Consider the following 144,179-nt stretch of genomic DNA (forward strand, 5'->3'; position numbering starts at 1 on the left):
AGTTTATGGGACCACAATGTATATGTTTAAAATATGTCTACCACTTACAGATTTCCAGAGCTTTTTTCTACTTTTTTTCATGTTACACATTCTATCATGTAATCTGTTCTATGCAGTATAAACTGAAGTTCTTTGTTTTAAGGAAAAAGAGTAATATAAAGGAAAAAAAGAACATTGCATACATGAATATATGTGTATATATATTTAAATATGTACACTTCTCCCTTCGTCATTTTTGAGTAATTTTTTTTAAGACAGTGTTCCCTCATCTCTCCCTGGTATGAAGTGTGGAATCTATCAGTCCAATTACATTGTTAATTGGCACAGAAGCATTGACTTACCCTTGTAATGGCAATCAAAATAGGATCTTTTGCTGTTTTTGTTTTAGTACAATCAAGTGCCTGATTGAATCTTGTCTTTATTAATCAAGAGTCTTTATTAGGAGTAAAGTACAGAAACAAGAATTTTTTTAACTAGAACCACATATGTATTTGTATTGTTAAACATTAAAGATCTTCCCCACCCATTAATCAGCCTGCCCATTAAGGGGAGTGTGATTATGGAAGATTTGTAAGAAAATCTACAGCTTTTGTTAATGAAGCACTGGTTCTTAAGGGTTTGGATGCCTTCTGACTCTCAAAAACATATAAATACTTTGAGGGTAAGGTTTTACTTTGGGGCTTAGATTTTGGTAAGAAGGTTTGAGTGCCAGATGAGGACTTTGGGAAGCCACTAAAGAGTCCCCTGAAATGTTGGTGCTTCCCTTTCTGATAATGATGGTCAGATAGCTGTATCTGTCTGTTGAACTATGATCAGACAGAGGAAGCCATGTCTATTGATTACTTTGGAGTTTACTGACTGGAAGTGTTTGTTTAGTCAGATGAGGACTCTGGGAAGCCACTAAGGAGCCCCCTGGCTTTGACAACCCAGATGTCATGTTTCATTCTCTGGTAATTATGGTCAGTTGGAGTCCAATTGTATGTTGAATTTAGACAGAGGAAGCCATGTCTGTTGATCTTTTGATTTCTCTGTATTTTCTTTGAAATAGAGTGCTGACTCCTTGAACTAACTGAATGATATATGTACTTGGCTAAAGGAATGATGAGAGTGATTGTAAATGCCTTGAAAATTATTTTCCTTTTATGAATGCAGATCTAAGAACCTGTGATAAAAGCCCCCCAGTGTATATAGGGGTGCTGACTGATACGACCTATGTCTGATCTGGGCAGTTTTGCCTACTATTAGGCAATGTAGGAATTTATCATGTTAATGCCATATTTAGTGGCCATATCCTAACTATGTAACTCACTGCAGCTCCAAATTTTTCAGTTCAAAAACTCTGCCAGACTCATCCTCCCCAGTAAAGGGGATTACAAATGTGTGCCACCACATTTGTTTTCATTTTGTTCACTGAAAAGAGCACTATAGAGCAAAAGAAATTGAAATAGTATGTATTATTTATCTTTCAGTCTGAACCTTACCTATATGGCTAAGGAAAGGTTAGTTAAACAGTAACGGCCATAGACAACTATGAGTATAATTTACAGATAAGGTTACTGATCAGTTTTAGTGGAGGTAATTTAAATTCTCACTCCAGGAATTCCTCTAAAAAATCACAGATCTAGATTTCTCCTGTTTTCCCAATTTAATCTCAATCTCTCTTTACTTCTCTATACATACATATACATATATTCACTCACACATATGTATGTGTGTATAAATACATATACACACATACATATGTGTGACAATATAGCATTCTGTAGTTCCCTTTGATAAATCTAAAGTGCTGAATGCATCGAGGAGTTTCAGTATAATCTGGCCTTATACTTAAGAAATCTGCCAAACTGATGATTTGTCATTGTGTAATGATAATCAAAACAGCCATTTCACTTATTTTATTTTCCATTCATATTAATGTCATGAGTAGACATTTATGGTAAATCTTAGTGAAAATCATTAAGATTACTCAATTTATTAGGTCTATATAATGAGTGATTATAAATATCAGAAGTAGTTTCTATTTTTACATTGGCAATAAGCCAAAGATATTGACAACCTTGCTTTCCTAGCTTTTCCCTACCCACAAAAGTTGAAATTATTCTTCTGTAGTCCACCAGAGTTAGAAAATAACTCCACTTACTTTTTAAAAAAATCTTATTATCAAATTCATGGTTTAGTCTGATACGATACATGTCATGGGTCAGGAAGAAAAGTGTAATGGGGAAAGAGAAATTCAGATAAATCACACTTTAAAAAAATTGGAAGGCAAGGAGAAATTTCAGCTTATATAAATTGGTCTCTAAAAGATATTGCTAAGGGAAGAAAGTCTATTGCAACTGTACCAATGCCTTGACCTGTGGAGATACTGATAATAAGGAGGAAGATATTATGTTTTCTTTCCCATTTGCCCAAAACCTTTGATGAGAAAATATCATCAAGAATGCAAAATGTAGCAATAAAGTTTAATTCCATCCAATTAGGTAACCAGAGATCAAATTCTGACACTGACTTTTGCTGATGAATGGTTTTCAAACTTCCTGAAAACCCTTCTAATTCAGATATCTATGTGAATTAAGTAACAAAACAACAAAGAGCAAAAAAAAAAAAAAAAATCCTAAATAATTTGTCCTATTGCTTTTCCTCCTCTCCCTCCCCAGCAAAATTTTACATAAATGCTGAAAAGTCCTCCTGTCTAGGTCAATGCTACCCACAAAGTCACAAAGGCAGGGATACCTGGGGGACTAAGAAGTGATGTGAGACATTTTTCACTTACTGGAAACTTTAACTAACGAAAGGATTTTTAACCTCTTCATGTGTCATGGAGCTAGCTCCTTGGCAATCTGATGAAGACTGTGGACCCTTTCTCTAAATAATGTTTTGAAATGTATAAAATAAAATGGATAGAAAAACAATGGAAAATATTATTTTGTCACACAATAATCAAAACATTTTTTAAAATGTTCATGTACCTCAGAGTAAAAGCCTGTGATTGTGGGTTCAAATTCAGAGACAAAGTGGACAGAAGATTGATGGCAAAAAAAGCATATGGAATTTTTTTTAAACTGGTCTGTCCCACTCTTGCTTGCACTCTCTCTTTTCCATGAGTGATGATTCAACTACAGTAATAGTCAGAAGTCTAAAGCAAAGTTAGAACTGAACAGAAAAACTGCAAATATGGTAATTTCAGTCTTCATCAAACCATGAGTCCAAGATCCATACTGAGACCTAGAGCCAGATTTGCTAAGCCCTGCATCTGATGACTGACCCTACTTGTTGCATGAATAGGTTATCATCTGGGAATTATACTATTTATTAATCTCCACCAACTGTTAGTGGGTGGAACAGTTATGGAGTCTTAAGGAAAGTTAGTTCTATTTTCCTACAATTCTTGAATTCAAGTGATCTATCTATAGCTGGGGGGTATTTATTTTTTATTTACTCTATACAGATTCCAAACATGCATGATCATTTGCTTGGGAAGTCAAGCCCACTATGCCAAGGTCATGTGACTAGAGATCAGTGAAATATAATACAGTGGGGGAATGTGTGAGAGGATGACAGTAGTTGAAGTATAAAAACTGAATTTGAATGGTTAAATCCATACTAATTGCAGTTCTTAGACTGACAAGATATCTTCTCCAGAGAGAGACAGAACTGGGGTATGGAATGCTGTCCATTATCTGAGAATACTAAAGGTCTTAGCATTGTCTCAGCACTTTGAACCAGCCTCATAGGGTATAATCACTAGAGGGAAGATGGGGCCAAGTTCTTTTTGTTGAAAATCTAGTTGGTGGTTAGCAATGCTGATTATTAAATAAACAACATATAGTAAAAGGGCAACATGCTATCCTGGAAAGGAACAACTTTAGAGACTGGAAGGCTTGGTTTCAAGTCCCAGCTCTGATTCATGTTACAAATGTAAATATGAGCAAATCCCTTAAACCTTCAGTAATCCCAATCAACTCTCTTAGTTCATAAATTACATGTTCTCCCAGACTATTAGATCTTTCCTTGATATATGTCATCATAAATAAATCTCCTACATCTTTAAAAACAAAGCAAGACAAAAAAAAACAAGCAAAAATAAAATCCATCACTGGGTCCTTTCAATTCCATGAACTGTTTCTTCTCTTTCTTTCAACAGAACTAGAAAAAGCTGAACACTCATTGTCTTCACTTCTTCTCCTCTTATTTTCTCCTCTGCAGTCTTTCTTCTGATCTCATCACTCAACACAAACTGTTCTCACCAAACTTTTCTAAGTGATAAATCTGACAAAGTTTTCCTGGTCTTCATACTTGAGCCCTCTATAGCATTCGCTACTGTTTATTGCCCTCTGTTCCTTAGGATTGTAGGACACTGCTTTCTCTTGAATATCTTCCTATATATTTGAACACTAATACTCAGTCCCCTCTGTTGGAACTTCTATTTTAGGTCCATAACTATGGGTATACCCCAGACTTCTGCTCTGGGTTATAGTCTCTCTTTTGATTCTCTCGCTTGGTGACTGCATTAATTCCCAGAGGTTTAATTATCATTCCTCTGCAAATGACTTGCAGATGTGCATATCCACACTATTTCAAACTATTCAACTCCAACTCAGAACAAAATGGTCCAAACAAAGATAATTGTCTTTCCCCACAAACCAATCCTGTAAAGAAATTTCCTTATTGTTTTAAGGACATAACTATCCTCCCAGGCACCTAAGTTTACAACTTTGTCATCTTCCTTGACTCTTTTTCTTATTAACTATATATATATATATATGTGTGTGTGTGTGTGTGTGTGTGTGTGTGTGTGTGTGTGTGTGTGTGTGTGTGTGTGTGTATGCAATCGATCAACAAATCTCCTTCTATAGTATCTTTTGCATGTAACCAACTGCACAGTCTCAGTCTCTCATCTAGTGGTCTGAGCCATTTATTTACTTTATTTTATCTGAATTTAAATGTAAGAAATAAGCATTTCCATATACAAAATACAATGGGAAAAAATGAAATACAGAACATAAATGCTTGGAACTTGAACTCCTACCACACATTTGGACCAGTAGGTTGTATTCTTCAAAGGTAACTAATTACATTTCACTTTAATAATTGTAGGGGTAATTCTGGGCGTCTGTGATTCTTCTAATACTATAATTTCCAAACCCTTATCCAGTATAATCCTCCAAAATCAATTTACCAGTAGTATCTTTTCTTTAATACTATCTAACTAGTGGGTAGAATCCCAATATCATTTTGACTACATATTTCCTTTAAATCACAAATAATCAATTAACATACATTAGCTTTTACAAAGTAATATGTATTAAAAAAAGATACATGCATATATGTGTATGTGAACCAAAATCACATACTATATGTATACATGTATACATAAACATTTATATGTATTCATGTATGTGTATCCATATTCATATATAGTGTGTATATTCCTGAATGCGAAGTCTAATGAATAATAATTTCAACAGATCTTGCAAAAGATCTATAAGTTTAACTTTATTTGCCAGAATCAATCTTATGACTTCTTACTAACTGCTCAAAATTGTGGCCCAGTTCAAATACTAGCCATTAGTTTTCCTATGAAACTCTGAAACAGTCAAAGTCTACATTTTATGTGCATTAATAACACAGATTTCTGACTTCTATTTAGTTGTAGACTATGGACAACACCCTACTTCCCCTCTTTAATAATGTAAAATGATCATTAAAGATAAAATAACTTTCTTTTTAACTATGTGAATTAAATTTTTAATTGCATCTGAAAATATGTAAAAAATCAACTTCTCTAGTATTTAGGATTCATGGAACACAGTCAGTTTAATAATCCAGATGATTTAAAAACAAAGCCAACTATCCAGCTTTTTTCTGACCCTTCATTTTTAATGTAAAAACTGTGTTAAGATAATTATCTACCATATATTGATAACATAACATAAGATATATTGATAACACCTATATGGTGTTAAAAAATAAGCTGTCATCTAAATACTACTTCAAAGCTTACAAAGCAGTTGATAAATTTGATTGTATTTAGGAAGCTAGGCAGTACAATGAATGGAACACTGCACTTGAGAGTAAAAAACCTGAATTCAAATGTGACCTCAGACACTTAGTATGTATAAGACACTAGGCAAGTCACTTAATCACTGTTTGTCTTCATTTCCTCATAGATAAAATGAGGCTAATAATAGTACAAACCTACCAAGACTGTACTGAGGGAAAAAATGGTATAATACTTGTGAAGTGCTTTGTAAATGTTGTAGCATTATGTAATTATTGTTGTTCTTATTATATCCTCAGAATTTTCTGAAATATATGCTATTATATTTTCACATCTTTGTTGGTCCCTTTTTTCGACAGCACTTTCTTTTCTAAATATATCTCTCCCTCTTCTTCACACTGAGAGCTGTCACATCACAAAGTTTTCAAATGAAAGAGAAAAAAAAACTTAACAGCAGTCAGTGCATAAACCATTTCAACAGTATGTACAGAATTTCACAGTCATATACTTCCCTATCTCTGCAAAAATACAAAAGAGCTTCATTTCTTTACTTCTCTGCGGCCAAACTTGGTCCATATAATTATATTGAAGCTTTATTTTGTCGTTTTTTTTAAAATCATGTTCCTGTAGTTAATGCATTTTTCTGGGTTCTTCATGCTTTACTTTCCATCATTTCATATAATTCTTCCTATGCTTCTTAGCATTCTTCATATTCATTGTTTCTTAAAGAACATGATATTCTACTTTGTTCACACATCACAATTTATCTATTCCTTGATCAATGGGGAAAGTGGGTGCTAATATAATCCCTACAGCACAGATGAAGAAACTGAGGTTCAGAGAGGTGAATTTAGTTGCTTTTGGCCTCCCAGTTATTGAATATCATTGTAGGATTTGAACATAACCTTTTCTCTAAGTACAAGTTCAGCATTCTTTCTATTGTACTATGAAGTTCCTCTTAACAGCATATTAGTATATTTCTCTCATTAAAACACATAGTCATAGATAAATTCAAAGATCACCCAATTTTCTTGTGATCAACAATTTTCTTATCTCAACACAATATAAATATCTGGAAACATCAAGCTACAATAGTTTGCAATGACACTAGGGCCAGTACTAGGTTAAAGATGTAACATGAAGTCACATTTTCTTAGGGCGCAGTTAGACAGTGTAGTCGATATAGTGCTAGAATTGGAAATCAGGAAGGCTCATTTTCTGAGCTCACATCTAGCCTCAGATACTTACTAGCTCTGTGACCTTGGGCAAGTCACTTAACCTAGTTTGCCTCAGTTCCCTCATGTATAAAATGAGCTGGAGAAGGAAATAGCAAACCACTTCAGTATCTTTACCAAGAAAAGCCCAAATGGGGTCATGAAAAGTCGGACACAACTGAAACAGCTGAACAATAACATATTTTCTTAGAACTGTGTATTCTGAAACTTTTCACCCAGTAACTTGGCAGCATATGGAAAGCTATAAAGTATTTTAGAATAATTTGACAAAAGCATGGAACACTTTGAAGGAAAAGGACGTACTGTCAGTGTGTATTATAACTCCTGGAACTGTCTGTGCTAACAACTCCAAAACATTGTGGGAGCTGCATTATTCCAAGACATTATTATAACTGAGGGAAATGTCTTTTTACTGATTCATTGGCAGGAAGTCTGGCAAAGTGTTAAGTGAATGGAATATCACAAGCACTATACAATGCCCACTGGGATCCAAAGGAGAGACTGAATTGTAGAAAGAGAAGTCATTTATCTTCTAATTCAAAGGCATAAGGTCTGTCCTAGTTCATTAGCACCTTAAAATTGACTTTACCATAGCAATTTTGAACATAGTCCTTAGCTTTTTCAACACTATTTATATTTCATATTATGGTTCTTATTTTGACATGCTTAATTACCAATAAATTCATGTTGGACATCATGTAGTCTTTGAAATAGTTAATCAGCAGACATTTCTTAAGTGTCTATGGTGGGTCAGACAAGTAGTCCCTGAACTCATGCTATTAGGGGAAAACATTAGGTACACACATAAACATATAAAATCTAGGGAGACAGGAAGTAGTTAAAACTGTGATTTTATTGATATATAAAAGTGAAGAAAAAAAAGAAACTTTCTCTACCATTACAGAAGAGCACATTCTGCGCTATTTATAGCCTTAGACAGTAATCTTGCTTATTGGGAGAGGAAAAGTGACTTGCCAAAAGTCAGAAAGCAATCATTAAGTGACAGGTGTGGTTCTTGAGTGCAGGTTTTCCAGGCTCTCAGACTAGTACCTCTTCCATCAATATAACTGGCTTCCAAATTCAAATTAAATCCAAAGTAAATAAAAAATAATTTTGTGGGAGAGGGGCAATCAAAAAAGGCCTCGTAAACAACTGATCTATGAAGGAAACTAGAGATTCTAAGGGGAAGAAGTGAGGAGGAATTATATTCCTGGCATAGACATGGGCAAGAACAGTAACCTTTGTTACTGTCTTTGACAGCTTCCCAGAGTACTGGCTGATGTACAGGTTCATAGATTTATATTAAGAAGACCACAGAGACAACTAGTCTTATCTTCCCATTTTACAGATTAGGAAACTTTACCTGTGTGATGGTGAATTGTCACAGAAATAGGATCTGTCAAAGGTGGGATTTGAACCCAGTTTCTCTAATTCTAGAGTCAGTGTTCTTCTCAATTTACTTCTTTCTTTCTTAAATACAGATTGAAAAACGAACTTACTAACTCAGAAATGAACTGTTGCAGCTAGGAAGTAACTTTCAAGAAATGGAAAATGGTGATATATACAACCTCTTAGCTGTTTCACTGTTTACATAACTATTGCTGAGAATGAGGAAACACTCTATGTCAGAAATGTAATATAGTGCCAAATCCTTTCCATTAGCTAAATCATACAAAATTAATGGCAACATAAATAATAAGATTACAAATGAACTTGCCTAATGGGTATAGTCAAGTTCAAAATCATTTTACTCATTCAATTTAACAAATGACTATCAAGTACCTAGAAAATGTAAGGCATTGTGTTAGGCACTGGGTATATGAAGAACAAATAAAAGAGTCCCTAGTCTTAAGAAGCTTACATTCTACTAGAGGTATACCATACCACACATATACAGATAAGTAAATACTATTATCTATTTCAATATCTACCTACAAAGATATATATAGATATAGATATAGATATAGATATCTGTATCTATATCTGTATATATATATATATATATATATATATATATATATATATATATATATATATATATATATATATATATATATGGCTTTATCTAAAAGAAAGGGAGGGAGGAAGGGGGAGAGAGAGAGAAAGAAAAAGAGAGGGGGGGAAAGGGAGAAAGAGAGAGAGAGAACACAAAAGATTGAAAGGAGAAAGGGATAATAGAAAGGGAAAATAGTGATAACAGAAAGAACTTCTTGATGAAAGGAGAATTCTGGGCATGAGTTAAATACATAGAGATGACTGATGGAATGATAAGTTCAAGAAGTAATTGGTAGATGAGTTACCTGAAATGTAGAGTGGACAAAGAACAGTAATAAGAAATAAACCTGATAAGGGAGGTGAGAGCCTGGATTGTGATGAATTCTACACATCAGGGTCAAAGATTTGAATTTTATCCTGTAAGCCACAGGGATCCACTGAAAAATTTGCAAGATGAACAGAGTAAGATTTGCACTTAATTTTTTTCAACTAACAAGCATATATTTTCTCTTCATTTCTACTTTTTCACCCCAAGAGAAGTAGAAAAAAAAACTTATGGTAGAAATAGAGTGGGTCTTGGAATCAGAAAAACCTGAGTTCAAATCCATACTTAAACATGTACTTTGTGTATAACCCTGAGTAAGTCACTTTCCCCCTATTTGCCCCAGTTTTCTTATCTGTAAAATGTGAATAACAACACCACCTAACTCCCAGGGATGTTGTGAGGAGTAAATGAGATCATAAAGGTAAAGTACATGGCACAGTGACTGGTACATAGTAACTGCTACATAATTATTAGCTATTATTATTTACTATTATTATATCTTATGAGTTCTTTAGAGAAATGACTGATAAATTTGTGTAAAATGGACTGGAGAGGGTAGAGAAAAGAAGCAAAAAACTAATTATGAAACTATTGGAATTACCAAAATGAGAAGTGACAAGGGCCCAAAACAGGATGATCTATTCTCCTTATTCACATGTGAAATAGAGAATAAAAGATCTTATAAATACAGAATTTGAAAACCTTGGTGAAAAGAACGGTGTTGCCAACTGAATGGATGGAGAGAATTAGAGAGATGTTTCAAGGATGACTCTAATGTTGTGAATCAGGATGAGTAGAAGAATGGTGGTTCTCTAGATAGTAAAAGGGAAATTTGAGGAGAGGTGTGTTTGAGTTGGGAGGTGGAGATTGAGACATATCAGATTCTTTTTTGGCCATACTGAGTTTGTGTTATTTGTGGGACATCCAGATAAAGATATCCAGCAGGCAGGTGATAATGCAAGATTTGTTGTTGTGTTCATCCTTTGTTAAAGAAGACCATGCCATCAGAGAAATGATGGCATGACTTGCACTTGGCTTGTTTTGAGCAAGGAGGGCTCTGCAAGGTCATCAGTCTCACTTTCGCCTCCTGAACCATCAGGATCCAGTGACCAGATATTCATCAGGATGACTGGAGATGTCCCAGGATGCAATGGGAGACCTTGACTCCTTTAGGTCAAGGCCTATTCAGGTGCTCACTTGGGATGAGGTAATGCCAATTCAGTGAATAGACCTGCTTAAAAAGTAGTCAAGAGATGGCCCTTTTAATGAGGCAAAGAAAAATAACTACATCATGCTGAGAGGCAAACAACAATAGTTACTACTGATAATCAGTCACTCAAGTCAAGAGAAAACAGCCCTTAAGTGGAGCTTGGGCAGGGGTCTAGTGTTGTTCAATCTATGAGCTTCAGAGTGCAGTAGGTTTAAGGGGGAAGGGGAGGGGAGGGGAGGGAAAAAAAGGGGAGGGGAGGGGAAGGGGTATGAGAAAGAAAGGGAAGGGAAGGGAAGGGACTAGATGTCATGTCGATGTCAAAGAACAGATTTAGGATGAATGTAGGAGAAGGTAAAATGGAAAGATTGTAGATTATGATTTAAATAAATTCTCTTTCTCCAAGGCAAAAGGAAACAGACAAAGGACTAGTTGCTGGAATCAGACAGACATGAGATCAAGTTTTGTTTCTGACACTTAATGGTTTCATGATTCTGGGCAATCCATGAAACTTAGTTCTCTGGGCAACTTTCTAACACTTTACTATAGGACAGCTGTGGATTTGTATGTGTAGAGACCTTTCTAGATATTTCCTGAACCAGAAAAATAACAAGAGGAAACTCATTGCACTCTATAAACTTCCTCAAATTAAAAAATAATATTCAGAACCTTGTGCCATGCACTTGGGTTACAAAGACAAAAGCAATCTTTGACTTTGAAGTTTCAAGGGATGGGCTCAAGTAAATATTTTTTGTTTGTTCTTTCTTTTAAATTAAGTGTAAGAGCAAAGTTTGGGGTAGACAAATTCACTGATAGGTTTATCAAAAGATGGAGAAGTGTCTGGAAGCTGGTACGTGACTTTGACGAGGATTTGCATAAGGTTATCCAGATGGATTGAAGAGAAAATGATGTCTGAAAAAGAAGAGTTGTGGAAATCACAGGGAGGAGCAAGGATTATACCTACTTTTCCTTCTGGACTAGTGTATCATCAGACATGAGAGAAGCCCCTAAAAGGAAAAGGGCAGGTAGAGACCTTCCAAAGAAGCCCAATTTGTTTTAGAGGGAGCTAGATGGCACAGAGGATATGGTGCTGGCTATGGAGTCAAGAAGATTCTGCTTCAAGTCTGGTTTCAGACACTTACTAGCTGTGTGATCCTGGGGAAGTTACCTAACCTCAGTTTGCTTCAGTTTCCTCATCTATAATTTGGGGATAATGATAGCACCTACCTCCCAGAGTTGTTATGAGAATGAAATGAGATAATATTTGTAAAGCTCTTAGTAGAGTGACTGCATATAGTAGGTACTATATAAATGTTATCTATAATTATAATTGTGATTATTACCAGAAGATATAAATTGAGGTAAAAGAGCAAGAATCACGGATAATTTGTTAAAAGTAGAGTGGGAGTTTCAAAGGGCTCAAGGAGCTTAAATTCTACAAACGTGTTCAATGAAAGGTCAAGGCCTACATAAGAATGTCTAAAATCAAAACCAAAAGACAAAAGTCAGTTTTGCTCAGATTATCAGGAAAGCTGGGCTATACTGAGTGAAAGTCATCAAATAATGACCAGTCATTTGCATTGATTTAGCCATATAAACCCATTTGATGAGAGGGCTTGTTAAATGATTTTCCAGAAAATGTAATTGACTCTTCTTGGAAGAACTTCTTGACCATTCAAAATAAGAATACTTAGTTTATGGTGCTTATGCTTCAAGGACCTCAATCTTTCCTCGCCATATTTAATGTCTTTTCACATTATGACCTCAATTCATAGAGGAACTGTGAATTTGTCCAAACATAGATTATTTCTAGTAATTTATATTCACTCTTTAAAAATGAGCAAAACCAGGTTTGTTTTCCATTCATATGGCAAAAATTATTTGTCTTTTGGGAGGAAATGTTGTTAAAATATTTACGTTGGTCCAGCATTAAATCTCTTGCTAAGAAAGATTTATTCAAATATCTATCAAATGTGTGAAAATATGATTTACCATGAAATTCATTTTAAAAGGTTGGTAAATATGACATTTTGAGCTAGATTTAATTTTAAAAAATAAGAAAATTGCCAACATGAGGGTTAATTTTCTATTTGGTTCAATGGATTTCAGTTCCATTCAAATCAAAATGCATTTGTGTCTAATATATGAAAAGCTCTATATTTACTACTGGCTTAAAGGTAGGAAGATAGGACTGATACAAAATCATTGAAGAAATAAAACTTTACTGCTTTAGGGGAGAGTAAAAGACTTACATCTCAGTAAATAGTAAGACTTCCATTTTTTATTTCTTGAGAAGCTCATACAAAAAGATTTGAGACTATTAACTGCTAATATTTGACAGGAGTAACAGTAAATTAATATCAAATACATATTAATAGCTTGCTCTGTGAAGTGTTTCATTCCAATAAGAAAAAATTACTATTTATATAGTTCACGATTTTGTTAAATGCTATTCATATGTTATTTGATTTGGTTCTCACAAGTCTAATAAGGTACTGTTTCCACTTTCATTATTCCCATTACATTCACAGATAAGGTAAACGAGACAAAGATATTAAGTGACTGGCACATGTTACATAAATAGTCAGTGTTTGAAGTAAGATTCAAAATCGGACCTTGCTGATTTCAAGTTTCAAGTCCAGTACTCAATCTACTACATTATAACTATACAATATATCAGAGTCCATGAGGAATGGATTTTGCACATCAATCCTACCCCATTATCCTCCCAAGAGAATTGATAGAGAACTCAATTACTTATTTTCCAAACTTTCTGCAAAATGTTGCAGTGGCTAGAGCATTCGACTTAGAGTCAGAAACACCTGAGTTCAAATTTAACTTTGGACACTTATAGTCTACACGATCTTGAGCAAATCACTTAACCTTTGTGATTTTTCCTCAATTTTCTCACATGAAAAATGAAAATAATAATAACATCTCTCTAGTTCTGAGGGTCAAATGAGATAATACTTTTAAGTTACTTGGCAAATACTGAAAGTGCTATAAAGATACTGGTTATTCCTATATAAGTGCCAGTTACTACCATGGCTGCTACTGCTACTACTACTACCACCACCATTCAAATGAAATCAAAATAATCTGAAAAAGTCTTCTTTTATATTTGAATTTTATATTTTAATGTAGAATTCAGTTTAGCCCTTTGACTTATAAATTTTTACAGAAGTCATAATTGCAATTATCCTTTGAGAGTTGATATTGCTCAAATTATTTTCATAATATTCAGAAATAAATTAGTCATTAATAGTTTTGCTGATTTATCCTCATAATAAGAAAAAAAGCAGAAATCATAACAACAGAAAAGAGAGAGTAGAAAATATGGGAGATAATACTTAAGTCATTTCCAAAGTATGGGCAAAACCTAGAGGCATACAAAATTTAATGAAAATTTGATTTAGCACTTTATTAAGATGCTTATTTGGTAAAATGAGCATTTAGAATAATTTTACTTAATGTATGGTATTTGAAGAAATAAAGATAATTAAATGTTGAAAATGTGGTGATACACTTGAAATGGAAAATTTTAAAATGAATGTTTTTAATAAAATAAATTTAAGCCCCAAGGATTTGCCATAAGTTCCTTTAGGTCTTTAGTAATGTCATAACAGTATAAAGATGCTACAGTATCCCACCAGAGGAATTCCAAAATATTTCACAATAACACAGAATAAAGCAGTAATAATACCAAAAAGTCATGTGGTTCTTCTCTAGCAAAGAGCTCATAGAAATCTAAACAATAATAATGTAACATCTTGGTTATTAAAAATAAGTACCCCACACTAGCAAACCAGATCAGGCTGCGTATAAAACACATTAAACATTTTGAATTGTAAATATTTTCTGTTTCTGAAGGGAAAGTACTAAAGTTGAAAAATTATTTCATTCCAACATTGAATCAGGGAAATTACGTATTCTCTGTCCTCAGATCTCCAGCCTAATTCACAAGCTAAAATATCACTTAAATTTTTTGACCTTACCAAGTATGACATTCAGTTAGAACTATGAATCTTAAATAATAAATTTATCCTGATATTAATATTATTTCCTTGTTGGAGTTTCTCCACAATAATAATGCATTGTAATTTGCTAGTAAATTTTGAACACCTGATTGCTATTATTACGTGGCTAATCTGTCTGAATAGAAATAACTTATTAACACTATCCCAAACACCATATCAATTATATTGTAGGTTCTAGTTACAGTCATTGTGCTGTGGCTTTAATTGGAATCATCAATGTTAAGTGACTCTCCCTCAAAGACCTGGGTAAAAGCAAGTTTTACTTTCTTGCAATACGCAAAGCTACACACAAATAGTCTGTATGAGTCAACAGAAGTACCCATGGCACCTAGCCTTAATTCACCAGTGTCTAGATCATTGAAGTTTCTAAACCCCCTCATCTTAAATAATTTTCTAAACTCCCACCTACATTAGTCCTGGGATACCTTCATTAGGAGTCACCTTTGAAGACTCTCTTAGTATAAGTTTCCTTACAATCCCCAGCAGGCTCACTCTCTATTATAAGGAACCTGGACCTCCTATATCTTGTGGATTGTCCACATTAGCTGAGCTATGGGATGCCCTCTCTTGCTGGCCATTGGTGTTGAACTGGGGCACAATCTAATGATAACAGTAGGTTGCTGGGGTTGATGTGCCAGAAGAGTGTCTTTCATTGGGACTGCTATCCAACATTTGGGGACTATATTATTATGCATATATATGCAAGATATTTGATCATGTAATGTAGTTAATAGATTGTTCACAGAAACACTGCTTGAACTTAAAAGACAATCAAAGTAGGGTTGACCTTAGAGGTAAGGGCAGCTATGTGGTACAGTAGATAGAGTACTGGGCTTAGACTCAGGTAGGCCTGAGCTCAAACTCAGACTCATTCACTAGCTAGTTATGTGACTTTAGGCAAGTTACTTTACCTCATCTATAAAATGAAGCTAATAGTAGCACCTACTCCTCAAGGATTGATGTGAGGATTAAATGTGTTAATAACTTTAAAGTGCTTGGCATATTGCCTGGCACACAATAAATGCTATATTATTATTAATATTATTACTATTATTATTATTGTGCAGAGTCAGTGATATGATGTTCACATGAGAAAAAAGTTTTCACTTAGGAGAGGGATGAATGGCTTGGGACGATAACCTGTGAATTAAGTTTCTATGTTGGAATGAGGAATTGTAGGTTGCTGGACACCTAACAAAAGTATATATGTTTTGCCATAGCATAGAAAGCATATTCAACAAGCATATCTCTGTAGTTAGCTTCATTGGATAAAGCTCTCTTATTATATAGAGAATAAATGTTGAAATGTTCTTGATCAGAAGGAGAGGGTAGAATAACCAACATGGATCTAAACAAACTTGATTCTATCCAAGTGTTTTATATTCTTGTTATATATTGTGGTATAGTCTTAAGTGACCAGGACGACAGATCAATATGGACAGAGGCTACACAGGGAGTTTCATCAAGGCAGGTGCAATTGGAATCATGATCCTTGGGTCAACTATGTCCATGTGAACAGCTCTATCTTCTTACAGAGGAAAGAAAGAATAACATAACACATATTGTTGGGGGGAAGAGAGAATTAATGGTTCTATCACAGTCCCCAGTCAATTTAAATACATGTTTGCAATCAGACTGCATGAAATAAAATCATTAGAAATATAGTCTTTGCAGAAGCAGCTATGTGGTGCAGTAGAATTGCTCCACAGATGTCCTCTTACAAGAGTAAATATTCCTCAGAGGGAATAGACGTTAATTTGCCATCATTCATTCACCCTATTTCATTTGTTAATATAAATTATCGTTCACTCTTCTCAAGACAATTGGATAAAGTCAGAACAGTGAAATGATGTGATTTTTGACTGAATGAAAACAAGTAAGGAAGAGGGGAAGAAGAATATTTCTGGAGAAAGGGGAACTAACCAACATTTATCAGTGATCAGTCGATAGACCTTACCTTATTGATTGCCTCTTTTGTGCTAAAAGCTGTGTTAAGCAACAGATTTACAAGGACAAAATTCAAACACTTCCTGACCTCAAGGACATTACTTTTGATTATAAGAAAGAGTGCTAACAGACCACTATAGACAAACTTCAACCACACCTGAATTTTGCTTAAAGTTGGTGCCAATTAGTTGAAATATTTTTGGAGTAAGGAGAATTAAACAATTAGGGCAGGCTTGGATGGGGTAGTATCATAGGGCAGATTTTAGTACCTTGTCCTGTAGGGTAGACTTCAATATTTCTATCACATTCTATCTATTATATTGTACTTATCCATTACATGTCATGGTTCCCATTACATTGTAAACTCCTTAAAGTCACAATAGTTGACTCTGTCACTTTTCATTTTGAATACCTAGAATCTACATAGATTTCTACACCTAGAAGGAAATAAACGTTGTTGTCATGAATTAAATAAATCATTTCACATGAAGAATTTTCATGTCAGTAGAGATGGAAGTCAGGGGAGATTTCATTGAGTCCCTATCAGAAAAAGCATTTCTGCTACAACATATACAACAAGAGGCTGATGTGTCGTAGGTGGAAGACAGATATTGAGGGCAGACATAGGATATCTCCTGAGGCAGCCCCTCATGAGCATTCTACGTATTCTACTTACCAGTTGAATATCAAATATCAAGTTTTTACTTTTCTCCACAGTTTCATGTATTGGCAAGTTTAATTCAGATCTTTACTATAACTTCAACATAGTTTTTTATAGTTTAATAAAACTTACATGCATTAAAATGCTATTAAACTGTTATGTGTGGTTAATAATTGTTATAGACTTCTGAAAAGCAGCCATTATTATACTCAACAAAGCAATTAATGTCTCTAAGTTTGGCTTCAGGCTATAGAATAAAAAACAGATATTCTATAGATTTTGGAGTGTTAGTGCTACATGTGAAGACCTGTTTCTGACATATTTTATATATCCTTATTCATTTTAAATTGATAGATAAAACAATTTGCGTTTCCAGCTATGAATAAATCCATGAAACTATTTTCTAAAGCAAATGTTTTTAAATGCACCTTGAAAGGCATAAAAATGTGTGTCTTCCAGAATGAATAGGCTTTGATAACTAATTATAATTTTTCTGTAGGCTGCAAAGCTCCCCTTTCCACAGAGGAATTGGCCCATCAATTGTGATTATTCATTGTCCTTTTACTTCTTAAGATCAGTATTATTAAAAATAAAATTGCTTTATTTTTATGAGACCATTTTATGTGAATCACTAAAGCTATATGCACTGCCTTATGTGCACAGAAAGTTTTTTTTAATAGCTTAGGATTTTGAAGTTTTCTTTCACTTTTCCCTAAGTCATTGGTAAGTGGCTAATAATACTTTTAAAAACTGAGGAGTTTAAGGGATAATGCACTAAGTTCATAGAAATCATTCTACACATATGTAAGCTTAACAGATTTATATGAAGTGCAATAGTTTTATTTTTCTCTATAACCTCATACATTTGCAAGTTTAATTCAGATTCTTAGTGTGACTTTCAGACAAGTTTTTTTTTTTTCTTTTTGGTTTAACACAGAAACATTTTTGAGCAAACAAATCTTCCATTTATATTCCATTCATGAGGTAAGGAACACTGTCTTGTTTACTTGGTTGAAAAGCACTGACTTGTAACTTCTGTTTTTGAAACAATCTTTTCAACTTTGATTGAAGGCCTTTTCCATGGACGGTAAGAGAATTGGTCTGGAGAACCAATAATTCATTCATTTTGACCAGAATGGGACACCTAAGAAGAGTCCACAAATGCCTTCCAATGCTGCCCATATTTGGGTTATCATTACATTAGGCTTTCCCTGCATCTCCTATTTCCCCTTCTTTTCCTTCCATTCAGTAGAGCATTTCAGAAACTCCAGGATCAGAACAGCTCAGGAAATCCTACCTCTTAGGTAAGAATAGACAGCACCCAGCTTAAGTATCTTCCAAAGATTTTTCTACCTCAGAGGTAATAGGGAGACAGATTGATACCCCTAATCCAGGAAATTGAAAGTGTATAGCCTAGGAGGTCAGGAGCAAAGAGGATGCATATAGAGTAAGGGTCTAGAGAAGGGACAGGCTAAGGGATTGTACCACAGGACAGAAAAAGGAAATGTAAACTGCTTTTTGGACAAAGAAAGGATTCAAAATACATCATTTTTTCCCCAACTGAACCAATCAGTGAGCCATTTTATAACATACATAGATTTGCCCATAGAGATAATTGATACCTCAATCAAGCATTAAAGTAGTATTTCTTCTCTTAATATGAATGACTTTCATTCTCCATGCAGAGTTTAATAATGAATTCAGATTTCTAGTTCTATTTTATTTTTTTTTAAATATTATACCATGTATATCTTTTCTGGGATTCTTATAGTACTGCAGCTTCTCAAACTTTGCATTTAAAGCATATTTTCTTCAATTATTAAATGCATTTCCCATTTCAATGATAAACAAAACAACTGACCTGCAGAAGAAAGTTGGTCCAGGTCCATCAACACATATTCCTCCATTAAAACAGTGGGCTAAGTCCATTGTGGGAACCCCACAGATATCAATATCCTCTTCGCAGGTTTCACCAGTGAATCCAATTGGGCAAACACATACAAATCCATTGACCAAATCTTTACAAGAGCCACCATTCATACAATGAGCTGAGACACAGTCCTAAAAGAATGAATTAAAAATTGATCATATTACTCAATTATTTGTTCATTAAATATTGATAGATCACTTAACTATGATCAAGGAATTGTATTAAGGATTAAGAAGATAAAGACATAATATAAAAGTCCCTTGACTGCAAGAAGTTTTGAAAGGGAACATATACAGATAAACATAATAGCCAGTGGGGTATGATAAGTGCATAGGACATTCACAGCAATGAGATTTCAGAGGAGGAAGAAATATTTGAGGTGTAGTAGGGAGCAGGGATCACAGAAAGCTTTGTGTAAGAGAGAACATTTTATCAGGGCTCTAAAAAATCATAAGAAAACAACTAGGCCAAGGATGGAAGACATTCCAAGCATAGGGAAGAGTGAGGGGCTGGGGGCAGGTGAAGAAAGGAACAGAAGTAAGAAATCATGAGATGGAATATTTTGAATTTCATGTTTCTGAAGCATTGGATATAAGAAACGGAAAAGTAGGATTTATGATTTGAAAAGGTACGCCGGGTCAGACTTTGGCACTAGAGTTTGAGACTTTATTTAATAAATCTTTGAGTGTTGTGTAAGATAAACTAGAGGAAAAACAATAAAAAACAACAAAGTAGAGTAGAGTGAAAAAAGGACTAGATTTTAAGTCCAGGAACCTCAGTTTGAATCCCAGCTCTGCAATTTGGGCAAGTCATGTGATCGATCAATCAATCAGTGATCATTTCATAGGTGTCAGGACTATGCTAAGCTACTAAGCTTAATTTTTTTTTTAATTTTTGCTTTTAATCTTTGGAGGATGTGGAGTTTGGGGTGGGCTTGAGTGGCTGACCTTAAGGTCCCTTTCAGCTCTAAATTTATGATTTCTATGACACTGGAAGTAGGATACCAGTTAGGTTATTATTGCTGGATTCTTAAATTGTAGAAATGAGGGCCTTAACTAGGACAACAGGAACAAGGATATTTCTCAGGATGTAATAATTATAATAATGAACATTTATATAGCACTTACTTTGTGCAAGGCACTGGCCTAAATGTTTTAAAAATGTTATCTCATTTAATTCTCATAACAACTCTAGGAGGGAGGGGTAATTATAATCCTCATTTACAGATGAGGAAACTGAGGCAAATGTAAAGTGACTTGACCAGGGTCACATATCAAGTAAGTGTCTAAGGCCAAATTTTAACTCATCTTCCTGACTCTAGGCCCCAGTGTTATATCTCCTGCACCACCTAACTGCTTATGAGATATATTGCATAGGAAGAATTTAGTGGTCTTGGAAAATAATTGTGTCGGGGGGGATAGGAAGGGGAGTAAGGGTAAAGGGAAGGAAGAAATATGATTCTAAGGTCTCTATTCTTGTTGATTTGGTGGGTGGTGGGGCCATAACAGAAACAGAGAAGTTAGGGTTTGATTTCATGAATGCTGAGCATGAAGTATTGATGGGATGTCTAGGTGGAAAGTTTCCCTGCCTTTTTTCATGTTATTGATAGTAAATTTCTGCTCATAATTTTTGGCCAAGATCCTTATGAACCTATTTATTTTGCATATACTTAGTAAAATGTTTATGTAAAAATATACATATACAACTACTGACAACTCTTTATGTACAATTATATATGTATGTATGTGTATATAACAAAGGAAAATATGTAATTTACTAAAGAAATCATTAGAATATCTAAAATTTAGCAGTACATTAAAATCAGTGAATGTTAAAGTGGATTACTGGAACCTCTCCATGGCTTACATTTACTAGAGAAAATCCATTATAGAAAGGAATTTGTCATAATTTGTAACAGTCCAGAAATGTTAGACAGTAAGATTACTCAGAAGAGGCCTGTTTAAAATTTTCATGGAAAACATATTCATACCTGCAAAGGCCCCCAAAATCATATCATACAAAAGGCCAAATATAGCTGTATTAAGCCTATAAAGTCGCTCAGAGTCTAGCTTAATGAGCATTTGTTAAGTTCCCTCTATGCATAATATAACTGTCTAGTTACCACCTGGACACATACTGGTCTTGAAAATCAAACTCCCAGCACCTCAAGCAATGATCTGATACTATAAGCTCCAGAGCAAGCCTCAATCTCAGTTTTCAGATTCCCATCTCACCCTTGCACCCCGATGCCCCTTCCTCCCCAAGTACAGTACTAGTAAGGTAGGTACATGGGACAGTGGATAGAGCTCCAGTCCTGGAGTTGGGAGGACCTGAGTTCAAATAAGACCTCCGATACTTACTAGCTGTGTGACCCTGGACAAGTCACTTAACTTTGCTGCTTTTTCCTCATCTGTAAAATGACTAGAGAAGGAAATGTCAAGCCACTTAAGTATCTTTGCAAAGGAAACCCTAAATAGAGTCAGAAAGAGTCGACATGAATGAATGAAAGCAACAACTCTTTTGGAAGGGAGGAGGGAAAAATCCAGACCTCTGAATTCATTGACATGAGGTCCCCATTGAGGAAATTCCCTTCATCAATGCAGATTGAGTATTTTTCTAAAAAGGTATATCCTTAGAGATTTTTCTAGAATTCTGAATGATAGCATGTCCTTAAACTACTTGTCCAACATCGCACTGCCAGTGTCAGAGGGAAGATCTGAACCTAGATCACCAATACTTCAAGTCCTGCTTCTTTCTCTACTACAACAATCTCTATTACAACAATTCTTCTCCTTTACCTCTACAATGTTCCCCACCACCACCACCACCACCACCATCATTTATTTATATAATACTTAAAGTTACATATATTATATCATTATCCTCCTGAGGCTCACAGAGTTGAGGCGACTTGCCCATGTTCTCGGAGCTAATGTTATAGGTAAGACTTGAAACCAATTCTAAGTCCAGTACTGTAAATCATATTCCCAAAGCCCCAACTGATAATTATGATTAATTATAAATCATAAACATACTTATTTTGAAAAATATAAATTTGTGTCTATTCCCTTTAAGTATTTGCACTTTTTCATCCTATCTATCCTTGAAGGCATAGCTCATATTTAACCTCCTCTTTAAAGTTCCCACTTCTGATGAAGGGTCAAAGTAAATTTCTTCTCTTTTTACTTCATAAATGACTAGTTACCTAAATTGGGATCTCTATTTTTATCTCTATTTTTTAATATGGATATGTTATTTCTACAACAAAAACAAAGAATCATATATATTTAGGGTTGGAATAAACCTTAAAAGGCATCCTCTCTAATCTTTTTATTTTGCATAGGAAAAAAACAACTTAGCAAAAGAAATGTCAAGTGACTGACCAGGATAACACAGCATGAAGAAATCAACAGGAAAGATTTGAATCTTGGTCTCATAATTCAACTCCAATGTTTTTTTTTTTTTCTGCTGTACCATGCATGGGACATGTTTAAAAGTTGTATGTGTCATACAAAATTTCAGAAAGCACTCTGAATATAATATAATGAATGTCACAAATTTATTTTATCTAAACCTGAATAATATATGAACCTCTTTTTTCTTAGCACTTTACATATAGATTTATACCAGAACTTCTTTTAAAGCAACCTACACTTAAACTGTGTTCCAAAAATACTTTTTTTTCCCCTTTGCTAATTCAAGAAGAAATATTGCTACTCAGCATTTCTTGGTGCAAGTTTCCTAATTTGAATCTATTGCACTCTGGTGTCTCAAGTAATTATATACACACTGCTCATTACCATATACAAACATGGAATACCCCTTTTACATCATAACCTGAAAAGTGATAATTTTTCTAGAACTATCATTAATTGATGGTATTTACGCTTACAAACAGTTAGTGACTTTTTCCAAAGTGTTAACACAACAATTACAAATCATACTGACAGGGCTAATGTACAAGCCATAGTATTCCAGTCATGTAAAGCCAGTGGTAAATTAACAGTTTGTCAAAATTACCAGCGTTTAATGAGTGTCATTTTCAATAAGAAATGGATTTTTCCCTTGAGTGTAGAATCCCAAATCAGGCCTAGAGCCCAGATGTGATCCTTTGTTATAGTTCCCGAAGTGGCTTAAACTAAATGACTTAGATTTTCAAAAATTAAATACTTTTTATGTATTTGTTTTACCTTTGCTGAAAAGGTAAACTCCTTGAGGATGACCAAGGGCACTTAGGAGATTACCTGGAGGTACTGCAGTTATTTTTACAGAATGGAGATGCAAAGTTCCATGGGGAGTTGTATGAAACAATATGTTTTCCTATCAGTTCTACAGCTGGGCATATGTAGAATGATTTATTAGAAAGCATTACATAAACTAATTGAATTATATATCCCATAGGAAGACGTGGATAGATTCCAGAATGCCAAAAGTTCTTTCTCTTGGGTTTAGAAAGATTTTTGTTTTTACTAAATTAATTAGGGGACTTAATGGAAAACACAAAAGCAATTTCTTTTAGAGAAAATCAAATTGTCATTTAAAGTTCTTGATCTGTCCTAGTTCCATAAATCAAAAAGGAAATTGCTCTGTTTTCATCATTATTTCTGCAATGTTGCTTTACCTCTCTACTTAATATAATAAAGTGCTTTCCAGACGACCACTCATTAAAGTTATTTCAATAATCTAAAATAAATAAAATCCTTCAAATTCTGGGGAAGAGGGAGCTAAAGAGAAGAGTGAACTTAAGAATGTTCTTGGTCCATCAACGTACCCAACCCTTGATAAATTCTCCACATTTGGGAACATATATTCCATGAAGTGAGTAGAAGATAAAGGTGGAGAATATCAGGATAGAATGCCAGTGGTACCATTAGAGACATTATTATCTTAATGCCTTCATGTCCTTGTGATTTAGAAGCTTTTCTAGTGTGAGTTGTGGGTGACAAATAGGAGAGGAAGAATTTCTTCTTGAACCCTTTTATTTTCCATTTTCATTTCATTCTATAACACCTACTTGACCTTTCAATTGGAAAGATGATGCTTCTGATAAAACTATGACAAGTTCTAAAATTTCCTTCCTTCTCATTCTGCCCTGTTTAGTCAACAACACCATGAAAAAGGCAACAGTCATATAAATTGGGTAAAATTTTCTGAAAATCTTCTTTGTCTATGTAAATTCCAATTCAGGACCGTTTAAGGTTTTGAATTTGGGATTGGACTGCTATGAAACATTACAGAAAAAAAAATTCTTCTGAGTTTAAAAGTGACACATATATTAACTGAAATTTGTACCTGCCCTCCTCTGCCTTTGCATTCACCATGACAGAAACGTCAGGTCATAAAGATACCATACCAGAAAGTGATTCTGCTAAGTCACCTGTGAACCAGCAACCCATGCTAGGGATTCTTTTGCTTCATTGGAAATGTAAGTAATGACAGCAATTAAAGTCCTAGTCCTCAAAACCAAGCAAATCTTCAAGATGGTCTCCTTGACCTCTTAAAGAGAAACTATTCCAGCCTATATAAAATGGTTACTGCTCTTATCATACAATTTAGTTTTGAATCACAAGCATTTGAGCTAAATTCAGTAAACTGTTCAATTTTTTGGAGATAAATTATGTAGTAACATGATGTTGGTGTTTCAATAATGAATATGGATTTGCTCCATTGTTAAAAATTTGCTTGGTGAATTTTAATATGAAAGATCACCGAACTCTCAGGATAAAGATTTAAATTCAAATCCTACCGTTGACCCTTTTTAGGGACAAGACCTTGAATTAGTCATAAAATTCTCTACTAGTACTATTTTGTCCATAAAAAGCACATAATAATGCTTATGCTACAGAGTTTTCAGGATTATTGCAAGGAAAATACTTCTTTATTGCCACCATTAGACAATGGTCAATCGTCACTATTATCATAAATATCTGTTTGATTATATCAGTTAAAATATATAGGCAAATAGGAATTATTTTTCTTACTTTATTTAAGTTATTAAGATTCTAGCATTGATAAATGGAAAGAACCTTATGAAGTTATCTAGTCACCCCATCCCCAATATACAGATACAGAAAACAGACTCAGAGACATTAAGCAATATGCAAAGTTACATAGGTTTAAAATAGGAGGGTAAGAATTTATAGCAAAATCATCCGTCTCCAAATCCAAAGCATTTTTTTCACTACAGAATGAATGGAATATTTGAATGAAATAGAATAGAGGTAAGTATAAGCTGCACCTCCAGCATCACCTTCTGCATGCTCTGTTTTATTTTCCTAAGCTGCTTGTGTCCTCTAATATGAGCATTAATGAAATACTTAATTATGTATTCGTTTTTATTTAGTTTATTCTTACGCTACATGCTTATTTATATGTACTTCTTTTCTTCTTAAGAACGTAAGCTCTGAGAGAACAGGAATTATTTCATTTTTTTATACTCGTAACTTGAAAAATCTCTGACATAATACTTGAATAACTAAATGTAGAAACACAAAGAACTGGACTTTATTTTATGTAAGGAGAAATGTACGACTAATGGTTATATGTCTTACATCCCAATTCTTCTCTCAAGTGAATAGAAATCTTAAGACTCGGAGGCTAATTCTTTTTTGATAGAGAGGCTATGATATACTGGGAAAAGCACACAGGACTCAAAATTAGGATGATGTTTAATTGTTGTCTCTTGGAAAAAATGATTTAAACTCTCTGTGCCTTGATTTCTTCATCAATATAATGAGAATATAAGAATGCCTTTAGGTTTGTTGTGAAGATCAGTTGAGGCAATAAGCCATCTAGCAAAGGTCCTTGCAAAACTTTGCTATATACACACCTGCCATTTTCAATTATTAACTAATCTTCTTCTCGTTGATTTTAATGACATGACAATGGCTAAAAAGCCATGCAATCTTTCTTATTTGAAAAAATCCCTATCACTCTGCCATGCAATTGTATGAAATTTCAAGCCCGTATGCTGACTGCTACCCTAAAAGCCAGGCTACTAACTGAAAAATAATATGTATTTCTAGATACCATCTCTGATGAATATCTTTTTATTGTCTCTTTCTGCTTCACTTTTAAAGAACTATTCATCACTTCTTAATGTTCTCACTTAAGATTATCTCTTTCAATAAAGACAAAATAAAGTAACTTATAAAAGTTCAATTTAGGATAAAAAGAAATGGAACAGAGGTAGATTCACAAACATTCTCACTTTACTTCTTTGAGCTATCAGTTATATGCTTTGAGGAAACTGAGTAAAGGTAAATGTGATTATGGTGGGGGGGGGAGGATGATTGTACTCTCCTTTTCTTTCACTCTTGCTACCAAATAAAAAAAAGGAAAAAAACCTCATCATTCATTTGAAAAATATAGAACATGAAAATTAACTGCTTTGGGCTACTAAATTCTCATACATATTTATCTCCAATTGCCTGAATTTCCAAATATTCCAAATTCCTGGGGATTTTGTCATGGCTATAAAACTTTTCAGTCCTCTTCAGAGTATATTTTGGTAGCTTTGGCCGATAAATGATACCCATGTGAAGCTGAAAGTAGAGGTGGAAGAGAGAGTTTGAATCTGAATGAACTAGTCAGCAGAACTTACTTAAGCGGTCCATTAGCTCCTCATCAGAATGGCCAGCTTTTTCCAGGTTCTTCCGTGTCATGTTCTGTATGATTAATGAAACGAGTGCACAGCAAGTGTCTTTTTTGCATTGGAACATTTGTTCCCATTTAGAATTTTGCATTACCCCTGGTGATGTTTTCTTGGCAGTTAAGCTAAAAATGTCCAACTTTATTTTTCCCTCTTACTTCAGGGGGGAGTATGGTGGAGGTAGTGATATCTCCAACCAAATGACTTCAAAGAAAAATCTGCTTAGTGCTCATAATAATTGTAAATGGAATGTTAACAGAACATGTTAACATGAAGTTAACAACAAGAAAACATTTCCACAGTTATTTAATTTGATTTTAAGAGATCTTTGGAGTACATAATTATCTCTTCAGCATTACCCTTTTCTTTCATTTTAATACCTTTGTTACTGCTATCTTTTGATATTAGAGAGAAACAAAGTGGCTGATACATTATATTAATTCTCAGAGTTCCCTTCAAATCCAACAAAGATGATGAAGTTTCTATGGCATCTCCTAATTCATCATTAGTACATAACCAAGTAGAGTTCCCAACAAACACGTAAACATATTGATTCTCTCTCTGTCTTCCTATCTCCACGTGGTAGTGTGGTGTTAGGAGGTGGCAGAAACATTTAAAATTTTGATATTTCTTTTTATCATTGTAAACAAATCTCTCATGAAGTACATGGGTTCCCATCATAGATGTTGCGTAACAATTTCCTTAAAAAATAATAACTATCATTTATATAGCACTTTAAAGTTTTAAAAACACTTTGCATATACCATTTCACTTGATTTTCATAATAACACTGTGAGGCACAGAAAAGTTACATGACTTTCTCAGAGTCACAGAGACAGTAAGTGTGAGGCGGAACTTTAACTCATCTTCATGACTCCAAATGTTTGTTATATTCTTTAATTATTTACACTAATAAAAATGCTATATTTTGACCTTTTGCAGTACATTTATATTTTGATACATATATAGATATATGTGTGTACACACGTATTTCTCTCATACATAAATTATTTTATATTGTGTACATATTAATCCATATTCAGGTCATAAGATTCATGAGGAAAAGGACAATGTTTTTATCTCTAGTGTATAACATAGTGGTAACATGTAGTAGGACTATATTAATCCTTTATTGAAATGCTTGTAATTTAAAATGGTTTCATGTTCTTATTGTCTCTTTCCATCCTCATGATAACTATATGACATAGGTATGTTAGAACTAACAGTATCTTAGGAAAAGATATATTGTTGTTGTTTTTTTCCAGCTATGTGGTGACTAATTCTCAATCATTTTTGACATTCACCAAAGATGTGAAGACTTCATCAAGGATGTAGCAGTCTAAAAAATATAGAAAGAATATAAGTGGATATTGGGTATGGGGAACCCTCAAATTCCCTGGAATATTGTGAAAATAAGTAAAGTTGAGAATAATAAGGAACTGAGGAATGATTTTAAGGAATTCATTGAATTCTGATAGCAAGACTACCAGTGAAGGACTTTGAAATTGATAATAAGTAGTTTTATTTAATAAATTCAGCACTAGGTCACTGTTACTGGGTTTTAAATTAGCTCCAAGTGACTCTTCTCCCACTATCTCATAAAAAATAATGAATTTAGAAAACATACATTTATATTGATCTCACATCTTGAGCTTGTCCATCCAGCTTCACAAGAACATTTGTATTCATCAATGAAATCTATGCATCTGGAATATAGAATAAATCTTCCATTAATATCATTGGTTTTCTCATTGTTGACTCAATATAAAATTTTTAATTGTCACAATTAAATGAGTCTCCATTTTCCTTTTCTGCTCTAGATCTTACAAGCTACTTCTCTCCACTCTCTTCCTTTCTCCTGATAGTATTAAGGCTTCTCTCTACTTCATAGCCTTTTTCCTTACCTCTAATGAGTTGGGGCTAGGTGACACAGTGAACAAAGTGCTAGATCTGGAGTCAGGATGACCACAGTTCAAATCTGATCTCAAGCTGTATGACTTTAAAGAAGTCCCTTATGCTCTATTCATTTGCCCCAGCTGCCTTTTCTATAAAATAGTAATTTATACAATGGCACCTATTTTCCAAAGTTGTTGTATGGGTCAAATGAGATTATTTGTAGAGGATTTAGCATAGTATCTAGGATGAAGTAGGCACTATGTATACTACATACCACTACTACTAGTACTACTACTGCCTAAATAATTAGCTAACATCCAAGGCTTCCTTATTCCCTATGCTAATGGCAGACTGAAAAAAATATTAATAAATGCATTGAGGTAAGGTATAGAAATAAAAACATCCTAGGAACCTTGTCAAATAACCAAGCTGACAGTGAGCTACCTGTGTCCTACTCACCCTGCAATTCTATGAAAGGAAGTGTTGTGGTTGAGTTATATGAAAACGCTATACCTTACTTAGAGCATGATACACGTTTCTGTGTAACTGTGGCACAGGTGTATGGAGAAATGGGCATTCAAATGCTCAGGAAGATTTCCTCAGCAGCTACATCAATTGCTTCAGAGGAATGACAACCAACTATCCCTTTCCTTCTCTAACATACATACCCCATGATTTACAGCTTTCTCAAGATCTCCCTCTGAGGAGGGACAGAAATCTCTTATCAAGTTCTATTTGATATGTAAAATTCCCTAGAAACAAATTCTATTTATGTTAAAAGGACAGAACTAGAATCTGTTTAAGCAGGTATTAATTGAATCATTGTAGTGTTAAGGTAAAGAAAGGACCTAATAACAACCAAACCAAACAAAAAATACTACATTCTACCTACTTGCTCTGTAATTCTGGGAAAGTCTCTTTAAAGGAATTAAAGCCTTATTAATTTACAATTATTGAAAATGACTTTATGCTAATGAACAGAAATAAAAGAAGAGGAGAGCTAATGTATCAGTATATTCCATTAACTAAAACAGGCAGCATCTGTCATCTTAACTGTGCATGAGCTCCTATTTTATGGGAGAGTATAATTAAAATTATCTTTATCAACTTTCACTTGACATTAAATCTAAAACATTGCCAGCTAAATATACTTTCCCAAGAGTTAATAATAGAAAAAAATAGCCACCTTCCATGCAGACAAGGATCCGACAAACATGCAACTGCATTAGCTTCACAGTGAGTGCCAATGAACCCATCCTTGCAGTGGCATGTGTAATGGCTGATACCATCAGTACAAGTTCCATCATTGAGGCATGGGACTGACAAACATTCATCTATATTTACTTCACATTTCAAGCCTGAGTTAAAGACAGAAAAAAAACACAACTTCAGTTTTTTTTTTTTTAATTCACATGTTCAAGATTTGTTTATTTTATTTTTAAAAAGGAAGAAACTTGATTCTATTTACTCCACACACATTATATATTGTCCATTTGATATCTTTCCTTAGAAAATATTATACAAGGTTAAACTTTCCATAGCTATGATTCCTATACTTTTAAAAAATGTATAGGGAAAAAACAGATTAATGACATCTAATGTTAATTAATAATTGATTCTGATATGATGATGATTTTAACGTTAGATGTTAATATTCTGAATTAGGTGAAATAATGAATTTTAATCACAACTGTTGGTTTTAGAAATGGAAGCAAGATGGTGGAGTAAAGCCAGGGACTCACATGAGCTCTCCCCCAAACCCCTTCAAATATCTTTTAAAACTTACTCTAAACAAATTTAACAGCAGCAGATCCCACAAAAAGATGGAGTGAAACAATTTTCCATGCCAAGACAACTTAGAAGGTTGGCAGGAAAGGTTGTACCAGGGTGAAAGAGGAGCACAGTTCAACACAGGCTATGCTAGCACATATTAGCCCCAACAAACCAAGAAGAGTCCTCAGGGCTACTGAATCAGCGGCAGCTGTGGTAGTTTCCAGACCTCTCAGCCTACAGATGCCAGTGACAAATTAGAAGGTCAGTGGCAAAAGTCTGTCATACCTGGATAAGAGTAGAATGCACTCTAGCATGCTCATGGCCCCAACAAACCAGGAGCAGGCCTTAGGAATGAATGAATCAGCAGCCACAAGAGCTTCTTCCAGGGCTTTCAGTCATGGTAAGGGGATCAAACAACAGATCAGAAGGAGATAGCAGGGGTCTTTTCCCACCACTGAGGCAGGACTCTGTTGCTTTACTAACACTAGGATCCAGGTCACAGTTCTGAGTAGCAGTCCCAGGGTGAGGAGGAACACTAGCACCCAAGAGCCTGAAGCCACAATGAGACCTCAAAATTCCAGGGTAAAAAAAGTGATAATGGTTACTCACAGACAAGAGCACAAATCAGCAGAGTACTAAAAACATCTCCTTAAATCATACCATTTGGAAGACCTGAAAATTGACAGGTCCCTAGAAATATCTCTGAAAATAGCTGCACAAAATCACTGGAGCTTGGTTCAGCACTGCATTCATCCTAGGAGCAGATCCCTCTTTAACTAAGAGTTAAAAGAAATAGCTTGGGAAAATGAACAAACAACAGAAAAAAAATCTGATGACAGAAAATTACTGTGGTGACAAGGAAGATCAAAACACACACTCAAAAGAAGATAGCAAAGTCAAAGATCCTACATTCAAAACCTCCAAGAAAAATATGAGTTGTTGTCAGGCCATGGAAGAGTTCAAAAAGGATTTTGAAAATCAAGTAAGAGAGGTAGAGGAAAAAATTGGAAAGAAAAATGAGAGTGATGGAAGAAAATCATGAAAAATGAGTCAATAGTTAGGTAAAAGAAACCCACACACAAAATTACTGAAGAAAATAACACCTTAAAAAATAAGGCAGGCCAAATGGTAAAAGAGGTTCAAAAAGTCAATGAGGGGAAGAATGCCTTAAAAAACTGAATTGGTCATATTTTAAAAGAGGTGCAAAAATTCACTGAAGAAAAAAACACCTTAAGAAGTAGAATTGGACAAATGTATAAGCTCACTTAAGAAAAGAATTTCTTAAATATTAGGATGAAACAAATTTCTTTATGAGAAATCAAGAAGCAATAAAACAAATGCAAAAGAATGAGAAATAGAAGACAATATGAAATATTTCACTGGAAAAAATAACTGACCTGGAAAAAAGATCCAGGAGACATAATTTGAAAATCATTTAACTACCTGAAAGCCATTATTCAAAAAAAAAACAAAAAACAAAAAACCTAGACATTGTTTACCCAAAAATTGGACCCAAACTCAAAGAACTTTGAGTTTAAATTTCACATTAGACTCTTACTAATCCATTGCCCTGCAGAAATATTTTTGTAACCTAGTTACTGATTACCTTGATCTCTGTGGAGAGGTAAGGGAGTAGAGTTTCCTCAGAACTACTGCCTTGGGCATGGTATATTTTTAAAAATTCTTTTTAGGTTTTTTAAAATTGCATAGGGGCTGAACTATAGAATATGTAGTAAGGGGTCATGCGTAATAAGGCTGGAAAGGTATGTTGGGGTCACATTGTGGAGAAATTTAAATGTCAAGCAAAGGAGATCTTTTTTGATACTATATGTAATTGAGAACCAGTGGGGTATGAACTGGATTTGGATGAAACCTGATACAGGGGACCAATTAGAAGTGTACTCCAATAAAGCATGTGAGAGGTGACATGAACCTGAATTAGGGTGATGACTGGGTGTTCCTAGAGAAGAGGATGGATGAAAGAGATGTTATGGAGGAAGAAACAAGACTGGACACATGGAGTGAATGAATGTGAAGAGTCAAAGAATATAACCTGGTTTCAAAACTAGGTAACTGGAAGGATTGTAATGCGTTAGACATGTTATAGGAAAGTTCAGAAAAAGAGTGCATTTTGTGGAAAACTAATGTCTTGGAACTAATGAAAAAAACATAAAGGAAGGCAGTTTAGCAGTATTAGATCTTAAACTATATCAGAAGGCAGCAATTGTCAAAACTCTCTTGTCCTAGTTAAGAAATAGAAAGATAGATTAAGGGGACAGAGTAGATATATAATTTACAGCAGCAAATCAATACAGCAACCTTGTATTTGACAAGTGTACAAACAAGTTTTAGGGATAAGAATTTATTATTTGGTAAAAAAAATGTTGAGAAAATTAGAAAGCAGTCTGGCAGGAATTGGACATAGACCAATATACTTTTACCAATATAAAATCAACAGGGAAACACTACCTAAATATAAAAAGAGATATTGCAAGAAACTTTGAAGAACTTGGAACATATTAGCTATCACACTTAGGAATTTGTGAACAATTTATGAAAAAATAAGAGACAGAGAGCAGTGTGGGGGTATGAAATAGATAATGTTGATTATATTAAATTTAAATGTTCATACAAATTCAGCTAATGTAGCCAAGATCAGAAGAAGAGCAGAAAATTAGGAGAAAAGTCAAAATCTCATCTCAAATATGCAAATAATTCTGTCAAATCTACAAGAACACAAGTAGCTCCTTAATTGATAAATGGTTGAAGAATGTGAAATAAAAACAACTTAAAGTCATATGAAAAAATATTCTAAACCACTACTTGCTACAGAAATGCAAATAAAAAAACTTGAGATATCATTTTACATTTATCAATTAGGTAAAATAATTGAAGGAAGGAGTGACAAATTTTGTAGGGAACGTGGCGAAACTGAGACATTAATTCACTGTTGGTAAAATTGTGAACTGATTTAACCATTTTGAAGATCAGTCTGGAATTATGCCCAAAGAGTTGTTAAACTACCTATCTCATTTCACCCAGCAATATTAGATCTATTTCCCCAAGATGACTGGGGAAAAAGGAAAACAATTTATATGTTCTAAAATATTTGTTGCAGTTTTCTTTGTGGTAGGAAAGAACTGAAAATTACAGGAATGCCTATCAATTGTTGGATAGCTGAAAAAGTTATGGCATATAATTGTGATGCAATGTTACTGTGCTGTAATGATCAGCTCATTTGTAGAAAAAAAAAAGCATGGATAGACTTGGATGAAGCAATGAGGAGCAAAATGAGTAGAAGCAAGAGAACATTGTACACAATGACATTTTTTTAAATGAATAATATGTTTTAAGAACAACTTTGAGTGACTAAGTGATTTTGACTATTATAAATACCCAAATTAAGTACAAAAGACATATGAAGGAAGATGCTATCTGGATGCAATCTGCATTCAGAGAACTGATAAAGAGACGTTTGTATAGCATGATGTTTTACACACACACACAAACACACACACACACTTTTGTAACCATGGGGAGGGGAAAAAAAGGAAAGTTACATGATAACTTTATTATAATTTAAGAGGAATAACAAGTTGTACATAATAGATTTGCACTTTCATGTACAATCATTCTTTTTTCTATATTCTACTATGTTACGGAAATGTTTGTTTTATTTCTTAAGTTCAGAATAAAATAGATAAAAATAAAAAAAAACTAATGACTTCTTAAAAAATATAATGAATTTAAGATGCCTAGAAGACATCAAGGTTAAAACATGCAATAAATAGCTGATAACATAGGACCTAAGTACAGGAGAGACTAGATTCATAGATCTGGGAATTATTAGCCAAGAGATTATGCTTAAATTCGTGGGAACTGATAATCATCACTCATGTTTCTCTTAACACTGCAACAATGTTGTTATATGTTGACAAAAACATATCTGAAAACTATGTACTTTGTCCCTACTTCACTGTGTATAGAACGCTGTTTTAGCTTTACTTTATAAATGCTTGAGATAAGTCCAAGGGTCCTTGACCTTTCTTCTTCAATTGATGTTATACATACTAGTTGAAAATTACTTGTAATCAGAACTCTTGGTCTGGAAAAAATGGAAACTCTATCAATCCAACAGCTATTCTTGAAATTATTTATAACAATAAAAGTGACCTGATAGAATTTAAAAAAAATGTAGAGAAAAGCCTATTTTTGGCACAAGTATAAGTGCTAAAAAGAATTATATTCAAAAAATGTGGGGAAGATTGTTCCGAGAGAGAAAACGTATAGAAAATTGTCATTAAGGAGGTGGAATGAGGTAGACCTTGAAAGCTATTCATTGTTTAGACAAATAAGAAGAAAGAGGAAATTTGAGTTGTATAGGGATCGTGGAGGAAGAGGGGTAAGTGGAATAAGGAATAGAGCTTTTAGCACTTTAGGTTCTTACCAAAAAGTTTATCAAAGGAATTAAGAGACCCTTAGCCTAGCAGCACAGCATCTACAGACATCACTGAAAAGACTCTTCCTTAGCAAGCTGCTAATAAAAAACACATAAAGTTTACAACAGCAACAAATCTCTGGCACTGTCAATGGTCCAATATAAGAAACAAATTTGGTTTTATTAATGATCTTAAAGAAATTAAAGATGCATTATCGTATGCTTTCCAGTTGTACTCTGAGGGCCACTGGAGCTTTCCATTTAATTTTCATCTGAAACCTCCTATGTATTTTTCCCCTTACTAGAATGTGATTTCCTTGAGAGGAGGGACTGTCTTGCTTTTCTGCTTATATCCCTAGTGTTTACCATAGTACCCTTCTATGTAATAAGTGCTTAATAACTAGTTTCTCATTATCATTTTGTGACATGATGACAGATAGAAAAAAATGGTCCTATTATTGAAGGACTTTAAAAGTTAGGATAAAGTATTTCCCTCTGTAATGGTAATTTAAATGGGGAGACCTTTCATATTCATTAATAGGCTGTTGTGACCTGCCTGGGTTATATGGAACCTGAGTCACATGAGTCTGAGTGACATGGAGCCTGTGGTGGAAGGAGGTTACTGAATGGGTGGGACAGGAAGGGTGGAATAGAAAAAAGCAGAACTAGAGCAGAGCTGAGGGGAAATTGATCAGAGAGCAGTCAGAGCTACGAAGTATAGAGGCTAGCAGGCTGTTAACTAGTGTGAGTGAAAGGGCTTGTTTGTGATTTTCTTTAAGAGAGGCTGTTTGTGATTTGTTTAATGGAGCTGGTTTTGGGGAAGCCTAACGGGGGAAGACTTGGGGGTGGTGTTGTTTTCTGCATTGTTACTATGTATAGATTTTTGTTGCTATGATGGATTTGGATTTCTGGTGTTTGAATACATGTTTTAGTTCTGTTTGCCATGTGGAGAGTCTGTGGTATTTCACCATTCAGACTATCTTAACATTCTGGGATATTGTCCTTAGGTGCTGTGAATATCTCATTTGGCTACAGCCTCTGAACTGAGGCAATGGGTAGTCATTACAGTCAATGGCAGAAGTAAATGGAAACATGCAAATGATTATGAAATACACAAAAGCTTGCATATTCAAATAAGTGTTGTCTTTCAAAGTGCTTATCAATTCTTCTAAGGCTAACTATGAGACCATAGTTAAGTCAGTTTTGCCACTCCTCTTTTATAATTACCTTAAAAAAAAAAACAAATTAATCAACCCCAGTACTTTACAACATTCCTTACTTTTCAAACTTGGATATTCTCTTTAGTCCGATTTATTAGATATGTTATCTGGCCATTTCTGATCGTTTCACTAATCCATCAGATCATTATATCTCTCTATTTCCAGAAATCACATCCATCCCAAAGAAATATAGATTTATCATCACTGAGGACACTCAAAAGAATCTGCTACAAATTCTGAAGCTATTTTTCTTTCTTTTGAATGACCAGTACCACTTATCTGAAAATCTCAGTCTTTTGGACATTTCTCTAATTGGAATCTACAGTGTGATGGCCACTGTTTATTTGTCTGTTTATTTGTTTGCTTACTTATATGTACTCAATCGTTTATTTGTTTGTTCATATATCAATAAAGCTAAGTCTCTAGTTCACACAGATTGTAAATGTAGGAAATGCTCATTACTAATGGGCACATTTGACCTCCTCAGTTTTTAACCATAACCTGTTATCCCCTCCTTAGGCAATTTGGGGTCCCCACTAACACCAGCTTACCATATCCCCAAAGACCACCCACTGCAGTTCAGAAGTACTGGTCTACAGGATCTGACAGCCTTACCCTCCTCAAGAACAAAGGTTGCAGATTTCAGTCACCATTCTTCATGTGATAGGCATTTTATAAATAATCAAATAACTAAAATTCAAGGGAGAAGAGTAGGTCTATAAAATTTTAGGGCTAGTTGTTGAAATCTTCTTTCTGAGATACTCTTCCTCCTCTCTTTGGTAAAGTTGAAAGAACAACAGATTTGGTGTTATAAGGCCCAATTGCACATACCAGCTCTGTTACTTATTACTGATCTTACTCTAGATTTGTCACAACCTTTCTGAACTTCATTTTATGTATCTCTAAATGAGTTGGGGGAGATTGGAGTAAATTACAGGTAACTTTTACTTCTAAACATATGCTCTGATGATGCCTTTCAAGGAGTTCTCTTTTATCTAAATGGGTTAAAGCTATACATAAGGAATAGGGGATGTGAAGGGGAAAAAGAAGGAGAACTAATAGAAGCTATTCCTTCTTTATTAACTTCTCATGCCACAAGTGTGTAAAACTTGGGGTGGGAAATGAGAGGTCTAACACTAGTTATTGAGGAAAAAAATGAACTAGTAAATAGTCCCAGTTCCCACAGAAAAAAAAATATGATGCATTAAAATATAATTAAATATAGTTAGATTCCTGGAGATCTAAGTAAGTAAAATGAGAGTGCCAGAAATCATTCCTATTCACTCTACCATATGATTTTTATTGTCTTACCTTGAAGCAATTTATGTTGTATGTGGATCTAAAGTCAGAATATTTCATTACACTAACCCATAAGATCATAGTTTTATTATCTAAAGAGACAGCAGAGGTCATCTAGGCTACCATCTCATTTTACAGATGAGGGCACTGAGGTCCATACATGTTAAACAACTTCCTAAGGTAATAGGTTTTAATTATCAAGTCAAGTGACTGGCTTATGGTCATACAGGGATTAAATGTGAACATAGATATTCTTGCTCCTAATCTCAATTCAATTTGATAAATATTTATCAGGCATCTACTATGTGTCAAGCACTGTACAAAGTACTGGGGACACAAATAAAAACTCTAGTGTTATTTACAGTGAAGGACAGATTAAGAAGTGATGTATATCTTAGGGAATGATTAAATGCCAAAGAGAAACTTCCCCCACTTCCATCCAACAAATAGCCTACATTTGTTTTAGAAAAAATAAGCCAAACTTCCTATTAGTATGAAATTTTCTGTCCTACTGAGTTATCTCATTTTCTTACAATTCCTACCATTAAAAGCTAAGCATTGTCAAGCACAGGAGTTCTTAAACTGAGATCCATAAACTATTTTTACAATGGCATAATTGATTTTACTTTGCAGTTCTTTACATTTTATAAAAAGCATCTAAATACACTATTCTGAAGAGAGGTTTATAAGTTTCCCTAGACTGTCAATGACACACACACATACAAAACTAAAAACCCTAATCTTTAATTTGGAAAAAAAATCTCTGAAGAGAAAAGGAATTTTTAGAAACTCATTAGTGCCTATTAACTCACTGACAGAATCACTTTTAATTTGGAAGAATTCTAATATAGGAATGGTATCTACAGTATCCACTACAAGAGGCCACAGAAGCTTAAATACTCATTTTAATTGAGAAATTCATTGACTCTTGAAGCTGCCCAAGGTAATTCTAGAGAGTTATAATTGTTACTAAATTCTTCCAGTCTTGGGGGGGAGGGAATGCTGCCCATTTTGTTTACTCTAGAGTACTAATTTGGTTAGCTCCCCCTTTTGAAAGTAGTAAAACAACACTGAGGAAATGGAGCATAAAATAAAATTTTCATGAGGTGTGACAATATCAGAGAGGGATACATGAATAAGAATTTCATGGAATTTCAGATTGAGGTCATTAATTAGACATGAGGTAGAGAAAGTCAGAGAAAGGATTGAAACTATTTGCATTTCCCAAGTTATAAATAGTCAAAGGATATGAAAAGGCATTTTTCAGAAGAAGAATGAAGAACTATCAAATCATGAAAACATGCTCCAAGTCTATATTGATTAGAGAAATGCAAATTAAAACAACTCTAAAATACCACCTCATGCCTATCAGATTGCTAACATGACAGAAAAGGAAAACTATAAATATTGGAGGGGATGTGGAAAAACTGGGGCATTAATGGTGGAGTAGTGAACCAGTCCAACCATTCTGAAGAACAATTTGGAGCTAAGTACAAAAGTGATGTAAAACTTCATATTCTGTGACCCAGAAATACCATTGTTAAGTCTGTATCCTAAAGAGATAAAAGACAAGGGAAAAGGACCTATTTGTACAAAAATATTCATAGCAGCTCTTTTTGTTTTAGAAAAGAATTGGAAATTGAAGGGACAACCATCAATTGATGGATGACTGAACAAGTTGTAGTATGGTATTGTGCTACAATAAATGACAAGCAACTTTTTGTAGTGGCCAAGAACTGGAAATTGAGGAAATGCCCATGAATTGGGGAATGGCTGAACAAATGTGGTACATGAATGTAATAGAATACTATTGTACTATAAGACATGATGAATAGTAGGACTTCAGAAAAACCTGGAAAGACTTATATGAACTGATCCTGAGTGAAATGAGCAGAACCAGGAGAACATTATACACAGTAACTGTCACAGGGTGCAAGGATTGCTTCTGGCCAACTTAGCCCTTCATGACAATGCAAAGACCTAAAAAATTCTCAAAGGACTTGAGGCAAAATGCCATCCACATCCAGAGAAGCAACTATGGAATCACAACCCAGAATGAAGCAGACTATTTTCTCTTGTGTTATGTTTTGTTTTGGTTTTTTTCAAGGTTTCTTTCATTCATTTTAATTCTTCAATGCAACATGACTAATGTGAAAATATGTTTAATAAGAATGTATATGTAGAGACCATATAGGATTGCATGTCATCTTGGGGAGGGAGGGGGAAAGGAGAGAAGAAAATCTAAAACTTATGGAAGTGATTATTGAAAACTGAAAATACAGGGGCAGAGCAAAGATGGCGGAGTAGAAAGACGCACATACACAAAGCTCCAAACCCACAACCCATAGAACATCTGTATAAAGTAACTCACGGCGAAGTCTGGAGCAGTGAGGCCACAGAACAGTGGAGCAAAGGAGATTTCTGTTCCAGAGGGACCTGCAAACCTCTCGCAAAAGGTCCATCATGCTGCGGACGTGGAGCCCAGCCCAGCCCTGCAGTGGCCGTGGCACCGAGAGGAACAGATCTGAGCAGGCTTCAGGGATGGGATCTCTAGTGGCCACGCAGGTCCCTCCACCCACAGGTGATGGGGGTCGGTGAGAGGGTCTCTTTGGTGGGTCGAGAGGGGAGTGGGGTGCCCCCATAACTCAGGCCCCCTCGGGAGGCAGAAGCTGAGGCAGTGGCAGACCAGGGCTCCCCAAGCAGGCAGGAGCCTGGATCCACTGTTGAAGGTCTGTGCATAAACCCCCTGAGGGAATTGAGCCTGAGAGGCAGCCCTGCCCTGACCTGAGCACCTGAACTTAATCTCACACTGAAAAGCAGACCTGCCCCCGCCAAAAGCCCTGAGGCTGGAAGCAGCATTTGAATCTCAGACCCCAAGCTCTGGCTGGGAGGATCAGGAGGCGAGGTGGGTGTGAGGAGAATATTCAGAGGTCAAGTCACTGGCTGGGAAAATGCCCAGAAAAGGGAAAAGAAATAAAACTATAGAAGGTTACTTTCTTGGTGAACAGACATTTTCTCCCTTCCTTTCAGATGAGGAAGAACAATGCTTACCATCAGGCAAAGACACAGAAGTCAAGGCTTCTGTGTCTCAGCCCACCCAATGGGCTCAGGCCATGGAAGAGCTCAAAAAGAATTTTGAAAATCAAGTTAGAGAGGTGGAGGAAAAGCTGGGAAGAGAAATGAGAGACATGAAGTCAAAGCATGAACAGCAGGTCAGCACCCTGCTAAAGGAGACCCAAAAAAATGCTGAAGAAAATAACACCTTGAAAAATAGGCTAACTCAATTGGCAAAAGAGGTTCAAAAAGCCAATGAGAAGAATGCTTTCAAAAGCAGAATTAGCCAAATGGAAAAGGAGATTCAAAAGCTCACTGAAGAAAATAGTTCTTTCAAAATTAGAAGGGAACAGATGGAGGCTAATGACTTTATGAGAAACCAAGAAATCACAAAACAAAACCAAAAGAATGAAAAAATGGAAGATAATGTGAAATATCTCATTGGAAAAACAACTGACCTGGAAAATAGATCCAGGAGAGACAATTTAAAAATTATGGGACTACCTGAAAGCCATGATCAAAAAAAGAGCCTAGACATCATCTTTCATGAAATTATCAAGGAAAACTGCCCTGAGATTCTAGAACCAGAGGGCAAAATAAATATTCAAGGAATCCACAGAACACTGCCTGAAAGAGATCCAAAAAGAGAAACTCCTAGGAACATTGTGGCCAAATTCCAGAGTTCCCTGGTCAAAGAGAAAATATTTCAAGCAGCTAGAAAGAAACAATTCAAGTATTGTGGAAATACAATCAGGATAACACAAGATCTAGCAGCTTCTACATTAAGGGATCGAAGGGCATGGGACAGGATATTCCAGAAGTCAAAGGAACTAGGACTAAAACCAAGAATCACCTACCCAGCAAAACTGAGTATAATACTTCAGGGGAAAAATTGGTCTTTCAATGAAATAGAGGATTTTCAAGCATTCTTGATGAAAAGACCAGAGCTGATAAGAAAATTTGACTTTCAAACACAAGAATGAAGAGAAGCGTGAAAAGGTGAACAGCAAAGAGAAGTCATAAGGGACTTACTGAAGGTGAACTGTTTACATTTACATTCCTACATGAAAGACAATATTTGTAACTCTTGAAACCTTTCAGTATCTGGGTACTGGGTGGGATTACACACACACATGCACACACGCACACACACATAGAAACAGAGTGCACAGAGTGAATTGAAGAGGATAGGATCATACCTTAAAAAAACAAAATCAAGCAGTGAGAGAGAAATATATTGGGAGGAGAAAGGGAGAAATGGAATGCGGCAAATTATCTCTCATAAAAGAGGCAAGCAAAAGACTTATTAGTGGAGGGATAAAGAGGGGAGGTGAGAGAAAAACATGAAGTTTACTCTCATCACATTCCACTAAAGGAAAGAATAAAATGCACACTCATTTTGGTATGAAAACCTATCTTACAATACAGGAAAGTGGGGGATAAGGGTATAAGCAGGGTGGGGGGGATGATGGAAGGGAGGGCATGGGGAGAAGCGAGCAATTTGAGGTCGACACTCAAGGGGAGGGATAGGATCAAAAGAGAATAGAAGTAATGGGGGACAGGATAGGATGGAGGGAAATATAGTTAGTCTTATACAACACAACTATTATGGAAGTCATTTGCAAAACTACACAGATTTGGCCTATATTGAATTGCTTGCCTTCCAAAGGGAAGGGGTGGGGAGGGAGTGAGGTAAAGAAATTGGAACTCAAAGTGTTAGGATCAACTGTCGAATAATGTTCTTGCCACTAGGAAATAAGAAATACAGGTAAAGGGGTATAGAAAGTTATCTGGCCCTACAGGACAAAAGAGAAGACGGAGACAAGGGCAGAGAGGGATGATAGAAGAGAGAGCAGATTGGTAATAGGGGCAATTAGAATGCTTGGTGTTTTGGGGTGGGGGGAGGGGACAAAAGGGGAGAAAATTTGTAACCCAAAATTTTGTTAAAATGAATGTTCAAAGTTAAATAAATAAATTAAAAAAAAAACTAAAAAAAAAAAAAGAAAACTGAAAATAAATTAAGTAATATTTTTAAAATCAAAATAAAAATAAGCAAAGAAATGACAAGCAAGATGGTTTTAGAAAAAAACATGAGAAGATGTATGAAATGATGCAAAGTGATGAGCAGAACAAGGAGAATGCTGTACAGTAATATTGTAAGAATGATCGACTATGAATGACTTTGCCACTCTGGTCAAGATAATGATCCAAGACAATTCCAAAGGAAGGTTGATGAAAAGGGCTCTTCATTTCCAGAAAGAAAATGATAAAACTCTAAATTCATGTTGAAACATACTTTTTAACTTTATTTTTTCTTGGGGTTACTTTGGTCTGTGTTTTCCTATTCAATATAGCTTATATGGAAATGTGTTTTGCATGAGTTCACATGTATAACTAATATAAAATTGCTTGCCTTCTCAAGGGGTGTGGGAGGATAGGGATGGAGCAAGAGAAACTGGAACCATTTTTTGTTTTTACTTTTTACATGTGATTGGGAAATATTTAATGAAAGGAATGAAAATATATTTCAAAAAAGAGAGTATATAGGGAGAAGTTAGAGAGATGAAGCCTAGACAACTCTGTCTGCTTCCCAATTATCTCAGGGCCAGCCCTCTTAGTACAAGGTGCCCTTTAGATAGTATTCGACATTGAATATTTCATGAATCTATTTAGTTTTTTCTACAAATAATAATTAATAATTAAAATATTTATATATACAATGAAATGTGCAGATTGCATATCTGTAAAATCAACCCCAAATCACTTTATGTTACAAACAAAAAAAGTCATAACTGCATAATGACAATTGACTGAAAATTTTCAATAAAAACAAAAATCTACTTGGTGAGAAAACATTCATGAATCCTAAATAATTTATCCTAATACAAAGAGAAAAATGTTTATGATCATCAAAAGCAATAATAACATTTGACATTTCATTCATCTCTACATATGTAAATGTGAAACGAAATTAGCATCAAATCTAAGTAACTCTTCAAAACTCTCTTGATTAAAGTTGCTTAAAAATAATAGATTTAGTAATTTAATAGTTTTCTTTTTGAATATTTAATTTAAGACAATATTAGAAGAAAATTTGAAAACAGATAAATTCCTATAATCTGGAAAATTTGTGCTAATGTTATTACTTATTTTCCCCTTAAATATGTAAGTTCCAATCTCTACTACAAGTATTGAAAAACATCCTACATTATCACGGAATCTTTTTTTTTTTTTTTAATGTTTATTTATTTATTTGTAGATATCAACATTCGTTTCCACAAAATTTTGAGTCCCAATTTTTCTTCCCGTCTCTCCCTTCTCCCCACCCCATAGCAACTTGCATTATTATTACCCTCCTACCCTCAATGTGCCCTCCTTCTACCACACCTCACCCTTCCCTTATCCCCATCTCCTCTCTTTTCTTGTAGGGGAAGATAGATTTCTATACCCTATTACCCTTATTTCTTATTTCCCAGTTATATGTAATAACCATTCTCAACATTCGTTTCTAATACTTCGAATTTCAACTTCTCTCCCATCCTCCCTCCCCACCTATCCCCACTGAAAAGGCAAGCAATTCAATACAGGGCTATATATGTGCCATTTTACAAAAAAAAAAAACTTCCATAATAGCCATGTTATGTAAGACTAACTATATTTCCCTACATCCTACCTTGTCCCCCATTTATTCTATTCTTTCATTTGATCTTGCCCCTTCCCAAAAGTGTTTACTTCTAATTACTCCCATTTGCCTTTCCTTCTATCATCCCCCTTACCCCACTTGTCCCCTTCTCCCCTATTTTACTGTAGTATAAGATAAATTTTTGGTGGAGTAGAAAGACTTAGATATTTTCGCTCTTCCTGCACAGTCCATAAAGTACCTGTAAAGAAAGTCTCTCAACAAATTCTAGAGCAGCAGAAGCCACAGAAAGATGGAGTGGAGGAGATTTTCAATCCAGGGTGACCTGGAAGCCCCATGGGAAAGGTCTCTTGAACTGGACACGGAGCAGAGCACAGCCGAGCCTCAGCCACTTGACTCTGGGAGGAACAGGACTACAGCAGGCTTTGGGGACAAAATCCCACAGGTGCCAAAGGTCAGTGAGAGGATTTTTTCAACCTGATAGAGAAGGGAGCAGAGTTCATCCCTGGCCCCAGCCCAAGGTTGTGGCAGAGGCTGGGCAGTAGAGGCTTTTGTCATGGAAGGCAGTCAAGAGCCAGTGTCCATTGTTTCACTGTTGGAGCACTAAGCATAAAGCCTCTGGGGGAATTGAGCAGCTGATCTGAATCTCAGCCCTGAGCACAGTTCTGGGGTGAGCAAGAGTACTAGGACCCTCCTCTTGACAAATGATTCAGAAGTCAAGTAACTGGCTGGGGAAATGCCCCAAAAAAGGGAAAAAATAAGACCATAAAAGATTATTTTCTTGGTGAACAGGTATTTCTTTCCATCCTTTTGGATGAGGAAGAACAAAGCATACTGTCACAGGAAGTCAAGGATTCTGAATCCAGTATCACCAAAATAATATACTGTGAGCCCAGACCGTGGAAGAGCTTGAAAATCTTGCTAAAGGAGACCCAAAAAAATGCTGAAGAAATTAACACCTTTAAAAATAGACTAACTCAATTGGAAAAAGAGGTCCAAAAAGCCAACGAGGAAAAGAAGGCTTTAGAAAGTAGAATTAGCCTAATGGAAAAGGAAGTTCAAAAGCTCACTGAAGAAAATAGTTCTTTAAAAATGAGAGTGAAGTTCAGGGAAGCTAAGGACTATATGATAAACCAAGAAGTTGCAAAACAAAGCCAAAGGAATGAAAAACTAGAAGATAATGTGAAATATCTCATTGGAAAAACAACTAACCTAAAAAATATATCCAGGAGAGACAACTTAAAAATTATGGGACTACATGAAAGCCATGATCAAAAAAAGAGCCTAGACATCATCTTTCATGAAATTATCAAGGAAAACTGCCCTGATATTCTAGAAGCAGAGGACACAATAAATATTGAAAGAATCCACCAATCACCTCCTGAAAGAGACCCAAAGAGAGAAACTCCTAGGAGTATTATAGCCAAATTTCAGTGTTCCAAGGTCAAGGAGAAAATATTGCAAGCAGCTAGAAAGAAACAATTCAAATATTGTGGAAATACAATCAGGATAGCACAGGATCTGACAGCCTCTGCATTAAGGGATTGAAGGCTTGGAAAAGGATATTCCAGAAGTCAAGAGAACTTGGATTAAAACCAAGAATCACTTACCCAGCAAAACTGAGTATAATACTTCAGGGAAAAATTGGTCATTCAATGATATAGAGGACTTTTAGGCATTCTTTCTGAAAACACAAAACTGAAGAGAAAATTTGCCTTTCAAACTCAAGAATCAAGAGTAGCATGAAAACAGAAACAGGAAAGAGAAATCATAAGGGACTTTCTAAAGTTGAACTGTTTACTTTCCTACATGGAAAGATAAGATTTGTAACTCTTGAGACTTTTCTCAGTATTTGGATGGGTCAAGGAATTATACACATACACACACAGAGCACAAGTTGAGTTGAATCAGAGGGAATGTACCTATAAAAAATAAAATTAAGGGATGAGAGAGGAATATATTGGAAGGAGAAAGGGAGAAATGGAATGGAGCAAACTCTCACTCATAAAAGAGACAGGAACAATCTTTTTCAATGGAGGAGAAAAGGGAGAAGGTGAGAATGGAAAAGTGAATCTTACTGTCTTTACATATGGATTAGGGAGGGAATAATATGCTCACTCAATTTGGTATAAAAACCTATCTTACACTACAGGAAATTAGGGGAGAAGGGGACAAGTGGGATGAGAGAGATGATAGTAGGTAGGGAAAATGGGAGAAGGGAGTAACTAGAAATAAACACTTTTGGTAAGGGACAAGGTCAAATGAGAGAATAGAATAAAGGGGGGACAGGGTAGTATGGAGGGAAATATAGTTAGTCTTATACAATATGGCTATTGTGGAAGTCTTGTGCAAAACAACACATATACAGCCTGTACTGAATTGCTTGCCATCTCAGTGGGGATGGGTGGGGAGAGAGGAAGGGAGAGAAGTTGGAATTCAAAGTATTAGAAATGAATGTTGAGAATTGTTATTACATATAACTGGGAAATAAGAAATACAGGTAATGGGGTATAAAAAATCTATCTTGCCCTTAAAGAAAAGAGAGAAGATGGGGATAAGGGAAGAACAGGGTATGATAGAAGGAAGGACACATTGAGGGAAGTTGTAATCAGAATGAAAGTTGTTATGGGATGGGGGGAGAGGAGAGATGGAGAAAAATCTGGAACTCAAAATTTTGTGGAAATGAATGTGGAAATCAAAAAATAAATAAATGAGACTATTAAAAAATCAATTAAAAAAAAAGATAGGTTTTCATACCAAATTGAGTGAGCATACTATTTCCTCCTTAAGCCAAATGTGAAGAGAGTAAGCGTCATTTTTCCCCTGACCTCCTCCCTTTTCTCCTCCATTGAAAAAGATTTTTCTTATCTCTTTTATGAGTGATAATTTGCCCTATTCCATTTCTCCCTTTCTCCTCCCAATATATTCCTCTCTCACCTCTTAATTTTATTTTTTATAGATATCATCCCTTCTGCTTCAACTCAACCTGTTCTCTCTGTCTATATATATATATATATATATATATATATATATATATATATATATATATATATATATATATATGTTTGTGTGGGGGGGGGTGTATGTGTGTGTAATTCCTCCACCTACTTAAATACTGAGAAAAGTCTCAAGAGTTATAAATATTATCTTTCCATGTAGGAAAGTAAACAGTTCAACTTTAGAAAGTCCTTTCTGATTTTTCTTTCTTGTTTATCTTTTCATGCTTCTCTTGATTGTTGCATTTGAAAGTCAAATTTTCTATTCAGTTTTGTCTTTTCAGCAAGAATGCTTAAAAGTCCTCTATATCATTGAATGACCATTTTTTCCCCTGAAGTATTATACTCAGTTTTGCTGGGTAGATGATTCTTGGTTTTGATCCCAGTTCTTTTGACTTCTGGAATATCCCATTCCAAGCCCTTCAATCCCTCAATTTAGAAGCTTCCAGATGCTGTGTTATCCTGATTGTATTTCCACAATACTTGAATTGTTTCTTTCTAGTTGCTTACATTTTTTTCTCCTTGACCTGGAAACTCTGAAATTTGGCTATAGTACTTCTAGGAGTTTCTCTCTTTGGGTCTATTTCAAGAGGTGATTGGTGGATTCTTTCAGTATTTATTTTGTCCTCTGCTTCTAGAACATCAGGGCAGTTTTCTTTGATAATTTCATGAAAGATGATGTCTAGGCTCTTTTTTTTGATCATGGCTTTCATGCAGTCCCATAATTTTAAAATTGTCTCTCTGTGATCTATTTTCCGGGACAGTTGTTTTTCCAACGAGATATTTCACATTATCTTCTACTTTTTCCTTCTGTGGATTTTGTTTTGTAATTTCTTGGTTTCCCATAAAATCATTAGCTTTCATCTGCTCCACTCTCATTTTTAAAGAACTATTTTCTTCAGTGAGCTTTTTGAACCTCCTTTTCCATTAGGCTAATTCTGCTTTCTAAAGCCTTCTTCTCCTCGTTGGTTTTTTGGACTTCTTTTTCCAATAGAGTTAGCCTATTTTTAAAGGTGTTAATTTCTTCAGCATTTTTTTTGTGTCTCCTTTAGCAAGCTGTTGAGTTGCTTGAAAAGCCTAGAACCATTGCATATTTATTGTGGAGGTACTCATTGCAGAAGCCTTGACTTCCTTGGACAGTATGCATTGTTCTTCCTCATCCTGAAAGGAATGCCTGTTCACCAAGAAAGTAGCCTTCTATGATCTTATTTTCCTTTTTTGGGCATTTTCCCAGCCAGTTACTTGACTTCTGAAGCCTTTGTCAAGAGAAGGGTCCTAGTGCTCCTTCTCACCCCAGGACTGTGTTCAGGGCTGAGATTCAAACCAGCTGCTCAATTCCCGCAGGGGCTTTAGGCAAAGTGCTTTACAAATGGACACTGCAGTTGCTGCCACCACTGCTGCCTGGAGCTGGTGCTACAGGGAAACCCTTCTCCCCTCTCACTCCATTGGGAAAGCCTTCTCACTGACCTTTGAAGCTTTATTTGGCACTTGTGTGTTGAGGGATCTGAGACCTTCTGCTGCAGCTGGGTATTCTGCTCCAGAGGCCTGTTCCAGTCCTGTTCCTCCTGGTGCTGTGTGACCAGGGATGGACTTCACCCTACTCCATGTCCCACATGAGACACCTTTCCTGTCAGCTGAAAATCTCTTTCACTCTGTCTTTCTGTGACTTCTGCTGCTCTAGAATTTGTTGAGTCATTTTTTATAGGTATTTTATGGGCTGTGGGGGAAGAGCTAGGTATGTGTGTCTTTCTACTCCACCATCTTGGCTCTATCCCTCATAGAATCTTATAATTATAATATGAGTTGTAAGGAGTTTTAAATTGCCAGCTGTATTATTTTACAGATAAAATAACTGAGGCTCAATGACCAGTTCAAGATCTCATAGATGTTTAGTAGTAGAGCCCATATAAATCATGGTCCAGGTCAAATAAATAAAAAAAAAGTAATAAAAATATTGTGTAGGAGTACTAATGATTTAATTAAAAAAAAAAAACTTGAGGTAAAGCAACTTGAAAAATAGATCACCAGGCTTTTTGAAATATATGCTGCTATTGTGACTGTTCTGCAATTTTTTTGAATTTTACCCCTTTAATTCACATACACTCAGAATGTCAACGTAAATGAGACTTTTCTTATTTCCCAAATGGAAAGAGGGGAATAATTCACCCAACACAACAGTGCTTTGAGGTATAACAGCAAAGGGAATTTATTTCCTCTACCATTTTTCTCTACTTCTGCTTCCCATTCTTTTCTCTTCTCTCAATAATCCAAATGTGCTTAAGTTTGGGTTTTCTTATTTATTTTTCATCTCCTTCCCTAGTTAATTTCCTTGACTAAATCAATATTATTGTAAGAGAATGAGAGGGTTTTCTTTGTTTTATTTTTGTTTTCCTCTACTGTTAACATAAACCTCTAAATTATGTAGCTTACTTTCCTCCCATAGTTATGTATAATATGTTATCATAGTAATAGTAAGTTTGATTTTCTTTTAAAATGAAGATTAGGAAATGAAGGCAAACTTTTGCTGCCAGTCTGATCTCCCTCTAGGGGAGTAGGGTATAGTGGTATAGAAAACCTCCTCTTTATGCAGATTCAATTTTCATCTCCTGCTATACTTTCTCCTGCCTAATCTCCAGCCTTCTGAAAGGAAAAGTAAGGAAAGGAAGTAGTAAAATGATGCCTCCTACCCATTTTTGATTTTTTGCTGCATTTGAATCTTGCCTGATATATAACCTACCCTGTGAATAGTAGGACCTTTGATTTAATGATAAACTTTCTCATACTTGGTCATATCCTACATATCCCAGTGTTTCTAAACCTCTAACAGTTATCATTCAAACTTCATCTACCATCTCATAATTCCTCAAATGATCCATCCCAAAGTCTCAAGAAAATGCTACTGACTCTTTATACTGTGCCTTCTGGAATTCCTGTTCCATAGACAAAGAACTTCTCTTCATCCTGAAACTTTTCCTCTCCCAATACATCCTTTCAACTTCTGAAAATATATGAAACCTGGCTCCTTGCAATGATAAAAGTCTTGCTGATCACTCTTTTCAGTACTAGTTGCATCTTCACTCTTTCTTCTTATCTCACTGATTGAGGAAGGGGAGTTGGAATATTTCTTACTCCTCATTGCCACTTTCAGGTTATCCTCCTAACTTCATTACTTAGAACCACTCTTCCTTTAAAGTCCATATATTTCTATCCACCATCCAATAAAAAAGCCTGGTAATTGTTATCTACAGACTTCTAAGTCACTCCCCTTTCTTTCTCAATGATTTCAACACCTCCTTCACAATTTTACTCTCTTTCCCAATTCCTGAATCCATATAAACTCTCCCTCAAACACCCCAACAACTCACTTCTCATATCAGACTCTTATAACACACCTAGCCCCAAACAAAGATTCCTTTGAACCTTTTTATCATCTTCAAGTGCACAATCTATTCTAGAATTCCTAAATCCCTTTATGTGACCATAGCCTACTGGCTTTATATCTCTCCTTCAGACTTATCTTACTTAAACCTTATATTCAATACACACACTGCAACCTCAATTCATACTAGCCACTATGTTCTCTTTTCTACATTTTGATCTATTAGTTAACCAATTCAGCTCTACCTTGTCCTTTTCCCTTAAGTCCATACTCATTTTATCATATTATTACATGCTGCCAAGCTTCAGCATTGAATGACTTCCACCATCTACAACCTGGGTTAAGCCACTGATGCACTGCTGAATGTAGTAGAGAAAATTATGCAACTGTTCAGATTAAGTTCAAAATAATATTTTTGTTAGAGAACTTTAATTGCATCCTCTTGCCTGCTGAGCAATCCTTCTATATCTCTCTTATCAACTGACTATGTAATTCTCCACAGTGGCTCTTCTAATTCATTTCATCTTTCTTCAGTCCTTCCATGGTTTCCCCTACCCCATTCCATCAACTTAGATTCTTACCTTATATTTTACCAAAAAAAAAAAAAATGAGAGTATTCATTATAAGCTTTTTCTTTTCTTATTTTTCATCTCATATTACTCAGGTGTCTTCTGCCACTCTCCTTTTTCAACCCTGCATCATATAAAGAAGTGGCCTTATTCTTTACCAATGCCTACCCCTTCACTTGAACAAGTGATTCCATTACATCCTTTTTCTTTCAACAGATTGTACTTTTTGTCATCCTTACCCTATCACTTATCTTCAATCTCTTCCTGCTTGCTATCTACTTCCCTGGTGCCTATGAACATGCCCACATCATCTCTACCCTTAAAACACTCTCACTCGATCCTTCAAGATATTAACTATCATTATTGCTTCTATATCTCTGTTCTTTGTGACCCAATTCTTTAAAAAGTCTTTCTACCCAAGGTGCTTCCACTTTTTTGCCTCTTGTTCAATTCTTAACTTCTTCCAATACAGCATCTTACCTTGTAATTCTACTGAAACTGTTCTTACTGAAGTTATAAATTATCTCTTAATTGCTAAATCCAATAACCTAATTTCAATATTTGTAGTTTTTCACCCTTCTGCAGTTGTTGAGACTAGTGATCAGCCTCCTCTCCTTGATACTATCTTCTCTCTTGGTTTCCAGAATAGCATTTTCTCTCAGCTTTCCTCCTACCTATCAGATGGTTCCTGTACTGGATCCTCCTCTAGGTCATGCCCTCTAACCTTAGGTTTCCTGTAGAACTCTGGCTTAAACCCTCTTCTCTTCTCCCTCTATACCACTTCCCTTGTTGATCTCATCAGCTCCAATGGATTTCATTGCAATCTCTATAGTAATGATTCTAAAATTTACCTAATCTCCTCCAACTTCTCTTTTCTGTTGACTTCAAATCTCATGTTTTCAATTCCTTTCAGAAATACAAGCTGTCCAGTAGACATCTTAAACTCAGGGTGTCCAAAATTGAACTCATTGTCTTTTCCTCTAAAACCTCTGTCTCCCCCTACCTTCCCTTTTACTGTAGAGTACAACATCATGCTCCTGGCCCATCAAGTTTAAAACACAGGTATCACTCCCAATTCAATTCCTCAAAATTTATCAATGTCCCATATCCAACTTATTTCTAAGGCCTGTACATTTTACCTTTACAGCATCTCTTAAAAACATCCCCTTTTATCCTCTCTCAGTTACCACTTTAGTGTAGGCCTTCATCTCCTCAAACTTGGACTGTTGTGATAGTTTGCTTATGGGTCAGCCTACTTTGAGCCTCTCTTTACTGCAATATGTCCTCCCTTCAGTTTCCAAAATTATTTTCCTAAATCACATGCTTGACCATGTCACATACACCACCACCCTCAAATAACAAACTCCAGTGGCTCACCATTGCCTTCAAGATCAAATACAAAATCTTCTGTTTGATAGGCAAAGCCCTTCATAACTTAACAACACCCCCACCTTTCAAGTTTTTAAACACTTACTCCTTGCCACATATGTCTTCTTCCTCTAAGTCAAACACAACAGTCAACTTCTAGACCTTAGGCATTTTTCTGGGTTCTCCCTTACCTGAAACGTTCTCTCTCCTCATCTCTACTTACTAACTTCCCTGGCTTTCTTCAAGTACCAACTAAAATTCCATCTGCTATGGGAAGCCCTTCACAGTTGCTTTTAATTCTAGGACCTTTCTTCTTTTAGTAATTTCCTGTAATAATAAATTCCTTGAAAATTTTTCCTTTATATAGCCTGTTTTCTTATTGTCTCCCCCATTAAACTGTTAGATCCTTAAGGGCAGGGATGATCCTTTGCCTCTTTACATTTCTCCAGAACTTGGCATAGTGCTTGGCACAGAGGAGTCGCTTAATAAATGTTTAACAACTCACTGAATTTTACCCTTTCAAGATATTAATTTAAAGCTTAAAACTGATATGACTTTATGATATATAGATCTAATGAAAATTCACTGATAGGTGATTTTCAAAGGAAAAAAATTGAAGATGAAATTGAAGTTTTTTTTTTGAAAAATTCTAAAACCCAGTAGAAATGACCAGGTATTTGTACTTCACTGTGTTTATGAAATTTCTATGACTGAATGTCAATTTAAAGTATAAGACCAGGAATGAGGAACCTGCAGCGTCAAGAATACATATGACCCTCTTGTTGCTCAAGTGCAGCCCTTTCACTCAGTCCAAACTTCACAGAACCTGCAGCCTTGAGGGCTCAGGTTCTCCACTACTTGTCTAGACACAGGCACACACATATACATGTAACTGAAAAGATTATTTTAATCATTAGAATAAAAGTAGAATGAGAATGAAATGATTGGGGTGAACTGAATTGCATTTTGATAACTTATGCAACATTGATTATTTCATTTTTGTCTTTTTGCCATTGTTAGATAAAATGTTTAGTAACTGTAAAAAGTGTTAAAGAGATATAACTATAATTCTTAGTCTGAGATTATTGTATTTCAATGAGATTGTACTTTACATTCTTAGGTCTAAAGAAAACATTAATATTACTTAAAATATTTTATGATTAAATAATGAAAATGGTATAATCCATAGTATGTTTCTAAGCTTGACAAATGAAGTCTAATTTCATTGGAAGTTTATTTGCTTAGAAAATATCATATTTCTCAAAGAAATCTATAACAATAAGCTATGCCATCTCACGAATTTTTCTTTGTATTTCTGTCTCTTTTGACATTGCTATCAAGAATTGGAATGATCAAAGAATAGTCTCCAGTGTTCATCCAAGTGGGCCATGAAGTCAGCATTTTGATGAAAGTTCAAAGTCTACTCCCAAAAACACATCTACACAATCTATACAAAGGTTATGAATAGATATACTCTCACAATGATACTAATGATACGACAAACCAATCTAAAATATCAGAAATTATTTGAAAGTTGTGAAAATTACAATATGTGCTACCTCAAAGTCACCTCCAATGGATTTAGCCAAGGAAAACAAATGCTTCTAATATGAACGAGAGGTAGATTGTCTGACCTTCCAAATATTTTTTTAACAAACTACCTAGAAAATTTTATTCTATTAACAAAGTGTGCAAGTAGTTTCCGACATATTCAACACATACAATGCTTCTAACTATTTCAAGGATTATTTCCAATAATAGAAAAATACTGCTCTTTGAATATTTAGTTTAATTCATTCAAGAACCAAGAATTCAGAAAAAAAATAATGTACCACTTGTCATAAATAAATTTATAAATACACATCTAGTCCCATAGAGTAAATTAAGATATTAAGAAAATATCACAAAGCATTATTGGTGCAGGTATGAATTAGAATATCCATTTTGCACCTAAATTTGGAATTATGTAAATAAAGTTATTATGTCTTTCACATAGAGATTCCATAGTCTTTCACATAGAGATTCCATTACTAGGCATATGTCCACAGTAAATCATTGGTTTTTTTAAGTGCTCTTTATACACCAAAATATTTATTTGAACATTTTTGAAGTAGCAATGAACTGGCAACAAAGCAGACTCTCAATCAAATGGGGATGGCTAAACAAATAGTGATACATGAATGTAATAGGTCATTTTGATACTGTAAGGGATAATAAATATGAGGAATTCACAGAAGCATGTGAAGACTTTCTTTAACTTATCCAAAGCAAAATAAATAGATCAAGAAAATAATGTACTCAATGATTACAAAAATGTAAATGGAAATGTTATAAATAACAAAATTATGAAGAATGGGTACTGCAAAATTTTAAAGACCAAGCATGTATTCAGAGTAGGTATATAAGGATATATATGCTTCTCCCCTCCTCATTCCTTTGCAGAGGTAAGATATCCACTGGCATAGAAGAGATCTTATATATTCTCAGTTTTGTTTAGTGTGTTTACCAATATTGATTATTTTTCTCTTCTTTCTCTCATTTTATTCTTAAAAAAATTCTTTGTTTTGAGGATAGATTTCTTGGAGGAGAAAGAATAGAGGGAAAAATCAAATTCTACTGAAACAAAATATCATTATTTTATTTTTAAAAATAACATTCTGAACTTCTGGCATAGATGTCAAGTGAAAGGTCATAGTGAAGCCTGGCTGTCCTAAAAATTCCCCAGCAAATATGAAAAAAAAAAAAAAGTATGAGATGAAGCAATGATCAGTAAAAGCAAAGGCAAACACCAGATGTCCAAAGGCCTGAAAGAAGTGTTGTAGGGATACACCAAGGGTTTTGAAGCCAGAATCAACACCAGTAAATCATGGCTTGAGTCCAGTTAGCTCTGAGTCCTAGGCCATCAACAGACTCAGCAAAGAACCAAACAGTAGGACAGTGTACAATGAAATGGGGCAAAAGCATCTGGGTAGCACATACATGTTTTAGTACCAGCTAAATGGTCTGAAAGCAGCACAATTTCTGTGGCCTTCTAGGTCCTCAGATGCAGCCTTTTGACTAAGTCCAAGTTTTATGAAACAAATCTTTTTATTATGAGGATTTGTTTTGTGAAGCTTGGATTCAGTTCAAAGGCCACACTTGAGGACCTAGTGGCCCACATGTAGTCTGAGGCTGCAAGTTCCCCACTCCAGCTGTAACTCAGAAAGTAGATTGCTAGGTTTTTGTTTTTGTTTTTATTTGTATGTTTGTTTGTACCAAACTACATTCATAGCTTTTCCAACATGATCCAAGTCCACTAATATTGCCTTCCAGAATAAAGGATCATGACAGCAAAGTCAAGATGGCAAAGAAAAGGCAGGAAGTTGTCTTACCTTTTCCAAGTTTCCCTTAAAACAACTTTAAATCAAGCTTCAAAATGAATTCTAGAGTCAGAGAAACAACAAAAGGATGGGATAAAATGATTTTCCAGCCAAAGCTTATTTAGAAGGACTACAAGACAGCATGTCTAACCTCTGTAAAAGGGGAGTAGAGCACAAAGCAGCAGTTATCCTGGCAAGTCAGCAGAAGAGCCCTAATACCAGCCCAGATCAACAAACAAGGTCCCAATCCCTACTTAGCAAACCAGGGGCACAGTGGGGCAGTTGTGAAACCACCAATCCCACTGTAGCAGGCAAACAGCAGTCCCAGAACCTTTGACACAATAGAAGCAACGTGGCAGGTTGACTCCAATACAGTGAATTGCCAGCGCAGGAGCCCAGTGCACATCAAGCCAGTGATCAAACTTCTGGCCTCAGGTGCAAGGAATTTAGGCAGGTGCCCTCTAGGCCCCAGGAATAGAAATCTATTCTACAAAGTAATGAAATTGGTCTCAAGCTTACAAAGTTCTCCTGGAAGAGCTCCAAAAGAATTTTTTAAAATCAAATAAGGGAGGTAGAAGAAAAATGGGAAATGAAATTAGAGTGAAGAAAGAGCATCATGAAAAAAAGAGTCAATAGCTTGGTAAAAGAAGATAAAATAACTCTCTAAAAAGCAGAATTTGCTAAATGGAAGAGGAGCCACAAAAGCTAAGGAAAACAATTCTTTAAAAATTGCAACTGTGCAAGAGGAAGCTAATGACTCTTCAAACATCAAGAATCAATAAAACAATCTGAGTTCAAATCCAACTTTAGACACCTGCTAGCTCTGTGACCTTGGGCTAGTCACTTAATCCAAACTGCCTTAAAAACAACAACAACAACAAAAGAGGGGCAGCTACGTGGTACAATGGATACAGCAGTCAGCCTTCCTGAAGAGGACTTGACTTTAAATCTGGTTTCAGACACTAACTCACTGATTGCCTGATGGCCTCAAAAAAAAAAAAAAAATCAATGAAACAAAAAGAAAAGAATGAAAAAATAGAAGAAAATGTAAAATACCTCATTTTAAAAAAACAAATGACCTGGAAAATAGATCCAGGAGAGGTAATTTATGAATTATTTGACTACCTGAAAGCCATGACAAAAAAATGAGCTGAGACAGCATTTTTCAAGAAATTATCAAGGAAAAGTGCCCTGACATCCTAGAACGACAGGGTAAAATAGTCATTGAAAGAATCTACTGACCACTTCCTATAACCAAAAAGACAACTCCAAGGAATATTGTAGCCAAATTCCAGAATATTCATATTAAGGAGAAAATACTACAAGCAGCCATAAAGAAACAATTCAAATATCAAAGAGTCAAAGTTAAGATGACACAGTACTTAAAGCTTCTACAATAAAGGATCAAAGGGCTTGAAATAAAATATTCTAGAAGGCAAAAAAGCTTGGATTACAACCAAGAATCAACTGCTCAGCAACACTGAACATAATCTTTCAGAGAAAAAGGTGGACATTCAACGAAATAGAGGACTCTTATTTTGCACTTCATAATGTTCTCTATATCTTGTTTGGTCATAAGTTTCTCCATTCTCCATAAATTTGACAAATACACTATTCCTTGCTTCCCTAATTTGTTCATCGTATCAGACTTTGTACCTAGATCATGTATTTATTTGGACTTTATTCTTGTGTACCATGTCAGGCATTAGTCTAAGCCCTGTTTCTGCCACATTGTTCTCTAGTTTTTCCCAGCAGTTTTTGTCAAACAGTGCGTTTTAAATCCATGTGAAAATGTGCTTAATAAGAATGTATCATAGAAACAATATAAGATTGCATGCCACCTTGGGGAAGGAGTGGGTAGAGAGGGGCAGAAAAATCTAAGACTTATGGAAGTGACTGTAGAAAACCGAAAACAAATAATTTAAAAAAGAAAAGAAGCTTTCAAAGTTTCCCAATGAAAAGAACATAGCCGAAAAGAAAATCTGATCTTCAAGTACAAGACTCAAGAGAAGCATAAAAAGTATGCATGAAAGAAAAAAAAAAAATACAACATACCATGCTGCAGCTGAAGTTTAAAAAAAGCAGGGATAGCAATCCTAATTTCAGATAAAGCAAAGGAAAAAATAGATCTAATTAAAAAAATGAGGAAGGAAACTACATCTTGCTAAAGGGTACCATAGAAAATGAGGTAATATCAATACTAAACATATATGCACCAAATGCATCCAAATTTTCAGAGATGAAATTAAGCAAGTTACAGGAAGAAATAGACGGCAAGCCTATACTGGTGGGGGAACTCAACCTTTCCCTCTCAGAACTATATAAAGCTAACCAAAAAATAAACAATAAAGAAGTTAAGGAAGTGGATAGAATTTTAGAAAATATAGATATGCTAGACCTGTAGAGAAAATTATATGGGGATAGAAAGGAATACACCAGGGACAGATGGATTTATGTGTGTAATGGTAATTTAAATTGGAAGATCTTTCCCATTCTTTTATAGGCCCATGTGACCTATATGAGTCACATGGAAGTCTGAGTCACAAGAAGCTTGTGGTGGGAGGAGTTTGCTGAATGGGTAGAACAGGAAGAGAACAGGGCTAGAGCAGAGTTGGGAGGAAGTTAGTCATGAGAGCAGTCAGAGATAGAAGGATGCATGCAGCTGGCTAGTATGAGTGAAAGAGCTTGTGATTTGGTTAATGGAGCTGATTTGTGGGAAGCCTAGCATGGGGAGGGCTGGGGGCTGGTGTTGTTCTCTGCATTGTTATTGTGTATAGATGTCCTTGCTGCTATGATGAATTTGGCTTTCTGGTATTTGAAAAAAATATTTTGGTTCTGTCTTCCATGTGGAGAGTCTCTCTCTTTTTTTTTTTTTTTTGATTCAGAATTGCACCTGGGATACTCGTGGCTACTGCAAGTGCTGTAAATATGACTTTGGCACTACAACAAGTGAATTTTACAAAATATTTAATGAACAACTAATTCCACTACTATATGAACTATTCAGAAAAGTAGATGAAGAAAGAGTCCTACCCAAATTCCTCTTATGATACTGATATGATATGATATGATACTAATACCTAAACTGGGAAGAACCAAAACAGAGAAAGAAAATTATGTATCAAATTCCCTAATCAATATTAATGCAAACATTTTAAATAAAAATATTGCCAGAGATTACAACAATATGTCACCAGAAAAATACACTATAATCAGATGGGATTTATAAGCAGGACTGGTTCAATATAAGGAAAACTATGATTATCTCAAGAGGTACAGAAAAATCATTTACCAAAATACAGCACCCATTCCTATGAAAAAAAAAAAAACAAACAAAACATAGAAATAGTGTTTTTCTTAAAATAAGTTGTATCCATCTAAAACTATCAGCAAGCATCATTAGTAATGGGGATAAGCTAGAAGATTTTCCAATAAAATCTGGAGAGAAACAAGAATGCCCTTATCACCACTAATATTCAATGTTGTACTAGAAATATTAGTTTTAGCAATAAGAAAAGAAAAAGAAGGAATTAGAATAGGCAAAGAAGAAACAAAACTATCACATTTTGTAGATGACATGATGGCATGCTGAGAGAATCCTAGAGAATAAACCAAAAATTTACTTGAAATAATAAACATCTTTAGCAAAGTTGCAGGATGTAAAATAAACCCACATAAATCATTTGCATCTCTAGTATTAAAAAGCCCCGCTGCAAGAGATAGGAGAAATTCCATTTAAAATTATTGCAGATAATATAAAATATTTGGGAGTCTGCATGCCAAGAGGAACTCAGGAACTATATGAATACAGTTACAAATTTTTCATTTATATAAAGGTCTAAACAATTGAAAGAAAACACAAGTTGCTCATGGGAAGATCTAGCTATTACAATAAAAATTATGATTCTACCTGAATTAATTTATTTGAATGATAATAATGCCATACAAATGAAACTACCAAAAACCTTTTATAAATCTAAAAAAAAATAATAAAAAATTCATCTGGAAGAACGAAAAGTCATGATATCAAGTTAATTAAAACAAGTCAAAGGAAGGTAGAATATATAAAGCAAAAATGCAACCAAGACTAGAAGGAAAGGAGAAAGGTGAGAAACAATTTTTACATCCAGTGCTTCTGATAAAGGTCTCATTTCTCAAATATTTAGAGAACTGTGTCAAGTTTATAATACAAGTCACTCTCCAATTGAAAAATGATCAAAAGATGTGAACAGGCAGCTTTCAGATGAAGAAAGTCACACTGTCTAATGAGCTGAACTGAAAATTCAATGTTCAAATAAAAAACTCAAAAGAATCATAAAAAGGCAAACAGAAAAGAAAAAAAAAGAATATTATTCAGTAAGGTCAAACTATTTACATCCCTACATGGGAAGATACTTGTAATCCTTAAGGAATGTACCTTTCTTAAGACACTGAGAGGAAGTATGTATAGTGTGAGCATAAATAGGCTAAAATAGGGTGATATATTTTTTAAAAAAAGATCCAATATTTACCTCCATGCCATAAGATATCAGTATAAAGTTGCATGTGGCTATTTTCTAGGAGAAAAAAATCCATATTATATAAATGTGAGCTAATTTTATATTATGGGAATCTTTCTAAAAACTTTTGTGCAATGATGAAGATGTGTGTGTGTATAAATATATATATATACATATTTCTATTTCTGTTGAAATATTCATGTGTGTATATCTATATATACATAGGCATATATATTATATACAGATATGTGTGTATATACATATATACATATATACATATACATAAAACTATAAATTGATATATGCATGTTTACCTATAAGTTTGTGTGTATGAGTATGTGTGTGTGTATATGCTAGAAGATAAAATCACTAATTTTAATCAACATTTTATTAGTATAGACTGGGTATGTTCTGAATTCTCCATACATTAATAGTTTAGTCATAGCAAAAAATAATAGTCATTAATGACTGAATTTTTTAGCATACACTAGTACTATTCAATTGACTGAGTTTGGTTTTGACATTCAAACTACTCTGTGAAACAGTCTTAAAATGTAATATTATCATCTTTTGGCTGTACTAAATAGCTGGCATTTTGTATCTTTCTAAGTAAAGCAAACTTGTAAGAAGCGTAACATTAATGCTCCTTCTGTTTTAATAAAATGAAAGTTTAAAAAGGATATTTTTAATGAAAAATTACATTTGAGTGCAGATCTACAGGTTTTGATTTAGGATTTATATGTGCAAAAGTATTTGATTTAAGAAGGCAAAACTAGTGAGAATAAATGATTGAAATTTATCTATACTCAAATATCTGAGCATGCATTTTCAAAAATATACATAGAATGACATGTTAAAACATAGTTTCATAGTATCTCAGAATTTATCTAATTTAATCTGTACCATATCAAGAATCTCAAATAACGTTCATCCAGCTTCTCCTAAAGATGTCCAATGAGAAATAAAATAATACTCTAAGTTTTTCTATTTCATTTTATGGCAGGTCTAATATTCTCCTTTGCATCAATCTTAAATTATGCTGTCTTCAAATTTAACCGGCTGATCATTGTTCTGTCCTCTGATGCTGGGAAAAAAACAATACTAATTTCACTCCCATATTACAATTCTTCATGCAACCATGTGGAAATAGTGTTGATTTATAATCAGAAGAACTGCCTTCGAACTTCCCCACGTTCATCATGTAACCTTTGGTTCTCAGTTTCTTCATTAAATTAAGAGATTCAAACTCAAATATCCCTTCTGATTATACATCTATGATCTTTTAAGTTCACTCATCTTGTTTTCCAATTAAAATATTTCCAATTTCATAAATTATTTTTTATTCATCAAGGTTTTCCAAATTTTTACCATCTTGATTGTTCTCTTCTGAATATGAATGTACTTAGCACCATATTTTCTAGAACTGAATAAAATAGTCCAAATATGGTCTTCCTATTGAGGAAGATTATTATTCTTTGATATAACACAATATGACTCTCTTAATACATCCTGAAACAGCATTCACTTTTTAGATACTATATTGAAATGGGGAACTCCTATTGAGTTTCAGGTCCATTGACATCTCTAGATCTTTTTATTTTCATGCCTACTCTGGTATAATGGCAACACTTCTGCCTAATCTGTTCCTGTGAAATTGAGTTTCTGAACTCATGCTGAACTTTACATTTACTTCTATTACATTCAGTTTTACTACATTCAGTTCATTGTTCTAGCCAGTCACATATTTTGTGTGGAGATCCTCATTCTGTTATTCAGTGTTAGTTATTTCTCTAAAATGTGACAACTATTCCTTGTAAGACTGACTGGTTCATGGGCAGAGTGCTAGACTTGGAGTCAAGAAGATGGATTCAACTCTTGTCTCGGACAATTATTATCTTATGATACTCAGCAAGTCACTTAACTTCTATTAACTTCAGGTCCTTATCTATAAAAAAGATGGGTTGGATTGAAGCTCTTTAATTCCTTTCTGGATTGAAATCTGGGATTTTGTTAACTTTCTATGTCTTTGCTCAAACCACTGATAAAAACTCAATAGTAAAGGATAAAGAACAGATATCTGATACAATCTATTTGAAAAGTTGGCACCAACTCATTAAAATTATTATTTTATGAAATGACAAGGTGATCTAGGAAGACTTAAATGACCTGATGAAAACTGAAGTGAGCAGAACCAGATATAATGTTAGCAAAATGAGATCTTTCCCACCCATTAATAGGCCTTTTTGACCTGTTTTGAGCTCAGTCCCAGATGACTGCTATGATGGAGCCTGAGTCACATAGCATGGTGGGAGGAGCTTGCCAAATGGATAGAGCAGGAAGGATGGAGCAGGAAATGAGAGTGAGGCAGAGCTGAGGCAGAGCAGTTTGCATAAGTGAGAGAGGGAAGAATTTTGCCTAGGAGAGCTTGTTTGTAGGGAAGCCTAACAAAGGGAAGGCTTGGGGATATTGGTGCTCCATTTATTGATGATATGTAAAAACTTCTTTGTTACCACCGTGGAATTGACTTTCTGATAGCTGAATAATGTTTTTGGTTTTGCCTTTGAGGAAGAGAGCTGTTTATATTTTGTGAATTTACCCTGGAAACACGTATGCATATTCATAGCAACTACTATTTGTATTGCATTGGCCTTACACCAGAACACTTCACTTAGCAGTAACAATATTGAAACAATGATCAATACAATTATACAAGATAGTTCCAAAGGATTCATGATGAAAAATGCTATCTACCTCCAGCGAGAGAGAACTGATGAACTGAGTGCAGATTGAAGCGTATTTTTTTTTTTCATTTTTCTTCCTTTTTTTGTTTCATTACAAAAGTTGTTTGGTCATTTTTCAGTCATGTCTGACTCTTCATGATCCCATTAGGGGTTTGCTTGGTAAAGGTATTAGAGTGCAGGATGCTCTCAGAAAACCCTAGAAAGATTACTTGTGTTGAGCAAACCATTCTCAGCAATCCAATAATCCAAGATAACTTTGAAGGACTTTCTTTGATTATAGTTTCTTTTATAAAATGATTATTATGGATATATTTTGCGTGACTACACATGTATTACCTGTATTTATTTGCTTCCCTTCTCAATAGAGTGGAGAGGGAGGAAGGGAGAGAATTTGGAACTCAAAGGTTTTTGTTTTTTAATTATTATATTTATTTTTAGTTTTCAACATTCCTTTTTATAACATTTTGTGTTCTAAATTATCCCCCTCCCTCCTCCTCTTCTCCCCAAGATGGTATGCAATCTAATATAGGCTATACATGCATAATAATATTAAACATATTTCCACATTAATCATGCTGTGAAAGAAGAATCAGAAGAAAAGGGAAAAACCACAAGAATAAAAAAACAAACAAAAAAGAGAAACTAGCATGTTTCAATCTGCATTTAGACTCATAGCTCTTTCTCTGGGTGTGGATCCATCATGAATTTTATTGGAATTGTCTTAGATCATTGCATTGCTGGAAGAGCTAAGCCCATCACAGCTCTCCATCACATTTCATTGCTGTTACTATGTACAATGTTCTCCTGGGTCTGCTCACTTCGCTCAGCATTGGTTCATGTAAGTCTTTCCAGGTTTTTCTGAAATTCATCTGATCATCATTTCTCATGGAACAATAAAATTCCATTAAATTCCTGTATCACAACTTGTTTACTCCTTCCTCAATTAATGGGCATCCCCTCAAATTCCAATTCATTACCGTCACAGAAAAAAATGCAATAAATATTTCTGTACATGTGGGTTCTTTAGACATTTTTATGATCTCTTTGGCATGCAGACATAGTAGTGCTATTGCTGAGCATTCATAGTTTTATAGCTCTTTGGACATAGTTCCAAATTGCTCTCTAGAATGGTTGGATCAGTTCACAACTCCAACAACAATGCATTAGTGTTCTAATTTTTCCATGTCATCTCCAACATTTATCATTTTCCTGTCTTGTCATATTAGTCAATCTGGTAGGTGTGATGTGTTACCTCAGAGGAGTTTTAATTTGCATTTCTCTAATCAATAGTGAGTTAGAACATTTTTATCATATGATTATAGATAGTGTTACTTTATTCATCTGAAAACTGACTATTCATATCCTTTGACCATTTATCAATTGGGGAATGACTTGCATTCTTATAAATTTGACTCAATTCCCTAAATATTTGAGAAATGAGGTCTTTATCAGAACACTGGCTATAAAATTTGTTTCCCAGCTTCCTATTTTCCTTCTAATCTTGGTTGCATCCATTTTGTTTGTGCAGAAAGATTTTAAGTTAATGTAATCAAAGTTATCCATTTTGCATTTCATAATGTTCTCTGTCTTTTATTTGATCTTAAATTTTTCCCTTCTTCATAGATCTGAGAGTTAATCTAGTCATTGCTCTCCTAATTTGTTTATAGTCTCACCCTTTATGTCTATATCATGTACCCTTCAACCTTACCTTGATATATGGTATGAGAAGTAGGCTTATGCCTAGTTTCTGCCACACCATTCTCCAGTTTTCCCAACAGTTTTTGCTAAATAATTTTGTTAAATAATAAAACAAATAAATAGATTTAAACAATAAATAAATAACATTCAAAGGTTGAATGTTAAATGAGTATTAAAACTTGTTTCTATGTGTAACTGGGGAAAATAAAACACTAGATGAAAAACATTAATCAAAAAAAGATACTAAGATGTTTTGCCATTTCTTTCTTGAGTTCATTCTATAGAGGAGGAAACAGGCTTAAGTGACTTGCTCAGTGTCACACAGCTAGCAAGTGTCTGAAGCCACACTCAAGAGGATGAATCTTCTTGACTCCAGGCCTGACATCCCATCCACTCATCCTCCTAGGTGTCCCCCTTTGTAATATAACTAATGTAGAATTCTGTTTTGTATATATTCAAATGGATAATGGGTATCATATGGCTTACGCTCTCATTGGATAGAGAGGAGCTAGAGGGAGGGAGAGAATTTGGAACTTAAAAAATTTTTAAAATGTTTAAAATATACTACTTAACCAAAAAGCAAAAATATTATTTGACTCTAATTATTTAATAGTTCATATCTATGTAACAACTATCATTTAGCTTGCTTCTTTCCATCTTGTCCACAAAGGTAGTATAAGTAAATTTTATCAGACACTTTCTTGAAATTTAGTCATGCTATTTCTATAGGCCAACCCCGGTTGCCTTCTGTCAGAACAGGAAATGAAGTTGGAATGATTGATTTATGATGACACATCATTAGTTTGAATATTTATTTATTTAGGTTAGTCACTAAATATGTATTAATTGCCGACCACATGCCAGACACTTCACACATACACACACACGCATGCACGCACATGCAAAAGGTTCCTTTGATTCTCACAAAAACCTGGTAAAGTGGATACTATTATCATTTTCATTTTACTGGTGAGGAAGAAACTGAGGCAAACAGTTTAAGTGACTTGCTTAGGGTCACATAGCCACTAAATGTCTGAAAATGAATTTAGACTCAAGTCTTTTCACTCTTGAGGCAGCTAGCTGGCACAGTAGAGAGCCAGGGCTGGAGTCAGGAAATTCAAATCCAGCCTCAGACACTTATTTACTAGCTATATAAACCTGGACAAGTCACTTAAACCTGTTTGCCTCTATTTCCTCATTTGTAAAATGAGCTGGAGAGAGAAACAGTAAACCACTCAAGTATCATTGTCAAGGAAACCCCAAATGGGGTCACAAAGAGTCAGACATAACTAATGAAATGAACAAGAACAACTTCTCACTCCTGGTCCACAGCATTCTACTTACCAGCCTTTTGATGATTTTGCTATGGTAAGTGAGTGGGCTAGAGGAATAGAGAGGAACTGAGATTAAGAAAAACAAATTTATGAGATAGTCCTTGCCATCAGGGAGTTTGCAATCTAGATGGGAAGAGAAAATTAAAATTGTGAAAAGATGAGAAGATAACTAAATAGCTAGTAAGTGATGGATCTTGCATACATAACCTAGTCTTTATATTCTCATTCCAATATTCTCTTTTAGTAACCAGACTATAATAGGAAATAAGAATGGAAAGGTAGGTTTCAGTCAATTTATGAAGACTAAGTGATAGACTGAAAAAGTTGGAATTTTTTCTGTTACAACAATATAAAATATTTATTTACATAGTTTTAAAAGGTTTACAATGCATTTTACTCATACCCACCCTGTAAGATAAGAAGATAAGTAGTACAAATATTATTATGCTCATTTTACAAATTGGGTAATCAAGGTTTATATAGATCAAACTAAATTCCTATGGACACAAAGAGGATAACAGTGTTAAAAGTCAAAGTCCACCCCTCATTTTACAGAATACATGATCTCTCCAAATTGACATAGGTAGTAAGTTTTGAAAGATGAATTTGAACTTAGTCCCTTGTATTTCAGAGCCTGTGGTCTTTCAATATTGCTACTTCACCCCAAACCAGGTTGCCTTAAATAATACAATTGGAGTAACATTTTAGGAATATTAATCTTAAACTTTCCTTCATGAATGAAACCAGAGGTACAAACCAAAAAATGAGATGAACCATATTAGAACATATAACATGAAAAGAAAAGGAGGAAGTCTGTGTTCAGAGAGAAAAGATATTATAGTAGTCTAGCCATGAAATGTTAAGAAGTAAGAACTAGAATCTGTAAACTTAAAATAAAAGTTTTATAACTCTATTTCAGTAGAATTTCTTCCATTTGTAATCCTGTGTATTTTATTTTAAGTATTTTTTTCTGAGGAGTAAATAGATTTCTCCTGTCAATGAGGTACATGATGAAAATGAAAGTTAAAAAATCTTGTGTTAGAATGAAAGGAAGATTAGCATGTGTGAGGAATATTTCAAAATTGTGTAAATGTGTGTGGCAAGGCAGAGAGATAAGAGGATAAGTTAATTTAGTTTTTTTTTTTTTTTTTTTTTTTTAATAAGCACCAACTGTAAGTAAGACATGTCCCTGGGACCAAAAGACAAAAATAAAACAATCTTTTCTCTCCAGGCACTTACCTTCTCCTGCAAGGTTACAATATATTGGAAAATAAGTATAAAACAAAGGAAAAGAAAGAGGCAGATTAAATTAACAATTGGGAGGGACAGGGAAGTCTTCATAGAAGGGGCAATTGAAATGAGCCTTGAAGTTAGATAAGTGTTCTGAGAGTCAAACAGAAAAAATGGTTGATTGGAATTCCAGATCCAGCAGGCACAATCAAATATCTGAAGATGGGTGATTTACTATCAAGTTTTAGAAAAGGCCATTTTGATGGAATTTAAGTACACAAAGAGGAATAAAATGAAATAAAGTTATTAAATGCCAAGAGGTAGAGTTTTTATTTTCTTCTATAGGCTTTCCTTCTATATGATAAAAAGTAGTAGAGTGACCTCTTTATCCCTACATTTTAGAAAATTTTTTGGCAGCTATATAAAGATGTCTTGGAAAGAGAAGAGATTGACAGCAAGGAGAAAAATTAAGAAGCTATTACAGTTATATAGGCTAGATTTAATGAACTAGTGTAATGACCAAAGGCATAAAGGGAAGAATTCAAATGAGGCTCTGAAGGCAAAATCCACAAGGCATGACAACTGATTGAATATGGAAAGAAAGATGGGAGAGAAATGACTCCAATGTTACAAAGCTGAGACTCTAAATGGTTAGTAGAATCCACTATAAGGTCTATGAGTTCAGAAACCATTTTGTTTCTTCTTTTTGTATAATTAGCACTCAGTTCCCTGTGTGGAACATTTTTTGGGGGTCAAATCTGTGATTTAATTAGCATGCAAAAATCCTAGATCCATAAAGATTCGAACTTGTTCTACAACTTACAGTCTTAGAGAGTTGCCTGAGGAACTGAGAAATTAAATGATTTTATTATTAGTTAAATAATTAAACTGAAAAAGGATGACAGGAGTTTGTAAAGAGGATACAGAGTAGATTTAGGATGAATTATGCAAAGATGATGTGTAAGGAGAAAAATTTTATCAGAAAGAGGAGTTTCAAAGTCAAAGTTACAGAGGTGGTGAAGTGATTGGTAAGGATAAGGGTGAGGAGATGGTCATTCCTAAAGATGTATGACTGAGATGAAGTGAAATTACATGTTACTAGACTTTAGGAGTCATATGGGGTAAAAGGCTGTGGTGTTTGAAGGCACATTAATGTATATATTGAAATCTCCAGGTCCTCTGTTCCAAGTAATAACAAGGATTCAATTGAGAAGTTTATGATACATGTTCTAAAGATATTGAAAAAAGAGAGTGACCCAGAAACTAAGAGAAGATTGCAATAAGGTGATTGAAATTTCTCAAATAAAAAGGTTTTGAATTTGGGGTATAGGGTGTAGTAAGGCAGGGATCTGGATGTGGCGGTAAGAAACAAGAAATATGTCAGCTCCTTTCTCAGACCAATCTGTCCAGAGATGAGAGAAAAGGTAAAATCAGAGCTAGAGGGAGAAACTGAAGATCTAGCTTCATCTAGAGTAAATTTTCATACTAGTTTAGTTTCATACTAAAGAAAAACTAGGGTAAGGGGAAGTTTGCTAATAACAAGCCAGAGGTATCAAGAGGAAAGAGAGGTCTGCATTCAAATTCTGCCTTGGATACTAATGAGTCAAAAAGCATAATCATTTTAGAAGGTTGTACAAGGAAGAGGTGTTAGAAAATGTTGAAAAGAATGTCTTGGGATCTAATAAATACGGATTGCCTTGTAACATCTATCTGTATTTCTCTTGGTTGCTACTTTCATGCTTGTTTTAGTCTATGATGAGTTGGTCATTTAGGAATAACTCATAGAAATTAATTGAAGCTGCTTTGATTCCTATAGCGTATAGTCAAGACTAATTATACATGGAGCACTGAGGTAGGTCCTGGGGGACAAAGCAAGCAGAGACAAAAACGTAGTCTTGGGCCTCATTGATTTACCATATTGTAGGGGAATAACATGTAAACACAAATGTCTTTTGTAGGTAGCATCATGGCAGGTGACATTGCACAGCCCTTTATCACTCAAATCAAATTTATTTGCAAGTTATGTCATGATCTCCCTGATGTCATAGTCTTCTTTGAGAATGAAGGACAAACCAACACATTATAAAGTGCATTTAGAATGTTACAAAACAAAGAGCTCACAATAGCATGAGGGAGAAATCCTTAATGACTTGGAGAATGGGGAAAAGCTTCTTGGAAGTCTTTAGTTATGATTTCAGTAAAGTTGGTGTCTGCCTGAATATTTCTGTACACAAAACATGAATACATGCTATCAGGAGCAAACAAACAACTTAGAGTAGTTATGAGAACGTCACCTGAACTGTGAATTTCCCAATAGTATAAGACTAAATGAAATGATTTAAATCAATCTTTTGTCCTGTATCAGCTATCCAACAGTTACCGGAATGGAAGAACAGACAAGAATAGTTTTAGTTCTCGTAGTTGAAAGGCCTAAGGCCTTGAGTGCTTACCATAGTTTAGGGCCCATTTGAGAGGAATAGTTTGACTATAGCAATTTTTGGGGGGAAAGTATTTTAAAGATATATGTTTTGACCCAGAAAGTTAAAAGAGACATGAAAATGAAAGATAGATTTATGACTCACCTGGAGTTTCTGAACTAATCATTCTTACAGAATTCCCTGATCTGTATTTCTAATTCACTTTTGCCTGTAACATGCAATTGGCATTTCATCATAAAATGCCTCATGACATCATTATTATTATTTAATTTCTGTATTTTTTTTAACTTCTTATCTATATTTGACTTGTTGTTCTTGCCTCTCAAGTAGATTGTGAATTCCTTGAAGAGGGGCCTCACCTACTAAACTCCTTTGGATCACCCCAAACTATGCATGTGCTAGTTGCTCAATAAATATTGGTTGAATAAATGACTATGAGATTGAATCATGATAGGAATAAGCAGCAATGCATGAAGCTTATGGATAGATTCCTGCAAAATACAAGTATAATACTGTATTTTAAAACTAGAATTTTTAAGGTATATCTTAATCCTAGAGAATAAATTACTGAGGAAGAGCAAGTCAAAATTACGTAGGATAATTAACAAATTTATAGATCCAGAGCTAGAAGGAACCTCAGAAGCCATCTAATCCAAGGTCTTCATTTTAGAGATAAAGAAATTATAGTCAACAGTGATTAAATGAATTTATCAAGATCACGAGGGGAAAAAAAAGGAGGCATTGGTGAAAGAAGAGAAAATGGCAGGATCAAAGGTCAAACAACGTAGCTGAAAATGTGTTAAAAATGAGTTTAAATACTACTCCTGTTATTTGCACACTATTTGACCTTGAATAACTCAATTAATCTCCCTGAGCCTCAGTTTTTTATAACTGTGATATGAGAGAGGTCAAATATGAAGTTATTAGGCTCCTTATATCTCTCATATATAATTTTTTGACTGTGCAAATCATAGGAAGATCCGATTAAAACAACCACAGGAAATGGAAAATTGAAGCCTAATGTTACCTCAGACAATAGGTACAACTTCTACCAAATGGGAAAAGATGGAAAACACTAAACAAAAGTGGTAAGACGGATAGTGGGTTCAAGTATTCTTCAGGATATTTCTATTGAAAACTTGGAGGTGAAAAGTAGCTTGAATTATCATCATGGAGATGAACTAGAAAAGTTAACCATTTGTATAAAAAGGGCAGAGAAATGATGGACAGCCTGAATGAATTCTGCACTATGCTTTATTATCCACACAAAATAAGAAGCAGAGAAAGACCTTGCACACATTGATTAGTTTCTCTGGAGGATTTATCAAAATCCTTGATAAGAGTCATACTAGATGAGAAGGTTTGAAGGGTTGTAAACCTGTACTGGTGAAGAGAGTGACCCCACTGACTGGGATCATCATACTTTATACTTCATAGTGTAGAACTGAGGTCATTCCTATTGAGATATCACAAAATTCTAGGAAATTAGGTCAATATATACAAATAATCTTTTTGGGGAAGGAGTAAACACAATTAGACATTCTGCCAGCAATATATTTTTTCTCAATTTATATAGAAGCCCAATTGTCTCTAAGATAGAAATTCTTAGTTTTTTTTGAGAATAAAATATATATATAGGGAGCATCTCCTGCTTCTTCATGCCTGATTCCTGTACATACTCTCTGTTATGACGATATACATATGTGAAGGACATTGTGCCCTATGCTTATCGGAGGAATGTTCCATTGCAAATATTTATTATATCTTATTAAATGCCTCTGATTTTAACTGTTTCTAGACTGAAAAAGTAGACATATTGGTGAGGGTTGATGAGCAGTTGTTTTGAGTGAAAGTGAATCTAGAGAGAACATTGTAAGTGGGGCAACTATAGTAAGAACCCCACACTGAGGAGTTCCTTTTTTGGGGGGGGGTGCCACAGGAGCTTCATATGAAAGCAATTATAGTAATTGTGATAACCTCTAGAGAATGTCCAGCTATAGGAAGATGGAATTTTGCTACAAACCCTGAAACCTAATATTTTATTATCCTAAGGGCAGTTGCTGAGAAATTGCAGAGTTTAACTGTGTGAATACAAAAAATATTATAATTTCACTATGATAAGACTAAAAATAGTAAATCAGGCAAACAGTAGGAAAATAAAAAGGAAAATAGATTTGGAGTCAAAGGACCCATGTTCAAATCCCACTTCTGCTATATACTGTATGTATGATTTTGTACAAGATACTTAACTATTCCCTAAGTTTCAGTTTATTCACCTATAATATGAGGGAGTTATATTAGATGATCTCTAACATCCTTTCTAGTTCTTACAAAAGCATTTGAAATCCAAGGATTCCAAAAAATTCTATAATTATGAAAAGTAAATCTATGGAGGGAGAGAGAGACAGAGAGACAGAGAGACAGACAGAGAGAGAGAGAGACATCCTAATCTTCTCTTTTCCTTTTCTTCTTGTCATGGTTCTGAACTGGGATTTTATCCCTGTGAGGAATTCATGGAAATGGAATAACTCCCCTCAGATGAGACATCTTCTGTGTGATTCCACGTATTAAGAAGTTGCCTTGGGGCACCTTTGGTTCAATGTATTGCCTATGGTCACACAGTATGCTCAGAGGCAGGATTTGAACTAAGTTCTTTCTGATTGCAAGGCTAGACCTTTATTCAATAGCTCATGGGGCAATTTGTTTCCCTCTAGTAGATAGAAACTAAAACAGCCAATAAAATTGCATTTAGTCCAGATAGTTTTAGAATAAGTCTGTCTTGGTAACAAAGATAACTCTTGGTTAACAAATCCTACGCCAAAATCATGGAGCTTCTGCCTAACTACTTCTTAGGCTTTCCTATGGCATTAGCATAATTAAATTCATTAGCATAATTAAAGTCTTTTATTAAGAAATATTTGTGAAATTAGTCTGAAAATTTTAGCCTTGCTAGCTTTCAAATTCATATCTTCAATCTTACGTTCTCTATGGTACCGTATGTTTTGTGTGAGTGGTTCCCATTATCTAGGTCATTTGTCTACATGTATGTATTTGTATACATGAGCCAATGCCTTTAAAATTCTCTAGTTTCTACATCCCTTGATTTCATTTCTGAAAAAGAATCTCATGAGTGATTCGTAATCATGAGAACTGCATAACGAACCAAGCATAAGAGAGTGTATAGGTGAATAAACATCTCTCAGATGTTTCTTATATAATCCTAATTCATCAAATAAATATTCTTATTTTGTTAGACTTGTAAAACTCTCATTTTTTTTTTTTTGTGCTCCTGGTACTATAAAGTTATGTTTGATTCTGTGGTAGACGTTAACTTATTTAGCTTCCCAAGTACCTACTTCTCAAATCCCTCAACTTTTTCTCCTTGCCTCAATTTCTGGGGCTAGCTTCTAGCTGAGCAGCTAGGAGGAGCTACAGCTCCATGGTTAAATAGCAATCTACAATGGGAGAACTTCAGCAAGGAAGACTGTTCAGAAATAGCTACGGAATGCCTAGAATTTAAGGAATCAGAGTTTTACTTCACTTCTAGGTCTTAGCAATTATATATTCTATTCATGATACAAATTCCATAGTTAGTACAAGATGATTAACATCATGTAATTAAAAACATTTTGCTATGCTTTTTTGATCGGCCCTTATTTCTGCTGCATTGATCCAATACAATGATATTGAATTAATTTTTGCTTGAGCAGTTTGGTAGAAATACAATGAAAACCTATTATTTTATTGTGAAAAAGTAGATTGGATACATAAATTTCATTAAGCATTAGATAATTACCAATCCCCAATATTTTCTAATGAACTAGCTTGTTATACAAAACTTGTGGCTTTTAAAATTTCAGTATGACAAAGATATAAAATATGGTCACATTTGACTTTCTAAGAATAATATCTAGATTTTATACAGCATGCTAAGGTTTGCAAAGGGCTTTATAAACATTAACTCATTTGATTCTCACAACAATTCTATGAGGTAGGTGCTATTATTGTTACATTTGTCTGATGAGGAAACTAAGGCAGACAGAGGCAAATGACTCCCCTTTTTTATTATTTCTAATTTATTCTTTACATATCTTGTTTGCTCATAGGCTAATGTCTCTCTCATTCAACTGTGAGCTGTTTGAGAGAAGGAACTGTCTTTTGTCTTTCATTGTATCCCTAGTGCCTATATAGGACAGAGCTGGGATTCGAATTCGAGTCTTCTGACCCCAATTCCAGCACTCTTTCCATTGCAATCATATTGATCTGATCAGCCATAGTCAGACGCACTGAAATTTCACTTTACAATGGTGATGTCATTTTGGTCCTCTTCCAAGACAAAGGACAACAACCAAACAACCAATATATATGGACTATATAATGGACTGACTTGCCTAGGATCAACACTAATGGTAAACACTTTCAATCATATTTTAACTCAGGTCTTTCTGACTCTGGGTCCAACTCCCTACTCCCCAAGTCCATGGCTACTGCTCTACATTGCCCTTAAACATATTAATGTTTATTCATAGTGAAAATTTAAAAGAGAAATCTAATCAAAACAGAACAAGCATTTTTATAATATATTCATTAAAAGAAAAGTAGTATTATTGAATACATATTTTCCTCTTGGAAAATAACATTCAGTCTACCAGGGTTTGTGAGAGCTTACATAGCTACATAGCTCTCACTGTGTAGAAACAGGAACACACACACTCAAACAGTCACACATACACATACATTCAGAAAACACTCATCATGCCCAAGATCTAGTGTACCAAAGTGCTCAATCACATATTAGGATATAAATTTGAAAAAAGAAAAAACAAGGTTTATGTTCTCTTACCAGATGTACAGCAGGATGGGCAAATAATTTGGAAGATAAAAATAAAGGGGAAAAGAATTTAACAACTGAAAGCATAAGACAAAATCTTTTTGGTTTTTACTTTAGAGAAAAATGGAGCCCTGGGTGGGGGGAAATATTTTGAAGTTTGGGATAAAAAAATTCACAGGAAACTAGAATTTTTTTCCAAGCTTAAATAAGCTTGTAATCTGAAGGACTCTTGGTGGAAAGGGGTCAACTTTATCTTTTCTTTCTATCAGAGCCTCTAAATTGCTGAGATTGAGAAAAGAATCTGTACAACACCATATACATCCATCTGTTGTCGCTTGACCTTCGTCACTCTCAGATTACTATCTTCCTAAATTCAACTTTATGTCTGTGAGCCACAAAATTACTCCATGAGAGTGTAATACCATGTAATAGTCTATATGGATTACTTTCCAGTAATAATAGTAACAACTGTTAGACTGTGCATACAGAGATCACGTTTTCATTGCTCTGTGTATGTGTTTTGGTTAAATAATAAGGGTCACTGTTGCGCATGAACAAGCATATTAAGAAAGAAACATAGAAACAAACAACTGGAAGATTATTGGTCCCAAAGCCCTTCATTTTACAAATGAGTGAAATTATTTACCCAAGTCCACATAGTGGACAAATGCAAAAACAGGAGAAAAATCTATTCTTCTGACTCTTAATCTAAAGATCTTCCTTCTATATTTCACTGTTATTTTCTATGTTAAGGGAATTATTTAAACCAAAGTAGAAGTTATGCAGAATCCATTAATTTTCTTTACAGTTGTTCATTCAAACTTTCAAAAAAATGACTAGTTATAAACAGCATTTCATGCTTTGGATATAACCATGAATGTCTTCCTCTAAGCAATAGTAGTCGTATGTTCCTATATTATACTAACAGTCAAATGTCTTCTGCTGAATCTTTCCCAATGCTACCCATGTATAAACATAAATTAGCCTAAAGTAAATGAGTTGTCAACTTCTCAAACTGCATTCATCTTTGATTTTTCCTTTCTCCAGGATTTTAAAAGAACCTTCTGTGTTGGAAGGGATTGAGAGATGGGTAGTGATGGAAAGATGTAACCTTTACTGTTCTTATTTCCTAAACATAAGGAACAACTTTAGTTAGTATCACGTCAATTTCACCCAATTTAATTTAGTGTCATGAGTCAAGGAGGCCTTTAACATTTTTTTTCACTCATTAAAAAAAATTACTATATTTTATAATTCACTCACTCAGATTAATTTGTCATCTATCTAATCTACTTCTTCTAAGACTATTTTATCTGCATTTTTAACATTCAAGCTTTTCAGTATTCAAACTTACTGAAACCATTTGATATTTACTTTAATGGAAGCTCCTTACAGTTTATGAATTTTATGCCATTTTAGCAAATTACACTCCTTGTTGAGATTTTATGATCCCACATATTTTCATTTCTTTCCTCATAGCATAATTCACATATCAATTAAAGTTTCTACTTTAAATTTCACATTAAGATGATTTAATTTGATGTGATATGTGCCATCTATGTCCCACAAACTGGGAATTTAATTGAAATTTCTAAGACATTTTTTTTCCTTAGGAACAAGAAAGTAGTTATTTGAAACTGATTGAGTGTTGAGCTTGGAATAATAGGACTAAATGCAAATTCTGACTCTACCATTTATGATTTATATGATCTTAGATAAGTTACTTAAATTCTCTAGACTTTAGTTTCTTCATCCTTAAAATGAAGAGTTGTACTAAGTCACCTCTCAGGTGACTTAGATCTGTGATCTAACTCTAGATCTGTGATCCTTTCATCAATGTTGTTATCACTGAATAGTCATAACTTGGGGGCAGCTAGGTGGCATAGTGGGTAGACTGCCAAGCTTAAAATCTGGAAGACCCATCTTCATGATTTTAAATCTGGTCTCAAACACTTACTGGACATGTGACTCTGAAAAAGTCATTTGTGTTTACCTCAGTTTACTCATCTGTAGAATGAGCGGAGAAAGAAATGGCAAACCACTCCAATGTCTTTGCCAAGAAAACCCCAAACTCAATGTCATCTTTGCATATGAAAAATAAATTATCCTTAAAAAATTTCTCCAGAATATTTTTTTAAGATGAGGAGTTCATTTATATATTTTTGAAACTCAAATAAACTTTGACAGTCATGCTGCAAAGAAATTTTAAAATCTGTTTTAACAGCTAGATGGCACAATGGATAGACCTCTGGGCTTATAGTCAAGAAGACCTGGGTCCAAATCCTGCCACAGTTACTTGCTGCGTGATGCTAGACAAGTTGTTCAAACTTTCACAGTTTAAATTTTCTTATCTATAAAATGAATGTTAATATCAGTGGCTCTAAAGGACTCTTCTAGATTTAAGTCTTCAATCCTAAGAGACGGCATTTTTGATGTTAATGTTATATGTTATTTATTAATTTAGAATGTTTACTGTGATTTTGTAATATACTTGTAGGACTATTTCATTGTTGATATGATCTTGATGAGAGGCTCCTATTAGCTTCCATTATTTCTAGGCATGGAGTCATAGAAAATAGGAAGAATAGATCACACAGATATAAAATATTTTCCTCATAAATATTACATGAAATATGTAATGAACATTATTTTATTCCCCTCCTTCAGATAAGAAAATGGCTTGCTCATGCTGTATGTATCAGAACCATAAATCAAATAGGTTTCTGATTCCAAGATTAGTACTCTTTCTATGGTTAATTTCAACATTTTCTTCTTACAAAAAGCAGAATCAATTTGAAAATTATTTACAGGTGATTACACTAACAAATATGGCTTTCCTTTGAATAGGATAATTCGTAATTTTATAGTAGAGTAAATACGCAATAGAAAACTAGTTATGGAATCAAGAAACATGGGTGTAAATTTCAATTCTGACAGTGACCTTGTGTAAGACACAGAATGTGTCTTATGAAATTCTTTGAAACTTGCATAAGAGTTGTAGATCTGTATTTGGTAAAGGGACTTTCTTCCCTGGAAATTCTCCAGATTAATGAAATCATAAATTCAGATCAATGATCATATTAATGCCTAAAGTATTATTTGATATTGCTAATAAACACACAACACAATTTGCTGCTGATTAAAACTGACATAAAAGAAAGCCTAGCCCTTTCCCTCCCATCCTTGCCTTGTCAAAATAAGAATAGAAGAGTGGAATGGCTAAATTATAATAGAGATCCAATGAGTTTTACCTGTTGAATATTTAATTAACATGATTTGAAAGATTATTTAAAATAAGAAGTCAGAATGTATGGTCTTAAACTATTCATAATTAAAAGGTCAAGTAAAAGAACCTAGGTTCTATTTACTAGAATGCAAATCCTTTGAGAGGAGGGACCTAGAATTAGCACAGTGCCTGACACATAGTAAGCACTTAATATACATATTGCTTATCTAAATTCTACCTTTGACTTCACCATGTGATCTTGAGAAAATAACTTAGCCTTCCCTGTCCTCAGTTTCCTCAATTGCAAAATGAGGCAGTTGGGCAAGATGGTCCTTCCCAATTCTTATCTACACTCTTTATCAATTCACTTTTTGGGGTACACAGATATGTAAGTGGTCATGATAGTAGTTGATCTGATTTCATCATGTTTTAAGACAACAGATCTGATTGGGATTGAATAAAACAATTAAAATAAAATCAGTGGGCTGAGTTTCTTATATGTTTTTGTGAGCATATTTTTTTTACTTTTCTTTTTTAATTTCACAAAGGAAAATATATTTTAGCTATGCAAACTGACAATTTTTAAAAATTTACTTTGGTAGTTGCTTATGCCTTGAGCAACAGTACAGGCAACATATATATATATATATATATATATATATATACATATATATATATATATATAATATATATATGTATGTATGTATATATATATTTTTTTGAAGAGATGGAAACTATTTTTACAGCCAAATCTTGGAATAATTCCTTTAAGGAAAGGATTTTCAATCAGATGCTTTGCTCAGAGATTGAAGAAATTTATTGTGATAGGTTGATGTTTTAAAAAAAAAAAATCATCAGATACAGGAGATAAAATTATGACAAATAGTTTATTTCCGATTCAGGGAAAGTAAAAAAAAAAAAAAAAGAACAGTAGTAGAGAACAGGTGTATGAGCAGAAGGATGAATGTCTCTAGTTGCACTGAACAAGAGAATATAGCTGATGTAAATTGCATTGACTGGGTAATAGTAAGTGGAACTAGTGAAGGGGAGAATGATAAATATTGAGAGTGCCACATTGTATCAGTGCATTAGTCCATCTAAGCTGAGATTCTTCCTATGGCAATGGCCAATATTTAATGCTCCAAAGGAAGATGAAAACTCTCATAATGTGCCTAGTCAATTTTTGCAGTGCTGCTTATCAGGTGAAAAATTCATGCCTGATTCTCATGTGTAATCATTGGACGCTGTGCTTTGTGCAGTTTAAAGAACAAGAAGATACTTTTTCTTTTGACCCAGCTGAGCTGCAAATGTTATTGACAGAAATAAAAAGAGCATTGATACAAAAAACATTGTTTCAGTGTTTTTATTTGACATTAAATGAAATGGGCATCTGCAACAGGAGGGACTCATGCAGATGTTGAATGTGCTGTTGAAAGCAGACATGTCAGAATATTCCAAAATTTCATTTTTCTCCTCCCATATCAACAGAATTTAATGCTTCTGGAAAACATGTTTTCATATATTTTTCCACTTATTCTTGTAACTGTATTTTAAATTCCTTCTCAGCTTCTTAAATGAGAATAGTTATACTTATTATACAATCCTCTATAACAGAACATATCTTATTGGTGTAGTTAGACCAAAGAACTTTTATGATCAAGTTTGACTCTCCTGAATAGAGTCTATTTCATCAAAGGAAGGTTTGAAAGAAAATGGCAAAGTGAAAAAGAAGAGGCAAAAATTCTGAAAGAGTGGTGTAATTAATGAGTACTAATTAATTAATGTAGTGTAATTAATGAGTATTTTTAATGAGTTTAATATAGAGCTTCAAACTTCGTAAAAAGCTTTAAAGTCAATTAAATTCAGTAAGCACTTATCAGGAGTTCCAGTGTCAGACACTGTGCTAGAAGCACTGAGTATTAAAGAAAATCAAGAGAGCTTCTGCCCTCAGGGAGCTTACATTCTTCTAGTGAGAAATATAACCTGGTTGGGAGTGGAGGAAGAAGCAATAACACCTGCAATCAGGAAAGGACACTTGAAGGAGATTGCCCTTGAGCTGACTTTTGAAGGAAACCAGGGTTCATCAAGAAATAATAAAGCCAAAAATGAAAAAAGAAAAGAAAATGTGAAATATCTCACAAAAAACTGACCTTGAACACAGATGAAAAAGAGATAATTAGCATATTAGTATTCCATCATAATCATATTCCCCAACTGATGAGCATCACTTGATTTCTAATTCTTTGCCACCACACACACACACACACACACACACACACACACACACACACACACACACACACACACACACAAACCTGCTATAAATATTTTTGTACGTATAGGTCCTTTCCTTTGATCTCTTTGGCATAAAGACTTAGTAATGGTATTGCAAGACCAAAGTATATGCACAGTTTTATAGCCCTTTGCCCAGACTGTTCTCCAGAATGATCTGACCAGTTGACTACCCCACTTATAATTCATTAATATTCCTATTTTCCCCTCAACTTCTCTAGAATTTGTAATTTCTGATAGGTGTGAAGTAATATTTGAGAGTTGTTTTAATTTGTCTTTCTCTAATCAATAGTTTCTCTACTCAAACAGTGGATGGCTGGTATGGTAGATGGACTGCCAGCCCTAGAATCAGCAGGACCTAAGTTCAAATCTAGCCTCAGATACTTACTAGCTATGTCACCTTGGGCAAATTACTTAACCCTGTTTGTCTCACTTTCCTCATCTGTAACTCATTTCTTCAATATGAAATTCATGTTAAAGTTGTACTACGGGGGTGGACAGCTGGGGGTGAGGTAGCACTGTCCTAAGCTTTAGGCTTTTGTATGCTGCTCTTGTCAGAGCCAGGTCTGGTGTTTCCAAGATGTTGTTATCTTATAAGTATATTCTGATGTTTAGTCAGGATTGACAAAAATAGACCTAATTAGAGGACATAATCAGGGAAACTCTGTTTGGCTAAAAGTTGTCATAGACAATAAAGTAACATACAGCATATCCCAGTAATATCCAACATTTTACAGCAGGGTTCTCTGATACAGACTTCTTTTCTCAAATATTTATAAACTGAGTTTTTAAAAATAGGCATCATTCCCCAATTGGTGGAATGAGAAAACAACAACTACTACTACCACAGAAAAGAACTCGAGTATAAAATCTACTTTTGTGGCAGGGAAGACCATAACATAAACTAAGAAAGAGACAAGAATATGAAAATAGTTACAAGTAAAGCCTCAAAGAAAAATTCTAGTAGGATCCAAGGTCAATGAAAATTATTGGAAGAGTAAAAGAGATGAGTGGTAGAGAAAAAATTAGGGAAAAAATGTGAGTGATGAAAGAAAATTATAAGAAGAAAATTAACAGCTTGGTAAAACACTAAAGAAAATAATATCTTAAAAAAAGCAGAATTGGTCTAATGGTAAAGAGGAGCAAAATTCACCAAAGAAAAGAAGTCCTTTAAAAGAAGAGGCGACCAGATGGAAAAAGTGGTACAAAATCTCACTGAAGAAAATAATTCCTTAAAAGTTAGAGTCCACTCTGGTTTTACAGACTTCTCCTGTGAATCTCCTAAGTTGTCTTAGGACAGATAAATATCTCCCTATGGCCTTTCATTTGACTCTGCTGCTCCAAAATTTGATTTCAGACATCATTTCAAAGTTGTTCTGAGGATATTGGGGGAAAAATATCAGATGGCTCCCTGGTTCCCAGGATATACTCCACCATCTTTGGAATTCAAATGAAAAAAAGTTAAAAATAAATGTATAGTAAATAAAAATAAAAGAATCCACAACTGACAGTACAAAAAATTAATTCAATATGTGACCTCAGATAACTCAAATTGCCATCATCAATTTTAGCTCTCAGATTCCACATTCATATAATCCCTTATCTTGATCTAGAAGACAGTTCAAAGTCTATCTAGGTCAGTTCACCCACCCCCAAATTAATGAAGGAGAAACTGAGGTCTAGTGAAGTTCAGTGGCTTTCTCAACCAGGTAATACCTATTGGGGACAGAATTTGAACCCAGGTGCTCTTTTCAGAGTAGATTAGGTACTTTCTCTAGTTACTGGCACATATTAGAAACATAATAAATGATAATTAATTAGTTCCCTAATACAACAATAATATGCATGTGTGCATGGACAGTCTCATACAATATGTAGCCTAAATCTGAGAAATACTAGATTCCTAAAGAAAAAGTCATTTTCTCATCTATTCCAATATGTCTAACACTTAACTAAAGAAAATATTTTAAATAGATTTAGGTTAAAATAAGAATTTTAGATCAGATTTTATTTTGACTAATAGTTGTTGGAAATGTCTTTTCTCTCAATGAACGCAACTTAAAGTATTTTGCCACAAAAATTCAGTGCCTTAAAATAGCAATGCAAGTAGAAGAAATAAAATTGAGTGGAGCTAAGGCAAGGAAAGAACACATGTTAATTTTTTTTAAACGATGCCAAAAGAATTTTGTTAAAACAAAATAGTTAAACTGCACATAAAACACATTTTTTTTTTCCTATTCCCCTTTCTCCCTCAAAATTGTGGACTCTTCTTTCATTTGAACTTTGTATAACACATTGAATCATAGATTTAGAACCAGAAGGGACATTAGAAGTAATCTAGTCAAATACCCTCATTTTACATATAGGGAAACATAGATTGTAAATTTGCCTAGTCACACATGTAGTAAGTATTGTAAGAAGAATTTGAACCCAGGTCCATTAATTTCAGAGTCAGGAATGTACCAGACTGACTTCTCATTTTCCTGACTCTAAGGTTGGTACTCTATCCAGTATATCAAGTTTCCTTTATTTTGAAAATTTAAAGCTAATAAAAATATATTTTAATTTATTAAAATAAAACTCAATGAATGATGATTATAGAGAAGTTGATTTATAATAATATGTAAGGTCTCTTAATAATGTTAACCATATAGCATTATTAGTCCATTTTCTAAGTCAGGATTTTAGTTTTCTAAGATGCATCGAAAATTAAGTGGTACCCTATTTAAAGGATACTAAATATATCCCTGATTAAGGTTTATCTATTTTTAATGTACTCTGAGTACAAATATAGTAATTTCACCATAGATTATAAGAAAAGAATACTATAGAAATTGACCTATTTTTCCTGTTACTTTTTCTCCCAATGAAATAGAAAATTATCTAAGAAAATGAATTTGGAGAGAATGGTTCCATCTGACATATAGAGAAAAGTAATCATGCCCAAAGTAGCTTAATTTTAAAGGCATTCACATCTTTTTTTTCTGAGGCAGGATTTCAAAATGAGGAAAATTCCAAAATAATGGGAAAAGTTTTTTTAAGGTTAATTTTTAAAAGGCAACAATAAAACATCAGTAACTACCAACCATATGCTTGCTTTCTCATCACTATGAAACCATTTTGAATGGTATATACACACAAACACACACACACACACACACACACACATATATATATATATATAGAGAGAGAGAGAGAGAGAGACAGAGAGAGAGAGAGAGACAGAGAGAGAGAGAGAGAGAGAGAGAGAGAGAGAGAGAGAGAGAGTTATATACAGTATAAGTGGAAATTAATTAATAAAGGGAAGGCACAGAAATTAAGAAGGTTTGTGAGGAAAGCTTCCTGCTGCCTCTGTGTATAAATTATGAAATTTGATTTGAATCTACACTGGTACACCCAGTGAGGGAGTCAGATGTGCTCAAGCACTGAAAGCTTCCTGGAGAGTGTGAGGCTCAGGAGGGGAAAGTGAGGCTGGTGACCTTGCGCAGCCCTCCCTCACTCAAAACACAGTCAAGTGCAAGTCATGTCATCATTTCTCTGACGTCATGGTCTTCTTCGAAAATGAAGGATGAACACCGACCTATGAGTAGACCAAGCTGCTTGAATGGGGACCCAGCTAGCTGGGTAACTCATCTCATTTGCTCCCTTCTGCCCCCTGTCTTCCTTCTCCTCTCCAAAGGAAGGTAAATTTGGATGGCCAGAGGATAAGCTCATCTAAAGGAGCAAGAAATATAGATTGCAGTGGAGAGGATGACAGTCCAGTTTAGGTTATGAGGGATGAGTGAAGAAGTCATGAAAATGTGATATGATTTAGCAGGGCAAAGTCACTCAATGAAACCTCTAGCTCTACCTTCACACCTGCCCCTTCAACTACTTTAGCAGAAGAGTCACTGATGGTTAGTATTCCATTTCCCTCTCACTATAATATTATTGTCCTAGCTTCACAGTTACTACTATATTTCCAATCTTGGAATGCTTGTGAAAATACATTATATTAGCCTAGAGAGATCATAAAATCTATTCAACTGTGTCCTATGACTACAAGATACTTTAGATGTAAGGTGGGCACATAGAAGAGTTGGGCTCTTTGAAGGAATCATTTTATACATAGCTTCTCCAGATGGTAAACTAGCTTTGCTGTCGGAAGGGGACACAAAGAGTTCACCTGCCATATTTGAACTGGAGAAATTTGGGAAGTTAGAATAAAAAAAAAAAGACTCAATAGTTACTTGTGCTGTTAGTGTTCAATATAGGGCTTCTTCCCCCATGGCATATTATTTATTCAGCACCTCTTAAATATTTAAAGACATAGAATTTTTCTTCTTCAATAGAAGGAATGTTAAATATCCCCAAAGTGCTGAGAGTTGGGATATTTTCATGATGCTGAGCATAAATATTCCTTTCTTTAATTTCATCTGTCTGATATAACTTTCTAATATTGATTTATGTTGATTAGAGATACACCAAAAGCCTTTTTGCATGATGATTCCAGGCTTTAAGATGATTCAGGGTTGTGATTATATTTTCACAGGAAAAGGTCTGTAGAATAACAATAAATATTTAACGGTGGCTGCCCAGAGTGCAATTAAAGTTTATTCACCTGTGTGAGTCTAACAGGATAATGGAGACCATCATTAACATCAATCAAAATAAAAATTGACGAGTTATTTAGAAATAGAAAGAAAACATTCATTCATTAGCATCATCAATTAATAGACATAGTTATTTAATCTCCCTTCTTTTAATCAATCAATACACATTCATTATGTACCAGACATTCTATTAGGGACTGAGGATGCAAAAAGAAAACAGCTCCTATCTTCCAAGAGCTTACTTTTGGGGAGGTTATGACACATGCACAAGTAAGTAAATACAAAACCAAATGTCTATTTCAAGGTCAAATATGCAAATAAACACAAAGCCAGCTAGGTGTTGCACTGGATAAAACCCTGGACATGAGGTTAGGAAGATCTGAGTTCAAATGTAGCCTCAGTCACTTTCTAATTGTTTGATCTTGGGCAAGTCACTTAAATTCTCCGTGATTGTGAAAGAAGAGAAAAGCTGAGAGAGGCAAGAAACATTATGAAAGTAGAACTGACCAAAAAATAATAACTTGGCAGTATATTGGATATGAAAATTTAAGGGGAAATAAAGAATTGAAGATGACTCAGTGGTTAAGAACCTGGATGCCTAGAAGAATGGTGTTGCTCTCAAGAGAAATAGGGAAATTAACAAAAAGGAAGCATTTGAAAGGAAAGATAATTATTTGTCAAACTTAGTTGCTTTTTTTGATATCTTTTGTGTATTAGTTTTTTTTTCTTTTTAAGGAAAAAATGAGTGTTATTCTCAAGACATGCCTCACTTAACCAAGTTCATTCTGACCTTCTCCTTCTTTATGTTCCATAGCATATGTTACCTGGCCCCTTGGTTGTAATGTCTTTTATTATTTTCTAACTATTTTGTGTGAAAATCTTGTCTCTTCAGCAGAATTATAAGGTAACTATTCAGAGACGAGTACAATCTCCACTTTCCTTTAAATTCCACAACATCTCACTCACTCTGAGACACAAAGGAGGTACTTGATGTATCTATTATGAAATCAAGCAATTCCTAAAACAACAGTACTCTTAACAGCTTTGGTTGGTTGAGATGTCAGAAAATTTGCAAGTCTTGTTAGGTAACAAACCAAAATTAACCTCTAATTTTAAAAAAAGCACCATTAAGCTAAACAGACTCAGATTATTTGTCTATATGTCTTGTTCTTTCCTCACCAATTAACATCTGTCACATAATGAACTTTCATTTCTATTTCTGTGAAGAGTTCACTTAGAGCATCATTAATTTTAATTTCATTTCTTAAAAAAAAATAAAACTTGCTCTATTTAGCTGTTCTGCTGTTATCATGTTTAAATATTCAAATTTTCCAAAGTAAATTGATGGTAAATATATAAAATAAACTGAACAAAACTCAACCAGAAAATATGACCCATTGATGTAACTAGTTTCTACCTACATGCTCAGTTCACACAAACATTAAGCATGCCATTTATTCTAAAACTTTTTATATAACCATTCCTGTTATTATTTCAAAGAAATGAATATTATCTGAGGCAAATAGATGTAGCAGTGGATACAGTGTTTCAGCTTCACCCTGCCGGTAATTAGTTGTATGACTTTATAAAAGACAAATCCTTAGAGTTCCATTTCCTTATTGATATGAAAAAAAATAAGCACTTTACAAACATGTGAGCTTCATATAAATACTATAATCATTCCCATCATACAGATGAAGAAACAAGCAGATCAGAGGTTAAGTGGTTTGTTCAAGGTCACCTAGCTAGTAAGCGTTAAGAGGTCAACTTTGAAATCAGGTGTGATTGACCAATGTTTTAGGACTTAGAAATTCAAAAGTCTTAAACCTAAAGTAACTTTTGGCTCCTTAGTACAGTGACTAGATAGCTAACACACTCCATAATGTCTATCTTGAGGCAGCTAGGTAGTCCAGTGGATAGAGGGTTGGACCTGGGGACAGAAAGACCAGAGTTCAAATCAGGCATCAGGCTTTCGCTAGCTTTGTGACCCTGGGCAAGTCACTTAGCCTCTACTTGCCTTAATCCTCTCAAGGAAATGACAAACCAGTCCAGTATCTTTGTCAAGAAAACCCCATATAAGGTCACAAAGAGTTGGGCATGATGGAACAGCAACGAAAAATTCATATCTTCCTTATTTCTGTTGAGGCCAACACCACCCTTCCAGTAGGGTCTGTGCTTCAAAATCAACCTCAACTCCTCATTCTCCTATGCTCCCCTATCCCACCAACTGTAACATGCCACTAAGGCACTATTGTTCCCAAGCTAGGTCCTTTATAGAAGTCGAGCTTTTCATAGAAATGAAAGACATGTTATTTTAGTAAGTGTTCAGTGACCTGATAGCATCAGGAGGGAGGAAAGGAATGTTGAGGATCTAAAGTTTCCAAAGTGCTTTAAGTCTATTCTCATTTGATCCTCAAAAACTTTCTAATGGTTGCTATTATTATCCCTATTTTACAGATGAGGAAATTGAGAATGGAAGAGTCTAAGAGTCTGAGGCCTCTTTCAAGTCATTTGTCACATGACAGCCCTCATTGCGGACTTCTTTGGCTACTCATTGGGAAATCCCATCATCTTGAAAGATACAATCAGATCTTTCTCCTTACTATTGATAGTAAGTACTCTTGGCCCCTATAATTGGAGGGTGGAACCATAAACTTTCCATCTAAGCAGGGTAAGATGGGGTAGATCACATTCCCCCTTGTGGGCCTATGTGTGTGTGTGTGTGTGTGTGTGTGTGTGTGTGTGTGTGTGTGTGTGTGTGTGTGTGTGTGTGTTGTCTCCTTAACAGCATGAACTATCTTTTTCTTTTTTTTTTGTATTTGTCACTGTGATGCTTACTGAAATGCCTGGCACATATTAGGTGCTTAATAAATATTTGTTAACTAGGATGATGACTATGGTCACACTACTACTAAGTTTCTAAAGCTGTGCTCTCTACCAGTAATGTACTAGTTGTGTGACCTTGCGTTAGCTATGTTATCACTGTGGGATTGAGTTTCCTGAAGTCTAAGTTAAGAAGACACTGGCTATGGATCCCTGAGTAAGTCACTTAGCCTCCTAGCGTTTCAAGTAATTCTGACCCCAAGAATTGCTGATGTAAATTCATAGAGGTTGTCCTCACTGGGATTCCTTAGAGTGATGAAATGAGAAATTAAGACCCTCCCTGCAGACTGTTATTGTTATCCTTGGTTCCTGAAGAGGATCTAAGACATCAGGAGGATGAAGTTTGGACTTGCAAATGAATTGTGTAAAGTCATAAGCCACCCACTATCCTCCAGAGCCACTGTAGCCTAGTGTCAAGATACAGGTCAACAGGACTGGCAATGGCCCTGCATGCAGTGGGGAACCTTGGCCTTTATAAGGTAAGATCTTTCCCAGGGTACAATTTGTTAAGGCAAAGCCCAGTCTGTGATTATAGGCTAGGTAAGAATTAAGGCAAATGATGGCCCAGTTTGCCTTCATAAAAGAATCATTGTGGGAGGGGAAGACCTTCAGAGTTTCTGGCCAGAACAGAAAACTTCCTTCACAAAAAAATAAAAACAAACACAAATAAACAACAACAACAAAAAAATACCACCACCAACAAAAACCCTCACATTTAAAAGATAAACACCAATAAAGTCTGTAAGATCCATCTGAGCAGAGGCATGGTATATTCTGTCTGCCTCAGGATTTGACCTTTGGCAACAGTTTACCAACTATAAAGGATCTATAATCTAAACGGGGGGAGTTATTATATAATACATACCCACAGAAATGTCATAATTTTCCAGTAAGTAACCAAAACAACCCCTTCTGGGATACACATTGACTAGTTTCATTGATTTTTATATTAGGATGCTACATATATTGCAGCCCAAGGGGACAATGCACCAGGACTGATACCACATTAGCTATCCCTTTGACTTTTGCAAATAAGCCTTTCTTACTGTAAGTATTTGGGGATCAAGAAAAGAAGCCATTGACATGTAATTTTATGGAGGGAGGATTTGTTGCCTCAGTAAAAATGTCCAGGTTATATCATAAGTAAAGAGATGATGGGGACAGGGAAGAGGAAGGAAGCTATTGGGAGGGTTGTTGTTTAGTCACCCCTTTTAGGGTTTTCTTTGGCAAAGATCCTGGAGTAGTTGTCATTTCCTTCTCCAGCTCATTTTACAGATGTTAAGAATGAGGCAAACAGGGTTAAGTGTGTGCCCATGGTCACACAGATATTAAGTGCAACCAAATTTGAACTTGGTGCCCCATCCACTGTGCCATCTAGGTGCCCTACTGGGAGGGTAAGAGAAGACATACCCTAAAGTCAAAGTGTAGTAACTAAAATAATCTGAAAACATTCTTGTCAAATGGAGAGCTAGGTGATGCAGTGGATAAAGCACTGGGCATGAAGTCCAGAAGACCTGAGTTCAAATCTGGCCTCAGGCATTTACTAGCTGTGTGACCCTGGGCAAATCACTTAACACTGTTTGCTTTTTCTCATGTGCAAAATGAGCTGGGGAAGGAAAAGGCAAATAATTCCAATATCTTTGCAAAGAAAACTCCAAATGGGGTCACAAAAAGTTGGATACTAATGAAAAGGACTGAATGTTATCCTTGTCAATTATATTCCCTAGAAAGTATTTCCAGTAAAAACATAAGAGTTTACAGTTACCTTGAAAATAGAGAAGTTTTGTTCTGTTCACTCCTCATTCCAGGAGATAGATTCCACTGTCACCCCACTCTTCAGGTATTATTTGTGTAAATTTATAATTAATTAGTTTATATAATTGACTATTTCAATGTACTCTCTTGCTAAGAGTAATACTGTGATCTAGGAACCATTATTGTGTACCCAGAATCTATTCTCAGTGGTCTTGTCTAGACATCTGGTTCTTCAATAGAATTTTTTATCGCAGACTTAATGGCTCTACTAGTAAAAACTAGTATACCTAATAAAGCCAATAGACCAAAGAGGGATGCAACCTTTCTTTCCACTGTCCCTGTTTCTCATCAGTTCAAGAATTTCAATATATTTAAATGTACTGCTTTAAAAGCACAAGAGAAAAGTCTGGAAAGGCTCCATTTAGGCCTTTTATAACAATAAGGGGATGGGGCACAAAGTCTACTCAACTGATCACTGGACCAAAGATGCTCAGGGGCAAAGCTAAAAGCTTAATGGATTTTCATTTATGTGGATAAGACTAGTGGGGTCATAGACATTGATAAGACCTTTGTTAATTGTGAGGTCCACAGTGGAGAGGTTTACTAGGAAGTAGGAGTTTGATTCAAATAGGCATATACTCTTTAGGAGTATCAGTTCTGATAAAACCCAAGGGAGACTATTGCTACATAATAGTGGATCAAGAATGGGATGTGGTGGGGGGGAAGGAAGAGGGTTAGTCTATCTCTTCCTTCAATTTTATGTCAAAAGTTCATTACAGAAATGACTTTTCCAATGAGCCTCTAAAAGGAAGTTGAATCCATAGACTAGTAGGAATACTCAAATGAGTGTGGAAGAATTCTGAGAAACTCATGTTTCTGTGTGGAAGATGAAAGGGTGTGGAGGAGGGGCATTGATTTCAGGTAAATTAATAGGCCCAACCAACAATTTAATCATTTAATAAGCATTTATTAAGTGCCTACTATGTCCCAAATACAGTTCTAGGGCCAGTTCCAAATACTGTTCTAGAGACACAAAAACAAAAAATGAAAATCCCCAATTTTAAAGAACTTATGTTTTGAGTGAAAACAACATGCATACACAAATATGAATATAAAGTTAACTGTCATGGGGACACTAGCAACTAGATCAGAATAGACCTTTTTTGAATGTGAAAGATATGCAAGTCAAATAACATTTAGAGAGTGAAAGAGGAAAAGGGGATGGAAGTGAATATCCTAGGGCCAAGACACTAAGGTAGCAGATGGAATGCCAAGTTCAGTAAACAGAGTAAGCCAGCTTGGCTAGAAGAAAAAGTATATAAATGAGTATACTATTCAATAAGCCTGGAAAGGTAGTCTGCAGCCAGATTTTAAAGAGGTTCAAATGCCAAGCACATAATTTTGTATTTCATCCTAGCAATAAATACCGTAATATAGAAAGGGATCCTAATAGAGATGTTCTACATTCCATTATCTATTATAGGAGGTGGCCTCATATTGCTAGTCATCCAAAAGTGGAAAAAGCATTTAATATTCCATTTCTGCCTTCGCAGAGGTATTTGGAACATTCACTCAGATCTGACAGGATTTTACAGCATGGAAGGTTTACAGTAGCTTCTGAACTTTAAGGCTGATTAGAACCCAAATCTAGGAATGGGGACAGTTACATTTTGTGAACTGATGAATTAGCATTTACAAACTGCCTACTATGTGTCAGGCATTAGGATAATTGCTAAGGATATAAGAAAAGGCAAAAAGAGGAGTTCACAGGAGTCCTCAAGGAGTTCACAGTCTTCTCCTGTGAACTGATTAGAGTTGGATGACAAAGAGAGAAGAAATAGAAAAGTCATCTATATTCTTTCGATGAGAGAAAGGCAGTCTCTTCCTAAGAAGAAAGTTACTAACCGAACTGGGATCCAAAGAAACATAAACCCAAAATCTCAACTGGCATTTCTCAAATGCTACAGAGAGACTCAGACAGTGGAAAACTCTTAGCAGGAGTAGGAACTCAGATTGAAAGGTCAATAGTGGCTCAGAATGTAAGATATGGGGCATTTGCAAGAAGACAACCACTTGTATGATCCAACCTTTTTGTCCAACATCTTGGTCTTTTATGATAACTCTTTGTCTTCTTTTCCATCCACCTTTATCCTATTGACAAGTCGGATTCTGATCTCTGTCAGTTGCAATGTCTCAGAAATTAATCTCCCTCTACCCCCATAGAACCTCCTAAGACCTACAGGCTGTGATCTGAGAGAAGAGAATGACATGGATGGAAAGTTTCAACAAATCCGGGGGAATTCTCTGATAGGACCAGTATTTTCCTGAATTCCCAGATTTCCTTGTCTCCCTATTTTTATTGAAGGGGAGTAATAGGGTATCGCTAATTGCATATCCATAGTTGTAGGTCAGCGTGCCTCTACATGATTCCCTGCCTGGATGGATTTTTATGCCCAGGAAGAATGAGGGTGACTTAAACATGGTTCTCACTGAGTCATTTCATCTCCTTTCACCCATAGTATGCAACTGGCCTTTCATAGGCAGGTTTGACAAAACCATAACTAGAAATTCTGGCACTCTGGGCAAGTCACAACTTCCCTCCTCACAAAATCACTATGAGATAGCAGTCCTCAAATAATTCTTATAATTTATGATGAGATAATAATACATGTAATTTAGACAAATTCGAGTGAGAGGAGACCTAAGACACCAACCCAAAGGAGGGGTACTAAACCCCACAGGAGGAGACCATGGGATACTACCAGTCTAGTACTAGAGATATTGCTTTTAGATAAAAGAACAGAACTGGGCCTAGCAGGAAGAGCTCACTTGATGTGAAGCCTTAGGAGGAGTAAGCTGATACCATATGTTTGCTCACTAGTTCAATAATTATTACTAAATAGGTATTTGATTGTATTCCTTATAAGTAAATAAAGAAGTAGAAATGTCAAAATGTAAATGTAACAAATTATAAAATTGTGTGATATTTTAAAATCATCACTTTTAATATTGATTTCTTAAATTTCAATACCTGAGACCAAAACTCTCTTTATCCTCATCCTAGTTTTTGTTTCTGGAACAAAGATGCTACAGAGTCCATTTCAATTTTGGTCATGACCTAAGGTGATTCTGGATGTATGCACTTTGCTGTGTAAGTACATGCATGCCCATAGAGGCCTAAAGTCCTACCTTTACTTCCTGCCATGGCTTTATTTTCTTCTCATTGAAATCTTGGTCTTATAGTTAACTAGCTGAAATATACGGACCTCTTGCCTTCACAGTCAAATTTTCAGCAAAATATTGTTCCCAATCACTTTTCAATCCATTGAAATCTGACTCACTTTATCATTCAACTTTATCATTCAATAACAGTCTAGAAGATTAACAGTACCTATCAATCACTAAATCTCATGTCCTTCCCTGAGTCTTCATTCTCTTGTTTTCTCTGCTTTCTTAGATCTTGCTGACCATCCCTTGCTTCTGGACACACCCACTCCTCATTCTATCTTCATGACATTGTTTTCTCCTTATCAGACTCTGTTGTTGGATTTTCATGCATATCTTGTCTCCTTTATTTGAAGGTAGTTTAGGAATTTGCAAGGCTCCTTCTTTCTCAATAGTATCTCAAATACAACACGTATGAAATGGAACTTGTAATTTTCCTCCCTTAAACTTACCCTCCCTCCTCGAAAGTTTTCTTTATCTACAGAATATTCCTCTTTCAAGGTACTCACAATTCCCACCTAGGATTCATCCTTAACTCTTCACTGTCTCTCAGTGCTCTCCTATAAGATGAGTTGCCAAGTCTTATCAGTTCTAACTTAACACCATCACACACATTCATCCCAGAGTCTCCATTTATATATTCACATAAAAGTTCATGTTTTTGTCACTTCTCCTCAGATGATTGCTATAACTTCCTGATGACAGTTCCTGCTTTCCTTTTCCAAATTGTTCACAGAACTGCCAAAATATTCATTAAGCATAAGTTTAAACACATCATATCCCAATTCCCCACTTCCATAAAGTTTTTTCAGAAGAACCAAAGAACAAGGGAGAGAGAAATCATCATTTGTACTACAGCTCACTGAGTACTTTAAGGTTTTCAACAGACTTACAAATATCTGCTTTTATCCTTCAACCAATCTTGGGTAGTAAGTGTTATTACTCTTATTTTATAAATTAGGAAATTAAGGGAGAAAGAGGTTATGTGACAGCTAGTAAGCTTCTAAGGCTGGATTTGAATTCAAGTCTTTCTGACTCTAGGTCCATCAATCTAGACATTGACACATGGTGGGCATGAGCAAACTCCAGCCTATGACTAAAACTGTCTTGTGTATCAAGAGTGGTATAAAATATTTATGAAGGGCACAAACTATCAGATAAGGAGAATTGGTCATTTGCTACTAAGAGATATAAGACAGATCAAGTATTGCACTAGTAATATGCCTAGAGAAAGGTCTTGGTCACCTTGGATAGATTCATTATGGCAGATGTATCGGAATATATGGAGAAGAATTATACAGGGTACAACTCAGAAATGTTTGATGTGTACTGTTGATGAAAGTACATATGTGAAATTGATGAGGGACTCATCAAAATGTTAATGGTCCAAGAAGGAAGAGATTATTTATAAACATGTTAATAGGATGATAAAAGTTAGAAAAGATAGAGTGAGATTTCAAACTGAAGAAAATAATTAGAGAAATAAATACTGGTTAAGTCTGATTCTTACTGTACTCTGTATGATGTTATACTCTTAGAGCAGATTAAGCACTAGATCTAGAGTCAGGAAGAACCGATTTCAAATTTACACTCAGACACTAATTAGTTCTGTGATCCTGGGTAAGTCACTTAACCTCATCTGTACAGTGAGTACAATAGTATCTAACTCCCAGATTTCTTATGAGGGAAAAATTGAGAGATCTGAAAAAAATAAAAGCTTTTTAAACCTCATAGTACTATATAAATACTAGTTGCTACTATGTAATTTTAGAGTTTACCCTTAAACATTTTTTTTATGATATACATTTTAAATAACTACTGGGTCATCTATTATTTTTCCATTATTCAGTTACACAGTAAAAATATTTTCTTAAAATACAGAAAAATATTAATAATACACGATATAAGATATGTTGTAAACACTGGGCTGGACTATAAGCATAACATGAGTTAAAAATTTGAAAGAAACAATCAATAAAATTAATATAATCATAGAGTGCACAAAATGAAGAGCAGCATCCAAGAATTAGGAGATCATAGCCCTATCATACTATGTCCATGCCATGAACACAATATATGTGGAATATTTTCTATAGTCCTGGGTAGGAAAATTTAGGAAGATCATTGAGTTGGAGAACATCCAAGGAAAGGCAATTATGGTGGGAAAAGCTCCTGAATTTACATCATATGGGCAAATGCTGAAAGAATGAGGAAAGCTTAACTAGAAGACTTGAGATGGTATGTGTTAGGAAGGGAGGGAGTGACTTAGAGGCAGAACAACATGTGGGTTCAAAATTTGAAATGCTATATTTAAGAGGAATTAAACTTGTTCTTCTAGAAAAGGGAAATTTAGTTTGCATATTAAAAAACAAACAAACTTCTTAACAGTTAAACCTACGCCAACATGGGAATAGCTGTGTCAGGAAGTTGCCAACATTCCCCTAATGGATGCCTTCAATCAGAGACCATTTGCTTGATCATTTGTCAGGAAGTTGTGATAAGAATCATTTTCAAGGTACAGCTTAAAGAGATTAAAGTTCCTTTCAACTCTGAAATGCTGTAATGTTATGATCCTCTGACACAGCAGAAATATTCATTTAGAGCACATATGGACAAATATTTCTTCCCTAGAGAACAAAGCATAAATGGATCATGGCCTATAACTTTCTGATAATTGATGTGCATTTAATAGCCAGGACATTTTTATCATTATATTATTTTGCAAGATTTAAAAAAAAAAAATTGACTGCTTTAAGAGTGTTTTATATGCTGCATGAAAAACTACTAATGATAAGGTCACTTGGCTTAATTTTCCATTGATTTCATTTTTGATGGATTTATTATAGGTTAATGACGAATATCAAAGGTCTGAATTTTCAATTTTAGGTCATTTCCAGATTTATTATGTGGTAATATTTCACTCTTATTAATATTAAATCAAATGGAATTGCTCCTGACCAGTGTTGAATTTTGAACTTATGAGAGTAGTCATGACAAATATATAACATTATCTCTACACAAAACAGTTTCACAATTAATTTGTTCTTTTTTTCCCCCAAGGATAAACACAAAATAATTGACTTATGATATGTTTTCTTTACCCCACCACAGACTCAACTCTGGTAAAGTTCAAATTTAGTTTCCCAGGAGTTAGCTATTTTCTGGGTAGAAATTAATAAAAAGTAATTTCTATGTAAATGACAGTGCAACATGAGAACATAATGTTTTCTGAATGAAGACAATCAGCTCAATAGGTTTTTGCAAGTAATAAGAGCAAAAACTGAAACATACAAAGAAAAGTAATGTCAACTTAAAGATGCTAAGTTTTTCATCAAAATTATCTCAGAAGAGGTTATATAAGAACATTTATAAGTCTGAAATATAGGAGAATATTTCTAAAGAAAAGTAAAGTTTGAAAGTGATATACACAAACACAAAGCACATTTTCTGTACAAGACACTCTCTGTGCACGACTCTATCCTAGGCCCAAGGGATCCAAAGAGCATGGTGCAATGGGAAAAACACAGTCATGAAGTGTGTATTCTAGTTTTGGCTCTATCACTGTTGAGGACCTTGACCTTGGAAACATCTTTAACCTCTTAGCATATATTTTCTTGTTTGTAAAGTTGAGGGTTAGAGTAGAATTAGGGGTCAGTCAAATCCAAGTCTCTGTTTTTGTATAGCCCTCAAGATAAGAATGTGGTTTTGGTTTTAACATTTTTAAATAACATAAACCTGTATTTTACAATGTAGGAATCATTCTTGGCTCTTTAGGCACATGAAAACAGGGTGTGTGCTTGATTTAACCCTCAACCACTATGACTAGATCTCTAGGTCACTAGATGGCACCTAAGAGTCTTTGCATTGCTAAATCCATGATTACATCTATAACTTCTAGAGCCTTTCTTAATAGCAGAAACTATAATTTTAAGCCATGGTCTCTGTCCTTAAGGATTTTGATCCAGATGGAACAAATATATTAGATTTTACGTATGTATACACAATGATAAAAGAGAATGATTGAAGTGCTAATAATTTTAGCTTTGTGTGCTCTTCAGTCCCACAAGACTTTCATGTGAGGGACTCCTGTGCAAACTCCCTCCAAAGAGTCAGGCTGGCAAATCATCTGTACCTGGCTAGTCCACAAAGACAAAACTAGAATGTATCAGAGGCTGCATTAGAATTTTTTTTCTTTATTCTAAAGCTGACCTATCTATTATGCCACACTATCAAATGAATAATATAACCAATAAATGTTGAAAGGTAACTATGGGCTAGAGTAGCCAGGGAGGGTTTCATGAAGCAAAAGTGACTAGTGCTAGCTCTTGAAAGATGATTAGAATACATATTTGTAGCAAAAGAAGGATATTATAATTAATGACAGAAATCAGAATAACTAAATAGGAGATAGGAGAAGTGCGTTCAGAAACAGCAGATTGTAGGATCCAAAGGATAAATTGGGGCTCTGTTGTGGACTATATTGGATATTAAGTGAAAAGAGTTTGGATTTTATCCAATAGTCCATAAGGAACCACTGAGGAATTTTGAGCTAACAAGAGGCAGGTGAAATTTGGGAAAAGCTATACTGTCAGCACCATGGAGGAAAAATTTAAAGAGAAAGGCTATTTGTATTTACAACCAAGGACCATTAGAAAGGCATTCTAAAGAAAAGAATCCAGTTAGAGTAGGGTTTTACAAGTCTTTCTTCAATATACTACAAATTCAGAAATGTGTCATAAATGTGACATGGCATCCCAGCTAAATCTGTACATTTCTCAAAAATCACACAAACTACATCCACAAGAATTCTGCAAGTACTTGGGGAAATAAAGGAATAGTAATAGAATATTTTGATTGTCTTCATTTTGTTCCTAATGGAAGATCAGATGCCCAAGTTTCTAAGTATTAAACTCTTTCTATGATATCTAGCTTAGAGGAGTGACTTTCTATACATCCCCCCACTCTCCTCCTCCAGTTTCTGTCCACTAAGCTTTCCAAGTCACTTGTATTTTGTTATTCTTAATTAGTCTCAAAACTGACAAATAAATTGCGATCTTGAATATGCTGCAGAAGCCCAGGAAGAAGTGATGCAGTGATTGTAGTTCTAGAGCTAGAAGGAATTTCTAAGCCATCTAGTCTAAATTTTTCATTTTGTAGTTGAGGAAATAGATGCTCTTAGAGATTCAGGGATTTGCTCAAGGTCACAGAGATTGTAATCATTAGTGGTAGCATTGGACTTCCTCTCACAGGTGAAGGTAATGTTCCCCATAATTAATTCCATTAACTTCCCATTTACTGAGCCCTTAATGTATACTATGCACTGAACATTCTGAGAAATAGAAAAATCCTAAGGGTCATGTTTCTTGACTTCAAGGAGATTATGAATTCATCAGAAGACTTACGGACGTCAAGCAGCCAAGCCTCTTTGATTTGGGGTACACTGAAGGATGTAGAGGGCCACATGTGACCTTGAGGTCTCAGGTTCCCCACCACTGTTCTAGAGTGACAATATTTGCTAATCGAGTTTTAATGGAGTTATAAAAGATTGGAAAAAACACTGGGAGTAGAAGTCAGAAGAAAGAGTATTTATATAATACTAAGTTTTCAAGGCACTTTACAAACATCTCATTTGATTTTCACAAAGATTCTAGGAAGTGGATGCTACGAATTTCGCCATTTTATAGATAATGAAAGTAATGCAGATAAGGAGTTAAAAGTTATGACCTTTCCCAGGGTCAAATAGCTATTAAGTGTATGAGGCTAGATTTGGAATGAGATCTTCCTCATTCTGGGTCTAATGCTCTGTCCACTGCAACACATAGTTACTTCCAACTCAGGAGGCAAATTATCAATGGATCAAATTATAGAAAAATTGTTCAAATAATCAAGTCTGCTCTTAGCAGCGATGTAAACTTCAACAAGTCATTTCAGTTGTAAAGCCTAGCTTTTTTTACCTTGAAAGTGTTGATTTGATGATGATAATGGCAGGTGTGTGGTAGGAATCAAAAGAAAACATATATGCAGTGAACTATAAAGCTCTATAGAAATGTAAGTTATTAGTAATTGTCATTTCTTTATAAATGTTTACTGAACACAATGTGGAAATAATGTAGGGAGTATGACGATCATGTCCATCTTTGTATTTAAGGATCATTTAATGTAATAGACATACTTGACTGATGGCTACTCAGACCATGCTAAGTATCTCCAGTAATGAAGGTGAGGCATATTGTTGGACAGTTTTAGTTATTAGAAATTCTTCCTCATTCTGATATGAAACATGCTACTCTAACACCCTTTTACTAGTGTTGTCTAGTTTCTGAAATCACAAGAGTAGAATTCATAGAACTTTAGGGTTGAAGAGTCATTGAATTCATCTAGCTAAATCCTCTCACTTTAGGGATGGAGAAACTGACATCTAGAGGGGTAGAGATTGGCTTAAAGTTAAACAGCTGAGATTAGAATCCAGTTCTCCAACTCGTAGGCTGTGTTTTTTCCACTAATCTATTCTATTAAATTTCTCACACCCCTCAGTTCTATTCAAAAGCAAATCAGATAGAGTCAAGATATAATGTTTAAAATTCTAACTTTGCAATTTACTACTTATATAGCTATGGACAAATTTTATTTTTCTCCCTGACCTCCAATTTCTTCATGTGTAAAAATGATAAGACTAGGCATAATAAACTCAGGTTTCTCTCAGTTCTAAACCTTGTGGTATCATTACATGAAGAAGAATTTTTTTTTTTTAAAAAGCTTTCTTAAAGCTTTTTAAATTTTTTTTAAGTTTTAAATTTAAAATTTTTTAAAAAGCTTACTTAAAAAGTGCTAAAGATTCAGTAAAGAAATTAAGACAATAGTTTCAGTAATGTGGCAGGCAAATAAACTCCAACATTTAAGCAGCATTAATGCATACCAATAAAATTCAAGATGAAATAGAAATGGAGACCACACTCAAACTACAGAAATGCATATAATATCTGTGATTTGGTCTACAAAACCATACCCAAGACTTATATAAATATGATAATATGATAACCAAGTGCACTTAAAAGACATAAAGGAATAAAAACATGATACTTCCTAAATGAACTTACAGATTTAGTGCTATATAAAAAGCTACTGAGGTGGGAAAGGTGAAGAACAGGGGAGGGGAGTAAGATGAAAAGTAAAATATTTTTAGAAAAATGAAAGTCTATAGTTTCAAAAGAATTTTATGTTGTTTTTTTTAAAGGAGGAATCAACATATTTATTTCCAGATCTCAAAATATATGATAAAGCACATCTCTTCAAAACTACTTATTAGTTTTATGCATGCCCACTTGAATTATCAAATGTGGGTGGTCATCATTTTTTAAACATGTCTTTCCAGGTCCTATGTCAAATATGAATTAGATATTAGTAAAACCCTTCAATATCTTCTCTAAGGGAGAAAAATTGCATAGTGAACATAAGTAACAAACAATCTAGGCAGCTAGGTGATCAGTGGGTAGAACACTAGCCCTGGAGTCAGGAAGACTTGAGTTCAAATGTGATCTCACTTACTAGCTGTGGGAGCCTGGATAAGTCACTTAACAATGTCACATCAATTCAGTGTCTTTACCAAGAAAACCCCATGAATGGTATTACTGTGCTATGGCCCATGCAGTCAAAAAGAGTCAAATGTAAGTGAACGCACTGTGAACATCACATGCCCTATGTAGATCACTGCAATAATCCCCATTCTCCATATTTGGTGAAAATAAGATCATCACACATACATCCTCCTTGGTATTACTTTCACTGGAAAAACTGCACAAAATTGCTTCTGGGGGTCTTCAGTTCTGGAACTGCTCTTCTCCTTAGCTCTTGTGCACCTTAACACCTTGACTATCACATTTGAATTTTCTTCCCCCATCTTACTAACTTCTCCCTCCTTGAGGCCCATTTATCTTCCTTTGGGGCATCTGCTTAAAGTTTCTTCCTCCTGCTGTAGGCCACCAGCTTCAGCCCTCTTTTTCCTCCAGCTCAAATACTCTCAAGTTTTCCCTCCCCCAAATCAGTCTCTGTTCTCATCCATTCCAAAATCCTCCACATCTCCCTTGCTATTTATATTCTACTTTTCCTTCTTTGTTTCTAGTCCTTTTCCCACTTCTTGTACAGACTATCTTCAATCAAAATTCTTTCTTAAAAAGACAGAAGCAGTCCAGGACCCATGTCAGAGTCATCAAAGCCATAAAACACAAGGCAATGGTAAAGTCCAATACTAATAAATTAACTCATATCAAGGCATTATACTCACTGCAGTAACAAACTCCTTTATGACCTATAGTCTTCAATGGCTGTGTGAGGCTCTGGCCTCCTTCTGCAGGCTGTCTTAGTGGCAGGGCTTTTTATTTTACAACATGCCTAGCACAATTTCTATTCTAGCTTATTATAGGCATAGGAGAAACATCTGGTGAATCAATTCACCTGGAGTGTGCCCTTTAGCAGTTTAAAGTTCAGACTGAGTGCGTCAGAACTATTCTGTTCAATATTTGTATCAATGATTTGGACAGTAATATTGAAGGCATGCTGATCAAAATTTAAGATGATACACATCAGATAATAAATAATATTAGGTTTCAAAAAGATTTCAACGAAGAATTTTCTATATATTGGAAAAGGTGAAACAAACATGCTGAGGAAGAAATTGAAGTACGTATAAAAATCTAACTGACTGGGCATTTCTATTCAAGAACTAAAGAATAGGTTTTATTCAGATCAGTTGAAGTATAATAAAGAGAGATTTCCCCTTCCCTATAAGACAAGGATATTCAGTTCAGCTGAGGTAGAAGAAAGAGAGATTCCCCTTCCAAATCAGACCAGGATATTCAGCTATTGTGTGGGAGATAAGTAGGTTTGTTTAGAGATTCCTTGGGAAAGGAAACAGCAGAAGAAAGAAAGTTCGTCAATAGCTCAATATCCTCTGATGTTGCCTCTGAGTCATTGTGTCACATTCTATTTCAAGGTTATTTGACATTTTGTCTCTGTAAAAAATCTTTTATCTCTTCCTTCCACTGTTTATATAGAACATTAGCTATCGTGCCTTTTCTTTTTCCTCAAAATTCTCGTACTAAACAGATCTACAATAAACTTAAAAAATGCATCCAGGCAGAATCACTATGAAACTGTTATGGCTGAACAAATAAAAGAAACCAAACAGCAGCAACGTTGTGGAAGTTACATTTAAAATTTAGACTTATTTCCCACTCAAACACATGAAAATAAGTAAATAAAGCTTAAGCTTTCATAGTCTGAGAAGCAAAGGATAAAAGTTGTCAAAATGATTATGATGAGATAGAGGAAGTATAGGTCTTTAGTAATTAATTAAAATCAATCACATAAGAATTATATCAACAGGAACCTTTAAGGTATTTAATTTTATATTCTTCATTCACAGATACTATTAATTACCATCAAAGCATGGGATGACACATTTTAAAAATCTTTTCCTTTATATTAAGAATGGCAGGTGTATAAACATGCATACATATTACATTATATGTGCATATATTTTAAATGTAAACAAAAATGCTTATATCAGAATCCAAATAAAGCATATTAAATTGTTCTGCAATTCTACGTATCTTCATCTTCAACATTTTTAGAATTTCTCTTCTCTATTTAGGTTGTTTACTTCAATTGACAAACACTTTGAAAGTGGTCATTAAAATGTTACTAAAATGTTTTGAGTTTAATTACTCTGTCACTGATCTATATAGCATTTAACACCAGATTTTTTTTTTTTTGGTCAGAAGAATCTTTAGAATATGTGCAGATTAATTGATTATGAGGACAATCATCACATTTTGGGGGTAAATTAAAATTAAAGACAATGATTAAATTTGTATATTTGAACACAAATACTGAACCAACCACCATAATTATAATAAACCATACTGAAAAAGTGAATGAGAAAATTTATTTGCAATTAGCTTTGCTTTCCTTAACCTGCAATAATTAAAATTCTTTGAGCCCTAATCATATTTATGATGATTGAATATTATTTTTCTCCCTATCATATATTCTATATTGCTTCCAGTTTTTCTGAAGTGGGGCTGCAGAGACTATAATTTGATATTTCAGAGGCACTATATGCAGGAAACTGAGTCATCTTTATTGAGTTATTAGCTTTACCCTAATACAACTTCTCTGTGATTAACACAAGGGCAATGACAAGAGATAATATTAAAAATAAGTAATACTCTTACACATAAAAGGGGACTTCTTTTTGTTCCCATGTAACTTCACTGAGGTATGCCAAAGCTGCATTTGCTAATTGAGGTTTATGATCATGCCTTCAAGCCAGCACAGAACAAAGAAAAATGTTGACCATATCTTACATTATTAGGAGGTGGAATAATGTAGTGGAAGCTGGTTCTGCACACATGTGTTCTTTACGTATGTGTCCCACCATATTCCCTGGACACACATAAAACAAATGATTGACATTGCAAGGGAGGACAATACCTGTAAATCCAGGAGCACAGAGACAATAGTAGCCCTCAAAGTTGTTGGCACAACTCCCACCATTTAGACAAACTAAGCTTTCACATTTACTTATTTCCAATTCACAGAATGATCCACTGTACCCAGATGGACATGTGCATAAAAATCTATGGGAAAAGAAGAAAAAAATAGAATTGTTGTATAGCAGAACAAATATTTGTTTTATGTTTACTGTGTGTACACAACAGTACTCTACACTGGAGGAGAGACAAACTTTAGGTAGTTACTGTCTTCAATAAGCTTCCAGTCAAATAAGGAATTTAAAGAAACACACACATCAAAAAGACATGCTTTAGAGATATATTGTGTTTCAAAGTGATAAAGAAAAACTGGACCTCAGTTTCCCTATCTGTATAATGATAGGCTTGAACTAGATGGATTTTGAGGTCCCTTTAAATCCTAATCTATTGGTCTACAATCTGGGGGCTTTTGCCAATCATATTTGGATATTTAAGGCTGGAATTTAGAACAAAGGTTTTGAGGAAGAGAACAGACTGATGGTGGTTTCAATTGTTCTTGCTTTTCTCACCTGTATCTTGTATACACTTTGTAGTCTCACTACCTCAAACTCATGTAGACCTTTGCAGTTTGTGGGAATGATATTACCTGAAATAATTTATAGAGAAGGAAATTTGAGGGTGAATCAGGACTTAAGAATTAAGAGGATTTTCAGGTCCTACTCCAGTTAGAAGCTTAAGAGGGAGACATCAAAATCTGCTAGCAAAATTAAGTAAAAACAAAAAGAAAGTTCAAACACTATGGACTCTAATCAATAGGCTAGTCAACCTGTCGCCTAGAAGAGCTTATCCACTGGAACTGATCCTGGTTGCTGTTGATAGACCTATCTACTTAAAACAGTGGTTTTAAAACTTGATGTAATGATACCTCACTTTTCACTCACACATCAACTTGTTCTTTTTTCTTTATAACAATAAAATCAGAAAATCTTGTTTCACACAAATGATGTCTTATGAATAATAGCAAATAATAACAGCAAATATAATAATAATAGCAAAATATAATAGCAAATATAATAGCAAATAATAGCAAAATTTGTATTTTTTGATATGATGGGAAATGACAAAAATAAATGAAAGAATTCTTGTCTTCAAAGAACTGACATGCTATTGGAATAGATATGTTCATATATGCAAAATGATTCAACAAATTAAGTAACACGAATATAATAGAATGCTATTATACTATACGAAATGAAGAGACAATTCCAATGAAACTTCAGAAGATATGTATAAGCTGATACAGAATTAGCAGAACTATAAGAACAACTCATTCTATAATAGTGATTAACAATATTTGGTCTAAATTTAATGGCAAGTAATTAGCTTTTATTGAGTCTAGGAATGATAGATCAGAAAAATTACTTTGTTAACTATAGATTGAATTGATTATAGACCAAAATAGAGAAATATGCAGATTTTTTTAGAATATATTGATAATGCAGTTGTTATTTGATTTTTTAAACCAGCTTATTTTATTGTGCTTATCCATATTAATGACGTACAAAAATCTAGCAGGAATTAGAATACTTCATATTTCCAAGCAAAATTGTTTAAATTCTAATTTGCACACTTCATGTTTAAGTGTAGCAAGTAGCGTAATGATACAACTCAGGGAAGGAGAGAAGAAGTATTTGCATAGCATCTCCTATGGAACAAGTACTGTGTTAAATACTTAATAAATAAATATATCATTTGATCCTTAAAACAACTCCGAGAAGTGTATGCTATCATTATTTCCATTTTAGAGTTGAGGAAACTGAGGAAAACAGAGAATAAGTGACTTAGCCAGGGTCATGCAGCTAGGAGGAGTCTGAGGATAGATTTTAACTCAAAGTTTCCTAACTCCTGGCTTAGTGCTTACTTCATACTTCTCTACTGCCACAAACATTTACTGGACCATGGTGACAGTTGCAGATTGTGCTCACATAAAGATTTGAGAGATAATGATCATATTTGGTTGTTAATCATTCTAAAACATGCAATGTCAATTTCAGTGAATTAACTGTATTACTGTTGCTTTTTTTGACTTTATCCTTATTGTGTGAAAAGCAAACAAACATACTTCAGCAGAGTTGTTCTTGAAAATATCTAATAGTTTTTGTCATTGATTTATATCTAATAACGTGCTCCTGAAGGGAGTCATACTCTATAAACTATAAATTTCTGTTTTATGGAGAAGAGCTACATGCCGCTAAAGTTTCATTTGTTTGCCCCTCAACCCTTCTCTAACGATAGCAACAAAATCCATAAATTTCACTGCAACATCAGAGACCTGATACCATTTCCATTCTCTTACTCAATAAATTCCAGTGGCTCACTATGAGCTATATGATCAAATAAATATTCTTCCATTTAGCATTTAAACTCTTCTACATTTATGCCTGTCCTACCTTTCAAATATTTCTACACATTGCTTACATAAACTTGATGGATCAGTCATATTGGAATGTTGACTGTTGTACGCGACACACTACATCTCCCTTTTGGAATTCAGTCTTTCCCAATCTATTCTTCTTAAAATTTTTTTTTTCTTGTTCCATTCATGACTCAACTCAAATGTCATCTTCTACATAAAGCCTTTCCTAATTCCCTCCAACTCCTTTCTCCCCAACCTATTTTGTTTATTGTTTTATTATTGATTATTTATTCATTGTGTATATATTCTGTGTTTTTATTGTTGCTCAGTTGTGTCTGACTCTTGCGACCCCATTTGGGCTATTTTTGGAAAATGAATGGTTTTCCATTTCCTTCTCCAGCTTATTTTATAGATGTAGGAATTGAGGCAAACAGGGTTAAGTTAAAACTTGCCTGAGTCATACAACTAGTGTCTAAGGGTGAACTTTAACTCAGGAAGAGGAGTCTTCCTACTTCAAGCTGGCACTCTAATCCATTACACCCCCCAACTGCTCCATATTCTAAATGTATTTATATACATACAACTCTTCTCCTCTGTTAGAATATAAGCACTTTGGCTGTTGTATAGTCTTATATAGTCTTCTACAGTGCCTGGCACACAAATGATTTTTGATTACTTAAAGAAGAGGAAGAATCAAAGATAACCTCAAGTTATGAATATTAAAAAAACTAGGTGACAGAATGTTGATGTCACAGTTAAAAATTGTAAGATCAGAAGAAGGAATAGGTTTTTAGAAAAATATAATGTTTCTTCTTAGATTTGTTGAGTTTGAGGAACAAAGAAGACACCTGATTGCAACTACTGCATCTTTAAGGCAGTTGGAGTTGCATTTATCAAGCTCAGAAAAGAAAGCTGAATTGTAAATGAATGTCTTGAGTTTTCTGTATATAGGTGGCAGTAAAAGACATGGGGAACACATCGGATTGTGAAAGGAGAGCACATGAAAAAAGAGGCATATATAAAGATGAGGAGACAGGGCAATAGGTAGAGAAGCAACCGATAAATAATAAGACTACAAAAAGAGTGGTATCTCTGAAGCTGAGGGAAGAAGGAGTACCTAGTAGAAGGAAGTGAATAGCAGTGGCAGAAGTTCCAGAGAGGTTAGAAGGGCAAGGACTAAGTAAAAGCTATTGGAATTGATGATTCTGAGATCACTGGTGAATGTATTCTTAGGAGGTAGAATAATGGGAGTGAAATCTTTATTACAAAGAGTTGAGAGAGAAAGAAGGAAGTATAAATAATGGGCAAGGGCTTTTTTTAAGACTTTAGTAGTTAAAAGTAGGAAACCAATGAAAGAGTAATTAAATGGTATAGGAGAGGCCAAGTTTCTTAAAAACAAATTATGAGTCCTGGGTGTATTTGCAGGTCATTGGAAAGGAGCAAATGGTGTAGAAGTTGAAGACGGATAGGTGAAATAAGGTGACTTCTTAGAGCTAACTCCTAGAGAGAGCAGGAGAGAATGGAATAAAGGGAACAACTCAAATTAAAAATTTAAAACTACATATATTCAACACCTACTGTGTGGAAGGTGCTATACTAGAGGTTGGAGGTATAATGATAATAATAATTAAAATCTTGCCCCTCAGGAAGCTTTCATTCTATTGGGGATGCAAGAATACACAACATATACTAAGTAAATGCACAGTGATATGGGGACTGTTTCATGGAGATGATGCTAACTCTGCAGAACCTTGAAGGAAGCAAAAGACTCTGAAAGGCAGATATGAATGGGAAATGCATACCGGTCATCAAGCATTGTACATGAGAATTCACAGAAGTAGAGGATTCAACGTCAAGTTTAGGACAGAGTTTGTAGTTTAGTCTGCCTAGAATATAAATGAAAAGAAACAATGTGAAATAAGCCTGGTAAGGTGCATTGGCTGCAGTATTATGGAAACCTTTAAATAAAATGTGAAGTTGACATTTTCACCTACAGGTAGTACAAAATCACTAAAGGTTTCTGAATAAGGGTGGGATATGGTCAGACACCCATTTCTTAGCATTAATTTTATAGCTGAGGGAAGGATAGATTGGAGAGGGTACAGACTGATTACAAGCAGAGAGAGTATTTAAGAGACTGTTTAAAAAATGTTACAGGTGAGGTATGCCACAGTTTGGGATAATTTTGCCATCTTTGTTATGTTTCTATGGATGTGTTCCAGTTGATCAATGGCCTATCGAAAATGTAGGACCTAAATTTCAGTAGAAAACTTAAGGTATGGTCAGACCAACATTAAATACATTGTTACTATCCCTTCACTAGTTCTGGAGATTATAACTTCATAAGCTAATTTGCATAATTTGGGGTTTAGGGAAAAACATTGTATTACGCATTGAGTTTTCTAGCCATGTATTTCCAACCTGTACTTCTGTTGATTTTTTTAACCCAAAGGTGTATAATTTTCCAAGTGTAGGAAAGGTATCTGTAATCAAATTTCATTTTATTGAAATATATATTTGAACCACATTAAATCCATTCTAGCTCCAATTCCTCCTAAGTACTCAAAATCCATATCTTTAATTACAAATTCCAGAATTTTGTGAGAAACAAAAATCAAGGTCACTGACCTATAATTTTAATAATATAGCTTTCTCATTTTCTCTAAATTTGAGAAAGTATTTGCCCATCTATATCTCTTATTCTTCCCCAATATTTCAGAACTGCCTACAGTAGTTTAACAAATACACATGCAGATTTGTTAAATAACTTACTACTTGTCTCAGTAAGACTTGGACTTACTGAGGAAATTTAATTATTCTCTTAGTAGTTATGATTTTTCTTGAATGAATATCCAAAATGACCACCTGGCTTTTTGGATCTGCCTCCTACATCTGTGGCCAAATGCTCCCAATGCTCTATCTGCTTAGCCTTTCTTCTATTGCCTATTGTTGGGTCTTTCCTATATCCACCTGCCCCAGGTTTACCTAATGTCTTGAGCTTGATAATCACTTTTGTGTCCTGTCCTGTCACCAAAGGAATCTCTGTACTGACAGAAGAAAAACTTAATGACTATGACTTTTAACGTGAAGTTCAAGTTTTCAAAACAATATGAATGATTTTTTGACTAACAACTTTAGAGACAAGTTGGACAAAAAAAGAGAACTTCATTTTTGAAAAAAAAATTCAATTTTTCATTCTCATGAACTCTTTTCAAAGATTTATGAGATTGGGGTGGTGGGAATCTGATGTCCTAACAGAATTTGATGTCTTTCTGCAAAGAAAGTCAAGTGTTGGCTTCATGATAAATTCTCACTGGGCTTAATTATTGAGTTTTATTCTCTTTACCATATAGTTTTTACCTGACATTCTACCTTGAAAGTTAAAGGTAATTCTGCTTAGGGGAATAGGAGATGACTATCAAGAGAATAGGCTCTTTTTTGTAACAAATTTACATTCCACGCATGACAGAAACAGAATATTACATGAAAAGCTTCATTTCATCCATGTTTCCCATTTCTGGCAGTTTGCCCAGATTTTAGTAATACATTTATGTAAGTCTCTTATGTTATCCTTGTGAGAAAGAAGGCAAGATATCAGCTGGGAAATAGGAGAGCTTGATGGATTCATAACTAGTTGAAAGGCTTGATTCAGAGTCCTTACTAATGAGTCAGTATCAAAATAGAAGGTTCTAGTTGAATATATAAGGAATTTGCCCTTAACATTGAGTTATTTTATATTGGGATCAAAGATTTGCAATGATTGTTTGCTCATATGGTCTCCAAATCAAGCTATACAGTATGGAGTGTCATACATTTGAAAGTTTTTTGGATTTGGATTTCAGATACCTGAATACAAATTAAAAAAGACCTATAAAGAAAGATGTTATCTACCTCCAGAGAAAGAACTGATAAACAGAATTATGCATGGTATGGTTTTACATATATTTATAAATCTGTATTAAATAGAGACCTTCTCTAGTGTGGGGTTGGAGGGAAGGAGGGAAACAGTTTGGAACTTAAAATGTAACAAAATAAATTTAACTTACTTTTTAAAATAAGTGAATAATGTTACTATAAACAAATTAGGAAAGCAAGGAATAGTGTATTTGTCAGATTTATGGATAAAGGAAAGATTTTTGACCAAACAAGAGATAGAGAACATTATGAAGTGCAAAATGGATAATTTTGATTACATTAAATTGAAAAGTTTTTGTACAAACAAACCCAATGCAACCAAGATTAGGAGGGAAGCAGAAAACTGGGAAAGAATTTTCGCAACTAGTATCTGTGACAAAGGCCTCATTTCTAAAATATATAGAGAAATGAGTCAAATTTACAAGAATACAAGTCATTCCCCAAATGATAAATGGTCAAAGGATATAAACAGGCAGTTTTCAGAGGAAGAAATTAAAGCTATCTATAGTCATATGAAAAAATGCTCTAAATCATTATTGATTAGAGAGATGCAAATCAAAACAACTCTGAGATACCGCATTATACCTATCAGTTTCGCTAACATGACAAAACAGGAAGATGATAAATGTTGGAGAAGATGTGGGAGAGTTGGAATACTAATTCATTGTTGGTGGAGCTGTGAGCTGATTCAACCATTCTGGAAAACAATTTGAAACTCTACCCAAAGGGCTACAAAATTGTACATACCCTTTGACCCAGCAATATTGCTTCTAGGACTGTATCCCAAAGAGATCATAAAAATGGGAAAAGGTCCCACATGTACAAAAATATTTATAGCACCTCTCTTTGTGGTGGCCAAAATCTGGAAATCATTTTAATCAACAAGCAATCAAGCAAAAAACATATACTAAGCATTGGGAATACAGGTATAATTTATAAAATAATCACTCAGCAAAGAACTTACATTCTATCAGGGAGGACAATAAGCACATATAAGAGTATATCTAGAACAAATATAAGAAGAACTAGTGCAAAGTAAGTTAACTTTATTTGGGAAGAACACTAAAAATTGGAATGATAAGGAAAAGTCTCATGAAGAAGATAATTCTTGAACAATGTCTTGAAGGAAACAAAAGAGATTCCATAAGGCAGAGATGGAGAAAAGAATTCTTTCTAGTCTTGGGGTTTGGATAGGACAAAAGCAGAAATAAGAAAGATGGGACATCTGGGGTTCAGAAACTTACTAGCAGTGTGACCTTGGGCAAATCACTCAACTCCTTCATTACTTGTTTTCTTCGTGTGCAAAATGACCATTTTGAACTTGATGGCCATGAAAACACTTACATCTTTCAAATTATACTTCTATGATGATATGATGACAATCCTGCTTATCTAATATATTATTCCATTTTAGAATAATATATTTCGCTGCCTATCACTAAGCAAGGTGAAAGTTTAAAGATACTCTGGTGTAACATTTGGATTTTTTTTAAAAGGTCAAAATCATTTTGTCAATAAGTAAAATAAACAATAATGATATATAATTAGCTGCTTCACTAAACACACATGCATAGATAAAAATTGACTCATTTAAGTGAAACACAGAAAAGACAATATTATTTTATATCCTTATTGTTTGACAACTGAAAGAAGACAATGGAGAGATAGAAAGCTGAATAACTAGGCTGAAGTCCTGCCTTTAATACATACTGGCTATATAATCTCTCAGTACTATGGGTAACTCTAAGATTGTAAGAAGCAAAGGAAGTGCCAGCTGGTACTGTTAAAGGGATTTTCCTCACCTGGGAAGACTCATTATACCAATATAATCATAGAATCAGACGTTATTCCTACTGAGTACAGAAAAATACAAATCGTTTATTTTAAAAGTCTGAATACAACCACAGTTTCGAAAAAGAAAGCCAGATGGTTACATTGAAAGACATTGAAATGTCTCCTTCAAGAAAATCTTTGGGCTAATAGCTTTTTAATTTGATTGTGAACTGGACCTTCTCCAGATATGATTTTCAAGTTATCTCCACCATCCCTAAAATACATTTGAGCAGGTGGGTTCTGAAGGCAAATATAATAAAGAGGAAATCAAGGAGACAAAACCAGTACTTCAAGTTTGATTTGAATAAAATGGCATTGCCGAAGTGGAAGGATATGAGAAAAAATATTAAGTTAATTAAGGTTTCACTAGGCTTTTTTGATATGAGGCACCTTCCTCTGTGTATTCCCAAGGCCATTCTTTTTCTGTGATAATTACAGCCTAATTCAATCAATAAAGGGGACGTGCATAGAAGTGCCAAGTTATTTGTACAATGAGAATATTTTGCTTACACATTGCAAATTGTCTTCAAGGGTAATCCTTAAACAATTTAAATCCAAGCATAGCACAGACCAAGAGACTTTCCAAGATATTTGGTTATATAGGAATTTTCCTGAATTAAATATTTCAAATTCAATGTTCCCTCTTTTCTCTTGGGACATATAGCTTCCTATCTAACTGCTGCATAAAAAAAATAAAAATAAAAGCAGCAAGAAATTTTCTCCAACTAGAGATCCTAATAAGCTCTTTCATACCTGAAGACAGGTGCCTCAAAATTTTAACAGAACTGATACAAAGAACATTTTAACAAATATATTTTTTTAAATTTCTCAGATCCTTTAAATTAAATTCCCTTTAGAGATGCATATCAACAAATATTTAAGAGGCTTTTATGTGTCAAACACTGTGCAACACACACACAAAATACTGAGAGAGAGAGAGACAGAGAGAGAAAGAGACAGAGAGAGAGAGAGAGACAGACAGACAGACAGACAGACAGAGACAGAGACACAGGTAGATAATCTGTCCTCAAGGAACTTATAGTCTATTGGGGGAGATAGTATGTACATAAACATGTAAAAATTAATGAACTGTGATTTTTTTTCTTTGAGAAAAGGGTACTAATCCATGTAGGAGATCAGGAAAGTCTCCACATATTTGTACCACATTTGAGGAAAACAAAGGGTTTTAATAAATAAAAGTAAGGAGGAAAAGTACATTCTGGGAATAGTGTACAGTCAATATAAAAGTAAAGTAAGGACAGATAGAACAACAAGAAGACCAGCTCGGGTGGAACATTGAGAGTAAGGAGAACAATGAAAAAATAAGGTTGGAAAGGTTAGCTGGAGTCAGATTTTAAAGGATATTTAAAATCAGAGAGGCGCTCATATTTGATTGTAGAGATAATAGGAAGTCAATAGATTTGAATGCGCAGAGGAATCAGATGTGCTGTTTAGGAAAATCTCTTTGGTAGTTGTTGGAGAAAAGGATGAGATTAGAGAGAAAACTGAGGCAGGGAGACCAATTAGGCTATTAGTCAAAGGGAGCGGTTACAAGGGATTGAATTGAAGCAGTTGTCATGTAAATAGACAGAAGAAGATGCGTATAACTGATGATTTAAAGGGGAAAAAAAAGGTTTGACAATCAATTTGATACATTGGGTAAGGGAGATTTCAAAGTCAAAGATAATGCCATAGCTACAAACCTAGATGACTGGAAGGATAGCAGTGCTCTTTACTGAAGTAGGGAAGGTGAATGCATGGCAAAGATTTGTTCCTAAAACATTTTCTAAAGTGTATGCAATATATGTATTTGTAAATGTCATTTATTTTTTAAAGTGATTATCCCTTCATTTATTGACTATTATTCCAAAATTGTTGTTTTAAATGATTATTTATTGAATAATGAAAATCTGTGACTGCAATAGTCAATAATCAAGGTAAATCTGGCCTTAAATATATTTTCTTATAAAATAAATTAAGGAACTAGTTGATAATTCTTTTGACTCAAGCCATGATCTCAAATGAGGGGATAAGTATGAGATACTGATTTTTAGTGGCATTTTCTACAATTAATTGACCCAGACTTGGGGAAATTATGGGATTATAGGTTTCAAGCTGGAAAAAAGGTAATTTATTCCAGCCCTATTGTTTTAGATATGGGGAAAGTGAGACCTCAAAGAAGGGATATATGCAAAGTGAAGTAATATATTTAGGCTTTATATCAAATTAACAATGATTAAAGGTTATAGTAAGAACAGGATAGCTTCCAGAAGTAGGAAGGAGGTAGCTCCTCTGACATAGGCAGAATATACTATAGTGTTGTGTTATGGGATAGCACAACATGAAGCAGATAAAACCAAGGAAAACATAAAAGAGAAAATAATAATGTTCTTGTACTAGAGACTACAGGAGTATCAACAAACGAGACAGAAATAAAACTAGGAGGAAAGAATGTTAAGCAAAATTGACTCATTATTATAACCTTGCAAACTCTCAGTCAAGAACACTATGAAAATTAAAATAGGTCACAAATGATGACAATGACCCAAAGAAACAACAAGGAAAATCAAACAAAAGTAAAGAGGAGTAGATGGAAAAAGAGAGCAAAAAGAACAAGGAAAATCATTATTGAATAAGAGAAGTGCATGAGATAAAGAGTTTATACTTAAGGAAGAAGTGGGGGGATGTCATCTCATAAAATTCACTTTCATTTACATTGTATAAAGACTTTGCACAATCATTTTCCTCCACCACCCCACATACACATTCATAGATATTTACATATAGATAAATTGCACTCAGAAAAGGTCATAAGTTGGTTCTTGAGAGGGTTCTAAGGAGAAAGGATGGAGTCATAAAGAAATAATCAAAACTCAAATGTTGGATGAAGGAACAGGATGGGAGGATCAACAGTTAGGAAGAAAAAGTAAAAAAAAAATAGCAAAAACAAAAACATGGGATTAGGAGTTGTTAATAAAATAGGAAGATCTTCCCTGACCATTAATAGTTAATTAATTAATCAATTAACAGTAGGTGTAACACATGGAACTTTTGATGACATGGAGCCTGGGGGCACATGGAGCTCAGTCTGGGAGGAGCTTGCCCAAGGAGAGAGGGAGACAGAGATAGAGAGGGAGAGATAGAGAGAGACAGAGAGCCAGAGAGAGAGAGTCAGAGAGAGAGAAATGAACAGAGAGAGAGAGAGAGAGAGAGTGGGCAAAGAAGGCAAAAAGAAGCAAGCTGTAAGTGAGAGCAGTTGGCCCAAGAAGAAGAGAGAGAGAAGCAAGTGATGAGTGGGCAGAGAGAGGAATTTGTCTAGGGGAATTTGATTTTGTGGGGAGATCTGACAGAAAGAAAGTTTAAGATGTCAGTGCTGCCTGGGTGAGTAAAAAGTACCCTGTTAAATCTTACCTCCTGGTATTCTAATGGTGTCCCAAATAAATGGTTTGGTTTTACCTACAAGGAAGAGAATTTATTATATTTTTCAAATTTACCCTGGAAATATGTATGCATATTCGTAGTGGCTGCTATGAATATCACATGGGCATTAAAGGAGTACAGTAATACGAAGAGAAGAAACAGAGGAGAGAAACTTATTTTTTGTTTCACTATTTTATTTGTTGTCCTTTTTTGAAGGGGATCAATGTTGTCCTGGAGGTGATAACTTGACTTGCTTGTGAATTGGATTTAAGGGAGGTGTACCTGAACAAAGTAATCAGAGTGATCTCTCCTCCAGAGTCATCAGAGTCCAGTGTTAAGACAAAAGTCAAGAAGACTAGAAATGACCCAACACTGATTTACTTATACAAGTATTGGGTTAAGAGGGATTGAAAACAAAGAGAATAAAAGAAAAGCTACAAGAGGAAAGGATGAAAAGAAATACACAATTAAATTATCAAAGCTATGGATATAAATAGGTTATATCCACTTATAAAATAGAAGAGTATGACAAGATTAATTAGAAACCAATATCTAACAATATTCTGTTTACAAAATACAAAAAAAAAAGTAACACTTGAAACTGAAAAAATCCCATATAGTTAAAATAAGGGGCTAGAGCAAAATCTATCATGCTTCTGCTGAACTAAAAATAAATCAGTGATATCAAATAAGATTTAAAATAAGTCTAGAATGTAGAGAAGAGGAGAAAGTGATAACTAGAGAAATGATATTGAAAGGCAGCATAACTGACTAATCATAACTATTTAACATGTGTGTATTTAATAACATGACATTTAATTACTTAAAGAAAAAGTTAATCAAAATGGGGAAAGAAGTAGTAAAACTCTAATAATGGAAGATTTCAATGGACCTCTTTCAGATCTGTATTCAGGGTCCAGTGACAAGCTGAGGAAGCCTAATTCCTGATATATTATGTAATTGACATGCATTGCTTAATATAGATATGCAACCTTGTTTCCTTAGTTATTTCAGATTTTACCTATAATACTGAGGGGAAAAAAATCTCTTTTTCATCTCAGGGGGAAAAGAAATTCTAAATTTACTCATGACATATTGTTAAGACATAACTTGATGGGAAATAGTGGAAGAATATCATGATTGATTATTTTTCCAAAATAAGAAACTATTACCACCCAATATCAAAATATAGTTGAGTGAATGTCTTTATTCTCACCATCACCCAAGTATCTTAAAAAACCAAACATTGACCTGTTTATAAGATTGGTACATGTTCCATTATTTTTGCATGGGGTAGAGTAGCATTCATCAATTTCAATTTCACATATGGATCCAGAAAATCCAGGATTACAAGTACACCTGCAAGAGAGGGAAGGAGGGGAGAACAGAGATGAGAGAGAGAAATGGAGAGAGGGAAAGGAGGAGGAGGAGGGGGAAGGAAGGAGAGAGAAAAAGAGGAAGGAAGGGCGAGACAGAGAGACATTATTGTAAAGACCATTTTTTCACAATAATAGAAAGAAATACCTGAATATAAAGTGATATTATTACATTTAAATGATAAAATTCAGATTTTATTATTCTCCTCACCTGTAGCTGTTTACCGCATCTACACATTGCCCATGATTTTGACATGGAAAGGAAATGCACTCATTGGTGTCAGTTTCACAATGCACCCCTTCAAATCCTGAAAGATGAATGAGATAGACTCAGATGACTGATTTTCATCATGCGCAGGAAAGACAGTTTCAGTGATAAACACCCTGATGAATGTCATCTTAATGGAACATTTTCAAGCCAGAAGTACAGCTTATCTCTTCAACCTCACACACAATATTTCCCCATAAGAATCTTAGTCTGAGCATGTTAGTGCATAAGATAAATGAATTTAAATGAAAAAATATAGAATATGAACCTCTTGCTAAAGCCACTAGGGAAGTGCAAAAATGTGAAAAGGTCTAGAAAATTTTCATTAGCAAGAGTGGAAATAATTTAGTAACCAAAGAGCATCAAAGAGATAGTAAACTTTGAATTAAAATATATGTATGCATATAAAGTATGTACATATTTATTATAAACATGATATATAATTCTATTTATTTTGAATTAAAGTTTAAAGTTTAATGAATTATTAAATTAAATTTGGAGAAATTGTATTTACCTGAGACCATCAGTAAACATGGAAAATTATTTAATTACTTTCTCTAAGAATTTTTGTTTTTATCAAATTTGTGGCTTTGTAGCTAGTCATCTATTTAAACATGACAAGAGCAATAAAAGAATATTTGATACAAATGATTGATAGGTTCAACATTTCAATTTATTTTTTAGCACTCATTACTTCTTGAGAAACCAGTTTGACACATTGTCTTAAATAAGAACTGATGTTGTTAAAATGTCTTAGAAGAAATACAAAGCAAATAGGTTGTCATAGTCACATGGCAGCTTTTGAAAATCCCCCGTACAGATTAAATGCATACATACATAATACACACACATATATACATATATATGTCTCTGTATTATGTGTGTAAAACATACCCATATATGTGTATATGTGTACATATATACATGCTCACATATACAACATATCTCCCTCCTCAAAAGATATTTTACACATGGTTAGAAATTGCCTTCCCTAAAATAGGAGATGAATTTTGCTTTTCCTTTGTACAAGGAGGTGAAATAAGGATACAAAAACTTGAATGTGTTTTACTTGCTCCCTCAGTGGCACTGTTACTCTGAGATTTTGTTAGCACAGCTTCAAATGATCCAGCTCAAGTAGTTGAAAACATAACCTAGGGCACCAATATTAATAGTTTCTACAAAAGTGGCATTCGTTACTAGCCTAATAAATCTATCCTATTTTTTTCAATGTCAAGAAACTTTAGAATTATCACCAAAATTGTTTCATATTTTCAGTATCATTTAATGATAATTCCTTATCATTTTTAATTAAAACTATTTTCTTTTGTCCAATGTTGCTTATTCCTCGCAAAAAAAGTCTTAATATTTAATTGTTTGAACCAAGAAAATAATATCTGCAACAAACAAAAATGAAAATGAAAGTTCTAAAAGATATCAGAAATCAAATTAAATTTGAGGTATAATCTTTTCTATAGAGGCTGAATGGTACGTATTTCCTATCTATTAGCTACAATTGAGTAAGGATTCATATACTCTCAGATACTGTGAAATTTTGTTTTGTTCAACTGATTTTCCTTGTTATAATGAAGGGTCTCATGGGAATATTGGGAAGTGAAAACTGTACAGAAATGAACAAAATGTATAAAACATTAAATATTTACATATTAATCAGGTCCTCTCCTTAACTCAATTTGAGCTAGGTGTTGCCATCTGGTTTTTATTATTCCAATGTATTTTATTCTTCTTAAGACTTTTGGTCTTAAAGCAATTAAAAGTCACATAACATAATAGATGTGCTTTCACTTTCTTTTAAGACTTGAATTCTCAATTTAAGGTTTCCTTGTCTGTCAAAAGGGAAAGTAAAGGGTTTAGAAAGCAAGCCTTCAGAATTCCCCATGACTGCTTTTTAGAATGTCTGATTTTATCACTAAGGCAGGAAATTTTGACACTGAGCAGTTCTTCAAGAGATACTCTTTTGATGCATTGGACCCTAGTGACAATGCACAGCCAGAGGAAAAGTGCCAGTATGTCTCCCTAACTGGGTTGGGTTGATGAATCAGAAGAACATTCAGCACCTGCGAGCCTGGGACCTCCCCAGGAGTGTCTGGAACCAACTTTCTCTTTTGTGATTTCCCTTTATTCATTATGTTTGACATTTTAAAGATTGAACTTTGTTACAAACTAGCAGCCCATGTCAATGGGCTGGGGAAATGAACCTGCTGAAATGCAGGAGACATGGGGAGAGAAGAAGGAGAAAAGGAAACGTGGGCAACATTTTAAATAGGTCAAAGACATTCACAAGTTTGCTGAATTAGCTTATTTTTGATGGAAATAGCCAGAAAAGGTTCCCAAACAAAATTTTCCATTACTATTGTAATATTTCAATTTGATATTCATTTGTAAGATGGATTCTTGTTTTGAATATATGTAGTTTCCAACAAGAAATAGGTAATGGAGAAAGTTCAATGAATTAGTTCACCCTTGATCCCCTGCTGTTCTCTCCACAAACTGCTGAAATAACTCAGTTCCTATTCTTTAGAGGCACAAACACAGAGCCATTCCAATATAGAGATACATTGCACTCTGCCTTGCACTCTTCCCCCTACTTTTTCATGTAAAACATGCCAAATTTGGGAGGATATTAAATTATTTTTGACGGCGATGTTTTGGATTGGACTCTAGCAGGGGTCTTAAATCTGGACAAGGGTTAAGTGAATACAGAGTTCAGTCAATTATCAGTTGTTTTTAATTTCACTAACTTTTCTCTATATTATCACTTATGTTATCAACCTTTTAGTACATGGTACCTTAGAGGAAGAAAGGCCAAAGAATGGATTTTATTAGCAATATCTAGGATATCAAGAAATCAGTATAGCATCAAGCATTTTTATACAGCTTTCATAAAGGGAACTGTTTTTAGAAAATGATACCTTTGGATTCCAATCTTTATCTATTACTTCAGGGAAGTGTAAAAATAATATCAATTGGGAAGATACAGGTTTCCTGGTAAAATAAACATAATCTGTAGATTCATGCTCAGTAAAACAAGAAGAATATAATGCAGCAGGTAGGAGAATGATAAGTGGAGCTCTTGAACAAATGAGGAAGGATATAGTTTCCTTTCTTCTTTTCCACACAGTCTTTCCATTCTTTAAATCTAGTCATAAATCTAGTCAGATTAAGTATAGTTTGAGAAATAGGAAATATAACCATAATCCCTTCCTATGTTACTAGACAGAAACTGATTTATTATTTCTTGGCTGGATAAATTAGAGATTCCTTCTCCTTGCATCTCCCACTCACACACAGTCACAAATATATACATTTATATTTCTTTGTGCATGTTGTTTCCTTCCAGTATTCCTTCTCTAGAATAAGGAACCATCTTCTCCTTAAAGGCAGATACTGTTTTGTTCAGATCTTTTTGTCTCTAATACCTAACACAGTTTCTGGAACATAGCAGTGGCTAATAAGTATTTATTGAATTACATTGTTGAGATAAATGCAAAGTTTCCTTGGTTTAGACCTTAGATAAAATAAAATCAGGGATGGACTGGAGCCAACTCAATCTGACTTTCCAGTGATAATTATTAAATTTTCATAGTGATCATTTATATTTTACAAGTCAGTACATGTTACAGATCATGGTTTAATTTTATTTTGTTGATTGCTTAGACTTAAGACAGTGATGGAGAAAATGTTAATAATTAAACTTAAATGTGTTTTTTGCCTACAACAACAACAACAACACACACACACACACACACAGAAATGCAGTGACCTGATTCTTACACATTTACGAGAAAGTTCCTGAATAAAGTTCTTCATATAAGAGTACTGATGTGGATAGAAACTGTGCCCTAAGAGTTAAAAGTAATATTGACTGACTTTCTGAAGCCCTGAAGTCTCCCCTTAACACTAAACTTCCCCTTATCCAGGTGGGACCGTAAAATTCCTTGTCCCCACTCTCATCCTAGGGAATGGGATTTCCTTATCTCCCTTGTGTCATTTCTAGTCCTCACCCAGTATCTTTATTTTGCAAGACTTCTTTATCTTGAAAGACTTACCCTAGATCTCCAATCTCCCCATAAGGAAACCCTAAAATCATCCTATATAAGCCTGGTCCTTGTCCTATTTCATGGCCTTTGTTTAGCTCCTAGCTGCTAAATCTCAGGCCCACTACTTTTACATCAATAGAGCTCCCAATGGCTACAGAGAAGGTCTAAGTGAATTCATTCACATTTTGAACCAGCTCTCCCATCCCTCTCTCTTCAACAATACAGACTCAATTAGCTGTATAGCAAAAAGTAAAGACTGATATGCTATACAGGCAAGGGGGAAAAAACAACTTGGTATAGGTTGACAAATATTTTCATAATATAATATAGAAAACTTTTAAAATCTAAAAAAGAAAAAAGAAACATGCAAGAATCAAACGTCTCTTCAGAATATTGAGAAGACCAGAAAATTGAGAAGAAATAACTATTATTGTTTTTTTAAAAAAGTCTTTTATTAAAGAGAAAAAGATGTCATTTATTTTTTTAATTATGGAAGTTATGTTAGGGGAAACAAAAATATGTCAAAATTTTGAGTTCTTGGGGTGCTAGGACCCCTGAAATGCAAGGGAAAAGGGTGTCCAATCCAAGTAGAGTTTTATTTGTGACACCAAAATAAGCTGGTCAGACTCCTAGTGAGTCTGTCCATTTGATAGGGACAAAACTTGGTTTTTATTGGGAAAAAGATTGTGGGAAGATTTGGATGAGATTAAGGAGTAGCCAATAGCCTGGAGCGGTCCAGAGGTAAGAGAGAAAAGAGTCTATTAAGGAGTGGAAAGTAGCCTTTCCAGAGGCAACAAAGAAAGGAGGGTTGAATTTGATCCAGGGTCAGAATGAAAGGACAGTTGAAAGGATTATACTGGGATGAGCCAATGCCTCAGGCAAATGCTTGGGATCTGAATTCAGGGGCTGGGTTTCTGAAATTCTTGGGAAAGTTCAAGGGGGGTAGATACAGATACCATACCCCACCATTAGCATGAAACAATCTGTATTGTGCATCTTTAAACATAAGTTAAGTGGACTTTGATATAAATGTAAAAATTCTAACCCCAAAGGTCATAGAGACCAAAAGCTAGAATAACATCCCTGCTCTGGGTTTCCACCTGCCAACACTACACTTTACAAGGTATTTTTCTCCCACTTTACAGGTGGGTAAAGCATTATTTAAAAGAAACTTCTCCTCCCCAACCTCCACCCCAACTTTGACCTTACACCAAGTGACATTTTCAATGTTATCCCTATCAGATATACTTTTATTCTTCTTATTGTTTAATCATTTTGGTCATGCCCAACTCTTCATGATCCCGTTTGGGGTTCTCTTGGCAAATATAATGGAGTATAGTTTACTATTTCCTTCTTCATTTCATTTTGCAGATGAAGAACTGAGTCCAAAGGGTTAAGTGACTTGCCTAAGGTCACACACCTAGTAAGTATGTGAGGTCAGATTTGAACTCAGTTCTTCCTGACTCCAAGCCCAGTCCTCTATCCACTGTGCCACCTAGATGCCCCAGAATATACTATACATGGTAGGGACATGTAATTTAGAAACATTTCAAAGCCTCTTTCTGCTGAAGTCTCAGATGCTTTGTTTGTAACATGAATTGTCTCCTTTAGATGATTTCTAAAGTTACTTCTTGTTTTAATTGATGATCCTATGACCATTTTATAGTTAAACCTTAAATATTTTGCTACAAATTGCATAAATTTAAGAAACTGCTATAGTTGTTATCTGAAGTTAATTCATTGAAATTTAAGATACTAGAAAAATCTGAGCTCTATTAAATAGCCTTCATAAATTTTTTGCTATGATTATTACTGTTGGGCAAACCATTGTGTATGTGATGACTGGAATGTATCTATATTCTGATGAAATGAGTTCTGGAATGTCTCTTTATAATCGTTCAGTTGTTTGTTGTTTGATTGTGCTGCTGTTAGGTGAGCTTTTATCGGTAGGTTACAGCTCATGGTCTGGTATTTCACTCTTAATTGCCACCAATATGTGTGAAACCTTCGTCTTGATGGGTTTTAACCCCACTGCCATTAATACTTGTTAAGGGTGCAGTCATTGTTCCATTTCACTTATTCATTGTCAGAACAGACAAAGCTCATATTGAAGACAGGTCCTCTATCCATCATCAGAATCTGTTAAGTATCATGAAACTCATTGCTATATTCTTTGTATTTGCTGTCATTATTTATCTTAATGGATTTCATCTTAATTTACCCATAATGTCTGCTTGAAAACTTGGACAAGAAGTTAGCTATGTCATCAAGCTCTTCTCTTCCTCCAGTATTCTCATCATTCTTCAGGCTACCTTGTTTTCTAATGATTATATCATACTCCAGATGTTGTCTGTTCAGTTTAGTGGCCACTTTTTCATTTATTAGGATAATGGGTTAATGTCACTTGAAAAGGCCCTGCATGCTCCTACCCAATTAGTGTCCTGTATTATTATCTTTCTCCTCCAGATTCTGTAGGTACCATATTTGAAGACCCTGTTCACATGACTTTTCACATCATCTTTATGCTAGGAACTTTCTAGAAAATACAAGTTTTAGATAAGTGGTTTTCATGCCTAATGTCTCTATTTGACTCATTGAGGGATTTTCTGCCTGAGTTCCATATTTAAAATGGGAAGATCTTAAAGTCCTACTAATATCTATTAAAGAACACTGAGAAAACAAATTTCTTTCTAACCCTTAGTCCCTCAACCTCCAGTGAACTGAAACACCATCATATGCAACATATGTTATTGATCCTCTTTAACAAACTGAGATTTTTTCCTTGGTATGGATATATCTTGGAAGATGAGTACATCTTCCACAACATAAATTGAGATCTCTCCATGATTTTTCTATATGTATCACTCTTATTCATTTTAACTTAAACCATAAAGTCTTCTTAGTGGATCTAGGGAATATTGACAGCCTTTTTTTTGGTACTCTTTAGTAATATTAAAATATCGGGACATGTTCCTAGGGAGAGAAATATTTTTTTGTTTTCTAAGAGCCTCCTTAAAATACAGAGAGCTTCACCACAAAAAACGTAAGCACCAGGTGATTTAAATAGCAGTACTAATCTAAAAAATGTTAAAAAATTAAGAAGAAAAAAAAAAAAACATGTTCTTCAGCCCTCGACTGTCCCCTTCTACTTTCATAGTGATGGGTGTGTTGTTACATAAAGAAGAGTTTGTTAAAAATCATGTAATGTTTACCATGCTTGATACAAATATCAAGTACTAGTGCTAACAGCCTGAAGGAAAGCATTTTCCAGTAATAGTCAAAGATGCAGACTCAACCAGGTTTTAGACACATTGATTCATAGGTCTGGGGGAAATAGATATATTAATTCTTACCTTTTGTGCAGATACAATTGCTATTTCCATCAACTGTAATCAAACATGTTGAGTTGTTTATACAAAGGTTGTAGGCTGGATCACAAGGATTATAGATTTGCTGGCAAAAGAAGCCAGTAAAAAAGGGAGGGCAAAGACATACAAATTGCCCAGGAATTGTGGACTCCTGACAGATTGCTCCATTCTTGCAAGGACCAGAGTCACATTCATTTATTTCTTCACTACAATTTTGTCCAGTCCATCCAGAGGTACATATACACCTGAAATGAAATACAAAATGATAATTAGGAGCCACATGAGATTAATTTAAAATTTTTCAGGACAATAATCCATTAACCTAATACAAGAGTTTTGTTTTTTTTAGTAACAAGGTTATAAATTTAAACAAACTTAGAAGATTTTCTGTAATTATTGTAAAACTAACTGCACTGAATAAAGAACAATTTAAAAGGAGTCTGGAAAGTTTCTCTGACCAAATATATCATAAAAAGCACTGCCAATTCCAATTTTAGCTACTCTAAGCCTAAGCTTACCAATTGTTCTAAATGATCTGATCATTTAAAAAAGATAATTCCTAAGATAGGATCAACATAGTTTCTTGAAGGAAATCAGGATTTATTCTTTGTCTATAGTAACATGACATTTTCTTTGTTTATTTCATTCATCTTTTATGTTGATTTTTTTCAGTCTTTCAAATACTTTTAAAAAATTTAACTTTCTTTTTTTTTTCTTAGTTAGGAATGATAATAGGAAAGTCCAAGAGTAGAATTCTATTGTGAAAAGATGAAAAGAAAGTCAGACAGATAGGCAGATATTTTATATCAATACATGATGAGATAGTCCATGACCTTCTTTCAACTATGTTATCGTGCACGTATTCATTGTGGCAAACCTTCAATTATTTAAATAAAAGTACTTCAGAAGAATAAAGGATAGAAATCAGTAAGGAATATTAAGACACTTTACTAACAAAGCATACCAAAAGATAGTGATTTCAGTCTTATATGAGCTGATATTGATGACTATGAAGAAGAAAAAAAAAGCTTACTGCTGTTAAAGAAAACACTAGATTTGCAGTCAGAAGACTTCGGTTTAGAATCAATCCCTTATACTACCTATGAAACCTTGGGCAAGTTACAGCCTTTCTAAGTATCATTTCCCTTGTATGAAAAATAAAAAGAATGGACTAGTTGGCAATAAAATTACTTTTTTCATTCTGAACCTGTGATCCTATGATTTCCTCCAGTTGATCAATAGATGTTTTCTTTTCTAACGTTCTTTGACTTTTGGCTAGATGATTATCAAGGTTCCCTTCTAGATCTGAAAATCTATAAATCTATCTAACTCTTAACCCTCTGCTTCTCCATGTAGAAATAAATATACATACCATACACACATGTATAAAGGATGGAGTTATCATGAGCGAAGAATGGAAAGAAGATCAATTTGACTATACTGTAATATAGGAGGAGTAATCAGTAAAATGTGGCTCAAAAATTAGATTGGCATGAGAACATTGTACACAGTAATAACAACATTGTGCGAGGACTAAATTTGATAGACTGAGCTCTTCTCAGCAATTCAAAGATCTAAGATAATTCCAAAAGACTCATGATGGAAAATGCTGTCCACATCCAGAAAAGGGACTATGGAGTCTGAATGGAGATTTACTCTCTCTTGTTATTGCTGTTGTTGATTCGCCCTTTGATTCTAATTCTTCTTTACAACATGACAAATGGGAAAACATGTTTAATATGAATGTATTTGTATAGCCTGTATCAGATTGCATGCTGTCTTGGGGAGAGAGGAGAAGAAGAGAGAGAAAAAAATTAGAACTCAAAATCTGATGGAAGTGAATGTTGAAAACTAAAAATAAATAAATAATAATAAAGAAAAAAATTAAAATATTATGTTGGAGCAGGTTAGTGACAGGAGTTAAAAGCCATAAAATGCACTTTACTTATTAAGGGAAAAAAAGAAGTTATTTGATATTGAAATGCTGAAGATAATTCCATAGAGCTAGATGACATTCTAGCTGCTGTCATTAACCCTATGCATAAGCCATAGAGAATTTCTCAGTTGATACAACTACATAACATTATTTTATTTTTAAGAACCTTAGCATCATGATCTGCAGAAGAGATGGTAGAAAATGAAATCAGAGCATCTCACATCATATCTTTGCCCTGTACTGAGTGCAAATCTTCCATTAAGGAAAGACACCGCTTCAATAAAATGTATGATACTCCTATTTTCCCTTAACTTCAGAATTATAGTGGAACAATTTAAGTAAAGCTAAACTGAATTAGATAAGTTGTAACAAGTCAAAAATTATCTAGAATTGTAACAAGAAATAGATAATTTTCTCTTATAGGCAAAATTGAGTTTTCACAATCATTCTTTTCCCTCTCACTCTCTGTCCCTTAATTTCAGTGGACTGCCTGCCATGAAGTTTATGACTTCCAGAGTTAAAAAGTAAGGAATAGGCACAGCCCAGATGGTAGAGTAGAAAGATGCACATACTGTAGCTCTTCCCTCACAGCCCATAAAATGCCTCTAAAAAAGGACTCTCAACAAATCCTAGAGCAACAGAAGACACAGAACAACAGAGTGAAAGACATTTCCAGCCCAAGGTAATCTGGAAGGCTGATAACAAAGATATATCACATGGAGCGTGGAGCAGAGCACAGCCCAGCCTTGGCTGCATGGCACTGGAAGGAACAGAATTGGAACAGGTGTCAGGGGTGGAATCCTCAGCAACAGTGGAGGTTCTTAGATCCCTCAAACCACAAGCAAAAAAGAAAATGTCGAAGGTCAGTGAGAGGGCCTTTCCAATAGGGCAAGAAGGGAGCAGGGTCCTCCCCTGACCTTGGCCTCAGGCTGTGGCAGCAGTGGCAACAAAGGTGGCTGCAGCTAGAGTATCCATTTGTAGAGCCCTCAGCCTAAAGCCTCTGGGGGAATTAAGTAGCTGATCTGAATTTCAGCCCTGAGCATGATCCTGGTCCTGGGGTGAGGAGGAGCAAAGGGCTGACATGGCAGAGATGGAGGTGGTTCTGGAGAGGGAATTCTACTACTCACAGATTCTGGGCAGAAAAGGTTTTTGTTGCTCCCAGACCAGTGTGCAGGCCAGGAGAGGAATAAACTCCTCTCCCTTGATTGAGCCACCTTGGAGGAACAGAGAAATTTCAAGTCCCCAGAATATACCCTCCTCTTGACAAAGGATTCAAAAGTCAAGTAATTGGCTGGGAAAATGCCCCCTAAAAAGGGGGAAAAAATAAGACTATAGAAGGTAACTTTCTTGGTGAACAGGTGTTTTCTTCCAGCCTTTCAGATGAGGAAGAACAACGCATACTATCAGAGGAAGTCAAGGCTTCTGCATCCAGTAGCTCCAAAATAAATATGCAGTGGTCTCAGGTCATGGAAGAGCTTGAAAAGCAAGTCAACAGCTTGCTAAAGGAGACTCCAAAATATGCTGAAGAAAATAACACCTTTAAGAATAGGCTAACTGTATTGACAAAAAAGGTCCAAAAAGCCAATGAGAAGAAGAAAGCTTTAAAAAGCAGAATTAGACAAAAGGAAAAGGAGGTTCAAAAGCTCACTGAACAAAATAGTTCTTTAAAAGTGAGAATTGAGCAGATGGAAGCTAATGATTTTATGAGAAACCAAGAAATTACAAAACAAAACCAAAAGAATGAAAAAATAGAAGATAATGTGAACTATCTCAATGGAAAAACAACTGACCTGGAAAATAGATCCAGGAGAGACAATTTAAAAATTTTGGGACTACCTGAAAGCCATAATCAACAAAAGAGCCTAGACATCACCTTCCATGAAATTATCAAGGAAAACTGCCCTGATATTCTAGAACCAGAGGCAAAATAAATATTGAAAGAATCTATTGATGACCTCCTGAAAGAGACCCAAAAAGAGACACTCCTTGGAATATTATAGCCAAATTTCAGTGTTCCCAGGTCAAGGAGAAAATATTGCAAGCAAGCAGAAAGAAACAATTTGAGTGTTGTGGAAATACAATCAGGATAACACAGGATCTGGCAGCTTCTACATTAAGGGATCAATGGACTTGGAATATGATATTCCAGAAGTTAAAGTAACTAGGATTAAAACCAAGAATCACCTACCCAGCAAAACTGAGTATAATATATCAGGGGAAAAAATGGCCATTCAATGATACAGAGGACTTTGAAGCATCCTTGATAAAAACACCAGAATAAATAGAAAATTAAGCTTTCAATAACAAGAATCAAGAGAATCATGAAAAGATAAACAGGAAAGAGAAATCATAAAAGACTTTCTAAAGTTGAACTGTTTATATTCTTACATGGAAAGACAATATTTGTAACTCATGAGATTTTTCTTAGTATTTGGGTAGTTGGAGGAATTACACACACACACACACACACACACACACACAGCACAGGGTAAGTTGAATAAGAAGGGATGATATCTAAAAAAATAAAATTAAGGGATGAGAGAGGAACATATTGGGAGGGGAAAGGGAGAAATAGAATGGGGCAAATTATCACTCATAAAAGAGATAAGAAAAATCTTTTTAAATGGAGTAGGAAAGGGAGGAAGTGAGAGAGAAAAAGTATAGCTTACTCTCTTCACATTTGGCTTAAGGAGGGAATAACATGCTCACTCAATTTGGTATGAAAATCTGTCTTACACTACGGGAAAGTAGGGGAGTAGATGACAAGAGGGATAAGGGGGATGATAGAAGGGAGGGAAAATGAGACAAGGAAGTAATTAGAAGTAGACACTTTGGGGGAGGAATAAGGTCAAATGAGAGAATAGATTAAATGGGGGACAGAATTCAATGGAGGGAAATATAGTTAGTTTTACACAACATGACTATTATGGAAGTTTTTTGCAAAACTACACATATATAGTCTATATTGAGTTGCTTGCCTTCTCAATGGGGATGGATGGGAGAGAAGTTCAAATTCAAAATATTAAAAGCAAATGCTGAGAATTGTTTTTGCATAAAACTGGGAAATAAGAAACATAGGCAGTTGGGTATAGAAGTCTATCTTGTCCCGCAGGAAAAGAGAGCAGATGGGGATAAGGGAAAAATAAGGCATGATAGAAGGGAGGGCATATTGAGGGAAAGGGTAATCAGAATGCAGGGCATCATGGGGTGATGGGAGGGGAGAGATGGGGAGAAAATTTGGAACTCAAAATTTTGTGGAAATGAATGTTGAAAACTAAAAATAAGTGAATATTAAAACCTTAAAAAATAAAATAAAAAGTAAGGAATAGTTAATGTATTCTGCAGAATGATCCTCACTTTTAAGTTTTTGATGTTCTCAAAGAATGTATTCTTTCTACATAGGCAAATGGTAAAATTAAAGGAAATGTTTCTGTATTGAGGTGTATTTATATTTTTTTTGTCATTGTATTATGTAAGTATTTTGTTTATGTGAATTAGATTTTATCATTTAATTTTCATTGACAGGTTATTTTCTTATTACGAAAATTTCTACTCCATAGACCCAAAGTACCACCCCTTTTATTAAATTGTATTTATTTTTTTTACTTTTTAAAAATTTTTTTTAACTATTTTTATTTATTTAACTTTTAACATTCATTTTCACAAAATTTGGGGTTCCAAATTTTCTCCCCATTTGTCCCCTTTCCCCACCCCAAAACACTGAGCATTCTAATTGCCCCATCACCAATCTGCCCTCTCTTCTATCATCCCTCCCTTCCCTTGTCCCCACCTTCTCTTTTGTCCTGTAGGGCCATATAACTTTCTATACCCTATTACTTGTATTTCTTATTTCCTAGTAGCAAGAACCGTACTCAAGAGTTGTTCCTAAAACTTTGAGTTCCAACTTCTCTTCATCCCTTCCTCCCCACCCATTCCCTTTAGGAAGGCAAGCAATTCAATATAGGCCAAATCTGTGTAGTGTTGCAAATGACTTCCATAATAATCGTGTTGTGTAAGACTAACTATAATTCCTTCCATCCTATCCTGCCTCCAATTGCTTCTATTCTCTCTTCTGATCCTGTCCCTCCCCAAGAGTGTTGACTTCAAATTGCTCCCTCCTCCTACTGCCCTCCCTTCCCTCATCTCCTCCAGCCTGCTTATCCCCTTCTCCCCCACTTTCCTGTATTGTAAGATAGGTTTTCATATCAAAATGAGTGTGCATTTTATTCCTTCCTTTAGTGGAATGTGATGAGAGTAAACTTCACATTTTTCTCTCACTTCCCCTCTTTATCCCTCCACTAAAAAGTCTTTTGCTTGCCTCTTTTATGAGAGATAATTTGCCCCATTCCATTTCTCCTCCCAATATATTTCTCTCTCACAGCTTAATTTCATTTTTTAAAGTTATGATCCCATCCTATTCAATTCACTCTGTGCTCTCTCTCTCTCTCTCTCTCTCTCTCTCTCTCTCTCTCTCTCTCTCTCTCTCTCTCTCTCTCTCTCTCGCTCTGCGTGTGTGTGTATAATCCCACCAACTACCCAGATACTGAAAAGTTTCAGGAGTTATAAATACTGTCTTTCCATGTAGGAATGTAAACAGTTCAACTTTAGTAAGTCCCTTATGACTTCTTTTTGCTGTTTTCCTTCTCATGCTTCTCTTCATTCTTGTGTTTGAAAATCAAATTTTCTTTTCAGCTCTGGTCTTTTCATCAAGAATGCTTGAAAGTCCTCAATTTCATTGAAAGACCATTTTTCCCCCTGAAGTATTATACTCAGTTTTGCTGGGTAGGTGTTTCTTGGTTTTAGTCCTAGTTCCTTTTACTTCTGGAATATCATATTCCATACACTTCAATCCCTTAATGTAGAAGCTGCTAGATCCTGTGTTATTCTGATTGTATTCCCACAATACTTAAATTGTTTCTTTCTAGCTGCTTGTAATATTTTCTCCTTGACCATGGAACTCTGGAATTTGGCCACAATGTTCCTAGGAGTTTCTCTTTTTGGATCTCTTTCAGGAGGTGATTGGTGGATTCCTTGAATACTTATTTTGCCCTCTGGTTCTAGAATATCAGGGCAATTTTCCTTGATAATTTCATGAAACATGATGTCCAGGCTCTTTTTTTGATCATGGCTTTCAGGTAGTCCCATAATTTTTAAATTGTCTCTCCTGGATCTATTTTCCAGGTCAGTTGTTTTTCCAATGAGATATTTCACATTATCTTCCATTTTTTCATTCTTTTGGTTTTGTTTTGTGATTTCTTGGTTTTTTATAAAGTCATTAGCCTCCATCTGTTCCATTCTATATTTTCTTCAGTGAGCTTTTGAACCTCCATTTCCATTTGGCTAATTCTGCTTTTGAAAGCATTCTTCTCCTCATTTGCTTTTTGAACCTCTTTTGCCAATTGAATTAGCCTATTTTTCAAGGTGTTATTTTCTTCAGCATTTTTTGAGGTCTTCTTTAGCAGGGTGTTGACCTGCTTTTCATGGTTTTCTTCCATCTCCCTCATTTCTCTTCCCAGTTTTACCTCTGCCTCTCTAACTTGATTTTCAAAATCCTTTTTGAGCTCTTCCATGGCCTGAGCCCACTGAATATTTATTTTGGATGCTTGGGATACAGAAGCCTTGACTTCTATGTCTTTCCCTGATGGTAAGCATTGTTCTTCCTCATCCAAAAGAATGGGAGGAGATATCTGTTCACCAAGAAAGTAACCTTCTATAGTCTTATTTTTTTCCCCCTTTTCTGGGCGTTTTCCCAGCCAGCTACTTGACTTCTAAATTTCCTCTCCACACCCACCTCACCTCCAGATCCACCCAGCCAGTATTTGGGGTCTGAGATTCAAATGCTGCTTCCCAGCCTCAGGGCTTTTGGCGGGGGTGGGGCTGCTATTCAGTGTGAGATTAAGTTCAGCTTCTCAAGTGGGGTCAGGGCCCCCACTCAGGACTCACTTCCCTCAGGGGGTTTATGAGGAGATCTTCAACAATGGATCAGGGCTCCTCCCTTCTTTGGGAGCCCCTGTCTGCTGCTGCCTCTGCTGCTGCCTCCTGAGGAGGCCTGAGTTATGGGGATACCCCACTCTCCTCTTGGTAAGCCAAAAAACTCTCTCACTGACCTTTGGCTCCTATAGGTGGAGGGACCTATGTAGCTGCTGGAGATTCCATCCCTGAAGTTTGCTCGGATCTCCTCCTCTTGGTGCCATGTGTCTGAGGCAGGGCATAGCTCTGCTCCAGTGCCGGTGTGAGACAGACATTTTGGGTCAGTTTTTCAGGTCTCTCTGGAACAGAAATCCCCTCCACTCCATTGTTCTGTGCCTTCTGCTGCTCCAGAATTTGTTGGGAGTTCTTCTTTACAGGTATTTTATGGGCTGTGGGTTAGGAGCTAGCATATGTGTATCTTTCTACTCCGCCATCTTGGCTCCTTCTATATTTTCTTTTTTTTTCTAAAAATGGTGACATTTTCTAGTTGTACAATATTTCCATTTTATTTTTTTTCTTTGAGAATATGACTCTTATGTTATTCCCTTCTCACCTCAAAAGAAGACTTAATTGGCTATACACCAAACATGGCTTAGTTGAAAAAGTGCAGGATTTGGAATCAAAAAGTACGGCTTTGAAACTTAGTTATGGTGTTTACTACCAGTAAGACTTTGGGTAAAACAATTGAGGTCTCTTAGCTGTAAAATAAGGGAGGTTCCAATAAATTTTATTTTAAATTGTTTATAGTTATAAATTTTATAATACTTGAATAAGTTTAAGTTTATAAACTTGATGTTCATGATAGTTCAAAATCTGATTCAGTTCAATCTACAGAGTCTCCCCTTCTATCAATACCATACATGCATCCTAATTGCACTACTATCCAATCCATCAACATGCCTTCTGCTCTCTCACTCTGTGCCTCTGTTTGAAACCATTCTTTCTACTTAGAATTATCTCTCATTTCTGCTTGTACAAAATCTAACATATCCTGCAATATTTGATCCAAATCCACATCTTTGATAAAATTTTCCCTGATCACCACAACTAAAAGTTTTCTATTATGTCTTTGAACTTTTAAGAGCATTATGTACCACTTTTATGGTTCTTAAAATATGCTACTTGGGACTACAGTTAATTCTATGTAATCCTATTTTTCCAAGTATCAGAACAATTAAGTATAGGGAGACATTGCAGCATCAGAGTTGTCTTGATGAATTACTAGTTGTGAAAAGCCATTACACAAAGGAAAATACAAAAAAAAAAAAAGAGAGAGAGAGAGAAAGCTTAGTTTTGTGTGCTCCTGCTTCTTCCTAGTCATTTTTCCCCCTATAGACATAGTGGCAGAATGGGAAACAAGAGGACATATAGTCCTAAAACTAAGAAGTTTTAGATGACCTATAAAAGTTAACTTATCTGTTGTTACTCTACATGTGAGGTCCTTGACCAGTAGTAAAATAGTAGATGGACAACTGGACAAGTTGAATTCTACTAGTTTCACTGCAAACAAATCTAGAAGAAGGAAGAAAATTACAGCAGAAGGATATCTGAGAGGTATTCTTTGAAGAGGCAAAGAGAAGAATTGATGACCTTGATTTTATCTTGCATTTAGAGAAAAAAAAGAAACAGCATTTCCCAATTTTTTATCTACTCTGGAAGTTGGTAATCCTGTACCTATTTTTTGACATGTTGTCTTCTTCATGTGAATGTAAATACTATAAGGACAAAACCTATTTTCATTCTTTCTTTGTACATCCATCACTTAGCATAACATTTGACACATAATCATTGAATTTAAATGCTTGTTGACTTACATTTGGGTATTTTGAATGGCAGCACTCATGATAAGAATTTGATATATTTGCAATGTAAATAATTGCAGCCTGTGTAGTAAGATCTGTGTCAGTAAGTGAAAAGGTAGAGACATTGCAGAAAAAAACTTGCTAAGAATGACTAACAGATACTTTGATGTTTGATATCTTCAATGTAAGTATAAGTGAGGAGGGTGAAAATATGTTTAAAAATATGGTTCAGGAGAAAGGGAAAAGGGAGAGCAGAAATGAATGGACTAAATGGAATGTTAGGACTTTTATATTATGTATGTTATAATGTACTGTTACAACTGCAGACTTCCTAAATTATATCCATATTGGCAAGCAAACAAAAAACTCATGGCCTAAACAGGAAAAACCAAGTGAATTAATAATATTTCTTATCTAGTGTACTATAACATATAGTTAGATGCATCCTATCCATCAATGTGTATAATATCACTTAAGTAGTGATATTATATCTGTTTTTGTATTGGGGGTGGTGAGTCAGAGATGGAGAGAGACAGAGAAGGATAAATATACAAAGAAGCACATAAGTGGAACAAAGACTTCCAATGAACAATGCCCTGGGCACACATAATAGTCTTTTCAATATACATATTTTTCCACTGGTGTTGGATGGCTGTTTGTCATACAATATTAAGATATCCAAAGAATTTAAGTAATTTTATAAAAAGAACAAGGAAATATGCATGATGAGCATGAAAAGGATTTGATACATTACAAATAAGGAATTTTGCAGGAGAGATTCTATAAACATGACAACCTGCGTAATCTTGAATAAGTTACTTAACTTCTATTGACTTCAGTTTCCAAATTTGAAATGAGAGAATATTGAATTAGATGACCTTTAAACTTCCTCTTTTCATTCTAAATCTATGAAATGTATGATCCAAAAAGAAGATAAGGTAGTTATTTCATGAGAATGAAAAATATTCAACAGTGATTTTTGATCATTTATCAATATACTAGTACTAATAAAATCCACACAATGTGGCAAACTCACAGATGGGACATGGACAACATTCACACAGAATATAGCCATGGATAGGATGCAATTTATATTCTTAGAAGTAATAGAAATATCAAGAGACTACCACAAAGGATTGGTGTATTTACTGACATATGTCTCATATTCCCTAGTAAATTGTAAATTTGTTAAGAGTTGAATCTATCTCTAACTCACTTTTTAAACTGCCTATAGGAAGTAATAGAGTATCATACAGGAACATGTATCTTATCGATTTGCTCTATTCAGAAAACATAGTATGTTCATTTTCCCCATTAAATAAACAGTTTACCCATGAGATAATTTCTTCAAGGATCTATGAATTGATCAATGTGGGTTTGTCTGTCACTAAGAATTACAATCATTCTACACTTGTTTCTCTGGTTCTGGAAAATTGACATGGCTGAAAAAAATCATCACTTTGTAACTATCCTTGAAATGTATATATAGGCTCATCCTTGCACAATAGATGCCCATCCTGTTCATAGGACTATGCTTCAATTTCTTCTAGATTAATAAACTTGCCAGAATTTACATGGACATGGTTTTTAAACACCCTTAATCACTTTTATACCATAAATACCTGGAATCATAATTTCTATACTCATATCTTATGTCTGTTACGTATATGTTTCATCTTAAAAACAAGTGTGTAAATACAGAAAGTCATGAAAATAAATTGATAAAATACATGCTAGCATTAGTCTGTAGGGAACAAAGTAAGAAAAATAATACTTTTTTATGAAAACATTTTCTGGTAGAAAGGTCATTTCTTCCACATTTCTTTTCACAAAAATATCTACAGTTCATTTCAGCATAGTTGCTTCAATATTGCTTTCACTAAAACTCTGAAATATGTGAATATGTAATATAGTATTTGTTTTTGTCACAATCATGACAGGTGGCTCACAGACTACCTACAGTGCTATTAGAAGGACCAAATCATTAGATCAGCCTGTGACCATATGTTAGTAGGGTTGGTGCCAGTATAAGGCATTAAAGGTTTGGATGGCTATATTGAAACATGAGTCCCAAGACATAAAAACACCATTAGCACAAAAAAGTACCAATAAGGTGTATGGGTTTATAATCTGCTTTAGTAATATGTCAAATAAACTGGCCTTTGATGGATGAAGTGTAATATTTCATGTGATAGTTTCAATCTGGTTGTGTGGTTGAAGCATGAAGCTATTTCAGAAGTCACTCTACTTCCACATCATTTTTCAAATGCACAGCAAGGCACAGCATCCTTCATAAGTTTTCCAAAAGGTTGTGAGCCTAAATAAGTATAGAGATCCCTTGTGGCAGTCATCTAACTTTCAGTACAGCATATCAGGAGGTATATTCTCTTTTCCACATATGGCAACTGGAATTTGATTTGCATTTAATGCATTCTTCATCAAAAATGGGTATAAATGACGTAAATGTAAAGCAATTCAATCTATGAAAACTAAAGGCTCAAATTTGATTTTTCAACTATCATAATCTTGAGTATCAATCAATCAATGAGAATTTATCAAGATACTATTAATAGGATAGACTTTGTGCTAGATGCTCTGGATATAAAAAAAAAAAATAGTCCTTGACCTCAAGAAGCTTATATACAATTTAGTGAGACAATATGAACATATATAGTTATATACAACATGGCTACAATGTGGTTAGGTTATTGGCTGTTGGAGATCATACATACAATATATTGGAATTGATTGATTCTTGAAGGAAGCTAGAGATTCTAAGAAGTAGACATGAGTGAGACATGTTTCCCAGGCATGAGAAAGAAAGTGCAAGATATAAAAAAAAAAAAAGAAATGGACTGCTATTTATGAAGAAGGCTAACAAAGTGATATTGGTGGAATCTTAGAGTATTTGGAGGGGAATAATGTGTAATAAGCCTGGGATGCTAGGTCAGGAATAAATTATGAGGGCTCCAAATGCAAAAGAGTAGTTAGCATCCCGTCCTAGAAGTAGGAGGTGGAAGAGACTTGAGGGTGAGAGCTTAATGAGGCAGTACAGTATAATAGGTTGAACCAGTCAAGTAGCCCAGTCATTCTGAGCAAGCTCCTCTCATGGCTATGTTTGCACATCTGACTCATCATGGTTGGGCAATACATGTTTCCCCACAAATGCTTTCTTACCACAATATTTTAAAAACAAAAAAAGTTGAGTAAGTCACTTAACTTAGAAGTTACCAAGGCTAATTTTGAGAATGGATTCTTTCTTACTAAAAAAAAATGACATTTTTGACAAGCAGCTGACTAAATTGGACATAATGGAGCATTGTGTATGTTGCAATCAGGTTTTGCTTTGTGTTACAAATCATAATATGTAGTAAAATCTATAGCAGAAAATGATATAAATTATATATATTAAAAGTAGCTTTTTGTTTGTCTTTACATGTGGTGGTGTTCAAATGTGTGCAATATATAACAAAAGAAACTGAGGCAGAACTCTGCTCCAATAACCATTTATTAAAAAAGACATGACTCACTGTAGTGAATGAGACTCCAGATCTTCCTAATGATGTGAGATGCCCCCATCCTCCAGGGATTAGGTTTTATAGTGTTTGATACATAGATGGTACAACAGAGGCCAAATAAAATACATTTCATTGGTAGATATGATGGGGTACTTGGTTACATGTACTTGGGTCCCAATTCTAAAATCACTTTTCTCTTTAAAAATCACATTTCTCTCTAGCCTCAAAACACTGTCTCAGTCAGTTTCTCCCTTAAGGACACAGCCTGCCCGAGCAACAACTGTTATCTCCCTTCCTGCTATAGGAGCCAGCTGTACCTATAGAACTCATTAGGCTTAACCAGCTGTGTACTGGCTTAACAAGCTGTGAACTGGGTCATAACATTTACTACTCACTGACCAATCATATATAACCTAGACTTGGACATACCTATGCTCCCTTACATTTATCTTGTCTAACAAGACATTGATGAGAACAACCTGGTTTTTCTGAGCCAGCCCTGACCACTAGGTTGACTTAGTGACATTTTAGGTCTAAAACCACACCTCCATGTAGCTCCTCCTAAGGTTATTTCCCGATGAATTATGGGTAAAATACCTGTGCAGTAGATACCAAAAGTGCATGTTCTTTTAAGAACTGACCACTCCTTAACCACTCCCTAATCCCACCCCAAAACACCTAGTTAGCATATTTGGCACAAGTAATACTATAGAATGTACTGTATAAACTTTCCCATGTACCCGTCTAAGGTTGCAGGTTCCCTAAGAACTCTTGCCTGCTGAAAAGCATACCTTGACTTCAACAATGCTTTAGTCTGTGAGTTCTTCTCCAGATGACCTGCCCCTGGTACCCTGGTCTTTGTAGGGGCCTCATACCTTCCTTCCAGCTCTTATCACATTGAGCTATATCTTGACCTTCCAGGACAACCTTCAGTTCATGTCTACGATCAATGACTAGTAGAGGATGTCCAAAAATGAGCAGAGCTGATGATTACTCACTTGACCTATGTTGGGCAATAGAAGACTGGGAGGGCCACCTATTAGCCAGATGGTCATAATCTGCTGAACAAGTGGTATAGGTCCATTTCTTTTTTTTTTTTTTATTATTATTATTTTTTAATGTTTAACAATCACTGCCATACAATTGAGATTTTATCCCCCCCACACCTACCCTCCACTACCCCCCTCACTCCCCACAACTGCATACAATTCTGTATAGGTTCTACATATACTTTCCTATTGAGTATATTTTCACTATAGTCATGCTACGTAGTCAGACTAAAATAAATGAAAGAAATCATATAACAATCCAAATATGATACACAAACACATACACATACACAAACATGATCTGCTACATTTTGTGAATGACTTCCATATTTCTTTCTCTGAGTGTGGAAGGCATTTTGCCTTGAGAACCACCTTTGGGATTTTTTTTTTTTATAAGAAGTTTTTGCGTTATTACAAAATTCCAAGTCTACCAGAAAAAACTCTCGCACACTGTGGTTGTTGCTGTGCACAAAGTTCTTCTGGTTCTGCTCCTTTCACTCAGCATCAGGTCATATAAGTCTTTCCAGGCCTCTCTGAAGTCTTCTTGTTCATCATTTCTTATGGCACAATAGTACTCCATTACATTCATATACCATAATTTATTCAGCCATTCCCCAATTGATAGACATCCCCTTGACTTTCAGTTTTTGGCAACTACATAGAGTGCTGCTATAAATATTTTTGTACATGTGCGACCCTTTCCCATTTTTATGATCTCTTGGGGATATAGTCCTAGTAGCAATATTGCTGGGTCAAAGGGTATGCACATTTTTGTAGCCCTTTGGGCATAGTTCCAAATTACTCTCCAGAATGGTTGGATGCGCTCGCAGCTCTACCAACAATGAATTAGTGTTCCAACTCTCCCACATCCTCTCCAGCATTTATCATTTTCTTGTTCTGTCATGTTTGCCAATCTTATAGGTGTGATGTGGTACCTCAGAGTTGTTTTGATTTGCATCTCTCTAATCAATAGTGATTTAGAGCATTTTTTCATATGATTATAGATAGCTTTAATTTCTTCCTCTGAAAACTGACTGTTCATATCCTTTGACCATTTATCAATTGGGGAATGACTTGTATGATTATACATTTGGGTCAGTTCTCTATATATTCTAGAAATGAGGCCTTTATCCCCGAGCTTAGCTGTAAAAATTCTTTCCCAATTTACTACATCCCTCCGGATTTTGGTTGCATTGGGTTTGGTTGTGCAAAAACTTCTCAGTTTAATGTAATCAAAGTTATCCATTTTGCATTTCATAATGCTTTCTATCTCTCCTTTAGTAAAGAATTCTTCCCTTCTCCATAGATCTGATAAATACACTATTCCTTGCTTCTCCAGTTTATTCATGGTATCAATCTTTATACCTAAATCATGTACCCATTTGGACTTTATTCTTGTGTGCGGTGTCAGGTATGGGTCTATGCCTAATTTCCTCCACACTGTTATCCAGTTTTCCCAGCAATTTTTGTCAAACAATGATTTCTTATCCCAGAAGCTGGGGTACTTGGGTTTATCAAACAGAAGGTTGCTATATTCCTTGCCTACTGCATCTTGAGTGCCAAGTCTATTCCACTTGTCTACCTCTCTGTTTCTTAGCCAATACCAAGTGGTTTTGATAATTGCTGCTTTATAGTACAGTTTGAGGTCTGGCCGCGCTAGGCCACCTTCCCAAGCATTTCTTTTCATTAGTCCCTTTGATATTCTGGACCTTTTGTTTTTCCAAATGAATTTTGATATTATTTTATCCAGCTCTAGAAGATAATTGTCTGATAGTTTAATTGGTATGGCACTAAATAAGTATATTAATTTAGGTAGAATTGTCATTTTTATTATATTAGCACGGCCTACCCATGAGCAACTAATGTTTTTCCACTTACTTAAATCTGACTTTATCTGTGCAAAAAGTGTCTTGTAATTGTGTTCATATAATCCCTGGGTTTGTTTTGGCAGGTAGACTCCTAAGTATTTTATACTGTCTACCCTAACTTTAAATGGGATTTCTATTTCTGTCTCTTGCTGTTGGACTTTGTTGCTAATATATAGGAATGCAGAAGATTTGTGTGGGTTTATTTTGTACCCTGCAACTTTGCCAAAGTTGTTTATTAATTCAAGTAATTTTTTACTTGAATCTCTGGGATTCTCTAGGTAAATCATCATATCATCTGCAAAGAGTGATAACTTAGTTTCTTCTTTGGCTATTCTTATTCCTTGAATATCTTTATCTTGTCTAATTGCTACAGCTAACATTTCTAGTACCATATTGAATAATAGTGGTGATAATGGACAACCTTGTTTCACCCCTGATCTTATTGGGAATGCATCTAGCTTATCCCCATTGCATATAATGCTTGCTGAAGGTTTTAGATAGATACTGCTTATTATTTTATGGAAAGTTCCCTTTATTCCTACGTTCTCCAGTGTTTTTAGTAGGAATGGGTGTTGTATTTAGTCAAAAGCTTTTTCTGCATCTATTGACATAATCATGTGGTTTTTGTTAGCTTTGTTGTTGATGTGATCGATAATGCTAATAGTTTTCCTAATATTGTACCAGCCTGGTAATCCTGGTATGAATCCTACCTGATCATAATGTATTAATCTCGTGATAAGATGCTGTATTCGTTTTGCTAAAATCTTATTTAAAATTTTTGCATCTATATTCATTAGGGAAATTGGTCTATAACTTTCTTTCTCTGTTTTGTCTTTTCCTGGTTTGGGTATCAAAACCATATTTGTATCGTAGAAAGAATTTGGGAGGACTCCTTCTTCCCCAATTTTCAAAAATAGTGTATGTAGTATTGGAATTAACTGTTCCTTAAATGTTTGATAGAATTCACTTGTGAATCCATCTGGCCCTCGAGATTTTTTCCTAGGGAGTTCATTGATGGCTTGTTCAATTTCTTTTTCTGAGATGGGGTTGTTTAAGTATTCAACTTCCTCTTCTGTTAATCTGGGCAATTGGTATTTTTTAAAATATTCATCCATCTCGTTTAGATTATCGAATTTGTGGGCATAAAGTTGGGCAAAGTAGTTTCTAATTATTGTTCTAATTTCCTCCTCATTGGAGGTGAGTTCATCCCTTTCATTTTTAATATTAGTAATTTGATTTTCTTCTTTCTTTTTTTTACTCAGATTGACCAAAGGTTTCTCAGTTTTATTAGTTTTTTCATAAAACCAACTATTGCTTTTATTTATTAATTCAATAGTTTTCTTAATTTCAATTTTATTAATCTCTCCTTTGGTTTTCAGTATTTCTAATTTGGTATTTACTTGGGGATTTTCAATTTGTTCTTTTTCTAGCTTTTTCAACTGCAAGCCTAAGTCATTGATCTCCTCTTTCTCTATTTTATTTATGTAAGCATTCAAAGATATAAAACTTCCCCTAATAACTGCTTTTGCAGTATCCCATAAGTTTTGGTATGTTGTCTCACTATTGTCATTCTCTTGAATGAAATTGTTGATTGTTTCTATGATTTCTTCTTTAACCCAACCCTTCTTTAGAATTAGATTATTTAGTTTCCAATTGATTTTTGGTTTCTCTTTCCATGGCCTTTTACTACATGTAATTTTTAATGCATTATGATCTGAAAAGGATGCATTGATTATCTCGACCTTTCTGCACTGGATTGTGAGATTTTTATGTCCTAGTACATGGTCAATTTTTGTAAATGTTCCATGTACCGCTGAGAAAAAAGTATATTCCTTTCTATTCCCATTTAATTTTCTCCAAAGATCTATCATATCTACCTTATCCAGAGTTTTATTTACCTCCTTAACCTCTTTCTTGTTTATTTTGAGGTTAGATTTATCGAGTTCAGAGAGGGGGAGTTTGAGGTCCCCCACTAGTATAGTTTTGCTATCAATTTCTTCCTTCAATTCCCCCAACCTCTCCTCTAAGAATTTGGATGCTATACCCCTTGGAGCATACATGTTTAGTAATGATATTGCTTCATTGTCTATGGTGCCTTTTAGCAGGATATAGTTTCCATCCTTATCCCTTTTGATTACATCTATTTCTGCTTTTGCTTTGTCTGAGATTAGGATTGCTACTCCTACCTTTCTTACATGCGCTGAAGCACAATATATTCTGCTCCATCCTTTGACCTTTATCCTATGTGTATCCCCCCGTTTCAAATGTGTTTCTTGTAAGCAGCATATTGTTGGATTATGGCTTTTAATCCATTCTGCTATCCGTCTCCGTTTTATGGGAGAGTTCATTCCATTCACATTCACAGTTATGATTACAATCTGTGTATTTCCCTCCAACCTCTTTCCCACCATTTGTGCTTTTAGCTCTCCTGTCTCCCTTCCCCTCCTCAATAGTATTCACTTTTCTCCCCCTCCTCCTGCAGCCTTCCCCTCCTTTTTTTAGCCCCCCTCCCTTTTACTCCCCTTTACTCTTATTGCTTCTTTCCTCCCTTTTAGCCACCCTCCCCTTTCTTCCCCCTTTCCCTCCTACTACCTATAGAGCTAGTTAGGATTATCTACTTAAGATTATTGTTCCCTCCTTTAAACAAATCAGATGAGAGTACCTCTCAAACTATGCTCATCTCCCTCCCCTCCTTCCCTCTACTATAGTTTTGTACTTCTTCCTGTGATATAATTTGCCATTTTCTGCTTCCCCCTTTCCACACCTCCTATTACATTCCCTTCTCATACTTAAATCATATTTTTGACATGACATCATTTCCTTTATACTCATTCCCTCTACATATATCCCTTTTATCATAATAGCTGCACAGTTCTCAAGATTAACAGGTATCCTCTTCCCTTATAGGGAGGTAAACAGTTTGCCCTAATTGAGTAGCAAGTATTTGTTTTTGTTTTTTCCCCCCTGTTTACCTTTATATGATTCTCTGGAGACCTGCATTTGAAGATCAAATTGTCTATTGAGTTCTGGTGTTTTGGTCAGGAAGCTCTGGAAATCCCTTATTTCGTTGAATGACTTTCTCCTTGCCTGAAATGTTATGCTGAACTTTGCTGGGTAGTTGATCCTTGGTTGAAGTCCCAACTCCTTTGCCTTACGGAATATTGGGTTCCAATTCTTTCGATCTTTTAATGTAGAAGCTGCAAGGTCCTGTGTAATCCTGACTGTATGTCCTTGATATTTGAATTGTTTCTTTCTGGCTGCTTGTAGTATTTTCTCCTTCACTTGATAGCTCTGGAATTTGGCAACGATATTTCTTGGGGTTTTGAGTTTGGGATCCCTTTCAGGAGGGGAACGGTGGATTCTTTCGATGACTATTTTGCCCTCTGGGTCTAGTACTTCTGGGCAGTTTTCCTTGATGATTTCCTGGAAGATATTGTCCAGACTCTTTTCTTCATCATGGGTTTCTGGCAGGCCAATAATTCTTAAATTTTCTCTCCTGGATCTATTTTCCAGGTCAGTTGTTTTTCCAATTAAATATTTTGCATTTTCTTCTAACTTTTCATTCTTTAGATTTTGTTTGACTGATTCTTGTTGCCTCATTGAGTCATTAGTTTCTACTTGCCCAATTCTAATCTTCATCTTATTGTTTTCTTCAGTTAACTTTTGCATCTCCTTTTCCATCTGACCAATTTTTCCCTTTAAGGAGCTATTTTCTCCATTTAATTTTTGTACTTCTTTTTCCATTCGACCAATTTTCCCAGTTAGGTTTTGTGTTTCCTTTTCCATTTGATCAATTTTCCCAAGTAGGTTTTGGGTTTCCTTTTCCGTTTGATTAACTCTTCCTTTTATCGAATTATTCTCTCCAGTTAATTTTTGAACTTCCTTTTCCATTTGTTCAATTTTCCTTTTCAGAGTGATGTTCTCTTCAGTGAATTCTTTTTTTATAATTTTAAAATCATTGGCCAGTTTTTCTTTTATTTCCTTCTTCAGCTGTTCCAGGTAATCTAGTTGAGCTTTCAAGAAACTCATAGTCCCTTCTGAGGTTTCAGATGGAAGTACAGTCTCAGCTCTGACCTCTTTGGTGTTTGTGTTTTGGTCCTTATCCCCATAGAAAGATGCTGGGGATGGAAGCTCAATTCCATGTGGACAGCCTCGGGCGGGTAAA

The 144,179-nt window shown here is 34.8% G+C and overlaps 1 protein-coding gene across 1 annotated transcript; it reads right to left on the minus strand.

Moving 5' to 3' along the window:
* Nucleotides 1-18,234: 18,234 nt before the first annotated feature.
* On the minus strand, nucleotides 18,235-101,085 carry LOC140526378 (cubilin homolog). Its single transcript, XM_072642561.1, has 5 exons — nucleotides 101,009-101,085; nucleotides 30,075-30,246; nucleotides 28,620-28,698; nucleotides 19,273-19,472; nucleotides 18,235-18,555 (listed from the first exon to the last, which is right to left on the minus strand). Exons 4-5 carry the CDS (start codon nucleotides 19,449-19,451, stop codon nucleotides 18,378-18,380), a joined length of 357 nt encoding a protein of 118 aa, XP_072498662.1. The 5' UTR covers nucleotides 19,452-19,472; nucleotides 28,620-28,698; nucleotides 30,075-30,246; nucleotides 101,009-101,085; the 3' UTR covers nucleotides 18,235-18,377.
* Nucleotides 101,086-144,179: the final 43,094 nt, after the last annotated feature.

The sequence above is a fragment of the Notamacropus eugenii genome, chromosome 2 (genome assembly GCF_028372415.1).
Source record: "Notamacropus eugenii isolate mMacEug1 chromosome 2, mMacEug1.pri_v2, whole genome shotgun sequence".
Lineage (NCBI taxonomy): Eukaryota > Metazoa > Chordata > Mammalia > Diprotodontia > Macropodidae > Notamacropus > Notamacropus eugenii.

Excerpts from the sequence above, each read along its gene's own strand:
- LOC140526378 (XM_072642561.1), bottom strand. The coding sequence starts at position 19,451 with ATGAATGGTGGCTCTTGTAAAGATTTGGTCAATGGATTTGTATGTGTT. Across the intron at positions 18,556-19,272 it reads GGACCAACTTTCTTCTGCAG|GTGTCCCATTCTGGTCAAAA; the intron begins GTCAGTTGTTTT and ends GACTCTTCTTAG.